Source organism: Muntiacus reevesi, chromosome 2 (genome assembly GCF_963930625.1).
Source record: "Muntiacus reevesi chromosome 2, mMunRee1.1, whole genome shotgun sequence".
NCBI classification, from domain to species: Eukaryota; Metazoa; Chordata; class Mammalia; order Artiodactyla; family Cervidae; genus Muntiacus; species Muntiacus reevesi.
Genome location: NC_089250.1, coordinates 72,557,154 through 72,697,782, shown reverse-complemented (window position 1 = coordinate 72,697,782; position 140,629 = coordinate 72,557,154). Strand labels below are relative to the sequence as shown.

The window sequence follows — 140,629 nt, the reverse complement described above, 5'->3', positions numbered from 1 at the left end:
ATTTCTTGGAAAGCAGCTTTAGGGATTTTGTGATTTTTTTTTTTTAAGTTTGATTTTAAATCCTGGTTTATTCTTGGCAACTTAAAAGAGGAAGTGGAGAGTCGGAGGCAGGCTGCATCCTTCCTGCCACTTGGTCTTCCTGCTCTTTCACCCTACTTCACCCCAAACCCAGCCCGCCTCTTCTACATAACTTTCTCCCCACAGGGACCTCTGTCCTGCCCTGGGGATGGGAGGAAGGGATGGAGTGAAAGAAGGTGACTTGGAGCCCAGAGGCTGTCCCCTGTCCTCTTGGTGATTCCTGCCACTCAAGCCCTGCTCAGGATCTCCCACTCCCTCCCACCTGTGCAGCCTTGGATTCGGGGCACTGGCTTGGGAGCCCCCCCCCCAAAACTCTGCCACTTCTAGCTGTGCGGCCTTGGGCACACCATGAAAGCTCTCTAAGCCTCTGTTTCTTCCCGCAAAATGGGTGGTGTAGAGGTGCTGTGGGAGGACCCATGGAGATAACCAGGCCGGTGGGGGCTTGGCTCAAGCTCTGACACTCGAGGGGTTCTCAGTGAATCACAGTCTCCCTGGGGGAGAGGTCTGGGTGGGTCCCGGGGGCCCCTGGGTCCAGGTGGAGTCAGGCAGAGAGGCCTTCCCAGTTGAGTGTTTCAAGCTCAGGCTCTGGAAATGTTGCAGCTGCCACTCTGCTACGACCCAGCTGGGACCCACTGACAGCATCTTAATTTCAGCCCAAGCTCTTTTCCAGACGGGCTGCTAATTAGGGCTAATGGGCAGCTCTCCCTGCTGGCTCCCTCTGCCTCCTCCTCCTCTGTTAAAGCCAGCCACTGAGCAGGGTCACTGGCTGATGCCCCATGGGCCCGTTGGTGAGTCTATCCTCTGGGTTAAGCATTGCTCTCCAAAGTCTCTTGGCCGCGTGAGCTTTTTGTTGCTTTTTCACCTGACAAATGGGAGGTGGAGGAAGGGCCAATCTTCATCCAGGCAGGCAGGCAGGCAGTTCAGTGACCATGGACCTGCTTCTTACTTTATGCCAGGCCCATGGGAGGCACTGAGGCCACACAAATAAACCAAACCCGAAGCCAGACATTCCTGAATTCAAAACTTAGTTTAATCTTGTTCTGGCTGTGTGACCTTGGGCAAGTTACTTAACCTCTCTGAACCCAAGCTCCACATTTGTAAGACAGTCCCTACTTTACAGGGATAATGTAAGGGTGAACTGAGACATGGCAAGTTGAACACAGTGGCCAGCCCCACAGCGATGAAGCTGGCAGGAGTCTAAGGGATCATAAAAGGCCTTGAGCGCCATCTCAAGAAGCTGGGACTTCATGCCAGAGAAGTAATAGACAAGGACTGTTGTTCTTACCATGTTTGTTCCTGCTCAGGGCTTATTAAGAATGTGAGACCAGCTAAAGTCACACAGCACTCACTACGTGCCAGTCACTGTTCTAAGGAACTCATTTAATCCCCACAACAACCCACAAGATGGGGCTAATTATTGTCCCCACTCTATAGATATAGAAACTGAGACACAGAAAGGTCTTGCCCACAACCACCTAGTCAATATTTAGTTCCCTATCACTGTGTAGCAAATTAGCCCCAAACTTAGCAGCTGTAAACAGTAAGCACTGATTATCACATTTTCTGTAGGTCAGGACTCCACAGTTTACCTGGCGTCCCAGGCCCTCACTACTATTGACTGGAGATATTAGCTTCTTGCCACGTGTGCCTTTCCATAGACCACAGGGCCGTCCATAACAGGGCAGCTGTCTGTCGTCCCTCATAGAGAATGGGCAGAGTGTCATGATGGGAGCGTTTTCACCCTTTTATAAGCTACTCTCAGAGGTGACTTTCCGTCACTCTACTGTATCGTATCTATTAGAAGTAAGTCACTAGGTCCCAGCCCACACTCAAGAGGAAGGGGCTCCACACAGATTCCCCCACCCTACTGGGCACCATCTTGGTGGGTATCCAACGCAGCCAGTAAATCGAGGTGCTGGAGTATGAATCCAGGGAGGCTGGACCAGAACCCATGTTCTCAAACCAGAACCTGATTAATACCCCACCCAGCTTCACGATCATTGCCTGAAAGATGGGGAAGGGGACAGCATCCCCACCCTCCTAAAGACCTCCATTTATTGAGAGAAAAGCCAGAGTGAGTTGACAGGTGCTTTGGCAGGGAGGATAGCAGATTAAGCAGAAAGCCTTCCTGGAGGAGGCGCTGCCTGATCTGAAAAGCAGAAGACAAGATGGGGTTGGCCAAGCTTGAGAGGTATGGAAGAGAATTTAGCAGCTGGAAACGTTTGTGCCAAGGCTCACATGAAAGAACGAGGCTTTGCCTGAAGGCCAGTGAGTGTATCGGAGGAAAGAAGGAATTGGAGATGTAAACAGAGACTCGGTTGTAATGGGGCAGGTAATGGAACTTGGATATCATTCTGAAGAACTAGGGAGCCATGGAAGGTTGTCCACGGTGAGATTTGTGTTTTAAAAAGGCTCTCCTGAAAGGTGTGGAGAACGGAAGAGGGTGCCTGGGGGCAAGGAGAGGAGTGAGGAAGTTTTTCCTTCCATTTGGGTCATGAATACTGAGCAAGGGCCAACTAACTACATATACTATTCCAGGCACTGGAGATTTGGCCATCGATAACACAAGGCTGTTTTCTATTGGAAGTCACATTCTAGCAGGAGGAAATAATAAACTTACAAAACTAATAAATAAAAGCGAAAATTACCAAGGTGATAGGTGTGATGAAAAATAATAATCATAAAGCAAAGTAGCTTAAAAACAAAAGTGGCCACATAAGTCACAGTGACCTCAAACCTGAAATTCAAGAAAGAGCTGGCCAGTAACTCCCCTGGCAGTAAAGTAGCACAGTGGCTACTCTGGGCTTCCGCTGTAGGCGGTGTGGGTTCAGTCACCAATCAGGGAACTGAGATCGCACATGCCTTGGGGCATAACACCCTCCTCCCCCAGAAAAAGAAAAAAGAAACAGCTGGCCATGAGAACCCAGCATTCCAGGCAGAGAAATAGCCAGTGCAAAGGTCCTGAGGTAGAGCAGGTTAGGTCAGACGCCAGGACAGCTGAGATACACTAGCCAAAAGTGAGAAGGACAGGAAATGAGGCTGAGGAAGTAGACAGAAGCCAGAACAAGAGAGGACTCTTGCTCTCTGCCTGACCCTAAGCCCTGGCAGCCGGGAAGAAAGGTAGAAATACCAAGAGGCGATATGGAGGAGGCACAATCCGCTGGCCTTGTGTAAGCGCATCTGAGTAATGATGCTAGCCCAGTGGGCCAGGGGAGCCATGGCAAGGGAGGAGGAGAGGAGGCTGGCCCACCCCCGACCGGCTTCTCAAACAGGCCTCCTCCCCACGGACCTCGCCGCCAATTAACAGTCATCCCCACGGCAGGCCCGGGCGAAGGCAGCGGAGAGGCAGTATTTGCATATTTGTTTAATAAAAAGTTATGGATGTACAAAGACGGATAATTAATTACCCAGCATATTTTCCCCCCATTCCCTCGCCCCTCCTCCACACTACCACCATGGCCCCAATCACTTTTCTCTCCTTCCAGTTGAGTCAGCAGAATCTTTGCCTCTTCTCAGGGGGGAGAGGGCTTTGGGGGGTCGGGAGGGGGGGCAGGCCCAATAAATATGTACTTATGAAGTGTGTATTGCGGCCAGTCAGGCCTGCATAAGTAGCTATCCCGGACGGTTCTGCTTGAAGTATTTATGCCAGTACCTAGGGCCACTTTAGCTATTTATTTTCGCAAAGAAATTAAATTAGATAGTTTGATAGCTTTCAGTGTAATTATAAAAGAAATTTACATGAGATGGTTATGAGGAGGAGGGGGGTCATTAAGCACCCAAGCCCCAAGGATACCCATTGGTTGGGACCCTCCGGCTTAATTCCTCCCCAGCTACTGCAAGAGGGTGGGGTGGTGTGCCTCCCAGGGAAGCTGAGGATGGGGGGGGCAGGGGGTTCAAATTGCTCGAATATGAGCCCCAAGAGGGTTGGAGCAGTCTGTTTCTGCAGTCAGGGTGAAGCCTGATAAGTGCCAGGGGATGCTCAGTGCGAGTGAACGACAGCTCCCCCAAGTACAGGGGTTTCTTATCTCTGAGCCTCATCTGTAATAATGCCTCCCTCACCAAGCTGTTCAGAGAATTCAATAAGATGGTGCAAACAAAATGCTCCCTAACCCTAGCTGCCATTAATTGAGCACTCATCATATTTCAGGACCTGTCCCAGGTACCACATTGAATCCTCTTGACAATCATTTTTTTCCTGGTGGTCTACTGGGTTGGATTTGGCCCTCTCATGACAGTTGGGCTTCCCTGGTAGACCAGTGGTAAAGAATTCGCCAGTCAGTGCAGGAGACACAGGTTTGATCCCTGGGTCAGGAAGATCCCCTGGAGGAAGGCATGGCAACCCACTCCAGTATTCTTGCCTGGAGAATCCCATGGACAGAGGAGCCTGGCGGGCTAAAGTCCATAGGGTTGCATATTCGGATGTGACTCAGCGACTGGGCACGCATGCGCCTGACAGTCACTTAAATCAGAGGTCAGTGCTTTAATTTTATCCCCACTTAATGGATGGGGAAAGTGAAAGCTGCCCAGGTTCAATGAGCTATCCCAGCCGCTCAGGACAAGACCAGGTTATAAACCTGACAACCGGGCTGAGCCCACACCTCTGGTCAGGAGCTCTGCGACCCCCATAGTTTTCTTGGAAGTGGGTAGGTCTTGCATTTCAGAGTTAAAGACCTACTGGCTTCAATGATGCCCAAGTGTAGCCAGGGAAACCCAGAGCCAGGAAGGAGAGCGTTGTGCCAGCATCCCACTGAGCAAGCCGGGGATGGAGCCCCCCAGCACCACTGCGCTCACCTCCCCAGGGCTGAGTAATTATCTGGGGCTGATTAGCACTGATTGGAGGGCCCCCCATGGGGCAGAGGAGGGAGCCCCGCTTACAGCCCAGCCCGGCATGTGGGCTGGGGGAGTGGGGGCACAGCAGTGCTGGGGGTTCCTCTCATTCACCCCATCACTCACCCGCCAGCCCAGGGGTCTACAATCCAGGCCCTGGAGGAACACCCCTGGGAACCTGGGGTTGGGGAAACACACTTTAATCCACCACTGGGGAACTGAGGCTGGTTGAGGAAGCTATGGGGAGAGGAGGGGCAAACACGTGAATTCTATTTCTGGCTCTGCCACTTACACTAGCTGTGGGGCAAGCCAAGCTCTCTGAGCCTGAGTTTTTTCATCCATAAAATGGGAAGACAACTATCTCTTCCTCCAGGAGTTTCATGAGGACAAAAGAAGGTCTGAAAGGAAGTAAGCACTCAAGAAACATACTATTATTATCATTTTCCAAATCCTGAAAGTGGGAAAAGCAGTGAACTTTTTTTTTCCCAGCTGCCCTGATCTTCAATGCTTCACGTACCAGCTTCAGTAGTTGTGTGTGGGGTCCGTAGTGGTGGCTTAGAGGCTCCAAAGCATGTGAGATCTTCCTGGATCAGGGATCGAACCTGTGTCCCCTGCATTGACAGGCAGATTCTTAACCACTGGACCTCGAGGGAAGTCCCTAAACTGTCTTTTTAAACCAGAAGCTGCAAGACTGATGGATGCAGGAGAGAGCTCTGCCCTTGGGCCATACAGGCAGGGTAGGGGTGGTGATTCTTCCCGCCCTGTGAAAGCCCCCCTCCCAAACTATCTTGGAGGTGGACTGAAGGAGACACCATGTGTTGCTCATCTCTATGCACCAGGTAAACTCATTCAGGTGAGTCCCAGTCCCAGATGAGGATACAGATTCCCTTTGCACAGATTTCCACAACCCCCTCCCCAGCCCCGAAACAAGTAACAGAGCCAAAATTTCAACCTGGGTCACTCTGTCCCCGACGCCCCTGGGGCATCTGGGGTACCAGCTTGAAGCCCTCTTCTTGGCATGGGAAGTCACCTGGGCCCTGGGCAACCCTGCCTATCCCAGGCCCTGCCCAGGGTAGAAATTCAGCTAAAAGGAGCATAGAGGACTTAACTGCAGACACTAATGAGGGAATCGTAGTGAGGACGCCAGTCAAGATCCAATTAAAATGCCAGCCACCGTGAGTTCCCCGTTTTAATTTTCCACAAATTAGCTTAAAAGGGAGGATGGAAATGAAGATATTAGTTGTTTTATTTATTTTTTTAGAGCCAAGAGGGAAAATCCTTTGAGGATTTTTGTTTCTCTTTTTAAAAAAAAAAAAGCCACTCTCAGCTGAGGGATTTGGGTTCCATCCCTATCCCCCTTAGAGGCAATTTTCAGGGCCAGCCATTTAGAGGGCTGGCATGGTAACCCCTTTACAATATAAAGCACCATTTCCTGAACGAGCACTTAGCGTGTACCTTCCAGCCCTCACCACCCCGCAGATCAGCCTCACTGCACCTGTTTACTTGTAACTGAGGCTCAGAGGGGTGAAATGATTTGCTCCAGGTCACCCAGCTGGGAAGGGATACCGCCTGGTTCCAACAGTCACATGCTCCCCAGTGCAGCCAGGCTCTCTCTGGTTCAGCCCCAGATCCTGGTTCAAGCCCCTAACCTCCCTGGGTCCCCCAGGAAACTGCAGAGCCTGGGGGCCACAGGCAGGGCTCCAGCCTGCCTTCTGCATCCTGTCGGGCCTGCCAGGGGTTCTGAGTCTTCCAGGGGGTCCCATGGACTCTTTGGTCTTCACTCAAGATGGGGTAGTCCCAGGGGGCAGTGTTTTCTGACCCCCGACACACACACACACACGCAGAAACTGGGTCTCTGCCCTTCAGCGCCTTGCCACTGGGACCCGACCCATTCATCACTGTCTCTGGCAAAGGCCAACTCCTGCCCCCGCCACCACCACGGTGACTGGCCCTGGCAACCGGTATCCTTGATCTCACCGCAGTGTCCTCCACTCCCATGTTCCCCCCATGCTCCTGTCTACTGGAAATAATGCGTTTCGCCGATGTGGAAGCAATACAAACTTAGGCTCAGCGGCAACAGCAGCCTCACCACTGCGCCTTCTCCAAAGGCCACAGCACCCCGGAGCCCCACCACCCTGGGCATGCCCAAGCCCTTACAAGGTCTGGGCCAGGACCTGGGCAGAGGCAAAGTTCCCACACTTCAGGGCTGTGTGGCTTTGGACAAGTGACTTAACCTCTCTGTGCCTCTGTTTCTTTATCAAAAGAGTGGCTATAATAAAAAGCTAGTTCAAAAAGTTATGGTGAGGGCCTTCCCAGGGGGCTCAGTGGTCATGAATCTGCCTGCCAAGGCAGGAGACACAAGTTTGATCCCCGATCCGGGAAAACCCCACAAGCCTCAGCACAACTAAGCCCGCGCACCCCAACTTGAGTCTGCTCCAGAGCCCGGGAGCCACAACTGTTGGGCCCACACGCTGCAACTACTGAAGCCTGAGCACCCTAGAGCCCATGCTCTACCACAAGAGAAGTCCCTGCAGTGAGAAGCCTGAGCGCTGCAACTGGAGAAAAACCCACGCAGCAACGAGGACCCAGGACAGCCAGAAATAAAAATCAATAATTGTTTTAAAAAGAACAGTTATGGCGAGAGTTCCATGAGCCCACACTCGTGGTACACAGAAGATGCTCAATAAATGTTCCCCTCTCCCCTCTAAAACCTGGAGGGGTGAAAGGCCCAGCTAGGATGGGGGATTCTAGATGGAAGAGGAGGCAACAGAGGGGTGAGAAGATGAGACAAGCTGTCCCTTAAGTGAGTCCCAAGTCCACTGAGAGGGAGACAAATGACGCATCAGGAGCTGGGTGACAGATGAAAATGTCTCCGCTGCCTTCCTGGCCCGGTAGAAAGGGCAAGGGCAGACCTGAAACTTCCCAGGTCATTGCTTCCTCAGTCATCACCAGTGAACAGGTTCTCTGCCCCTGGGTGGGCCCTGGGAGAGCCCTAGCCTCCAGTGACCTCAGGCTTGATCCGAGCTTCTTTGGGGGAGGATGCCTGAATCTGAGGGTGACCCCTCGGATTCTGGGGGCAGCCCCAGGCTGGGGATGCTCAAGCTAAGGGTTAGAGTCTAGTTTGAGAAGATGCCTGAATCTGGGGTTGTGCCAAATACATGCAGAAGCCCACCCCGGGGGGATGTCATTCTGGGGAGTTAACTCTCAGCTTGGGACTGATCTTGGTTTAGGAGGCTAGAGATTTGCACTGGGTGTTAAGTCTGAACTGAATCCTGGGTCTGTCTGTGAGCCCAAGCCTAGCAGCTATCAGATTTTGAGGTGAGCTCTGAATGTGGGGTTTGCTGACAGTGAACCTTAAAATATTGGGGTATCAATGGTCTGTGGATGACACTGGGCAGTGCCGATCATGCAGATGGCTCAGACGATGCCAGGAAAAAAAGAATATATTGGGGCATCTGTGAACCCCGCATCTGAGGGATGCTGTCTGTTTTAGGAGACCTGTGTGTGAGGGTGCACACCAGCCCTGGGGGTTGCCTGGGGAAGGAGACAGGCGTCTCAGGGCAGTACGGAAGGAGTCTTGGGGGCATCCGTGGGCAGCAAGTGAAGACACACCTAGTTCCCCCTCCGTTGGCTCTTCCTTTATCCTCTATTACTGCACACTCTCCTCACATTTCTGGTCTCACCTCCATCACCTCCATACCCCCCTCCCCATCTGTGCCCTGAACTTCTCACTCTCCAGGAGCCTCTTTTCTGAACCCCAAGTCTCAGGCACCTCCACATTCCTTCCCTGGGTGAGAAGGATCAAGGGGTGAGGGGGAGAGAAAACCCATCATCTCGTCCTCCGCCAACAGTGTTTAAGTAAATCCTTCCCGAATCACCCTTCAGGGCCTGGGAAAGGCAGATCCGATTCTTGGGGAGCTCAGAGGCCTGCTGCCTTATCTAAGCCTCTGGAACAGGTATTTTGCATTTATTCCCCCAAATGTGATGCCGAACTGCGTTCCAGCCCGTGGCTCCCAGCCATCTGCAGGGAGAAATCCAGTTAGACCTTGTATAATAAGTTCCTGACAATCTTGCCGAGGACGCTGGGTCATAAAAGTCTCCTGGTTTTATCGCCGGTAACAGACACGGAGTGAAATTAAGTTGTCTTATCAAATTTAGATAATATATATCCCTCTAGAGTCGAAGGCTCTGCATGGGGCTTTCATGGTATGAGCCCAGGAGGGGGACGGTGAGGGGAGGCGTGCTCCTAGGACGGGGCGCAGGGCGGGGGCCATGCTGGGGAGCTTAGCAGGGTTGGCAGGCAGGAGGACAGAGGTACTGGCATCCCACGTCTGTGTCAGCCAGGCCTGAATTTGCGAACTGGCTCTGTCATTTCCATGCTAGGTGAACTTGGACAGCTTCCTTTACTTCTCAGCTTCTTCATCTGTAAAGCGGGCATGGCGAGAAGAGTGCCTACCTTGTGGGTTAAAGTGAAATTTAAATGAGATGCTAGGGGTGAACCCTGGTGGTCCAGGGGTTAAGAATTCGCCTTTCAGGGGAGGGGATGTGGGTTTGATCCCCAGTTAGGGAACTAAGACCCCACATCCTGCGGGGCCACTAGAGAAGCTCCCACGCTGCAACTACTGAGCCTGCGTGAAACCAGAGGAAGCCCATGCGCTGCAACAAAGAGCCCACGCGACGCATTGAAGGCCCAACACAGCCAAAAAATAAAGAAAATAAAACTTTAATAAATAAATGAGATGCTACATGCAACAGGCTTAGTTGTTCTTATCCAGCGCATGGTATGTTCTTATTGTTCAGCCACTCAGTCGTGTCCGACTCTCTGCGACCCCATGGACTGCAGCACACCAGGTTTCCCTGTCCTTCACCATCTCCTGGAGTTTGTTCGATCTCATGTCCATTGAGTAGGTGATACCATCCAACCATCTCATCCTCTGTCGACCCCTTCTCTTGCCTTCAAACTTGCCCAGCATTAGGGTCTTTTCTAATGAATCGGCTCTTTGCATCATGTGGCCAAACTATTGGAGCTTCAGCATCAGTCCTTCCAATGAAAATTCGGGATTGATTTCCATTAGGACTGACTGATTTAGGCATGTGGTGAGTACTTAATATGTGTTGTCAGTGATTTGGAAATGGGAGAGGGGAAAAAAGGGCTGGACACTGACATTTATCTGGTCCACTCTCTTCCCATTTTACAGGTGGGGAAACTGAGATGGGAAGTAAGTAGACAGTGGCCACACGGCAGAGGGGTTCCCAAGTCACCCCTTCAGGGCTGAATCATCCCAGCTCTCTCCCACCCCCATTGGGGCCACCTTAGGGACTGAAGTCCCACACCTTCCTGCTTCTGTCTGTAGCACTCCTACCATTCAGGGCCTCACGCCAGGAAATGAATATACATGGCGGGAAGCTTGGCTGTCTCTTGGCTAGTGGAATGGGCTCCCAGTGCCCAATGTAAGGCTTCCATGCCTACCCAGCTGTTCCTGGAGAACTTTAGTATTCGTTTCTTCTTCTTTTTTTAAATTTGGCTGTACCACACAGCTTGCAGGACCTTAGTTTGCCCAGCAGAAATCAAACCCAGTACTGGCGGTGAAAGCACGGAGTCCTAAACACCAGGTCACGAGAGAATTCTCTGGTTCTGGAAAATCTATCCCACTGTCCTAGGAGAGGGCTGTCACACCCCAAACCAGTGTCTGCCTGATGGAATTGACCTGCTTTTCTCCCACACAGCTGGGATCCTTTCTGTGGCAACCTCACTCTTCGGCATACCTCCAGTGATGGAGAGCTCACGACCTCACTAGGCAATCGTTCCATTTTCCCCAGCCTGGGTGTAAGACAACCTCAATTCATCTGACTTCTAAGCTAAAACTCATTCATTCTAAAGCCACACTCTGGGATTTCCCTGGTAGTCCAGTGGTTAAGAAATCACCTGTCAAGGCAAGGGAGGTGGGTTTGATCCCTGGTCAGGGAGCTAGATCCCACATGCCATGGGAGAAATAAGCCTGCGCATCACAGTGAAGACCCAGTGCAGTCAAAATGAGAAAACGAATAAATAAAACTGCATCCTGTCATCACAACTTCCTTCATCACAGCCTGGGCGTATGTTAACTTGTGTGTGGTACTGGGCTTCTCTGTGCGAGCGCCACACTGTGCGTTCTAAAGGGAGAGGAAACCACTCTAGTGCAGCTCTGTGTTCCCGAGGGACACAGAACAGACTCAAAAAATAATAATAACTACCCTTTATTGAGCACTTACCATGTGTCAGGCTTGAGTTACATGCATTAACTCACTTAATCTGTAATAGCTCCATGATGCCGCTACCATTGTTATTTCCAACTTAAAGAGGAAACCTGAGGCACAGAGAGGCAAGTTAAGTTGCCCAAGGTCACACAGCCAGAACAGGGGACAGCCAAAATTCGAATGCAGGCCCCGTGAGTCCAGAGTGATGATTCTTATCTCCCAGCTATTCCTAAAGATTATTTGGAATGAAGGAAGGAAAAGAAAACAGGAAGGGCAGACCCAGGTACGGGTACCCATCTCTTCCAAGAGAACAGGACTCCTGGAGGGCAGGAAATATGTGTTACTCATCTCTCCCCCAGCATTTAGCTTGCGTGCTAAGTCGCTTCAGTCGTGTCCGACTATGTGCAACCCCATGGACTGTAGCCAGTCCGACTGTGCAACCCCATGGACTGTAGCCAGTCCGACTGTGCAACCCCATAGAGTAGCCAGCCTGGCTCCTCTCTCTATGGGATTCTCCAATCAATACTGGAGTGGGGTGCCATTCGCTTCTCCACGGGATCTTCCCGACCCAGGGGTCAACCCCCCGTCTCTTATGTCTCCTGCATTGGCAGCCGGCTCTTTACCACTAGCCCAGCCTGGGAAGTCCAGCACTTAGCACAGTGCTTGGCAAACGTCAGGAGCTCAATAAATGTTAAATGACAGTTTATTCATCATAGGTAGATTTTTCTCCCCCACTCTCCCAAGAGCCCATGGCTCAGGAACTGAATCACAGTCATCTCTATTCAGCTGTCACTAGCCCATTCTGTGTGGATTAAAAAAAAAATACAGGTATGATCCTCTGAACATGGGTTGGCAAGCTAATGGCCCATTGTGCAAAAAAAAAAAAGAAAAGAAAAGAAAAGAAAAAATCTTCTTCTGCCACCAAGAGTCTCAGGCTGACAAGTGGAGCCCCATTCTCCCTGGGCCGAACCTTCGCGCAGCACACAACCCACAGCACTGAGCTTGGCAATCCTGATGCGGCTCTCTGGGGACCAGCATTGAGCCTGGACCTGGGCGTGGTGTTTGTTGAATGACTATTTGTCGTATTTGCCTCTCTCCTACCCGGCTGCACCAGGAGCCAGTCTGAGCCCCAGGAGAGGGATTGGTGGAAGAGCCACCAGCTGGGTGTCATGCAGCCATGATGCTGATGGGGGAGTTTGCAGACATGAGAGAGAGAGGCAGGGTCAGGCATAATTGGTAAATATTTGTCTATCTAATCAGAGGGCCTTTTAATTAGCAATTTCATCCTTGCAACTGGTTTATCTTTTTTTTTTTTCCTTTCTGAGGGAAGTCAATTAAATGTAACAGATGGAGGAGAACATGGGGGTTTCCAGGTCACCCACCATCTGTCCCATCCCATCACCTCCACCCCCAGCTGCACTCACGTCTCATTGGTGGAGCCGCCTGCCAATCACCAAAGAGGGGCGGGGCTGGGACCTGATGGGCAGCCGTGTGGTCTCTGCCCCCCAGGAAGCCCTCCTTGATGCTCCCAGCCTCCCTGGCTACCTGGCACATCTAGGCTAATCCTGTCGGCAAGACCTGTGGACCCGGGTCCGGAGACCCTTTGACAACTGGGGATCTCCCCTTCCTGCCTACCTGGGAGCTAATACCCTGGAAGGTGTGCAAGGTTTAGCTCCCAACGCAAGCCTGCCAGTGGCCCCATCCAGAGGGGACTCCCGATTACTACAACAAATCTTTGCTGAGTGTCTGCTGTCTGCCAGACAATGTGTGGGCCGCTGAGGACATATATCAAGCAGTCCCTGACCTTTAGGAATTTGTAGCCTATTGAAGGAGACAATTGTTCATTCACCTATTCTCTGGATATTTATTAAGCACCATGTGTGTGCCAAGCTCTGTGCTGGGCCCTGGGGACATAATGATGAATCCAACCATTCCCTGACTTTAAATAACTGTGAAGCAGAGGAGACAGGCATGTAAATCCATGCATTTGATAAGTATTTATGGAGCGTCTACATGAGCCGTTCTGGCTCTTGAGTACACAGCAGTCAACAACACAAAGTTCACGTCCTTTCTAGGAGGGGGGCAGGCAATAAACAGATGGATGTATAATGCCAGGGCTGATCAGTGATTTGAAGAAAAATAAGCATAATATTCTGTGGAATTGAACTGAGCTCTGGAATTAAAAAATCCAGCATGTTGGGCATGACCAACAAGGACCCCGAGCACCGATCACCTGATCACTCTCCTTCTAGGACCATTTCCTGCCACTCCCCACCTCCCAGGCTACATTCCAGTCAGTCCACCTTCTGAAGCCTCCTCCACCCTGCTGTGCTCTGTCGGAGGTTTTAGCCTAGTCCGTTCCCTCAGCCTGTCACACGCTTCCCTCTGTTCCTTGCCTGGCTAAACTCCGCAGCTGAAACATCCCCTCTTCCGTCGCCTCTGGGTCCCTCAGGCTCTGTCAGTTCCTTCCTCTGCACCTCTGCAGCCTCAGTGCTCCCAGCATCCCAGATTCTCCTTCCAGTTTGTTACCAGGTACTCTTTCATCTCCCTCGTCCTGCCTGGGAGCCAGCCCAGGGCCCAGACCGTGTCCGTCTCACTTCTCTGCAGGGTGTCGCCAGCACCTGGCACAGAGCCTGGCATTTACCACGTGTGTGCATGCGTGCTGAATCGCTTCAGTCGCGTCTGACCCTTTGTGACTCTATGAACCGCAGCCGGCCAGGTTCCTTTGTCCATGGGATTCTCCAGGCAAGAATACTGGAGCGGGTTGCCGTGCCCGCCTCTGGGGAAATCTTCCCGACCCAGGGATCGAACTCCGGTCTCCTGCACTGGTAGGTGGGTTCTTTACCACTAGCGCCACCTGAGAAGCCTCAGCACCTAGCCGTCCCGCAGATATTGACCAGACCAAATTAAACCAGATAGAGAAAATGAGAGCGAGCACCCCAGTCAGGGGCAAGGATTTGCAAGGACAAGGCAGCGCTAAAGATTCCTGTTTCGGAGACAGGGAGCAGCCCAATGTGACCAGATTAAAGAGAAGAGCAGCATACAAAACTGGAGTTAAGCTTTGAATGTTAAACTGTGATGTCTGGACTTTATCCTTGTAAGCCTATAAGCCAACATCTATTTTTTTTTTTCTGGTTACACTATGCATCATGTGGAATCTTAGTTCCACAACCAGGAATCAAACCTGTGCCCCAGGAGTAGAAGTGCAAAATCCTAACCGCTGGACCACCAGGGAAGTCCCCACAAGTCAGCTTCAAATCTTTCACATTCCTCTTCCATGACTGTGCTGGAGACTCATGCATTTCTTGGCTTTTTTCTTTCAATGATCATTTTTAAACTTTATTTTTCAATATTGACTTTATCGAGATATAACTCACATAAAATCTACCATTTTAATGTGTACAATTCATGTTTTTTTAGCATATTCATAATTGCACAATCAGCATTACTATCTAATTTCAGAACATTTTCATCAACTATTATCAGTCATTTCCAATTTTCCCTCCCCGCTGCCCCCGCCACCGCCCCAGAACTCCTGGTAACCACTAATCTATTTTCTGTTTCTACAGATTTGCCTATTCTGGACACTTCAGATGAATAGAATCAAACAATATGTGATGTGGCCTTTTGTGGCTGACTTTTTTCAGTTAGAAACCTGGTGTTAGGGTCCACTCAGATGTGTTGAAGCATATAGCAGCACTTCATTCCTTTTTATTGCTGAATAGTATTCTGTTGGATAGATATACCATGTTCATCAGTTGATGGACATCTGAGTTGTTTCTATTTTTTGGCTATTTTGAATAATGTCACTATCAACTCACACAGAAGTTTTTGTGTGGACGTATGTTTTCAATTCTCCTGGGTATACACCTAGGAGTGGGATTGCTGAATTATATGATGACTCCATGTTTACCTTTTGAGGAAGAAGAACTGCCAGACTGTTGCCAAAGTGGCTGTGCCATTTCACAATCCCCCCAGCAATATATGAGCATTCCAACTTCTCCGCATCTTTGCCAACACTTACTTTTGTCTGTCTTTTTTCATTTTTAGTCATCCTAGTAGCTAAATTCCAATGGGTTTAAAATGGCATCTGATTGTGGTTTTGATTTGCATTTCCATAGTGACTAATGTGGCGTCCCTGGAGGCTCAGACAGTAAAGAATCTGCCTGTAACGGTTGGATCTCTGGGTTAGGAAGATCCCCTGCAAAAGGGAATAGTAACCCGCTGCAGTATTCTTGCCTGGAGGATTCCATTCTCAGAGGAGCCTGGTGAGCTACAGTCCATGGGATCGTTACAAGTCACACACAACTGAGCCACTAACACACACACACAGTAACTAAAGATACTGAGCATCCTTCCATGTGCTCATGGGCTAGTTGCATGTCACCTTTGGAGAAATGTCGATTCAAATCCTTTGCCCATTTTTAACCGTGTTGTCTTTTTATTGTTGAGTTGTAAGAGTTCTTTAATAGTCTGGATACAATTCTCTTATAAGATCTCCTTTCACTTTTTTTTTTTTGCTTTATTCTTAAAGGGAAAGTTTAAATCTCTATCTACAGTGGGAAAACACAGTGATAGCCATCATAAATCAAAGGTGATTGTAATATATATATATAATTTATTAATTCAAGAAACAAATAATAATTGTCTCCAATGACACAGGCACCATTCTTGGCTTTGGGGATACAGCAGTGAACCAGACAGGTTCCCACTAATGATCCTCCTGGACATTTTACTAACTCAAGTTCTTGGTTCATAATTATACACGTGTGTGCATGCATTCATGCATGCTCAGTCATGTCCGACTCTTTCCAACCCCATGGACTGTAGCCCACCAGGCTTCTCTGCCCATGAGACTCCCCAGGCAGGAATACTGGAGTGGGTTGCCATTTCCTTCTCCAGGGGATCTTCCCGACCCAGGGATCAAACCCATGACTCTTGCGTCTCCTGCATGGCCAGGTGGATTCTTTACCACTGCACCACCAGGGAAGATGTTTATAGCTCCAAGGGGAAAAGGAAAAAGCAAACAAGGAAACAAGTAAATGTGCCATGCTCTGCCGTGCCTGAAGAGGCCAATTTGGTCATGCCTGGGAGTGACTTGGTTATTGGATGGTCAGGGAAGTCCTTTCTGTGGAGGTGACCCTCATGCAGACAGCAAAAAGAAGAAAAGATCCTGAGCATGCAAAGATCAAGGGCGAGCGAATCCCGGACAGAATAAGGTGGAACTGAGCTTTGTGGGGCCAGAACAGAGTGGACAAGGGGGTGAGTCACGTGGGGATGAAGAGGGAGAAACCGACCGAAGAAGACCCCGGCTACACAGGTCCTTGTAAACCAGCACAAAGGGCTTGACTTTTTGTAAGCACGTGGGAATTCCCTTTGAAACAAGCAGCGGAGGGAGACCGTCTGAGCATTGTTTTTAAAAGCCTTTCCGGCTGCTGCGTGGTGGACTGTAGGGGTGCAGGGTGGAAGCTACAGGACCAGGGCAGAGGTGACTGAACATGCAGGTGAGGGATGAGGATGGCTTGGGCCAGAGCAAGAAGTGATGGAGGGAAGTGGCTGTAGCAGCAGGATATGGTTCGTAGGTAAAGTGAATGTGTATAGCTGATGGATTGGATGGGGCAAGCGAGAAAGAGAAATGAACCAAGAAAACTGCTAGGTGTTTAAGCATCTCCTGCAACAGGGCGAGCAAGAGGGGAGGCAGAGGTGGGTAACTCAAGCTCCATTTTGGACTTTCAGGTCGAGATGGACATCCAGTGGTGATGTCACGAAGGCAGCTGGACATTCCTCTCTGAGTCTGGAGAGATGTGCTGGGGACTCACTGGTGGTGCTGAAGTTCGTGGGGCTGGACAGAGTCCAGACAAGAGGGGGCCTGACGGCACACCAGCTTTAGAGGGCCAGCCCCAGAGGACAATCCCGGAGACTGCGGAGGAGCAGCCAGGGAAGAGGATATAAAGAAGAAAGCGTGCAGTTGGGGAGCCAAGAGGAGAGGTGCTTTGAGAAGGAAATGGTTGGAACACATCAGTGATACTGAGTTCTTGCTGATAGCTCTGAGTCTGAGCCTCATGTCATTTTGATAAAGGTGTGGAGGACAAAATACCATCAAATGGAGATGTCCTCCTTGACATTAGTAGAGAACTGAAAATTCCCTAAGGGACTCCAGATCATGTAAGGGTTGTGTAAGACACTCAAGATAACCTAAGGTGGTCCCCCAACTCCCTGGGTTCTCCTGACGCACTTGGAGAATCACTTCCGTGGGCAAAGGGGAGTCATCCAAGGCTATGGATGAGGGGGTGACGTGGTCAAATTAATGAGGATGAAGAATGAAATAGAAGAGGAGAAAATGGGCAGGAAATGCAGGGAGGGAGAGAGGAGTAACAGCCTGAAAGGGGAGGTGAGGTCTAGGTTGGAGCAGAGCAGCCTGGGGACTTTTCCGTTCTTACCTGAGTCCCCGCCTAACCCCTCAAGCCTCAGAACCGACACCTGCATTTCCTTCCACTTTACTTTCTGTTTATCCCAAGTCCCTCCTCTTCCCCCGGCTCTCTCTGACCCCACCTAACACACAGTGTTAGAATACTGAGTGCTTTCAGTTCAATTCAGGTCAGTCGCTTAGTCGTGTCCGACTATTTGCAACCCCATGGACTGGAGCACGCTAGGCTTCTGTGTCCACCACCAACTCCCGGAGCTTGCTCAAACTCATGTCCATTGAGTTGGTGATGCCATCCAACCATCTCATCCTCTGTCATCCCCTTCTGCTTCTGCCTTCAATCTTTCCCAGCATCAGGATCTTTTCCAAAGAGTCAGTTCTTCACATCACGTGGCCAAAGTATTGGAGCTTCAGCATCAGTCCTTCCAATGAATATTCAGGACTGATTTCCTTTAGGATGGACTGGTTGGATCTCCTTGCAGTCTAAGGAACTCTCAAGAGTCTTCTCCAATATTGCAGTTCAAAAGCATCAATTCTTTGGTGCTCAGCTTTCTTTATAGTCCAACTCTCATATCCATACATGACTCCTGGAAAAATTCTGTCCTCTGAATTCAATCCTTAAACTCCTCTATTTCACAGATGAGACAACTGAAGCAGAGAGGGCTAGCCAGTTGCTCAAAGTCACACAGTGAGGATTCCAACCCAGGGGCTCTGACTCAAGACCATATCACAGTGATGGAGGAAAATGGAACCCAACCTCCTATTCCTCAGGAAAGCCCTCCATCAGTGGGCCACTCCTTGCATACCTCCAGTGATGAGTGTCTCATCACCTACCAAGTCAGTCTGCTTTGTTGGTCAAGAAAGTGAAAGTGAAAGTCACTCAGTTGTGTCCGACTCTCTGCGAACCCATGGACTATACAATCCATGGAATTCTCCAGGCCAGAATACTGGAGTGGGTAGCCTTTCCCTTCTCCAGGGCATCTTCCCAACCCAGGGATTGAGACCAGGTCTCCCACATTGCAGGCAGATTCTTTCCCAACTGAGCCACAAGGGAAGCGCTTGCTGATCAGGTTGATTGGTAAATCCCTCTTTTCCTGCCCCTATACTGTACCCCTATAACTATCTGTACCCCCTATAACTTCTTCCCATTGGTGATGTAGCGGAGGGCTGGTGCCTGTTGTGGATGGTGGCATAAAGATAAAAAGAGGACTCAGAAGTCGAGTCAACCTAGATTAGGAGCTATGCACCCCCTCATTGAGGCGAAGAGCCGACTCATTAGAAAAGACCCTGATGCTGGGAAAGATCGAGGGCAGGAGGAGAAGGGGATGACAAAGGATGAGATGGTTGGATGGCATCATCGACTTAATGGACATGAGTTTGAGCAGGCTCCGGGAGATGATGATGGACAGGGAAGCCTGACTCCATTGGGGTCGCAGAGAGCCAGACACGACTAAGGGACTGAACAACAACGACAGCCTCCATGTCCTCATTCAGGAGCCCGAAGGATGGCTGAGCCTGCGTTGTGAGGATTGAGTGGCAGATGCCACTTCCATCACCAGGCGCGCTGAGAACCCTGGGTAGCCGGGAGCTGCTAGGGTCATGGTGACATCTGTTGTTTGTACTCCATCCCTGCCATCCCTGGCCATCAGTCCAGGCCCTGCTGTGGTTCATCCCTGGCCCACGCCCAAACTCCCCCTGCCCCGGGCTGCCCGCCTGCCTGCAGCTCAGGTGAACCCAGCTGCGCCCGCTCCCTAATCAGGATGCCAGCCCCCCCGCCGCCCCCCGCGGGGCCCCAAGAGGCTCCTGGCTAATTCCTCTTCCTCAATCAGCCAGTGCTCTCCTGGCCTCTCCACTGATTGGCCCTTTGTTCCCTGCCAGGCCAGGGCCACCTCCAGGGCCCAGTTCTCCCCAGACCACCCTCTGGGTGCCCTGCCCCCCCCCCCCCCACCCCTGCTCTATTCCTTAGACTGTGTTTGGACCTGCAGGCTGCTGAGGCAGTGGGGTATGATAGAGCATGTGCATACCAAACTGCCGGGAATGTGTGGTTGTGTACATACACACACACACACACAAGAAAAATCTCAATACATGAGCAAGAAGCCAAGTACTCACCCAGTATACCTTTAAAGGACATCCACATAAACCAGGGAAAGACACACACACTTTGGGAAAACCAAAAGGCACAAATACAAACCCCCCCAAGGGACCCACACACACACACACTCCAGCAGGTGCTCCGTCCACTCCAGCCTGTGTTTCAGCTCCCACCACCCCTCTGCTTCCGGGCCCCTCCCCACTTCTTAACTCCTCAGACAGGTTAGCTAATGCCCAAGGCCCTCGGCCTGAGCGAGCACAGATAACAACGCAAATCTCATTTCCAGAGTCGGCTGTGTCTGGCTCCCCCCACCCCACTGCCTCGGGGCTGCGCTCACACTCCAGGGCCCCCGCCCAGCCCGAAACACCACTAGGTGCGGCTGGTCTGTCTGGAATTCTACCATCCCCCAGAGTCGCCGTGCCCCTTCCCAGGGGAGGAGTCCCAGGGCTAGATCAGGGCGGGCGCGGGCGGCCAGTCCTGCCCAGGGAGCCCCGAAGAGCCTCAACAGTTTCCCACAGCAAGAGCTGGCCTTGCTCAGGAGGCCGGATGACCGCATCCCAGCTGGCTGGCTGCATCCGCTTCCAGCTCAGTGCTCAGGGTGCAGGGTTGGGGGACAGGGGTCCCCTGAGAGCTGGCTGAAGTGGGGGTGAGGAGAGGCAGGAAGGCTCTGGCACCCTGCATTTGGGGATCCCTGTATGCCCTTCATCCCTGGGCTCATCCTCTGACTCAGTGGCCTCAAGACCAGGGTCTTTGGGGAGGGGACCCAGACACTGCCAGCAAGAAGGGAGAAGGAGGAACCACGGGACTTTGGGGACTGGCCCCAAGACTGGCATTCAGCTAGAACACACCGTCCTGCTACGAGTGAGTGAGTGTAAGTCACTTAGTCATCTCCCACTCTTTTCAACCCCATGGACTTTAGCCCACCAGGCTCCTCTGTCCATGGGATTCTCCAGACCAGAATACTGGAGGGGGTTGCCATGCCCTTCCCCAGGGGGGTCTTCCCAACCCAGGGACTGAACCCAGGTCTCTTGCACTGCAGGCACCAGGGAAGCCCCCCATCCTGCTATAAGGCATGGGAAAATACTAACTACAGTTGACCCTTGAAAACCACAGGTTTGAATGGCACAGATATCTATGCAGATATTTTATATAAAATATCTATAGGCAGACCTTTTTCAATAAATGCATACTATGGTGCTACACGATCTATAATTGGTTGAATCTTTGAATGTGGAATTGTGAATAGGGAGGGCCAACTGTAGCTACACGTCGATTTTCCACTGCATAGAGGGTGGGCACTCCCAACCCCCATGTTGTTCAGGGGTCAGCTGTACTTCCAAACATAGTAGTAACTAGGTGCTACCCCAAGCTCTCCAAGTAGCACCCCCTGAACACTGGTCCCTTCTGTGACTCTCTCATTCCCAGAGATTGAAGAGTTAATACCAGGCACAGCAGGGCAGCCTCCAAGGACCCCATCCCTCTGAGAGGTCCTCTGATTGGTCCCTGCCCATGATTACAGGTGGGCAACCAAAGGTGTGGAGCATCACCCAGGACCATGGTCCTGACCCTGTTTCTGCTGCCCCTACCCACTCATGCAGAACCCAGCCCTTCTTCCAATCCAGCTGCCCTGTGCAGCTCGCCCTGCCCGTCTCTCTGACTCTGGGAGTCTGGAAACACGGGGAGCCTGGTGGGTTGCCATCTAGGGGGTCGCACAGAGTCAGACACGACTGAAGTGACTTAGCAGAGCTGCAGCATGGCCCCATCAGAGCTGAGGTCCTACATGCAGCCTGGTGGGTTAAGAGTCTCATTGAGCAGGGAAGTTGGAGGCTGAGATGGAACACAGCTGCCCCAGTCCAGCCAAAGACTCCGGAAAGCGAGCAGGGTCCCCCTCTCTGGGTCTCAGTCAAGGAGGGGGTGGCAACGGCCCTCCCACCTGAGCCCCAGCTTCCTCTGCCCCTGGCACCCTTGCTGGTCCCCAACCAACCAGCGCCTCCATCATCTGGAGATGTATTTCATGATAATTTCACGTCATTCCTGACTCCAGGAAGATGGATCGGCCAACAAGGTGATTGGGGGATCTGTGTTGGGCTCATAAATGCACTGCCTCTCTGTGAAGCCCCCACGAAGTCCTTTGCACTTGGGAAGGGTGGATAGAGGGGGGTGATCCTTCTCTCCCTGCCACCCTTGCTGGGGGCCAAAGCAGGGGCAGCGCATTCAGGGGCAGGGAAACTTCCCTGCCCTAGGACTACAGAGAGGTCTTGCTCCACATTCATTACAAGCAAGGCTGACCGGCACTTGGCTGGCAGGGTAACCTGCCGTCCCCTGCCCCTCGCCAGGCCCAGCATCGAGGGGAGGCTGCCTCTTGAGTGGGTACTGGAGCTGGCTTTGGGAAAAGGGGGAAAGAAGCTGGGGCTTTTGTCCTCTCCCCCTTCCTCTCATTGGTCAACAGGAGGCTTTGTGCTGGGCGGGAGTGGGAGGCTGGTGAACAGCCAGCCCCTTTCAGGAGGGAAAGGCATGCTCACAAAGACCCATCTAACAAGCACGCACACGCACACAGAATAGCAGCACGCCCACACTAGCACCTGCTGGAGAAGACATCACAAACACAACAGCAGCATCGGAGCCGCCGCAGAGAAAGGAGCGTGCGGTTTGGAACCCAGGAGAGCCAGGATGTCGGCTGTGCTATGCTTCCTTGGGCCACTTACTCAACCTCTCTGATCCTCACCTTTTTCATCTGCAAGGATAACTACACCCTCTCAAAGAGCTGTCGTCTGTTGTCAGGATCAAATGAGATCCTGTGTGAGGAGTGTCTGTATAAAATGGCAGGATTATGATTATCTCTCTCTCACACATACACACACACACACACACACACACACACACACACACACACACTCACCCCTTCACTCTCCTTTCTGCATCTCCCCATATCCTCACCTCTGAGGCAACTCCTGCAGGAGTTCCCTGGGGCCACATTCAGGTCTTTCTTCACCTCCCTGCCCAGGCCACCCCGCCCCTGCCCCAGAGCAGAGACTCATAGGGAACTAAGGTCTAAGCAAGTGGTTTTCAGACCTGGTAGAATGTTAGAGGGAGTCCCTGGTAGCTCGGGGTAAAGAACCCGCCTGCGAATGCAAGAGACGTGGGTTCGATCCCTGGGTCAGGAAGATCCCCTGGAGAAGGAAATGGCAACCCACTCCAGTATTCTTGCCTGGGAGATCCCATGGACGGAGGGACCTGGCGGGTTACAGTCTATGGGATTGCAGAGTGGGACAGGACTTAGAGACTAAACAAAAAACAACAGAATGTTAGACTCACCAGGAAGCTCTTAAAAAAAAACTGATGCCTGGAGGACTCCCATCCCACCCCCACATTGAGGACATTTTGATTTGTCAGGAGTGAGGTTTGGGTCCTTCTCGGTGGTTAGGAACTCAAGATTGGCAGCTAAAAAGGGCTGAGCCCCAACTCTGGCCCATGTTGGCTCTGATCTGGGATGAATCACCCACATCCCTTCTCCCAACCTCAGTGTTCCTTGGCTTAGCTAAGGAGCCTGCCACTCCGGAGGGCTGCCATAAGGATTGTGAACGTCATCAGTCTTTCGCTCTGTCCCTGACAGCTCAGGAGCAAAGGGGACACTCTTGGAGCCAGCTGGGTCCCAGCAGCTCCAAGTGGGACTGAGTTTTCTTGCCATCCACCCCCACCTATCACATCCCCCCAGATGCTCCTGCCTCTCGGCTCTCTCCACCTGAAACACTAATCCCCTGTCTTCCTGGAGCCAAAGGAAGGCTCAACATTTCATGTCCCCCAACCCCCATTCCCTTAGTGACCCTTCCCAGGTCCAGGATGGGTAGGCCTGCAATCAGCTTCACACAACGATTCATTTCTCCTCTAGAACCCAGGTTTCCCGGCGGGGAGGGGGACAGGCCAGGCAGCTCGGCTCTGCTCTCGGTTCCTGATCTGATCCTGCCCTCCCGCCTAATTAGTATTCCAAGGAGGGCTGGCTCCGCAGGCCCCAGGATTTGTTTGCCAGCCGGCCAGTTCCCTGTCTCCCCAGTTCAGAGTGAGTAATTCTGTCCCTCCCAGGCCCATTTAAGGGAGTGAATAATTAGTTACATTCAATTAGGCCTCTCGCTGCCACTGTGGCTCCTGCCTGCCTCACTTGGGGGGACAGGCTCACTAATGAGATGGCACATGTCTGACACGGGGGAGCGGGTGTTAGACACCAGCGACCCCCCACTCCTCCACAGGGGGCCCCCCAAGGCTTGGAGGGAATGGGGAGGGCAGGAGGCTGGGGATGAAGGCTGGAGAGGAAGGGAAAAATGAAAGAGGAAGTGGAGAGGGGGATGCCATAGAAGCAGGAAGGGACTCAAGAGGAAAAGAGAGAAGCCACCTAAATGTCCATTAATATGGAGCCCTTACCTGAATCGGGCTCCAGCCAGACAATGGAATCCTATGCGGCAATTAAAAAGCTTGTTGTCGATCTATATTTATTGGCATGAAGAGATGTCTGCTGTACACAGCTAAGCAAAGAAGTCTGCTTACAAAATAGTGCATGCAATAATAGCCCGAGTTGAAAAAATATTTTTGGTACAGAAAACAAGTCTGGAAGGACCTGTAACTTGCGGTTGGCGGGGGGCGGGGCGGGGGGGGGGGTTGGCGGCGGGGGCGTGGAAAGCTCTCAGCGGTGGGCTGGTTTTCCTGTGCATTGCTTGGACGGAGGTGGGGGGTGGTGAGACGCACATGTCGGAGTTTGGTGATTTGCCAAAACAAGAATTCTTGTTCAAAAGAGAACAGGGGTGAGATGGGAGGGCTGGGAGGAAGGGAAGGAGGTGATCGGTCAGGGAGACGGGCAGAAGGTGGGGAGGGGGAGACGCAGAGACTACAGAGGGCGGGAAGAGATCCTGGAGGGAGGAGCAGGCGGCGAACTAGCTGGGCGCCGGGGCCCAGCGGGATGTGCCAGTCGGCGGGCGGCGAGAGAGGGAGAGAGCCCCCGGGGACTGGAAGAGGGACCTGGAATAGAGAAGCAGGGGCCCCTCCACCCCCAGTCCCTCCACCGCCACCCACTTTCTGTCTGGGCGAAAGCAGCACACCGACTGATCACCGACCACCGCCCCCCCCCCCCACTGTAGCAATGCTGCACATCCCAGTGGACCCCCTCCAATGAGCCTCCCCCCATCCCCCAGACTCCAGGACCACAGCATGTTTTGTTTTTTTTTAAACAAATTAAAACTGTATCTCCCCACCCCTGCAGGTGGGTTGGTAATTTTCTGAGCTAGAATCACTCTTGGGGAGAGAAATCCTTCGGGGCAGACTCTTTAATAACTTCTGCTGCCCAAGGAATCGACTGCTGGGCCCTGAAGGCTTAAGGGAAGAGTGTGTGAGCACATGCCTGGAGGTCTAGATGGGGGTTGGGGGGTGTCATAGAATTAAGAGGGCATTACAGCCAGCTCAGCCCTGGCCCCCCAGTCCTAGAATTTCAGTGTTTCAGATCCAGTTAACCAGGGTTGCGGGGTGGAGCCTAAGGCCCCAGAAACTCTCTGCAGCCTCCCAACTGGGGTGCAGAGAAAAGAGAAAATCTGCCTGGGACATGTGGCCTGACTTGACCCCCCCCAGGGCCTCAGTCTCCCCTCATAGAAAACAAAAGTAGGACTTCCCTAGAGGTCCAGAGATTAAGACTCCACACTTCCACGGCGTGGGTTCGATCCCTGGGCAGAGAACTGTGCCTCACAATGTGGCCAAAGAAATTTTTTAATTGAAAAAGAAAAGTGCTGGACACAATGAAATTCCCAGTCGTTTTTAATTTCAACCCTCTGTGATATGCTGTCTTGAGCTCTCAGAGTTTTGTTTTAATTTGGGGGATTGGTAGCATTTAAACACTGGGAGATTTAATATAGAAATCTGGGTGCCCAGCAATATATAACTTTCATTCTTAGAGGGCAACCACTGGATGGAATCCACAGATGCCACCTCTCCCCCCACCCCACAAGATGGACAGAGCCTTGCTGCTGCTTTGCCCAGAGGCTCTGCCATCCTGACTCCCCCAACCTGCCTGTCTCACCCTCCAGCTTCCTTCCAACCCCAGCCCTAAGGGGAACCTGCTCCTGCCGGGGCCTTTTCTGCTGCCCTGGGCAGTCACATGGCCTTTTAACAGCCTAATGACATGGTCACATGGCGTTTTAACAGCCTAATGACATGCGCCTGGTTTTTCACTGACCAGAGGTTTTGGATCAACCAGTTAGGCTTAAATCCCCGCTCTAATTCTTCAGACCTTAGCAAGTCATTTAGCCTCTGAGCCTCCATCTGTAAAATGGGCGTTCGAAGAGACTGTGCCTTATTCGGGGTTGTCCTAGGGGCTTTAGACAAGCATGTGACGTTCTCAGCCCTGTGCCTCGGATGGAGCACTGCGGCCCGCGCATTCTTAGTGCTGTCCTGCACAGCCCTACACGACGGAAGTGTCTGAGCACAACCCTAGCTGGGGGAGAGGCCCCAGGAGCAATGCCGGAATGCTTGTTAAGTGGAGGAGGCAGTGGACAGAGACCCGAGGAACCGATGAAGTTGGAGAGTGGAAGGCGCAGGAGGCTCCGGCGGATGAGGATGAGAGCCGGCCAAGGCCAGCCGCCAGGGTCTTCGGGCATTCCTTTGGCGCCACCTTCTGGCTGATGCGAGCTTCACGCCCACGCATTGATCCACAGGTCAGAGTGGACCCTACAGTGTAGGCTTGATCGTCTATATTTTTAGAATTGGCAAGCTCCCTAGAACTCATAATAGGCTCCCCAGGTGGCTCAGTGGGTAAAGAAACTGCCTACAATGCAGGAGATGCCAGAGATATGGGTTCGATTACTGGATTGGGTAGATCCCCTGGAGGAGGGCATGGCAACCCACTCCAGTATTCTTTCCTGGAGAATCCCCAAGGGCAGAGGAGCCTGGTGGGCTGCAGAGTTGGACATGGCTGAAGCGACTGAGCACTACAACTCACCTAACTCCAGTCCTTCATCACATCTGAGCAGGGGAAGCCTCAAAACCAGACAGCAACTTTCTCAAGGTCACATAGAAACTTCCTGGCTGAGGTCCGTTTAGAACCCAGAACTTGCTACAGCTGCCAAGAATAACAACCCCTTCTCTTTGTCGGGGATGCATGATATACAAAATTGTACCTTCTCTTGCTTGGCCAATGAGGAGACTTCTCCTAAGCAGATTCTGCAATGAGGGAGGCATGCAGGTAGTTTTTTGGAGAGTTGAACCCAAGAGGCACCAGTGGGGCTGTGGGACATGAGACAGAAAAGAAAAGGAAGCCCATACAGAGGACATGTGTGAATCAAGCCCTCTAGGGAAACTAGGAAACAGTACAGAACACACCTCAGATTTGTCCCTCCCAAGGGCAAGGAAGCTGGGGCATTTAACCTCCAACTTTCACTTCTATTTGTTTGAGAGTATTCAGGGCATTATGTAAGAGATGCAGGTTTGATTCCTGGGTCAGGAAGATCTCCTGGAGGAGGGCCACGGCAACCCACTGTAGTATTCTTGCCTGAAGAATCCCATGGACAGAGGAGCCTAGTGGGCTATAGTCCATGGGGTCGCAAAGAGTCAGACATGACTGGTGCGGCTGAGCACGCATGCACACATTCAGGGCATTTGCTCACCCAACTGCATCTTACCTGCCCCACACCTGCACCAAGCCTGTTTTGAAAACCAGGGAAAGCCCCAAGTGCTTGCAATAGGAAACTGACTGCTCAGCAAGAAATGTGAATGCCGAGGGTGGTCGTTCTCAAAGTGTGATCCCTGGACCAGCAGCATCACCTGGGACACCTGTAGAAACGCAAAGTCTTGGGCCACATCCCAAAGATACTAAATCAGAAACACAAGCGGCAGAGCCCAGTAATCTGTCTTTTATTAATGACAGGTCTTAGAGGTGGTTCTGATACATGCTCAAGACTGAGAACCAGTGACTAGGAGAGATCAAAGGAGGCATCCATAGCATCTGCCCATTGTATTGCGTCCATTTGCCAGATGGGCAAACTGAGACCCTAAAAAGTGAGCATGACCTACCCGAGGTCACACAGACAATAGGTGGCCGACCTGGGTCTTTAGTCTCTTTCTGCCATGCCGTCCTGTAGAGAAGCAGCACTAGCTTTTAGACTCTGTTGTGGTTTTAGTCACTAAGCCGTATCCAACTCTTTTCAGCCCCATGGAGTGTAACCCTCCAGGGTCCTCAAGATTTCCTGGGCAAGAATACCTTTCCTTCTCCAGTATCTTCCTGACCCAGGGATCAAAGCTTAGTCTCCTGCTTGGCAGGCGGATTCTTTACCACTGAGTCACCAGGCTTCCCTGGACTCTCAGCAGGGGATAGAGGTGAGGGCCCAGGGCTCCCCTCCGCCCGCCCCCCACCTCCACCACTTTGCCCTGCTTTCTGAACCAGACGGCTCCCCCTGGTGCCTCCAAATGGTTCTCTCCTGGGAAGGTTGCCAAGCCAGGTGCCTTCTCCCGGCTCCCAGCTGCCCTCACAGCCTCCAATGGGGACAAGCCCTCTCCACCCCCACCCTCCAGGCAGCAGGACAGGTTGGGAAATCCAAAGCAGCTTCTCACAGTGGGGGTGGAGGGGTGAGGTCCCTGGGTTAAACCAGCCCAGCCCCATCTTCAGCAGGAGTCTTTGTGCTGGGGCTTTGCAATCCCCTTCCTTCTCCTTCTTGCCCTACAACCTCCCCCCTCCCCTCCCCTCTGCTCCCACTCCATCTGCTGCTCCTCCTGGCTAGGCTCCCCCTCAGTTGGCACAGCAGGAAAAGAGAACAGGATGGTTTATTTTTATCCCCAGATACTGCTTAGGAGGAAGGGGGCACCATCTGACCGAGAAGCCGTCAGAGGCTCCTATGGCATTTGGGAGGTCAAAGGAGGTGGGAGCCTGGGAGCTCCCTGGGAAGGGGCCACAGATGTAGGCTCCAAAGAGCAGGCAGGGCTGGAAAAAGCAGCCCAGGACCAGGAAGGGGCACTCTGAGGGGCACCGCTCTGAGCTGTTGTGTGACTAGAAATTACCTCTCTAGGCCTCCATTTCCACCTCCAATAAAGACGTAGGGGGATACTGGCCGTGCCTGCCCCGAAGGCTATTGTCGAGAATGTGAACCACACGGGAAAACCCCTTTGCAAACAGGGTGCCAAACGTGAGGGCACGTGGAACCCACCCTGGAGAGGCTGCGGCCTGGGGACTTTTCTCATTTACGCTCAGTAACCGCCCTAATTCTGAGAGCCTGACAGCATGTGAAGCAGCTCATGTCACCCAGCATGTCCACCCCCACTTTTCTTTTTACATGTTTGATGACTTTTTAATTACATAAGCAGTGTGTGAATTCACTCTTCTTTGGGGGGGGGGGGAATGAAGCATTATGGGAAAGTCAAATCTTTCTTTAACCAACCCTCCCCCGGACCCTTCTTACCTAACTGAGACAGTACAATTCTTCGAGCTGTGCAAGTTCTGTGTGTCCTTCCTGGACTCCCGTTTATACCCACATATATAACACACTATGTTTATATTCGTATCTGTAGGTGATATATCTGGAGAAGGCAATGGCACCCCACTCTTGCCTGGAAAATCCCATGGATGGAGGAGCCTGGTGGGCTGCAGTCCATGAGGTCCCTAAGAGTCGGGCACGACTGAGTGACTTCACTTTCACTTTTCACTTTCATGCATTGGAGAAGGAAATGGCAACCCACTCCAGTGTTCTTGCCTGGAGAATCCCAGGGATGGGGGAGCCTGGTGGGCTGCCATCTATGGGGTCGCACAGAGTCGGACACGACTGAAGCGACTTAGCAGCAACAGCAGCAGGTGATCATATTGTTTTGGGTTGTGTGTGCGTGCTCAGTCACGTCCCACTCTTTGCAACCCCAGACTGTAGCCCACCAAGCTCCTCTGTCCCTGGCGTTCTCCAGGCAAGAACACTGGAGTGAGTGGGTTGCCATTTCCTCCTTCAGGGGATCTTCCCAGGGATTGAACCGCATCTCTTGCATCTCCTGCATTGGAAGGCGGACGCTTTAGCACTGAGCCACCTAGTTTGGGTTACATGCTTTAAAAAAAAGTTTCTGTGCCCACCATTCTGCAACCTACACCCCCCCACCATGACAGTGCTTTTAAGATCTGTTGCATAAATATATTACAATTTTATTTAGCCAGTCCCCTGGTGATGGACAGTTAAGCAGTTTCCAGTTGCTCACTGTCACAAACAATACTGCGATGCATATCCATGTACATGCCTCCTGGGCTCAGAGCAGCCACCGAATGACATCTGTCAGCAATGAACCGCTTGCTGGGGTGGAAGGTCTGGTGGATATTATTGTGTGTCCTCCCCAAAGTTTTGTTACCATCCTTAAAAGCAGGTTGGGAGACTGAACGGGCTCCAGGGCTGGGGTGAAAGGCGCCCCACGGTGAACTCCTTCTGGGCTGCAGGGGTGCAGGCAGAGGGCGGCTGTCACCCTCCCCCGCAGCAGCAGCCCCAGGTTGGTGTCCATGTACCCGGGCTGCCACGCCCCTGGGCGCCCGCAGCCTCATTCTCGCTCCTGCACGGAGATGCGGCTCTCTTTGCCGTCCTCCTGGGTGACCGGCTGACACCAACATAAGGTCTCCTGCACCGGAGGAGGCGGGTGGGGGCCGGTAAAGTCCTCCGTATCAATCGTCTCCACGGGATCCTGCCTTTCAGGGTGCAGGGCCTGGGGAGACAAGGCTTGGGGTTGCCCCTAGCAACACTTCTGAGCCCTCCCCAGGAAGCCATCCCACCCCTCGCCCCTTTTGCCTTTCCCAAACCAAGGGTCAGTGCTGATTCCATGGGTGCGTCCTGCCCCCTGCTGGCCACAGCGAGGGTGTCACGAAGCTTCCGTAAGGGGAGCCCGAGGGTTAAGAAAATGTTCCTCCATCACCCACTCCTGGACCCCACACCAAGGCTGGGAAGATGCAGTTCTCCCAGGAAAGAAGAATAAATGTCAGACTTTGCCAGTGGTGCTGGGGAAGCTCTGGGGGAAGGTGATCTTCAGAGAAGAGAAAAGGGGAAAAGGGGAGAAGCCCCAAGCCCAGAGGAGGGGGAGGGGACTGGCCCTGCATCAATTTTGTTGCCATATAGGCAACAATGAATCAGTCTTTATTTCCCATCTTAGACTGCTCCCTGGGGTGACCTACCTTAGCCTGTTTTTTCTTGGTCATGTTCCCTAGAGAGGGGGGAAAAAAAGATGGGGAGTCGGCAAGGCAAGATCAGAAAACAGGTGACCCGTCAAGTGTCCCTCCTGCCCCATCACCTCCCCACCTGGGGACTCACTGATACAGGCAGATACCAACAGGACGGCAAACAGGACTCCCATCGTGATGGGGATCACCACCAGGGTCCTCATCCGACTCTGGAAACCTGGAGAGAGCAAGACTTCAGCCATGGCTGCCCACCCTTTTGCCCAAAGCTGCTGTGCTTTGCTGGACTCTAAAACCCTTCTGTGTCTAAGCACATCTATATCAGAAATTTCAAACACATGGCCCCTAGTAGAAATGTGACCAGCAGATGTCTTTACTGTGACTGGCATGTGTGGTGGTTTTCTTTTTTTTTAATTTATAATATTTGCCAACATTTTTAAATTGGGAGATTGCACATTTAAAATTTAGGTATCTGATTTCTCTTACAAATTTGGAAGATCCAGCCCCAGGGGGCCAGCAGCCCACCTGCCACTCATTGGCCAGAATTGAGTGGTGAAAGTTGCCGCTACCAGCTCCCCACGCTCCCCACCCCTCCCTACTCTTTGCCCAATACCAAGGCCCAGCTTCGTGTATATCTGCACCCTTGTCTTTGTTATAGAAGAATGGAGGGGAAGGGAAAGTGTTTCCTGTGTCTAACCCTCTATTCTATGGGGGAAACTGGGGGAAAAAAGACCAGAGGTGTGGTAAGGACTAAAGTAAGCCCAATGAAGCACTGCCTCAGGACAAAACTGAAGGGGACACCCAAAAGCTCAGTAATCAAGATAAGTCATATTTTTTTGGCCACACCACACAGCATATGGGATCTTAGTTCCCTGGCCAGGGGTTGAACCCATGCCTGCTGCATAGGAAGTGCAGAGTCTTAACCACTGGACTCAGGGAAGTCCCAAATAAGTCATATTTTAATGTCATGTTTTGAAAAATCATATCAGCAAACTCTGGCCCACAGGCCAGCTGCCTGTTTTTAAATAAAGTTTTATTGGCGCTGGAGTCGGGATTATGGTAAAGCAAGTGAGGCTGGTTGTACAAATACAGGGTTGGAGCCTGTCTTTATTTAAACTGTTGCTATTCTATTTGTTATGGAGTTATCACAGTAATTTTTATTTAATATTGCCTCAAATATCTATCTTGATGACAGCATTTTTCTGGTGCCCCCTTAAATACTGTGCCCAAGGCAAGTGCCTCCCTCACCTTACCCCAGTCCCAACCCTGCCAAAAGGAAAGTGAATTTTAAGGAAAAGCAGAGCGTCTTCTTCTTACCCCTAATCTTTTTCACTCATTAACTGGATCCTGCCTAATCCCTGTAGTTATTTGAGTCTGTGATCTGTGCTGTAAAGTCACCTCCTCATTCTAAAATCAAAACTGAGGTCTCTGGTGGCCTAGAGGTTAGGATTCCAGGCTTTCACTGCTATGGCCGGGATTCAGTCCTTGGTCAGGGAACTGAGATTCTGCAAGCCATGTGGCACAGCTGAAAAAAGAAAACTGAGGCCCTGAGAGGAAACAGTGTCACACATGCTGGTCCTCAATGTGCAGGGAGGCAGAAGAGCACTGAGGGGGTGCCTCCAAAATGCCTGAGTCCACACCAGGTATTTACACTGCCCTATTAGGGGAGGTGGTATTATCCCATTTTACAGATGGAGAAACTGAGGCTCAGAGAGAGGGAGTGACTTGCCCAGGCTCCACAGATAAGCGGCAGAGCTAGCTTGCCACAATTCCAAACTGCCTCCTCCTCTTGCTTTAACCTCTCCTCCCTCTTTCCCCACCAGTGCTTCCGGGTACCCCAGGCTCCCCCTCAGCTCCCCAACTTCTTAGCCTGCCACTGGGGCCCACTCTCCAGGACTTACCACAGACAACGTCTGTCTTATTCGTCCCCGCATGTTGTTCCACCAGGCCTTTTCTCTCGCAGCTGTGTACAGACACAAGTATACACATACGTGCACATGCAGACACACACACACAGAGAAAGAGACAGTAAGTTTCCCCAGTCGTGAGATTTCCAACCCCAGAGGGAGACAGCCAACAACCAACAAGTCCACGTTCACGAAGCATGTATTATGTGCACTCTCCTGAGCTGGTTGTTATGGGAATGACACGGACTGTTCATCTAGAACTCATGAGTACAGAGGAAAGACGATGGTAAATCGTGAAGGAGTGAGGATGGGAAAGCCTCTGATGAGTGCCAAGTGCACTTGAACTGGGAATCGTTCAGAGTGGAGGAGACAGAATCCACAGTGAGTGGGATGCAAGGATGAGGGCACTGCCCAAATTTGGCACCACTGATGTCCGGGGGCCACATAATTTTCCTTCTGTGGTGGGGACTGTCCTGAATACCATAGGATGTTTACCAGCGTCCCTGGCCTCTCCCCACTAGAGGCCAGTAGCATCCTCCTCCTCCGTCGTGACAACCAAAAATATCTCCAGATATCAGCACATGTCCCCTGGGGGAGAAAACTGCTCAGCTGAGAATCTCTGGTCATCCAGAAAGACTTCCCTGGGGAAGTTAGATCTCAGTGGGCCCTTGAGGGATGTAAAATTTAGAACATCAGTATATTTAGGGCATGCCAGGGGGCTCAGCGGTAAAGAATCCACCTCCAATGCAAGAGACACAGGTTCAGTCCCTGGGTGAAGATCCTCTGGAGAAAGAAATGGCAACCCACTCCTGTATTCTTTTCTGGGAAATCCCATGGACAGAGGAACCTGGTGGGCTACAGGCTGTGGGGCTGCAAAGGAGTCGGACACAACTTAGCAACTGAACAACAATAATAACACACTCTCTTTAAGCAGGACAACATGATGCTAAGGATTAGGTGGGTGATGAGCCAGACGGTATAAGGAAACTCTGGAAAATTGGGTCTTTAGAACCAGATCACTAATCAGCCATGCAGCTTTCAACTGGATTCAGCTGGTGGGTCGCATCAGCGTCCAACCAGAAGACTTAAGCTGCTAGAGGATTTAATGACCGAAGATCTCCCGGGAGGAGAAACGACAGAAAAATGGCTGGCCAGGAGGCCATTGCCCAAGTCATACATGAGATGATGAAGACTTGGACCAAGGTGGTTCCCAGGAGGAGTGGAAAGGGATGGACAGAGGACATCACAAAGGACAAAACATCTAACGCAGGAAAAAGAGAAGCTTCAAAGAAAGCACATATATGAGAAGAGTGCTTAAGAGTTTTTGAAACACATTTACATGTCTTTTCCTCGACCCTTGTGAAATGAAGGTCTTTCTCATTTTCTGAATGAGAACACCAAGGCTCAGATGAGGGTCACAGTTCCACACAGTCATACCCTTCCTAAGCTGAGTGAGTTTGGAACGCAGTGCTCTGGTTACCAAGCCAAGGTGCCTCCCTTTCTCAGTCAACATTTATCAGTAAAGATTTATTGAGCCCCTACTATGCAGCAGGCGCTGTTTGGAGCATAACGGATACATTCATGGGAAAAAAAAAAAAAAAAAGATCTCTCTATAGTTCAGGAGTTTGCCACCTACTGGAGACAGGCAGATAGTAAACAAAGTATATATGGGATGCTACTATTTGTGTGAAAGATCCGTTTGCATGTGCGTGCCTTTGTTTGTGTTGAGAATCTCTAGAAGGACATGCTTGGTCCAGTGGCTGCAGGATGGCTGAGGGTGACAAGGGGACATATCACTGTTGGCCCTTGCATGCCTTCTGTCCTCACGCCTGTCTTACTCATTTTTTCAAATTAAACGTAAAAAAAAACTTAATCAGGCGTGTGCTTAAGCATATTCCAGGCAGAAGAGTTTAATGCAAGAGAACGAACAGTGTGTTGAGGGAATTGCAAGCAACATGATGTCAGGAAGAGATCAAGAGATGGAGCTGGGAGGTCAGAGGCCGTGCAGAGGAGTTGGGGTTTCATCCCAAAGGCGCAGAGAGCCACGGAGCATTTTAAACAGGGAGTGACGTGCTCCAAAAACAGTGGAAAGCTTACTTTGGCAAAGGGATGGAGAGCCAGCTGAAAGGGAGAGGATAGAGGCAGGGAGGCCAGTGAGGAGGATACAGCATCATCCAGACCACAGTGATGAGGTCCAAACTAAGGTGGTGACAGGGGAGATTAGAGAGAAGGAGGAAGAGTCCCAAAACATTTGGAAGGTTAGACAGACAGGACCTGGCGACTGACTGGGGGAGACGAGGGGGATGCCGCAACAGGTGCCCAGAGGCATGTCTGCGCCTGTCACAGCTCACCTCCAAGGAAGTGTACCCTTGGCAGGTAGATACAACAGTCTGGGACCCAGGAGACAAATCTAGACAGCGGGTGATGGAGAATGATCAATGGGGGATAGTAGCCAAAGCCACGGATGTGGAAAAGATAGTCCAGGGGAGGTGGGCAAAGTGAGAGGAGACCAGAACCTAGAACAAAGGCCTAGAAAACCAGTTCAGGAGGAGGAAGGAGGGGCTGAGAGGGGTACAAGGAAAGGAAGAGAGGTGTCACTGTGCCTCCATGGAGGGAGAATTTCACCAAAAATCAGAGACCAGCAGTGTCTATTACCACCAAGAGAGAGCAGGCAAGAAATGCCGAAAGTGTCTGTCTGGTTGGCCGTGGGGTCCCTCGAGACATTCGAGGTGTGTGAGTGTGTGTGGACATGGGGAGTGGGGACCGAAGGACAGGTGGCCAGAGAGAAGGGAAGCAGGTCCCGTGCCCCACTTGGGGCAGGAAGCACAAGGGATGAGTCCTTATACCTTGTCCAACGGTGACACTTTTCAAAAGCAGACGACACATTGGAGAAGAAGCCGGCCGGGCAGGGTTCACAGATGGTATCCGAAACCCCTGTAGCTGAGGGGGAGGAGGAGGCATTGATCATCACAGTGGACCCCCTGTCTGGCTCTCAGGGGGACCGGTGGGCAGGCAGGACCAGAAGGGCGTCCTGCTTCAAAGCACTTTTCCCCGCAGCACACACCTTCCCTTGCTGCAGGCAGCCCCTAAGGAGGCTTCTCCCACGGCCCTCCCGAGGCCGATGCCCACAGTGGGAGGCAGAAGGCAAAGGTTCCATTTCCAACCCACTATGGTGGAGATATCAACGTAGGCTGGTCCCTCCACCTCTGGGGTGGAGTGCCCGCTGCCCAGCCCCTCTCCTTGGGCCCTTGCCTCCTCTCTTCTGCCTCTAGAGCTGATTCCCAGACAGGCCACTTACCGATCCGCTTGACCCCGAAGCCAGGGAGACACAAGCTATGGGGTGTGCAGCTTTCGCAGGTGTGACTGGTACAGTGTTGGCCTTCAACACACACACAGGTGGTGTCTGTATTCAAGGTGCCCTCGCTCTGGATCCGGAGCCCTAGGTCTGTGCAGAGACAGGCAGGAAGGAAGGATGGGAACCCCTTACCAGCCGTGATCCAGGGGCCCCTGATCTTCATATTTCCTGTTCTTTTCTCTTAGACCCTCTTCCTGGCAGGGAGGGCAATCAAATTAGGTAACAACCAAGACAACCCAGACTCTAACCAATCAGAACAGACCCTGGCTATTAAAAAAAGCCAGGATGGCTGTACTGTCAGGAATGAGCTAGAATATCAGCCTGACTCCCAAGGGCCCCTTCCCCCGCAGCCCGCGTACTGGGGTTGCAGTATCTGTGCTCGTGACAGTATTTCTCTCTGTTCCAGGTGGACAGGAATTCGCCTTTGCCACAGGACTGGCATGCTGTTTTGCTGACCTCCGTGCAGTCGTTCACCAGTTTCTGTCCTGGAAAACATCCAGAAATGAGGGCACTCCAGCCAACCCAATGAGTCAGACACTTCATTGAAAAGTGGTAAGGCTGGGCTTTAGGGAGGGGGGTTCAAAGAGGGCAGTCCCAGAGCCTTCTAGCCTTCATACTCTGGTATAGGACGCAGAAGAGATAGGAACCCTAGTTCTGGGTCGGCAGAGAGGAAGCTCAGAACATCCTGGGACAGGGACAGGGAATCCCAGGGGTCATTTAAGACACAAGCTTATAGTTGACACATGAGATCTACATCTGCCAACAGACCAAGACCAGTCACACGTGAGGCTAGAGGGTCGGCATCTCACCCGGCGGACACAAATCACAGCAATGATTGTTCACTGGGTATTGCTTGTCTCCGCAAGCAGTGGCTGGTTCTGCGTGGACCTAAAAACAGAATTGGGTGATTTGAAGGGATCTTGAACTCTCAAATGTAGCTTCCTTGGCAGAAAGGTGCAAATCAGCCAGGACAGAGGTTAGAACCAAAGTGGAAGTACAAAGCAGAAAAAGGGGGCCTGTGTATTATATATTGCATTTGTTGTTAACTAAACCATATGATGACAAAGGTACTCAGAGAATCATTCTGGTATCTTACAAAGTGATTGCACTGTTAACTCACAGTATTCATTGAACTAAACAGATCTTCCTTTGGGCTTGACAGCCGAGTCTCTCCTCTCCCCAGAGACCCAAGAGCACACGAGGGCTCCAGCATCTACCCTGGAGTCCTGAAGCTGGCTGACTCCAGCTGGTCCTAATCCAAATGGGGGCTATATTTAGCATCTGGCCTCTTCCTTCTATTCTTTTGCTCCCCACCCTCTTCCCCTCTCCGAGCCTCATCATGTTTTCTCCCTCCAACCTCTCATCATCTGATCATCCAACCCTTCCCTCATGAAATACAGGATGGAGCAGCTGGAAGGATAAAATCCAACTCTTTCACTTCACATGTGGTGAGACTAGGGACCAGAAAGGCTGATTCACTTGCCCAAGGTCACGCAGTGATAGAATCCGAATGAGAACTCAGGTCTCAATACTCCCTCTCTCCATCAACGTGGGTCTCACCTGCATTATTGTCACTACATCCAGGTACCACCCATGCTATTCATGACTTCTTGTTCGTTTAAACACATTTATTTTCAAGGTAAACCTCATAGCATTGCCATGAGAGAAAAACTAGTATCACTTCTCTTAAATAAAAGGCAACCCTAAAAATAAATTCAGCAGAAACAAAACAATGTCATTAAACCATAGCTGGTTGCTTTGCTTACTGACAGACCTCTACCCCAGGCCCACTCCTGATTTTTGTTTTAAAAGGAGGATTAGAAGGCATTTGATAGGAATTAACTATATTCTAGCTCCAGTGACTTCCTTCTTGAAAAAATGAAAAGGATTTTAAACAGAACTGCAAAATGAATCTATTTTGTTAATTCCACATCTGCATGGGGTTGCAGAAGAGTTGACATGACTTAGTAACTAAACAACAGCAACTGCATGCTCTCTAAAATCATCTCCCACTTTGGGAACAGCCAGTGAAAAGAACAGTTTTAAGGGTCAAACAGCTTAAAGCTCCAGTCTTGACTTTGTAACACTTAACTAGTTATTTTGCCTCTCTTATCCTCAGTTTCTACAACTCTAAAATTGGAGAGATGCCTGCCCCACAGATTAGGACTTCCTACGTGGCCCCAGTGGTTAAGAACCCACCTCAAAAAGAAAAAAAAAAAAAAAACCCACCTCACAATACAGGAGATATAAGAGACATGGGTTTGATCCCTGGGTCAGGAAGATCCTCTGGAGGAGGACATGGCAGCTCACTCCAGTGTTCTTGCCTAGAGAATCCCATGGACAGAGGAGCCTGGTGGGCTACAATCCATGGTGTCACAAAGAGTCGACTGAAGCAATTTAGCATGCACGCATGCATGGATTAGGTTGTGAAGATCAGAAAGAATGGATGAATCTGGCCTGGTATGGTGTCCAGAACATAGTAGGTGCTCATTAAATGGCACTTTTAATTATCATACATACATAAATATCTGCTGGGTTGCCCAGAACCCTGGCTACCAATATCCTACCTAACTGGTGGCTCTCATTCAACCTGGGATGGGGGGGCAAATTACTTACAGAAGTGTATCTTATCCCAAGCAGGGATGGAGACAGCAAAGGTTACTGCTCCCACCATAACATCACAACACACCATCCCATGAGTGTTCTTCCCACAAGCCCATGGACCTTCCCCCCACACTCCCAGAGCAATAAAAATCCTCTATGCCATTTTCAAACATATGAGAAATATAGCCCCTCCTCTGAAAATGTGTCAAATCCCAGTTCCCACTTTACAGTTTCGACCCTTCTGACACGTGGGAGCTTGGAGACTCTCACCATCTGAGAGGCTGGCTCAGGAATCAGGCAGATGTAGATTTATCAGCAGGTTTCACCTACCTAAGTGAATTGGGGCAAGCCATTTTTTCTCTGTGAGCCTCAGTTTGCTCATCTGTATAATGGGGGAGTTGGAAGAAATCAGACCAAGAATGCATGTAAAGTATTTTGCTCCAAGCCTGACACACAGGAGGCTCTCAATAAATAGCCCCAGATATTGTTGTCACGGCCTCATCTCCACCTGGAGCTAAAATTGGGACTTTGCTCTTGAGAAGCCCAGACCACCTTTCGCCCTATCCCCGCTGGCTTTTCCTCCACTTCTCCTCCAAGAGCCCCCTTCCTGCCTCCTTTCTCCTTAAGAGCCATTGCTTACAGTGAAAATGAAAGTGCTGGGGCCAGAGCAGCTTCCCCACAGCATCTCTCCCCTTGCTGCTGACCCCTACTTCATGGGTCGTTCCTGCCCTGCCTTCATGCCAGAAAGTACAGCCCTTGAAAGTTAGGGGGAGACCAGAGGGGTGGGGATGACAGTGTCAGGTACTTGGGGGATTCCCAGCCTCCAGAATGAGGAACTACAAAAATACTAGAAGCGAGTCAAGTGTGGAACTCTGAAAATCCCGGAGATATGCTTGGTTGGGCATATCTGAGCCCTTCTGGTACCTAGAGAAACCTCTGCTGGTCTCCCAGCCCTTTCATGGTCCCATGAACTGTTCAGTTCCCCCTGAGAGTCCCCTATGTCATCTTAAATTCCGGAGGCAGGGACACAGGCTGGGTATTCCTCCTGTGTTGGGGGAGGGGGAGGATCACCACAGTTTGGTTCTGGAGTGGGAATGTTAAAAGCTCCCAGCCTTCTCAGAGAAGCACCTGGGCCTCTGCCCTCATCCCTTGCTCCCGCAACATGCCCTGGAAGAAGGCCATCCCAGCTGGCAAGGAGGTGATAACGACTCACAGAGGCTGGCATCTATCCACAACGGGAAAGAGGCAGGAAAACGGCCAGACCCGCCCCTTCCCTTGGCTAGCCTCCCTTCTCACTTCTGAAACCCCTCACCGTCTCTTTGGGAACAGCCTTTGAGGCAGACCCAGACTCCAGTTTTTTGACCAGATAAAGGCTTAAGGCTGCCAAAACCCCCAACCTCATCTGCGCTGCCTAGGCGTTTCCTGCGGCGACCCCTCTAGGCGCCCTCTGTGGACCAGCCGGGACCCCCCACCCCAGCCTGGGAGGAGAGAGAAACAACCCATCTCATTCAGCCATGACCCCGGGTATCTTACCCAGCTTCCACACCCCCACCCCAAAATCAGCTCAGAAGGTCCCCTGCCCGGAGTATCGCTTCTTTTCCCATTCCCTACTCTCTAATCTCAAATTTCCGCCTCTGGTCGGAACGGAATTTCAACTTACGGCGGTCAGAAAGCAGGCCCAGAAGACACACTGCAGAAGCAGACGAACCATGGCGAGGTGAGAACCGGGCGGCGGGAGGAGAGCGCGCCCGGACTTGGCCGCTTCCAGTTCCCCTGTCCCGGCCCGGGGGCCCGCCCAGGAAAGAAGCGGGGTCTTCGGGGACCAATCGCAGCCGGCCTCGCTGGCGGGGGGGCGGAGCTCCCGGAGACACACCTTTCTGGGATTTCCCCCAGGACATTCCCGGGGAGTCTAATTCCCCAAGGAGTTTAGGGACGCGCTCTGGGGGAGGAAGCGGGGAGAAGCGGGAAGGCGTGGTTCCAAGGAGAGCTCTTCTTGGGAACCCCCCCGCCGCCCCCTGGGACTACAAAGGTTGAGCAGGAGGGAGGCAGCCGCTTTCTGGGGATGGGGATGAGGGGTTGGGAGAGAGGCGAAGGGAATGGAAAGAGATCCCTATGGGTGTTGAGAAGACTCCGCCACCCCGCCCTGTTCTTTCCCGCCACCTCCGGCAATCCCGGCGGAACCGAAAGTGTCGAACGCCGCGGATGGAGAGGCCTAAGGAAGTTCCCAGAAAACGGGAAGGCCACGGCTGGGTAGTGGAAGGAGGGTTGGGGGGGGAGGGGGGCTTTCAAGGAAAAGAGTTTCCCAACTTACAGTTTCTCTCTCTTTCAAAGGAAATTCCCTCGCGTGGGCGCCGCGTCCCAGAGCGCCCCCTCCCCCATTGCATCCATCCATCCATCCATCCATCCATCCATCCATGCTGTCCCCACCAGACTCTATTCCATTCCAGTTCCCTTCCGCCACCTGAAGACAGGCACTGAGAATAGACCAGTCTTTCGTGGGATCGCAGGACCCCTTGAGAATCTTAGGAGACTGGAGACCGCCTGGTTCTGCAGAAGCATAAGTCCTGGTAGCTATTATTTCCCTAGTTCAGACCCTCCAAGCCTTTCCTGACCCAGTATTGACACTCTGCTCTGCAGCAGGGAACACCTGGGTTCTGGCCTAGGCTCTGCTTCTGATGGGCTGGGTCTTCTTGAGCCTCAGTTTGCGTCAATGAAACCTAAGGAGGTTGAACTAGAGGGTGGTTGGGGTGATGACTCTCCAAGCTCTGAGTTTCTGGGTGGGGTCAAAAGGCCACACTGTGCAGGATGGGAGTGGGCTGCTAACCCCATCCTCCTGGCTTCTGCTGCAAAGGGCACATTTGCAGACTTGTAGATTCTACCTTCAGAATCCCATCCCCTCTCTTCTATCCTCTCTGCCACTGCCTTAATTCAGAGGCTCAGCATCTTTTACCTGGGCTGTCACAAAAGCCTGACTCATTCAATTAAGTATTTGTTGAGTCTCTGCTATGTTCCAGGTAACTCTGAGCCCTCTCTCTCTCCTTGTGCACATTGTTGCAATTCTCTTTGTAGGATCTGATCTGATGGGGGCACTTCACTGCTTAAAAACCTTTTTGCACTGCCCTACAACCAGTCCATCCTAAAGGAGATCAGTCCTGGGTGTTCATTGGAAGGACTGATGCTGAAGCTGAGGCTCCAATACTTTGGCCACCTGATGTGAAGAGTTGACTCATTGGAAAAGACCCTGATGCTGGGAGGGATTGGGGGCAGGAGGGGAAGGGGATGACAGGATGAGATGGTTGGATGGCATCACCGACTCGATGGGCATGAGTTTGAGTAAACTCCAGGAGTTGGTGATGGACAGGGAGGCCTGGCGTGCTGCGATTCATGGGGTCGCAAAGAGTCGGACATGACTGAGCGACTGAACTGAACTGATACCCTGTTGTTGTTATTTTTCAGTCACTAAGTCTTGTCCAACTCTCTGCAACCCCATGGACTGTAGCTCACCAGGTTCCTCTGTCCTCCACTATCTCCCAGAGTTAGCTCAAATTCATGTCATTAAGTCGGTGATACTATCCGACCATCTCATCCTCTGTCACCACTTCTCCTTTTGCCTTTAATCTTTCCCAGATCAGAGTCTTTTCCAAAGAGCAGGATTTTCACATCAGGTGGCCAAAGTATTAGAGCTTCAGCTTCAGCATCGATCCTTCCAATATATGTTCAGGGTTGATTTCCTTTAGTACTGACTGGTTTGGTCTCCTTGCTGAACAAGGGACTCTCATCTGAGGATGCTCCAAACTCCTTCTCCTGGTACAGCTGAGTCTCCACTCAGCCCCACCCTCTCTTCCCACACTCACACCCTGCCATGTCCTCCCATGCATGCTGGCTTCAAGCATCCTCGCCTTCTCCTCACTTTCCAAAGGCACAGTTGTTTCTTTCTTCTGTCTTGCTGTTTTCTTCCTTCTCCTTCCCCAAATGAGCTTAAATTTTACCTTCTCTTTAGCTAAACCTCCTCTTAACTCTCCGAGACAGAAGTAGATACTGCACCCCACCTTCGCCCCTGCTCCCATGTTCCCATAGCATTAACATGCTGGATTCTCACCCTGTATGCCTGGCCCCATTTGATGGTGAGCTCATTGAGGGCAGGACTGAATCTGTCCCAGTCCTGGGCACCAACACATTTGCTGAATGAATAAATAAGTGAATAGGTTCGATAACTTCTTATTCTAAGCACAGTCTCCATCAGAAAGGAGGTACAAAGCTGGTAGTTTCAACACAGACCTCAAATTGATACCCATAGTTCCAGAACACTTGAAATCAGAGACCAGGGAATTTCATGAAAGTCACACAAGCATGCTTGGGATAGAGAGAACATTAAAATATCTTTTCTCTTTTTAACCCACTTTGAAAAACACAAGCACCATTTTCATTCCTAGGGGGGTGGTGGAGGGGGGCGTTACTATAATAACTTAAGCCATTACTTATTCTTTATTTGCTTGATTCTAAAATTGGGTCCTTCACAAAACTGCCTTGGGAAGCAAGTACACAATTAAACATTAATTATATTATATAAAACATATCATAGCAGCAATTAAAGCAGCTTAAATAATTGTGTGAAAGAATAAATAGTAGCCTCCGGGTGGCCCCATGGGGTGAAGACCAGATGAGATAAAGGGAAGATATTTTAGTATATGCATATCCCAAGGAGACAAGGGCTGGCGGGCATGGGCCCAGAGAAGGCATCGAATCTTCTTGGGCTGAGAAGAGTGTGCTGGTGGAGGAAAGAGAAAAGATGACTTTTGGGGAGGGTGACAATATTTCAGAGTCCCACTGAAGGGTGAAACTATTAAGCGTTCAGTGGTGGGAGTAGGGCAAAGGACATTCCGAAGAGTAGGAACCCAGGATTTTGAAATCACAGAAGAAATGCCTTTGTAGGGAGGTGGGGGTGGGGGGATGCAGATAAATGGATGAGAAGCGGGTCTGAAGGTCAAGTCTGCAGCACTGCCGGAATCGGGCTGCTAGGTGGTTCTAAAATACAAACCCGATTGTGCACCTCTCAGATGTGAAGCAGCCCTGCAGATCTCTCACTCCCACAAGCCCACAGGGCCCCAAGGCCATGGGTTTCCTGGGCCTGCATCTCTACTCTAACTGTCCTCCCTGCCTTCAACTTCCCGCTCCAGGCTGTCCTGTCATCGCTGCAGGGAAAGCCCTTTCCCACTGTCCTTTCAGCAACCAACTCCTCTTTTTAAAAAGTATTTATAAAAAAATAAAAAGTATTTATTTGACTGTGTGGGGTCTTAGTTGTGGAATGCAGGATCTTCATTGCATCATGCAGATTCTTTGCTTGCAGCACACAGACTCTAGTTGTGACCCCGGAGCTCGCAAGTTTCAGCAGTTGTGGCTCCTCTGTCCACGGGATTGTCCAGGCAAGAATACTGGAGTGGTTTGCCATTTCTTCTCCTTTAGTCTCCTTAAAGAATGTAAGATTTTAGAATTTATACATATATAGCTTTACTTTGCTTACTTTGACTATTTTTTGCCCCACTGGGTCTTCACTGCAGTGTGCAGGCTTTCTCTAGTTGTGGCATGCAGGCTTAGTTGCTTCATGGCACGTGGGATCTTAGTTCCCTGAGCAGGGATCAAACCCGCATCCCCTGCATTGCAAGGCAGATTTGTAACCACTGGGCCACCAGGAAAGTCCCCAGACCAGCTCTTTCTTATCCTTCAAGGCTCAACTCAGGTGCCCCTTCTCTGGAAAACCCTCTCCATCAGCCAGCCTGGGATGCGCACCCCTACCTCCCCATGCCCGCTCAGAACCCCGGAGCTGCTTGCCTAGGTGAGACTCCAACCCTACCATGCCGTATTTCACTTATTCTGTTTACTCACAGAACCAGTGTATTGCAGCGACTCAACTCAGTGGGATATAATAGTGAATCTTTTTTCCCCCTAATCTCTGCCTTCAGTCCTGCTGTGTTGAATCTCCATTTTCCATCCCTTAATGACATCTTGGGCAGATTGCATTACTTTCGGATCACTTTCTGTTGTTAAGCTTCCATCCTTGAAAGCTTTATTCTCAAACTCAATTTAAATCTCATTTGATCTTCTCCTTTACTTATCCAAGGATTCACTTGAGCCAGGACCCCATTTGTTTGGATAAAAAGTGGAAGTGGGTGCATTGCCTGATTGGGAGACATACCCTGCTGCTGCTGCTAAGTTACATCAGTCGTATCCAACTCTGTGCGACCCCACAGACAGCAGCCTACCAGGCTCCTCTGTCCCTGAGATTCTCCAGGCAAGAATACTGGAGTGGGTTGCCATTTCCTTCTCCAATGCATGAAAGTAAAAATTGGAAGTGAAGTTGCTCAGTCATGTCCAACTCTTCGCGACCCCATGGACTGTAGCCTACCAGGCTCCTCCATCCATGGGGTTTCCCAGACAAGAGTACTGGAGTGGGTTGCCATTGCCTTCTCTGACATACCCTGCTACCATCCCCTTATTGAAATTGGGAGGAGGGCGCAGGGACAAGCTTCTGTTACACGGCCCTCTCCCTGTTGCTTGACCCTGCTTCCCTGGCTAACCCTGGGAGGCAAGTTTTCATCCACGGAGCATGTAATTTCTTAGGGTCTTCCTTACTGCCAGGTTCTCTGACAAGGGGCATCTTGCTCAGACTTGAGCTCTCCTAACTTGTCCCACCACCAGCAGGGCCCCTGCCGCTGGTGGGGCCCTCTTCTCAGAGTCAGTCTGCTTGAGCGGGGTACCAGAAAGCCTAACTACTGAGCATCCACCTGACCCAGAGAAAATTCACACCTCCTGGTCAGCGACTCTACTTCCTCCCCTCTCCACCTTCTCCCCTGCTCAGATAAGCACAGGAGGACATTAGTAGGTCCATTGCCAAGTAACTCCCACCCCTGGGGAACAATATCCCAGCATCCCCTTCTTGGACTCAATATCCAGGAGGGACTCCCAGTGAAAGGTGTGGGGGTGGGAACTATCTTCTGCCATAGACACTACATTCCTCAATAAAATCAGAGAACTCCTCCCTCCCCAGGATTATTATATGGGCCAGGAAAAGGAAAGCAAGGGATTGGCTAAGGGATATGGGACCATTTCTGCCCCACTAGTAAACCTTGGAGAGAAAGTACTGCCTCCCATCTGGAATGCGGGTTACATAGGCTGGGCCTGTTGCATTTACCAGCTCCTAAGTGAAGCAAACTCTCAAAAATGACCTTTGAATTGGGTCCTCACTCAGACCTGACTTGATTCCTGGAGAAGAGGACTTTTATAGCCTGAGGCCCACAAGGAGCCCAGGCACATGCTGGATGCTAAACAACTGTTGAATGAATGTGGGACCATGAAATGAGACTGAAAGGATGCATTGGAATCCACCTGCTCATCCCCACACCGTCCAAAGTAACTGCCCATCTCCTCCAGATGACTGGACTCTCCAGCTGGGATTCCCAGGCCCAGCCGTGGACAAAAATCTTTCCCCACAGCTGGGCAGAGCTGGACGGGAATTTATCAAAGAGAACTAAGAAACTCAGGAAAGAACCCAATCAGAAACTAAGGAAACCTAAGAGCTAGCAAAAGTAACCGTTGAGCTGACAAAGAAGTTCTTTTTTATTATTATTATTTTTAATTGGAGGATGATAGCTTTACAGATCTGGAATAGGAGATGGCTTTGGTTGGAGAAGGGGCCTCCCTTGTAGTTCAGTCGGTAAAGAATCCGCCTGCAATGCAGGAGACCTGGGTTTGATCCCTGGGTCGGGAAGATCCCCTGGAGAAGGGAATGGCCACCCACTCCAGTATCCTTGCCTGGAAAAATCTCATGGAGAGAGGAGCCTGGTGGGCTGAAGTCCATGGGGTCGTATGGGGTTGCAAAGAGTCCAGCACGACTGAGCGACTAACACTTCCTTACTTACTTTGGTCGGAGGAAGGGATCCGAATTCTTTACCGTGGCCTTGAGATCCTGTGTTATCTGGCTTCCGCTGACCTCTCCGTCTTCTGGCCTACTTGCTTGCTACGCCGCAGCCGGCGAGGCCTCTCCGCTCCCCCCACCCCACCAAGAGTCTTTGCCTGTGCTGCTCGCTCTGCCTCAAGCATTTGTCCTTCACTCTTCCTCTGCTATCTCACTGTTGGGCTCTCCTGGTAAATGGCATCTCCTCAGAGAGGCCTTCCCTGATTACCTTATCTAAAGTGAGTTCCTCCGCCACCAAAGGTATTAACTTTCTACTCTGTCATCCATGTTGAAAATCAGCTCAGATGTCTAACTGTACCTCCAGGCTTTCCCTGTGAACATTTTCTGGCAGGCTGTTAATCTTTATGGTTTCAGGTTTTATGATGTAAAAATACCTAATGCCAAGCTCAGCTATCCATTAGTTTCTTAGAGAGAGCATTCAATCCAGTCTCCTATGTAGCATCTTGTTGGTACCCCCACTCACATGCCCTCCACGTACATGTTGCTATTACCTACTCCAAGCAGCCGTGGCCTCTGCCTGGGGGGGCCTTGGATGGTTCCAAGAGCTTGTTGAGGCGTTGAGGATGTCTGGATAGAAGTGTCAGAGTCAGTGCCCTTGGGAACAGCCATCCACAATGACAAGGATTTGATGGATGAATATCCTAGCCCCCTCATCCCTTTGTTGTTGTTCATTCAGTTGTGCCCAACTCTTTGCAACCCCATGGACTTGACTGCAGCACATCAAGCTTCCCTGTCCTTCACCAACTCCCAGAGCTTGCTCAAACTCATGTCCATTGAGTCGCTGATGCCATCCAACCATCTCATCCTCTGTCGTCCCCTTCTCCTCCTGTCCTCAATCTTTCCCAGCATCAGGGTCTTTTCCAATGAACTGGCTCATCAGATCAGGTGGCCAAAGTATCAGAGCTTCAACTTCAGCAGTCCTTCCAACGAGTATTCAGGGCTGATTCCCTTCGGGATTCCTTGGTTTGCTCTCCTTGCGGTCCTCACCCCTGGTGGGATAACTCAGCGTGTGTGTCTCACACTCTCTCCCTGTCACGATTAAGCCCCACTGCCCACAGGGCAGCCTGGTCCTTAACCAACCCTGCAATGGCTTCCTTCCCCTCCCTGTTTCACTTCTCCCACACCCCTATCTGCACTTCCTGGGGCCATCTCCTAAATAAACCAGTTGCACTTAAGTCCTTGTTCCAGTTTCTGTTGTGGGGAGAATCCGACGAAGCCACTTTCGTTTGTGTAGGAGGAACCGAGCAGCAGGAAGTGGAGTAGCTAGGTGGGCAGGAATGTGGCCTCTGAAGTCAGAGGCCTGAGTCCGAAGCCAGGTTCTGCTCCCAACCATGTGGCTCTGAGCACTTTCTTGACTTCTGGTTTCTCCTCTGTTAACATGGGCCTAACACAAGAGGAAAGGGATATATATATGTATACACATATAGCTGATTCACTCCATTGTACAGCAGAAACTAACACGATATTATAAAGCAACTGTAACTCAATTTAAAAAAAAACTGACCTAATAGCTCACATGATTATCATAAAATTATGTGATTTTCCTATAATATCCACTAAAATATTTATATTAATCATTAAATTAGAAAACTGAGTCATAGAGAGTAGATGTGCTAGGTCACACAGAAGCCTGGAGCTCTCATATCCCACTTCAGAAGATTCTGCTCTTGTCTTCCATGGGCTGAGGATGATACAGTCACAGGTTTCCACTTGTCCTAGACTTTGAATTCTCCTAGGTGGAACTGGATGTTTATTGGTGCTGTCCAATAGCACTTTCCAGAGAAACATTCTGTATCTACACCATCCAATGATGTAGCCACAAACTACATGTGCCTATTAAACCCTTGGGAGATGGTAAGTGCAACCAAGGAAGCGGATTTTTTATTTACTCCCAATAAACATAAATAGTTGCATATTTCTGCTTGCTAAATCACTTCAGTCATGCCCGACTCTTTGCGGCTCTCTGGACTGTAGCCTGCCAAGCTCTTCTGTCCATGGGATTCTCCGGGCAGGAATACTGGAGTGGGTTGCCATTTCCTTCTCCAGGGGATCTTCCAGATCCAGGGATCAAACCCAGGTCTCCTGTATCTCCTGCATTGGCAGAAGGGTTCTTTACCACTAGCGCCACCTGGAAAGCCCGTGTATCACTAGTGGCTATGGTATTAGACAGCTTGGGTCTAGAGGATGGGGGTTGGATGATGGTGGGAAGAATCACTTCGTTTTTTTTCTTCTTTATCTTCCCTCCTGTCACCTTTCCTATACCCAGCGATCCAGCCCCCTCTTCACAGCACTCTCCGCCTTTCTCTCCTTTATGTTATGCTCTTCAGAAGGAAGTGATAGGGACTGTGACAGCGTTTTATTTTCATACACCCTGCAAGGTGAAACAGACTCCTTTGTGATCCCTGTGTTGAAAGACAAGGCGAATACCTGCTATAAATAAAGCTGAATAAAGATCCTTTTTCTAGATGGCTTCCATTGTTCCCTGTTCGCTTACAGTATTCATGCTGAGATAATTTCCAGCTTCTCAGAACCTCAATAGTTATAAAACATACCATTACCTCATTTTCATTTCATTAGATTTACAGGTCACAAGACTACTTTGATCTTTACCAAGTTCATCATTAATGGTTTCAAAATAATGGTTCTTTCTGTTTCAGCATGAGCCCAATACAGAACTTCCTACTTGTGTATTCTTTTATCTCCTGCTTCCTACTTTTACTGTCTAGACAATAGCAGCTAATGGAGTCTTTCAGATGCCAGTGTGTATTTCACACTCACGAAGAGGCTCCCCACAGAACTCTGTGACCCCATAGTAAAAGCAGGAAAAGTGATTTCTTTCCAAACCATCTAATCCCGATGGATGGCCTGAAAAGGTCTGCCTGAGTCATATATCTGATAAACCATCAGCTCTTCAAGGCTACACTTCCATGGTACATTTCAGTAATTCTGCAGGACACAGTGGGACACACACGGGCTTTGGCACCCGACAGATATAGGTTTGAACCCTGACTCTGTTGTTTAGCTGTGAGAAAAAATAACTTGTCCGCTTTGAGTCTCAGTTTCCTCATCTGTAAAATGGACGAATAGTATACTTATTAATACTTTGCAGGGTACTGGAAAGACTAAGAGGATTTACATAGGAAGCAGGATATTGAAGTCACTAAAAGCACAGATTTCCTTTCTAGTATACTGTCCTATGACCTTGGGTAATTTACCTACCTCTTTGAGCCTCAATTTTCTCATCTATAAAATGGGAATAGTAATACCAGGGTTGCAAGGATTAAATAACGATATGTATAAAGTCCTCAGACATGACTGACTCACCTTTTAGTATACCCAGAGGGGAGCTTCTCATCTCATTCTTCCCAACCCAGGGATTGAACCCGGGTCTCTTGCATTGCAGGCACATTCTTCACCCTGAGCCACAAGGGAAGCCCATGTCAGCGACCACATTTTTTTTAACTGAAATAAAGTTGATGTATATGTGACATGTGTACAACATAGGATTCACAATTTTAAAGGTTATACTTCATTTATACTCACAAAATATTGGCTGTATTCCCTGTGAAGTACAATATGTCCTTGTAGTTTATTTTATGCGTAAGAGTTTATTAGCCCCTTACCCTCATCTCTCCCCTCCCCACTTCTCTGTCCCCACTGGTAACTACTTGTTTGTTCTCTGTATCTGTGAATCTGCTTCTTTTCTGTTATATTCACTTGTTTGTTGTATCTTTCAGAGTTCACATATAAGTGATATCATAACATTTGTCTTTCTCTGACTTATTTCACCACGTTGTTGCAAATGGCAAAATTTCCTTCTTTTTAATGGTTGAGTGCTATTCCATTGCATATATAACCCACAACTTCTTTATCCATTCATCTGATGAGCAATTAGGTTGCTTCCACATCATGGCTGTTGTAAATAATGCTGCTATGAATACTGAGATGTGTGTCTCTTTTTAAATTCGTGGTGGGTTTTGAGGAGGGAATATATATCCAGGAGTGGAAATGCTGAATCATTCGGTAGTTCGATTTTTAGGGGTTTGGGGGTTTTTTTATGCCGTACCACTTGGCTTGTGGTCCCCAACCATGGGTTAAACCCAGGCCCTCAGCAGTGAGAGGATGGAATCCTAACCACTGGACTGCCATGGAATTTCCGATTTTTAGTTTTTTGAGAAACCTACCTACTCTTTCCTACAGTGGATGCACCAATTTGCATTCCCATCAACAGCATATGAGACTTCTCTTTTCTCCACAGCCTTGCCAACATTTGTTGCTTGTGTTCTTTTTGATGATAGGCATTCCAACAGGTGTGAGGTGATAGCTTGTGGTTCTGATTTGCATTTTCCTGGTGATTAGTGATGTTGAGCATCTTCTCATGTCTGTTGGCTATCGGCGTTTCCTCACTGGAAAAACATCTATTCAGGTCTTCCACCCATTTTTAATCAGGTTGTTTGGTCTTTTAATGCTGAGTTGTATGAGCTGTTTACATATTTTGGATATTAACCCCTTATTGGTCATATCATTTGTAAATATTTTCTCACATTCTGTAGGTTGTCTTTTCATTTTGTTGATGATTTCCTTTGCTGTGCAAAAACTTTCAAGTTTAATTAGGCCTCGTTTATTTTTGCTTTTATTCCCTTTGCTTTAGGAGATATATCAAATATTGCTACTGTTTATGTCATAGAGTGATTGAATACTGTTTTTAGAACAAGATTCTTAAGTTTGTTTGTGTGTATAACATTATGGACTTATCTGACCATCTGGAGAAGACTATGGACCCTTCTCAGGATATGTTTTTAAATGCATAAAATACGATAGATAAGGTTACAAAGAAAACTAATTATATTGAAATACAGTCATCAAAATATTATAAATACAAAGGTGTGATATAGCATTGAATATGCTTAATTAATGATTTAAATAATAAGCTCTTGTGGCAAGCCTAAAATTTACATAATTTCAAAATAATGAGCATAAACAATAATTCAAGATCTCCCTCACAACTGTAATGTGACTTGAAATATCTGTGCTTTCTGTTGGAGACAACATAGCAGGTTCTGCTAACACTATTGTTTGTTGACTACACTCCTAATTGAAAGAAAAGTTTAATTTCAGTAAGAGGTAAATGAAAATAAGGAAGTAGGTTTTTCCCAGTTTGTGAACCTCAGGTCAAGGGCCCCTGCTTTATATTTAGTACCCCTTTATCCTCAGCTGTGAGATTAGGAGGTAACTCCCAAATCCTCCTCATATTCCATTGCATAGCCTCTGATTGGAAAAGTAATTTTAGGACAGAAAAGCACAGTTCTATAACAGTGCAGGGACCTCCCTGGTGGTCCAGGGGCTAAGACTCCACACTCCCAAAGCAGGGGGCCCAGGTTCCATTCCTGGTCAGGGAGCTAGATTCCACAAGCCACAACTAAAAGATCCTGTGTGCCACAACTAAGACCCACTGTAGTCAAATAAATAAATTTTAAAAAAATTTTTTAAGAGTGTGCCATAGGCTGGCAAGCTACTACCAGCTAATTAATGCATACTGAGCAGTTCATGGCAGACACTGTTCTAGGTGTTTTAGATATGTTAAGTCAGCAACATTCACAATAATCTTTTGAGACAGTTCTTTTTACTATCTCTGTTTTACAAAGGAGGAAACTGAGGCACAGAGAGGTTAGGTATCATGCCCAAGGTCACACAGTTAGTAAATGGTAGAGCCAGGATTTGGACCCAAGTAGTCTGAATGCATAGTCTGTTCTCCTATCAGTTCAGTTCATGACCTCAGTTGTGTCTGGCTCTTTGTAACCCCATGGACTGTAGCACGCCAGGCTTCCCTGTCTATCACCAATTCCTGGAGCTTACTCAAACTCATGTCCATCGAGTCAGTGATGCCATCCAACCATCTCATCCTCCATCGTCCCCTTCTCCTCCCTCCTTCAATCTTTCCTGGCATCAGGGTCTTTTCCAATGAGTCAGTTCTTCGCATCAAGTGGCCAAAGTATTAGAGTTTCAGCTTCAGCATCAGTCCTTCCAATGAATATTCAGGACTGATTTCCTTTAGGGTTGACTGGTTGGATCTCCATGCAGTCCAAGGGACTCTCAAGAGTCTTCTCCAACACCACAGTTCAAGAGCATCAATTCTTTGATACTCAGCTTTCTTTATAGTCCAACTCTCACATCCATACATGACTACTGGAAAAACCATAGCTTGACTAGACAGACTTTTGTTGGCAAAATAATATCTCTGCTTTTTAATATGCTGTCTCAGTTGGTCATAGCTTTTCTTCCAAGGAGCAAGCGTCTTTTAATTTCATGGTTGCAATCACCATCTGCAGTGATTTTGGAGCCCCCCAAAATAAAGTCTCTATCCTAAAGGGGAAGGGGGGTGAGATTTAAATTAAAGCCCTTAGGATGAGTAGCAGTTAAAGAGGTGGCAGAGAAGGGAACGGGGCGGGGGGTGGGGGGATGAAGGTGTAGGAAATTGGCTGGGAGAAGGCATGGCCCAACTCTCAGTGCCTCCCTCTCTGTCTCCTTCAAAGTATCTTACTGAGCAAGGATTCCCACCAAGACCGGCACAGAGGAAGGAAGAACTTCTGGGCCTTTATTTATGTCATGTGGATCCTCGAGAACTGGAAATAAGAGATACTAATTCTTTTGCCTGGAAAAATGCATTTATTCACATAATATTGTAGAGGGTTCTACTCAAAAGAAAATTATTGGCCAAGAAGGCCACAGTGTCACTTCTGCGTATTCCTGCCAAAAATGTCTGACCTGAGTCTAACAATGAAGAAACATCAGAAAGCCTGGATGAGGGATGGTCCTTAAAATAAATGGCCTGGACTCTTCAAAAATGTCAAGGTCAGGAAAGACCAAGAAAGACTGAAAAAATGTTGCAGGTTAAAGGAGAAGGAAGAGACTTGAAAACTAAAAGGCAACTTAAAACCCTACACTGGATTCTGGGCCAGAAAAAAAATCTTTTTTGTTTCTTTTGCTCTAACTGGCATTAGTGGGACAGCTGGTGAAATTCAAATCATAGGTTTGATAATGCAAAGATAACATAGAGATACTAATAATTTAATCTAGCATAGTAGATTCAATAATACAGAGAAACAGTTACAAATTGAACAAGGTAAAATACTAAACATTTGGGGAATCTGGGTGAAGAACATTCAGGAATTCTTTGTACTACTTTTGCAACTCTAATGTATAGCCAAAGTTATTTGAAGATTTTAAAAATATTTCTAAGTATTGTGAAGTCTAGAGCCAGAGGGTTTCATGATGCAGTAAATGATGACCACACTTAATCTGCAGCTTGTCTGAGCTCTGCACATCCTCTGTCTACAGGAAAAGGCTAAGAAATGCTCTCATGAGACAATTAGCAAAACAGGGTGGCAAGAGATTCATCAGTTGTGGAGTGCAGTGCAACCCAGGAGTCAAAAACCCAAGTCACTCACCTCCAATGCTCTATGACCTTAGGCAAATCATATAATTTCTCAACTGATGCCCCAACTGATTCACCTGTAAAATTGATGTACTAATAGTACTTACCAAGGAGAATATCTACATGACATCATAAGAGGGGAGGAATCCTTAAACAAGACACAGAACACTATAAACCATGAAGGGAAAGATTGAAATATATGACTACATTAAAATTTTAAACTTCTCCATGATGAGACACCATCAATAAAGTAAATCGACAAACCACAGAAAGAAGACCTAACTAACATAAGATCAGTATCGAGTATATGTAAATAACTCCTATGGATCAATAGGAAAAACATAAATAAACCCAGTAGAAAAATGGTCCAGAAATATCAGGCAGAAACCTGGAGAGCCTGTAAGAAAAAATGCTCAATATCACTAAATTCAGGAAAATTAAAACTGAAAAACCATATCATTTCACACCTATTGTCATAAGCAAATATAAATGAATAAAGTCAGAAAATATCAAAAGTTGGCAAGTATATCTATAAATGGTATTTATACATTGCTTGCATGAGTATATACTAATACTTCTTTGGAGAGCAATCTGGCTATAAGCCTCCTAAAGTTTAAGATGTGGTATACTACAGAGTCATCAATTCCACTCCTAAGGTGTGTATTCTAGAAAACTCTGACATGTATGGGCTTCCCTGACTACCATTGGCTCAGTGGTAAAGAATGCCAATGCAGGAGTCTCGGGTTTGATTCCTGGGTTGGAAAGATGCCCTGGAGAAGGGCATGGCAACCCACTCCAGTATTCTTGCCTGGAGAATTCCATGACAGAGGAGCCTGATGGGCTGTCCATGGGTTCACAAAGAGTCAGACACAACCGAAGCAACAGTACAAAATACACCTGAAAATGTATGGAGAGTGATTATTTATAGGAGAGAGAAAGGAAATGGAAGGAGAATCTTAGTTCGTAGAAAGGTATGCATTATATTATCTTATGTAGTTTAATGTATGTTTGCGATATTAAGGAATTTTTAAAGTTTAAATTATATAGCATCAAAACAGAGAGCCAGAAACAAAAATAAAAATTTCAAAGCATATAGTATCATATAGAGTTGTTGTGAAGAGTAAGAGATAATGTAAAACTTCTGGGTGGGTAAAGTAACAAGATGAAGCTGAGTCACAGTATCTCTGTCCTTGTATATCTAACCAAAAAGTAATAATAAAAAATTAAAGGATATCACCCCAAATTAAGAGTATTCAACCAAACAATGAAAAGAGTACCACTTTATGACATAAGCACCAAAAAGCAGGAATCAAGGAAAGATACAGAAGATTCTGAACTGAGTCAAGTGTGGTTTTTCACCTGACACAGAAAAGGACATCAGGAAAGCAGGTGAATCCACAAAACCCCGAGACTTCTCACCAAGAGTGGGTGAGCAACCTGGGATAAAGTAAAGGGGAAATTCCTGGCAGTAGAAGTTCCTATCTGCTTTCAGAACCTCTCAGCCAAGGCAGGATAAAACCATACAGCTTCCATTTTCCCAGATGCCATGATGAATTACGGGAAGGATCTAAAGGCCAAGCATACCTGCTGATAGGCATCAGATACACTCTGTACTATTCATAAGGAGAAAACCTAGACAATAGAGTGCATCCCTATTTCTTTCCTTCAGTTATTTTTGTTTGTGCACAAGTGTGATTGTTTGCCTAATTCTATCTCTCCACTGCACTGAATCTCCAAGACAGCAGGGATGGGTCTGCATTCGCTCATGATAGCAAGTAGGTGTATAATAAATCATAAGGACACCTTGTAGGTGTATAATAAACATTCCGGGAATAAATTAGTGGAGGGACCTTATGAATTGGTGTCAAAGAAATCTGATTTCTCATAATAGTCAAATCCCACTGCCACCATTTTTATTTTGCAGGCACTATTCACAAGAACTTCCCCAGTGGTTCAGATGGTAAAGAATCTGCCTGCAATGCGGGAGACCCAGGTTCGATCCCTGGGTTTGGAAGATCCCCTGGAGAAGAGAATGGCTACCTAACTCCAGTATTCTTGCCTGGAGAATTCCATGGACAGAGGAGCCTGGTGGGCTACAGTTCATGCAGTCGCAAAGAGTTGGACACGACTGAGCGACTCACACACACATTCACAAGGACAAAAACTTGACCCACGGGGTTTGCAGCACTTCCTAACTCACAAAAAGCCTACCTGATTCATATAGCCGTCACTGTGATTAACAGAGTGCATTTACAATTGTGTGAGCAAATTCCATTTCCTGTGACAAATATATTCTGCAGATTAAATGAGCAATACACAATTACTTTCTGGGAAATTTATTTTTGACACTGAGTGAATATTCCAGAAAGAAAGAACTCAAGATGAATCTGTAACTATATCACCAGAATCCTTTTGCCTCTTGTCAGTGAAACTAAACAAGATACACAGCCGCTTTGCTGCTGCTCCTAAATCGCTTCAGTCGTGTCCGACTCTGTGCGACCCCAAAGACGGCAGACCACCAGGCTCCTCTGTCCACAGGATTCTCTGGGCAAGAATCCTGGAGTGGGTTGCCGTTTCCTTCTCCACACAGACTCTTTAAATGTAAACAAAACACTTTCTCTACCTCTCTGCTCTCTTTGTTCCCTGTGATCCGGAGGTTATATGAATATATGTATTAGTCTCCAATACACACATCTATAGATGTTGAGTTTTATACAGGGCGAAATCAAAGTATTCCAGGATTTAAATGATCTCTTTCCACAATTACAGAAGAAAGGAGGCACTCTGAAAATCTGAAGAAAGGCAAAGCCCTTTAGGGTGGTGGCGACCAGGCCTGGGACCCATCCTCACCCGGGGACGCCGTTGCTAGGCAACCCCTCGCGTTCTCAACTGCCGCGCGAGCCACTTCCCCGCCCTCATCGCTAAGGAGATCGACGCTCCAACTCAGTCCTGCCGCAAACACGCGCGCTCTTGCGACATTGCCGCGCCTGCCGCTGCGTGCGCGCCCTCTGCCCCTACTCCCCGCCCCGGCCGCCATTGCCTCGTGCCCGCGCCGGTCGGTTGGTGGCGCCTTTGTCCTACGGCGGGCAGGTGGGCTGAGGCGGAGGCGGCGGCGGCGGGCCTGAGGCGGAGAAGTGGCCAGCAGCCCGCCGCGCTGGTAGCGGTGAGTGCCGGGAAGCGGTGGCCGTCCGCCGAAGCGTGGGGCTGACGGTTGAGGGGGCCCAGGGCCGGATGGGAAGGCTGAGGCGGGAGGGCCCGCTCGACGCGCGGCCGCGGCCGCGGCCCCCCTGCGGGTGCGCGCGGAGCTGCGCATGCCCGGTGCGGGGCGCGGCCTTCTCTTGACTACCGTCGAGCGCAGACCGGGTCAGCCGGGGCGGCAGTAGGTGGGCTCGGGGCCGACGGCGCCGCACCGCCGCTTGTGGTCTGAGCACGACCCGCCGATAATAGCCCTGTGGGGCTCCTCTGTAGGCTCGGGCCGCACATCCCATGTCTCCTCGAAACGTGAAGTCGTTCGCCTTCGGGGGTCCTCAGCTAGTTGGTGGCGCAGTCGGGATTCGAACCCGGGCCGAGGCGGCTGGCCTCACCGGGCTCTCTGCGGGGCGCGCGGCGCTGGGTGGCGAACTGAACACGCTGTCCCGCGTCGCCGCCGCCTCGCGGCCCCTTGACAGCATCCTCGAGGCGTCTCGTTGTTAATGTGATATTTCCCCCTACACACACCCGTTTTAATAGCGCGGATCCGGGCCCAGAAAACGGGGAAAGCGACCGAGCCAGCGCCCCAACCGGCTGGTTCTCCGTCTATGGAACCTGGGTACTTTCTGCACCCCGACGGCTGGCCGGGAGGGCTTTTTTTTAGGACGGCGTTTCCCCAATTTCAGTCTCTCGCGTTGCACTTTTACATCCGTGTACCCATCTGAACAGCTATTTACCAAATGTTACTTTTTCTTCTTTAAACTGACATTTTTTCCCCTCTTTTTAAAATACATTTGTTTAAGGTGGAAGCGTAAATCACCGACCGTAATGGAAAGCCAATTCTTTAATGCTCATAAAGAAATAAATACTTACGTATCAAAATAAACAGTGCGTCCTGATTCCTCCTGAAATTATTCTGCGTTCCACGCTTTGGGAAACGCTGCCCTAGGAATGTGGGGTTAATTGTGGTCCTTCTGCCTTTTAGCGCTGTGTACAGAATTTCCCCTTGAGACTTAGCGGACTCCATGAAACGCCCTAGGGTCTTCGGGGGGTAATAATTAACGTTAAAAGCTTTCTCGTTGTAAACCGTTCTCATCGTTAACTTACGCGGGATACTCAGAGAAACTGCGCTCCAGAGTACCCGGTGTGTCTCCTCGGTTTTCTTGCAGCATTGTGGTGTGGTACCAGATAGTTTAAAAAAAAAAAAAATGTTTTGCAAACGCCGGTGGATCTGCTTTTTGACAACTCTAGATTTCATGTTTTGCGTATGAGTCAGTCTGGGTGTGAAAACTAACTGGTGTTGACTTTTCCAAAACAGTAAAGCCCAAACTTTGCTTTGTGACTATTGGAAATCACTTAGCAATATGTCGACATCAGTTTCTTCCTCCATTCTGGTTTCTTTGCCTTTCCTTTCCTTTAACTCGTCTGTCACCCTCCAGATACGTTTTTGAAACCTCCGACAGTCTTAACGTAAAACATAGAAACAGTGATTTTCCTTGTAGACTGTGCTGGAGAAGGCCCAGAGGAAGGAATTTTTCTAGGTGCAAGTTGTTGAATAGCCCAGGCCTCTGAACACCACACTTTGAAGAAGGCATTGACAAATTGATTTACTCCTTAGTTAACATGGTGTTCTATTTGTAGTCTGTTCATAACCTCTGTTTTTGTGTATGAGAGAGCAGATTTATTTTAACTCACTGAGAGAGAACTCAGAAAAGTCAGCATAGGCCTTTCAAGGGCTTTTCCCTCAAAGACTGTGTAAAAATTCCTTATTCCTTGGGATTACTTTGTGCAGGCACAATATATAATTTTTGAAAGGCTAAGGTAATTTTTTCACATTTCAAAGCAGCAGTCCTGGAGAAGAAATGAGAATTTTATTTTAGTCCAGTCAGTTTCAGAACTTCAGTAAATGGAACCTCATCTACTAGTGTTCAAAAGCTAAGAATAAACATTTTTTGGAAAGACTTTAGAAGTCTGATGAGAAAGAGCACCTGATGCTTTGAAACTTCATTTTAAGTATCCATTGCAAGCATTCATTCTCCATCGCCTGCAGATGGCAGTGCTTTTGTACAGCTTATTGCTGTTGAGCAAGTTATTGGAATTCAGTTGTGCTTTTAAGAATGGAAAACCTTAGGGTGGGATGATTTGAGAGACTAGCATTGAAACATGTATATTATCATATGTGAAATAGATGACCAGTCCAGGTTCAATGCCTGAGACAGGGTGCTCAAGGGTGGTGCACTGGGATGACCCTGAGGGATGGGATGAGGTGGGAGGGGGGGTTCAGGATGGGGAACACATGTACACCCACAGCTGATTGATGCCAGTGTATGGCAAAAACCACTACAATATTGTAAAGTAATTAGCCTCCAACTAAAATAAATAAATTATTTTTTAAAAAAAGAATGGAAAACCTTTGGAGGAAGTATATTTACTATTCTGTTCTGTTCCATTTACATTGTTTCTTTGTTTCTGACTCTCCACAGGAGAAATTAAACATCTCTTCCTACACTCTTATCTTGGTGGTAATGATAAAGTACAACAGGCAGCGCTTATTGTTCACAAATCAGGTTTACAAATACCAACTCATTTTCTCCCTCCTTTCCTTTTGTGAGATAGGTAGACCAATCATATCTTTTTTGCATATGAGGAAACAGTGGCTCATAGAGGTCATATTCCTTGCCCAAATAACATATTAGTAGAACATATTGAAGATAAAAGATTTTGTGGCCCAGTAGATAAAAGATTTTGTGGTAAAAAATTGGGAAATGTTAAGGTAAAAAAGCAGTGTTCTTACTCCAGAACTTCTCAGAGGCTTTAACATATTAAACATATGCAGTGTGGATGTTCAACAAAGGAAGGTATCATGATGCCTTTCTCTTGCTCTCCTCCCACGAATCTTGTGGTTGTAGTGTTTCCCGCAAACGACTACTCTTTCTGCTATTCTAAATTTACTCTCTGTACCTTGCTGTTAACTAATAGTTACCATATGCCTTTAAGACAAACACTTTAAAAGCTCCGTCAGCCTTTTTGTGCCTAAAGGTTTGTCCTGTGAACAGCATAAACATTTGCCTAGACTATTCAGTAACTTGAAGTAAACTACTGAGAAGTTAAAAGGGCAATAAGCAACAGAAAATTACCCTCTGTAGTTCTCACTAATGAGAGGCATTAAGGAAAGGATCAGTGTTAGGGCACTGTCTGAGGCAGCAGCACATGAGGGAAATATGAACTATACTGACAGCTAAATGTGTGATACCAGCATGCCTGCTGCTTTTTAAATGGTGGTTTTATTACCACCAAATATGAATATTTATAGGGATGGTCATTTTCATTCTTTATCTTATCACTAAGAAATGAAAGATAATAGGTCAACTGGACTAATTGTATTAATGATTTGAAAATAATTCCACTCAAAGAATCAGAACTTTTCCAAACCATAAGACTTTTTCCTTTTATTTCATGTTCAAAACATTGTTGTTGACCTATGCAAAGACCAACAACTTTAGGCAAAGAGCAGAACTTAAATTGCATTAATGAACAGTTATAAAGCAGAATGGCTTACAGCTTTAGCTCTAAAAAATATTTTGAGTGGTCTCCTGCTTTGGATCTGGAATGATAGAATTACTGAAGGTTAGGTTGATTCTGCAGCTAGTGAGCAAGCTGTGAAGAACTTTGAATTACAAGTCATTTGGCTTTTAGGTTGCATGCTTAATTATGCAGTTGGAGACTGAGATAGAGATGATACAAGAAAAAGTTTGTTTTTAATCTCTCTTCAGAAATTATTTTTGATATCCAAAAGAAAAAATAGGAAAAAGATGATTTTCATTCAGTTTTAAAACTTAGAGTTATACATATATAGTTGAACTTTTTTTTCAGTCTTTGGGAAGTTTACATTAGGACAGCATCAGAGTCACTAGAACAGCTCATTGGAAATACATGTTCTTGGGTGCAGCTTCCCACCCCCACTCCCAGTTGACCAGTCTGCAGATTTTAGCCATTGTTGTGACATGTTCTTTGTAACAGTTTATGAACTATTCCCCCTTGAACACAGGAGTTTAGAGAGGTTTTTAAATGGGGCACTTAAGCATACATTCTGTATAAACTACAGGAATAAATAAATAATAGAGTAGCACTGTAGTTCCCAGATACCTGCCAAGAAACTTGCTTAAGTGTGGATTGGATTCCTAGGCTTTATCCTCAGATACTGAAAGTTTGAGAAGGGGTCTGAGAATCCCGTTTTTAAACATCTTCTCAGGTGGCACTTATGTATCTTCATTAAAGAAATGTGATGTTGAGAATGAAAAGAAAAAATATATATGGGCAGGGAGAGGATGGGTAGTTGTTTAATGGATATAAGAGAGTTAATTTTGCAAGATGAAAAAGTTTTGGAAACCTATTGCCCAGCTGTTTATATTTGTAAGTATATATAATACTACTGAACTGTACACTTAAACATGATAAATGTAAGATACTAGAAAAAATAAGGTTTGTTGTCTATTTGTTCCTCGTCAGTGGATGGTTGGCTATTAAATATGATTCCTCTGGCCATCAGTTCATTTTATATCCCTTTATTGAAGGTAAAATCATTAACTTTTAGATATTTTTCTCCCCTCTCTTCCCTTCAATGTCAAACCAGTGATCTTCGAGGAACATTATTTTATAAATGGGCAGTATTTTGAATGTCATAGATTTCAATAATCCCCTGTTATTTTGAATAATAAGCATATAGTAAACCTTCATTAATTTGACTTCGCTGAAACTCTGTTTATGGTAGTTCAGTTCATAACCTCCTAACATGCCCTCCTGCCACCAGTTTCTTCCTTTTCCAGCCAAGGTTCTTTCCTCAAAAATAGTAAAAAGGGCCAGAAATTAAATATTGATAAAGAATTTTTGTCTGAGGTGTTATAGTGAATAGAATATCAGTAGTAAAAGCCAGAAACATTGTTGTTTGAGGTGATAGAAATCAAAGTTGTAATTGAATAAGCAGGTCCTACCCTATTGAGTGTCTGGGGCGCTTAAGCACTGGTATGACCAGCACAGACTGCCTTTTCCAGGTTTCATCAGCATCTGATCAGGAAGCCCTCACCAGTGTTCAGAATGGAAACCAGCTCTTTCTGCTCCCTGCTGGAGGCAGCATAACATGTTTAAGCACTTTAGTGTCAGGCACACCTGGTTTTGAGTTCTAGCTCTGCCTTTTCTCTGCCTTTTGATCATCTTGTGACCTCAGATAAGTCACCTAATTTCTCTAAACTTCTAATTTCGTCATTCTCAAAATAGAGATCATAATACAACTCTAAGAGTTGTAGAAAGGTTTGTTTGAGATAATGCACGTAACATTCTTAGTACAGGCTCTGGGACAGAGTAAGTATTTTGTAAATATAAGTTATATTGTTTCCACCATTCCTGTTCTTTGGAGTAATATCCTAATACCATTAAGGATATAATAATTATTTCAATTAGAAATTGAAGGAGATAACCAAATATGAGGGATTTGTGTAATTTTCAGAGTGAGCTTAAAGCATTGATTTAGAAACAGCAAGCCAAGCATTCTCTCATCCCTAACTCTTTACAGTATAACTCATAATATCCCTGATGGTACAATATATCATCAAAGTCATCTTCATAAATATGGTTTAAGTGAGAAGTCCTGTCCTTTCCCTTCCCAATTTTGGGAGTTACTGTCTCATATTCACTGTCTTGTCAGTATGGTTTCTCAAGTAGCTTTATCTTTGTCATCATGTATTTCCAATTTAATAATTCCTAATTGTTGGTTGCTTTTCAACTAGACCTTTTGGCAAGCTTTATTTCATTTGTAATCATTTATTGAAATTGTAGGGAATTCCCTGACAGTCCAGTGGTTAGGACTTATTTCAACAACCAGTGGTGGTACTGTCAAATGTTACAGTTCATACTGCACTTGTTTAGAATAGTCCTGTTTTCCATTGTAACTGTCTTTGAAGTATAAAAATTGGTTTTAAGGTGAAAAGAATTGTTTTGTGGTGGTACAATTAAAAAATAGAGCAAACCAGTTCTTGATACTATGAATGAAACATGCATTTTTATTTATAGCATATCTGAGGACCATTGTGTGAACTCTGTCTGGCATATTAGTCTAAAATAAAATTGTAGATTAGGCATTGTGCCTTCCTTTGGGAGTTCTTTACCCCCACTCTTTTGTAATTTAAAACAGCTCTGCTACTTCCTGTATAACATTTTCCAGATTATTTTCCATTTTTTTTTCCTGTTATGTGAATCCTTTCAGTTGGTGCTAGTTTTCTTGTCTAAAAATTCTTACCAGAGGAGTGCTTTTAACTATTTTTACCCCTTAGAAATTATAGATATTCAGGTGTAGGTTAAGCACCTTGTGGTAATGGTGACTTTGAATGGTATTCACTTTGCTAATAAGTTGACAAAGTGTAGAACTTCCAACCAAGCTGAGGTGGAAGAGACATTGAGACCAAGCTGCCCCAGATAAAACAAATCAGGAAGAAAAAGAAGCTCTACTTCTTCCCTTTTTTAGGCAGAAGAAGCATTCCACCTCTCCTTGGAGATTCTTTTAAGTCACCACTGCCCTCTTGTTGGTTAAATTCCCTCCAATTGTGATTCCCCTCTAACGTCCAGAAAGATTCCCAAATTGTCCTTCTGTTTTCCCTTCTCCTTTACGTTGATATCATTTCTATTTCTTTGGTGTAAATTACATATCTCAGTAAGGATTTAGAAAGAAAATAATCTGATTCAATTAATTAATACAAAAACCCCCTTTACTAGTCCCAGTATTTGCATTTTCAAATTAAAACTTGTTCAAATGAACCTCCAGTTGATGGGTTTTCAAATTGTGTGACAGAAAATTGGGATGGGGCAAAGTTTTTGTTTGTTGGTTTGTTTTTTCTGCTGCTTTAAATTGTTGTTGTACCATGATCAGCTCTCTGAAGTTATTTGTACTTTTGGTAGCTTTTCTGTTCTTTCTGTGTTTCCAAATTCTTAGGTTTTCCAAAAGTTCTGTGTGCACATATGTTAGAATTGTTTGTGTATGTGAATTGGTGTTGATAATAGTTTTTCGTAACTCTTACTGAAAACGCCTCCACCTCTAGCCTAACCTGAGCAGTCCTCTTAGATGACAGTGAGATTAGCAAAATGTTTCAAGTTTCATTTTGTCCATATCTTACTCCAGGTGGAGATTTAAGGATCTCTTTAATAGGAATGAATAAACAAACAGCTGCTTTACCGTACCAAAAGTTTGCTAACCCCTAAAATTAAGAAAATGGTCTCAAAGTTCTCTTTTCTGCAAAAGAAACTTAAGCCACACCATCCAAAAACAATTACTTTGGACTCCTCCATGAAAATGGATACTAGGAGGCAAATTACAGTCAGAATGGTTTAAAGATATAATCTTGAATTTTTAAAATAATCTTTCAAATGATTGCAAAGAATTTCACGAACTTCAAAGGAAAATATTTACCTCCATCATTCTAACTGCAACCAGTTTTGCCCTAAAGGTATATGGTACATGAGTATTTTGGTCTCCCCAGTCCTATATTTAATGGCCCTCGCAGAATTGGATATAATTATACAGTGCAGTAGTCCTTTTCATATGATGAGGGCGAAATTATATAGTGTTTATAGACAGCAGTTATGGTAGTACCATGTGTTCCATAGTCTCACCTAAGTGTTTGCTGAGTCAAGTCAGTGTTTAGGTGAGTTTTATTTACATGACTATTTAATAATGCATGGAATCCTGCTGGGAAATAATGGTCCTTATTTAAAAGAAATGTGCATGCCACTAACACCACTCCCCATGTATTCCAGAGATACTTTGAAAACTTCTTAAGTAATCAGACTTTACATTTCTCTCTGAATCATCAGTTCAGTTCAATTCAGTCACTCAGTTGTGTCCGACTCTTTGCGACCCCATGAATCACAGCACGCCAGGCCTCCCTGTCCATCACCAACTCCCGGAGTTGACTCAAACTCATCTCCATTGAGTCGGTGATGCCATCCAGCCATCTCATCCTCTGTCGTCCCCTCCTCCTCCTGCCCCCAATCCCTCCCAGCATCAGGGTCTTTTCCAATGAGTCACCTCTTCACATGAGGTGGCCAAAGTACTGGAGTTTCAGCTTCAGCATCAGTCCTTCCAATGAACACCCAGGACTGATCTCCTTTAGAATGGACTGGTTGGATCTCCTTGCAGTCCAAGGGACTCTCAAGAGTCTTCTCCAACACCACAGTTCAACAGCATCAACTATTTGGCGCTCAGCTTTCTTTACAGTCCAACTCTCACATCCATACATGACCACTGGAAAAACCATAGCCTTGACTAGACGGACCTTTGTTGGCAAAGTAATGTCTCTGCTTTTTAATATGCTGTCTAGGTTGGTCATCACTTTCCTTCCAAGGAGTAAGTGTCTTTTAATTTCATGGCTGCAGTCACCATCTGCAGTGATTTTGGAGCCCAAAAAAATAAAGTCTGACACTGTTTCCACTGTCTCCCCATCTATTTCCTCTGAATCGTAGTCACCGTATATTAGAAAGCAGTACAAAGTAAGTGGGAGGACTAGGTCAGTAGGCCCTTCTAAACCTGAACTGATACTCTTCACAATTACATACAGAAGAAACTAGATACTCCCTGTATGATCTGTCTCTTAACATGTGTTAATATTTCAGGACTTGAGACTTCTCTGGTAGTCTAGTGTCTAAGACTCCGCGCTCCCAATGTAGGGGGCCTAGGTTCGATCCCGGTCAGGGAACTAGATCCTGCATGCTGCAACTAGACCCCAGTGCAGCCAAATAAATAAATATTAAAAAAAAAAAAAAAAGTCAGGCCTTAGTGGATTTTAAGGGTTGTAACTTGTGACATGCAATACCAAACCAATGGTCAGGTATTACTGGCCAATTTCTGTGTAGAACATATTTCCTGATTCTTTATAAAGGTAGAGGAATTGTGTCTGCTCTGTTAGAAACTTAAGAAGCATTTTACATAGAATATACTTCTCTGACTGTTTAGATGTGTTACCTTCAGTTTAGTCAAAAGCCATTCTCCTAAAGATAATGAACTTCTGACTTAAAATGGAACTGAAGATCATTCTCACTTGAACAGGAACTCAATAGTTGACAACATAGCAGATTAAAGACATACAAGACCTCTTTAAGTTTTGTCATTACTGTGATCTTTCATGTGATAAGATGCTGGTTAGAATTTTTCACACACATAATTACTATTTTCAAAGCTATTTAAAATCACTGTTTTAAATTCTAATTGTGTGATTGTTTAATACCACTTAATGTCATTATTAGATACACTGTTAATTGCTTAATATGGAACAAGGGGAATAAAATTACACTGCAGCAGAAAGCAGTTTTATTTCTCCATTTACTAAAGTATGAAATTTTTAATGTGCTTACTTATTTTTTAAGGCATATAAAAATTATCAGGTGTTATCTTTGAGCATAGATTGGTACATTTCTTTAGCTATTTCTTTATTTCTTACTTACATATGGTGTTTTTATTACTTACTTCATTCAGCTTTTGCAAAGTAGGTTTGTTTTGTTTTTAGCCGAGAGGCTTTAACTGCACAGATTGGCTTCTGTGAGTTTATGTTTCCACTGTTCTTTATCTAGTTGTATATGCCAGGCTTCTGTAATGAAAACCTACAATGAATGTTTTATTACTTAACCTTACCAAATGCCAGTTCTTATTCATAGGTACTTACCTATGAGGGTTATAAATATTAACATGTCATATGCTTTGTTTAGAAAAAAACTAATTTCTTTCCTACATCTCATTTTGGAAGATTCCATCCAATAGAATGCCACAAGGCAAATTAAAAGGCACCCCTGCTTCATGGAATATTAGATGTTTTAAGACAGTGGATTCCAACCATTACTTCCTTGTAATATAAAATGGAACTACTTGCCCTTGGTCTCTCTCTCTTTTTAAAATTCTCTTTCTTTCTTTCTGCTCCCCTCAAAAAAGGATCATACATCTGACTGTCCAAGAGTTTAGAAGACAACCTTTTCCCCTTATGGAGGGGGCAGTTTTTAGGTTTAAGCTTGGCAGTGTTAAAGCCTTGACATAATCAGTTTTACACAAATTATGTGTTAGCTAGAAAACTGAGAGACATTCTCTACCAAGCCATGACAACGTACTGCCGTAACTTAATAAAAATTGCCCAAGTGACTATGCGTCTGCTGAATGGATTTTCTTACACCATCTGGTTGTCATTGTAGTTTTTTTTGTTATTGCTTTCATTTGAAATGTGCTGATGATCTTGTTTTTATTCCGTAGCATTGAACAGATGGGTTGATTATTCTTTTCAGATATTAATAAGGCAGCGGAAAGAAGAAATATGAATACGGCTCCATCAAGACCCAGCCCCACACGAAGGTAAAGTACCCTGAAGCAGTGAGTTACCTTGGGAGAGTTGGGCTCTGGGGAGTTAAGCCCAACTTCGTACATCAAGGGTCTTTTCTTCCCCCCCAAGAAATCAGAAACGCACAAGCAAACAGTAAGAACGTGAACCTGTGTGAAGGGCCTTGCTGCTTTTTTAGAACATACCTCAGGAGATGCAGAGGAAGCTTTGTTTTCCGTGGCAAACCCAGCAAGTTCAGCTTGCACCGTGAGTTGCAGGCGATTGGAAGAGGATAAACCTCTGTGTGTCCCCCGCTCACGTGTCAGTGGGAGCCTCCACAGCAGGAGTGCCTGAGGGTCGTTGGTGTGTGCTGCGCTGCCCTGCAGCAGGCTCGACTCTTCATTCCACATGGCTGCCGGTCCAGATGTTCACCCAGGTTTACAGAAAGTGCTGCTTGAGAGATTGCTACTGTGCCTGTGCTGCAGATCCCCTGTGCGCTCGCATGCTTGGGTTACCTATTGAGGGGAAATAAAAAGGGCAAAAACACCCTACCTCTAGAAGTCTCCCTTTTTCTTAGTTTTCCTGGAAATAAAAGGCATCTCCCCAAATAGTCTTCCACTATTTACAAAAGAGACAGCCCTGATGTGTACCCTCAAGATATGCATTAAATCAGTCCCAAAGAAGACCCTCACTAATGTTGCCGTTACACCAAAGATGAGTATATTGTAATCAAGCTGTCTGGCCTCATAAATAGCACACAAGTGGATGCAGTGTGTGCAGTTTTGTGTGGAGTGCAGACATACATATCTCATATCTGGTGTCTCCTCATGGCCCAAGTGGATACTCAGTATGGATTTTGCCTTTGCCCCTAAGTAAAATGCCAGTTTTCCACAGTAAACTGTGTACCTAAACCATATACCACAGGAAACTACGTTTCATATGATGAGTGAACATGCTGGGTACAACACATCCTAGTCTGTACTGGTAGCTCCACAGGTCACTTGGGGGTGTACCCAGCTAACTGGGCACTTACACATAACATAGCGCTGTCCTGCTTCGAAACCTACTTAGAGGAGGGATTGGCTGCTCTGTGTTTGTACATGCGCCCACTTGGACCTGATGGTATTTTCTGAGCTACCGGGATTAAATTACACGGGTATGTTCTGCAGAGTTCAAGCAGACCTTAGGGACAGAGTAATGCTGCTGATTTCAGTTAGATTCTTTGAGCACTCTGCCTGGAAGTGGACTCTAACACCACAGTTACAGCTGCACCACACTGTTAGCTGGGTGCCCTGGTCATCCAGTGGCTTCACTCCAGAAGTGAGCGTATACATTGGTGTTGTTTGTTTTCTCTGGCACCATAAGGAATGCCTGCAGCTTGCAGGAAAATACGGTACTGATTGATTTTCTGTATATGTGTGAGTGTCCTAAAGAACATAAATGAATGCTTTGGAACTTCAGCAGATCCATATAATGTCTGTTTCCGTTGTGCTCCATCTAACCACGCTGCAGATGTTGGGCAGTCCCTTCAGTGTGGCTCCTTGTTGCCCTAGTAAACATGGAATACAAGTGACTGAGAGTTTGCATCTAATAGTCAGACATATGGGGCTCCACTGGAAGCTGTGGTTGCTAAATGACTTGAAAGGAAATGCGGTGTATATCCAATTTCCAAGGAGCTCAAATGTGAAGTAGGTAGCTTACAGGAGTGTAGAATTGGTCACTATAAAGACACGCCCCTGGTAAAATCCTCCTGCTCTCTGTATCCTTATGATGCTGTGATGTCGGGTAGTGTTTCCACAGGCAAAAAGGAGGTGGGGCTGCACGTCACAGAATAAAAAGTAGTTCTCATCTGTGCTGTGATAAGGATATTATATGTCATTCCACTAAAAGTATACCTAACCAGATGCTTTTAACATTTCCCATTATTGTAGGTATTCACTAAGCATTGGCAATGTTGGGGAAATAGCTTACTCCCCTGCTTGAAATCCAATATTGCCATTGCCTGAGCATTAAATTTAAAAGATTAATTTCATCCCAGCCTAAAATTTCATCTGTAAGGGAAGAATGCTTTTTTCTTTCTTTTTTAATAGCCCCCCCCCCAAGATAAACATACAAACAACATTGGAGGGGGCCTTTTAAGATGTTCTCCTTACCAGATTTAAAACACATGTCACCTACATTTTCATTTTAATATATCTCTAAGATGAGGTCATTTGGGACATGGATTGGGCTGTGGCTTCCCATTTATAATCAATAGGAGGGACAGCTAGGCTAATTAAAGATCCATTAAAAATCAGTCGTCTTGGTGATCCATCCCTAACTAGGTTCCTCAAAGTGTCGTTTAGCATGATTAAGTTTCATATAGTCATTCTCAGTAAAATTTAGGGAAGAGGGATATTCACATTTAGTTAAAAAAATCTATTCTGAGCCCCATCTAAAAGTCTAAGCAGAGTCCCAGTTTTGTTCCATTTAAAAATAAAAATTTTCAAACTGTAAAGTCAGATAAATTGAATGTTGTATTCAAAATAGAACACTAACGTTTTGATCATTGTGCTTGTCATATATTGTCTCTTAAGATACTAGTCTGGAAGGGGCTAATCATTTCTCTCAGGGTGAACACTGGCTAGCACGCACTCCTCAGGTGCTTGCTTCCAGTCAAAACCTTGAGATAATTCCAAGTGTACCAGTATGTTCACAGCAATCCAGCTGCCTTCATTTAGCAATCCTAAACATTTTATGTGCCCCCAACCATGGAGGAATGCATTGTTCACAGGAAGAAAAAAAAAAAAGCTACCTATAGCAAGCATTTCCCTTAAGTTGTAACTGTTTCTTCAGTGTTGCTACTTTTAATAAGAAAATTGTTTCTAAGCATGCTGGCAAGACCTTTGTAACACTTATTTTGCTCGACTTTAACCTTGAGTGTCAAAACACCTCAGTATCTTTGGGAATTTTCACAGGATTGTCACCTCTTCAAACGTCTCTGTAAGCCGCAGTTCTGCTGGCATTGCTCTCGGTTCAGTAATATGCCTCCCTAACGACTCCAGCTGTGGAAATGTGGCTCTCACGGGTACTGGCCCAGTCAAGCACGGAATTCCGCATCAGGGATCCCTGCTCTGGATCACATTTCAGCCTGAATTCTCTTCACTTAACCCTTGGACCTCTTCATTGGACTCCACTGTGCACATTGAGAGCATTGCATAGTTAGCATGCAAGTTGTCTAGCATTGGTGCTAGGCTTCAGTCCTTAACCATCCTCGGAGACTGGATCATGATTCTAGTCGCACCTCAGTTCTCAGTTTCCATCTTCAGCTCAACACTTCAGCAGTCCAGGTCTTGGACTATCCTTCTGCAGACATGGCCTCTAAGTGATAGTCTACTTTCAAAGCCTTCCTTCATGACCTGAGGAAAAGCAAATAGAGTTAATTTGTCTACATCAAGACCTCTGCAGAGAATTTCTCTATGTATTCGTGAAGCATGTTAGGCCTGGTGCCTCGTTGGTGAAAGTCATCAAGGATTGGTTCATCAGAAATAACCTGGCCATAGTCAATTATACTTCAGTTTTTTAAAAAAGAAAAGAAAAAGCCTAACTGCAGACAAGTTTCTTACGTGGCCTGAGGTGATTTCTATGTATCCACAGTGTTAATTCCTGTAATAACTGCTTGCTTCTTGGGTATGAGACTGCCCTAGCTCTAGGTGGGCTGTGATTACCTGTGCAGTAACACTTAAGATCCATCAGTTCTCAACAAGTGCTACCTCTCTACCAACAGAAGAGTTGCATTTGTGTTTGAGAAAATTATCAGTGCGCTTTCTAGGGAGAAGCATGGGCACTCAACAAAATTTGGATCTGTAAGGTGCGATAGCTTGATGCACCCGTTAGCCTTCCTGCACCCAGTTACAAAATTCTGTACAAGTCTCTTGTCTCTGACCGTAGCATGGAGCTCCTGGTGGGGGATCAACATCACATAGCAGCCAGCCTTTTAGAGAATGGTATTTGTGGACAGTATCTGTAACAGAACAGAAATACAAAGAGCTGATGGATTTTTTTTTCAGGGGAAAGAAGGCTGGCTTTCCAAGGAAAATATTCCAGTGAACAGAAAGAAAAAAGGAGAAGCTGACAAAGAAAAGGATAGAGGCCCTCCTCCCTGACCTTCTGAACAGCCAAGGCCAAAGAACACCATCCTGGGCTTGAGGCTGCCTCTAGCCAAAGAGAAGCTCAGAGTCCATCAGTTGTCCAAGAACTCTCAAATGTCTAGTGCTCCTCAGGAAGAGAAGCCCTTCTACCAGGAGCATATCACTTGCCATCTGAGCCATGGTCTTTTCCTTCATCCCTCCCTCCTCACCTCTCAGATGTTTTCAAATGGTGTGACTGCCATTTCTCTCAAGGCAAAAGAGCATTGGCTTTGCCCCATCCTGCTGAATAGATGAGGAATTTGCAACAGAATTTTAGTGATGTTTATCAACTGCTTTCAGTTTGTGGACTCTGGTTCTGAAGTTTTAACTGTTGTTCAGTTTCTTTTTAGCTTCTGGTGACCTAGTACCTTAGGGTACAGTGCATTGGTCTCCAGTTAAGCAACTTTGGTACCATGGGATGATATAGTGAACTTCATTCTCCAGAAACTTGCTTCTAACCCACTTGTTATTTGAGACCAAGCATCTTGTTCAGCAGGCTTCATCCTTGCGGCACTCTGAATCCTGCACATTGTACCACCTTTTTGTTATCTGGTTCTTATTTTGAGAAAGATGTTGGGGCCAACACCAGGATCCCTTTTGTTCTGGGGAGGTCTTTGTTTGGTTCCTAAAGGGTTGTTTTGTTTCTGTTTTTGTCTCCAGAAGAAAAGCAGTCTGCCATACTGCTTGTCTTTTGGACACAGGAAAGAAAGCTTTCCCTTTTCCTTTTAGAGCCTTGCTCTTCCTCTCTGTCCCTGCTTCTGCTGCTCCTTTGGTTCTTCTTCCCCTCGTGAATATCGTCTCTTCTACATTTTTACCTAGAAGGTAATTAAGGGGAATTTGTAGTTTTGTTGCACATAGACTTTAGATTGACTGCTTGCCTTCTCAAACTAGAAGCATGAGCCTAGACTTTGGGAATCTAGGGTATTGTGGTCAACCTCCACGAATACACTCTTGACAGGTGAGTAAGGTATTTCAGTGGATTCAAAAGAATGAGAACCGGATGTGGCATTTGTAATCATCCTAAGGCTGTGAAAAGTGCCATGATGTGGTGGTATTATCCCTGTCCCCACCCTCCATCCCCGTTTTCTCAAGCCTCCGGCTTTGTGTGTGGTCTGTGGTCTGTCAGGTTCATGATCTCTTTCAGATTTGATTGCCAAAGAGCACTTGAAATCTGATTCCACCTCTAATGAATTTTTTCTGACTGCTCCCCAAGGCAGGTTTATCTGCCGATCATTAATCCAGAAATGCTTTACAGTTGTCCCTTCCCATTGGATCCTGGGTGTTTGCCCACAATATACACTATATCAGATGTTACATGTGTTAGAGGGATTATATGACATCATAAAAGTTGAAGTAAGATTCTTGGTTACTTTGCACTTTATTCTAGTGGGAAAACTCTTTAGCCATCCTCATTTAAATTCTCTGATCTCCCATATGTTTGCTCCCACCAATCAAGAGTACTTGTGAGCCTTAAAACATATGACAAGGACTTTATATAGAAACAAAGTTGGCATTTAAGTTGTTTTTGCTGTGACCATGTGGATGAAGTGAAAATGAGGTTTTCTTCCAAGCTGAGGGCATCATGATGAATGTCTATTTGTGTAATCATGGTAGGTGACAAAAATATGAGGAAGACATGATGCCTACTCTTGAGAGGCTTACAGTTTAGTTGAATAACTCAGTTTTTTAAACATTTACTGAACTCTGTGCTGTGTCCTGTGGATACAAAGCATTCAAGTGAGCTTACTGTTTGGTAGGGAAGCCATTGCAAACAAATAACTACAGAACAGTGTGATAAGTGCAGCAATAGAAATATATGTGCAGAGCAAGACTCATGTAACAGGTTCATGGAGCATCTGCTCTATGCCAGACAATATAAGCCTATGTAGTGGCTTTATCATGGAGTCAAACTGACAGTCCTTGTCTTCATGGACTTGCAGTCTAGTAGGGCTGACAGGCGTTAAACAAGTAAATTGATATGTGACATCAAATTGTGATAAATAACATGAGTGAAACAGTGCTATGAGAGAAGGTGGCCAAAATTTAGGGACCAAAGTTGTTTTTTTTTTGGGGGGGGGGTGGGGACCAAAGTTTTAAACTAACAGAATCATGGAGTAAGGGATGGTTAAGCCTGAGACCTGGAAAAATGAGTGTGGAGTAGTTCCTGCTGCACAGTGAGAGGCATTGGGAAAAATCTTGACTAGTTACAGCTGAAAAGTCAATATGGTAAGAAAGACGCAGACTAGGGAGGGGGCGGAATAAGTTTGGAGGAAACAAGAGCTGAGGCAGGGCAGAATCTTATTAAGCCTCAGTAGAGATTTTGAACTGAATTCTAAAAACTGTGGGAAACCAGTGAAGGGTTTTACATATTTAAAAGGTGGTTCTAGAGTAATCTAAAAGAAGATTAGGAAACAGCAAGAGCAGAAATGGGGAGACTACTTTAGAAGGCTCTGCTGTGGTTTTGGGGAAAGGTGGTTTGGGGTTGGCCTTCAGTGGCTCCAGTGGAGATAAACATGGGCAGAATGGATATCGATTTCAGAGAAAGAGTGAACAGATTTTGGAAATGTCATTGGAAGAGTGGATAGATAGGGCTTTAAAGAAAAGATGACATCCAGTTTCCTGGCTTGAGCAACTGAGTAGATAGATGTGCCGTTTATTGAGATGGAAATGAGTGGGGGAGGGGCCTTTTTGCTGGAAAAGATCTAGAGTTCAGGGCAGGTTTTACGGAGGAGGTAATCCTTAAAGCGGGTCTTACAAGGAGACATTGTAAAAAGGTAAATCAGATCTAGATGAGTAATAGAAATAGTGAGTGCTCTAAGAGTTTAGCAGGAGAGATTAGCAGTTACTCCAGAGATAGAGAATATTTTTTGGAAGACATGGGACATGAACTTGGCTTTGAGCGTTGAGTGATACTTGAGTTAGTGCAGGAAAATCATTCCACGATGAAAAGCCATATGAACAGAAATACTGAGTTAAGTCATAAGAACATGTGAGTTAAGTCATAAGAACAGCTTAAGTAGAACTAAGGAAGTTGGATCAGGAAATGAGGAAGAAATAATAAATGGAAAGGGGCCAAATTTGTTAGGGAAGAGTGCCCAGAAGCGTGATAGCCAAGCTGCAGTTGGTAACAGGTGGAAATCGATGGTTTATCTGGTATTTGCTGAAAGAATTGAAATCTGGAAGGTTGGATTTTGGTTTTGTATCTTAAAAATTCTTGGTGGTGCCAGCATAGAATAAGGGTTTGGATTGAACTTAAAAGTCCAATGGGAATGAACAAGAAAAGCAAAGAGTATTCAAGTGACTTGATAAGAAAAATCAAAGTTAACTCTGAAGAACTTAAACCTTGGTAACTAAGAAGATGATTTTTGGCAAAAGTGAAAAGGTCTGACTGCGCCTGAGTGGGTGAAATAAGAAGCTTAATTTTAAATATGTTGAGAATGAGTTCCCAGTGGGGTAGATTGTCTCATGGAGAATATTGAATCAGATCAAGCCGAACACCTGTGATTTCAAACACTGTTTTGTTTTTAAACAAAGAATACCTTGACCAGAAGGAACCAGGTTCTACATAAACTTTAGACTAAGAGAGACCACTACTCATATGTTAAGAAGATAAGAGTGTTCCTGTACTTGACTGTGTGTCTTGTATTGTACTTCTCTTTCTTCTTTCCCCTTTATTTGATTGATTCTGCTCAATGTTTTTTTAAGTAACGTTTTCTGTACTTTTAAGGATAACTCCTTGGACCACCATTACTTTGTATAAGATTGTGCCAACCTTGTACAAGATTGTGTCATTTGCTCATTTTTCCTTCATGAGTCTTGCCCCTTATTATGACCACCCCCCAACGCAGCAACTATTCTCCCCTTTTAAAATCTCTTTCAAACAAGTTTGGTGGGAAGAAATGAATGAGGGAAGACCCTTTCAGTTTGAAAACCTGTTGAGATAGAGATGATAGTTTGACATGTATACAAATATTGAATTAGCCCCCAAAATCTGATAAACACTATGACCCCAGTCAAAACCCTTGGCTGTGGATCATACATTCTTCCTTGAATATCCTAATCTTTGGAGATTCTAAAACCTGCTAGTCTTTATTTGCTGACCAGATGGGTGACTGTCCTTAAAATTGTAATCTTATTTCTCACTGACTGCTGTGTTTTAGAGAAAAATGCTTGGAGGGTGGGGGCTTTCTCCAGTAAAGAGCTCAAGGGTCAACTCCTTCAGTTCCTTTGTCTTAGCATCTTCTTGCCCCCTCCTACAGAGATCCATATGGCTTTGGAGATGGTCGAGATACAAGACGTGATCGATCGCCCATTCGAGGAAGTCCAAGAAGAGAGCCCAGGGACGGCAGAAATGGCCGGGATGCTCGAGATGGCAGAGACATGCGAGACCCCCGAGATTTGCGGGACCACAGAGATACCAGAGACATTCGGGATCACCGAGACAGCAGAAGTATGCGTGATGCTCGGGACATGAGGGATCTTAGAGACTTTCGTGACCTGAGAGAAACTAGGAATTTTCGAGATCACCGAGATCCCATGTACGATAGATACAGAGAGATGAGAGAGTCCCGAGATCCCATGTACAGGTAACCTCTGCAGCCCTTCTGCTTGCTGGGTTTTTTGTTTTTGGTAGCAGTCTTCTATGTTTGTTCTGCTGAACTAATTGAAAACTCTATAGCAGTGCCTTTCTTAGGCCTATGTTTCCAGTGTCTATCACCATGAGAGATGTGCTGCTTAATAAATATTTGCTGAATATGTGATTGAAGACGGATTTTACTTAATGAATGAATCTGGGTCTCTTTAAGTGTTGGCGAAGTGTAGAGGAACTAGAACCCTCATACATTGCTGGTAGGAATGCAAAGTAGTATGACCACTGTGAAAAAGTTTGGTGGTCCCTCAGAAAGTTAAGTGTGGTAGAATTAATGATCCACCAGCTCCACTCTTGAATATATATCCAAAAGAATTGAAAAGAGGAACTCAAATAGATGGGTGTGACTGTACATAGCAACACTATTCACAGTAGCCAAAAGGTAGACACCACTTAAATGTCCATCAATAGATGGATTAAAAAGTATGATATATCCATACAGTATATTATTCAGCCATAAAAAGAAAGATCATTTTTATACCTGCTATAAGCCTTGATAGACCTTAAAAATATGCTACATGAAATAAATATTATGCTACATTGTCACAAAAGACAAATATATGTTTTCACTTATATGAAATATTTAGAAAAGGCAAATTCATAGAAAGTAGATTAGAAGTTACAGAGATTGGGGGTGAGTTTCTGTTCAGATTGTGCAGGATGATGAAAATTATTTTATATATGTCTACTTTTTTGGTTTGTTCTATTTTTTAACCACAATTTTTAAAAAGCACAAGGAAGGAGGCTTGGGGTAGGGCCTAGAATGGTTATTCAAAACTAATATCAATAATTACTACCAGTTATTTTGTGTTTACTTTGGACCAGGGAGCTTGCATTATGCTGAGAGCGTTCTGTACATCCTCCCAGTCCTTTTGGAAGTAGGTTAACTCAGTCCCAGCCACAGAGCTGATGAGCAGTGAGTCCCAGATACTAATTTTCTTTCCTAATCCCAAAGTTCTGTGCCTTACTATGTCATCCTCACAGACAGCTGGATCTTGAAGAATTCTCTGTATTTGATTTTTGCAGGATAAAACCTTTAACTTTGTGCACATTTCTTTACCTTTTCAGGAGAGAAGGCTCTTATGACCGATACCTGCGAATGGATGACTACTGCAGAAGGAAAGATGATGCTTACTTTGACCGTTACAGAGATAGCTTTGATGGACGAGGCCCTCCAGGCCCAGAAAGTCAGTCTCGTGCAAAAGGTAAAGTAGAAAAGACAGTTTATTCTTATCACAAATAGAACACTTTACAAAAGAAAGAGGAAACTAATAACCAGCTGGAAAGGAGCTAATGACTTGGCTCAGCAATTCACGAAAAGAAGAAATATAAACGGCCTGTTCATTTGTAAAGAGCCTTCAGCTTGAAAATCATTTTTAAAATGCAAAGTAGTACTGTCATCTGGTTTAGTCACCCAACAAGAAGAAATAAATATGAAATACTATCAATAAGAAAAGAAATGGGGGAATACATGTAACTCCATGGCTGATTCATGTCAATGTATGACAAAACCCACTGCAGTGTTGTGAAGTGATTGGCCTCCAACTAGTAAAAATAAAGGAAAAAAAAAAGAAAAGAAATGAACCAAAGATTGAAGCTGAAGAGGTTAAATGTTTGCTTTTTGCTCACTGCCCAAATAAATATAGCTGTCTGCATTACCTGTGTCGTATGTGGGGAGAGTAGTTTTATTTATAATTTTTACCTAAGAGCATCTACTTTTTAGATAAAGACATGTTTTTTTAAAGCCTTGATTTTCTCAGGATATTTAATACATCTTTAAGATTTTTAAGTTGTTTTATTCCTGGTCAAGTTAAGAGCCTCATTTTTAGTTTGTTACAGAACTTATACTTTACTGCCTGGTTTTGTTTGGGAGTTTTTGTTGTGCTTTTTTTTTTTTATTACCTGATTTTTTTAAAGCAAATTACAATTACCTGTCAATAAGAATCTTAAATGGTTGTCCCAAAAATGAATATTAGGATAATAATGAGATACTATGTTTTGCCTATCAATTAGCAGGTTTTTTGTTTTTTTTTAAATGACAAAACTCAGTGTTGACCAAGATATGGAGAAATAGCACTATGTGATTCACCCCAAAGAAAGGATGAATTAGTAATATCCTTTCCTAGAGGACATTCTGGTAGCATGTATCAGATTAAAGCAGACATGCCCTGTAATCCATTCATTCCATTTTAATGAACTTATAATAGTAAAAAAATAAAAATTTTTTTAGGAGGTAGTCTAGAGGATTACTTCAGAAGAGATGTGTATATTACAGTCTTTGCCTACAAGTAGTTCAGGATTGGAAATAAGGTCTGTGACTTATTTTTATAGAAAGGCACGGTCCATGTTTCAGTTTTCCCTGCTGTCACCCTGCAGAGCGTCTGAAACGTGAGGAGCGTCGTAGAGAAGAGCTCTATCGTCAGTATTTTGAGGAAATCCAGAGACGCTTTGATGCTGAGAGGCCTGTTGATTGTTCTGTGATTGTGGTCAACAAGCAGACTAAGTAAGAACCCTTTGGATTTTCCCTGAGTGAGGAGAAGAAGCAGAAGAGAAATTAGTTTAGTCTTCTTCTTGGCAGCTGTACCCACTGCCAGGCTGTGTACTCTGGCATTGCTGTACTGTGTTAACCAGGGTTCTTTCAGTAGTAGATGACAGAAAACCCACTGCAAACTGGCTTGAGCCCAAAGGGAAATTTTTAGCTTGCTTGACTGGGACGTTCATGCATGGCTGCATTCAGGGTCAGCCTCTCATAATGACTTGCTCTTTGTGTTGCCTTCACTCTCAGACAAGCTGTCTACTTGAAAAGACAGAGCAGCGCTAGCTCTTGACATGAGACATGAATATCCTTAGCTCAGCAAACCCATGGAAAGAGAGCTACTTTTTCCTGTTGCTTCCACCTGAAGTCCTGGAGTTGTTTCCCATCCCTAGACCGTCACTTTGGCCAGCAGTGCTGGGATGCCCTGATTGGCCAGGGCTAGGTCATGTGCCCACCCATAGTGCTAAAAGTGGGATTAACCCCGTGGAACTGGTGTAGACTGAGTGGTAAAGGGGTGCCTCCCCAAAGGAAAATTCGAGGGCATGTATGTTGGTCAGGCAAAGCAGTAGATGTCCCCTTTGTGAGAGAACCCCGAGTCCCTGATACTTTAGAAGGCATGTCTCTGCATTCGTCAGCCAAGATACTGGCTTTCTTTGTGAAGTGCCATGGCCTTGCAGAGCTGTTAGGTGACCGTGCTAGCCAAGCCAGAGCTCACAGCACTATTTTATTCTGCCTCTGTTTCACATTCTTTCCTTGAATAAGCAGCTCAGAGGTGCAGAAGGGAGTGTAGCAGCTTGCAAGTTTGGCAGTAGCTATGTTCCCTTTCCCCAAGTGGTTAGTAAGTAACTTCATGTATTTTCTAGCAGTTTGGGGTTAAAGAGCTAATTTTCAAGGCAGAAGCTAGGGAAATAGGTGTTGAGACACCAAACAGCAGGCAGAGTTCCCAGGCTCTGGACCGCCTTGTTTAGAAGTAGATGCTGCTTTAACTTGCAGATAGCTTTTTTGCCTTTTTATTTTTAAATGCATCATAACAGCTGTCATTTTCTGAGCACCTACTCTGTACTACTCCGTGCTAAGCGCTTTAAATTGTTTTTCTAATCTTCATAGTGATCGTGTCTCATGTGTCTCATTCATCACATTTTTTCTGTGTGTGGCAGGTGCTAGGTCCTGAAGCTGTAATGCTAATGAGCAAAACACACATGGCCCCTTCCTCTTGTGGAGCTTATACCCTAGTTGGACAGATGACAAAAATAAATGTATTGGTGATGAGTCTTATGAGAAGAAATATATGAAGGATCTGATTTAGATTGGAGAGAAAGTTAAGGAAATGACATATGAGCTGAGCCGTATTATTCCTGTCTGATTGGTAAAGAAACTGAGGTTTGTAAGAGGTAAAGGGATTTGCTTAAAGCTTCAACTTTGCAAGTGAATGTTAGGGCTAAGATCTAAACCGGTCTCTAGCTTTGAAAACCCGTGCCTTTTCCACTCTGGTGTACAGCCTCTGCCAAGACAGAAATGTGCCACAAGTCTTAGGCGACAGGATGGTGTTTAGGAATGACCGTCAGACCAGAGAATCAAGAGAAGGGCCTGGGATACTAAGTACTGTTCCATTGGGAGCTTCTGAGCCAGTGTAAAGAGAAGGAATTGGTTTAGATTCTTGGAGCCTGAAGAGGGTGCTAGGGAGACACTGGTAGAGCTAGGATTTGAAGTCTTCTGGCTGAGGTGCCACTGTGCAGATTGGGAGTTGATCAGGGAGTACTCAACTGGATCCTGTTTGTTTCTACAGAGATTATGCTGAATCTGTGGGGCGGAAGGTCCGAGACCTAGGCATGGTAGTAGATTTGATCTTCCTCAACACGGAAGTATCACTGTCACAAGCCTTGGAGGATGTTAGCAGGGGAGGGTCTCCCTTTGCTATTGTCATCACCCAGCAACACCAGATTCACCGCTCCTGTACAGTCAACATCATGTTTGGAACCCCTCAAGGTATGGAGGCCCCAGTGGGTTAGAATTCCAGAAACTTCCAGATACTAGTTCATTAATTTTTTTATGGCTGACTCAGAAGCAGCAGGTTTTAGATAAAGGTATTTCAGCTCAAATGTGGTAGGGCCCTTTTATAAGTGCATGGCAGAAACTTGCATAGTCATTTATTTGTTTGATCTTCTTTCATTGGATACAGTTCTGGGCCTGCTGTGTATGACGTTACATTCAGCCCTTAGGTATGTGCAATGATGTGTTGGCAAATGTTTAACAGCCAGTTCTGGGGTGGGGACGACTTGGTTTATGGAATTTGCTGATTTCCATGGTGTAAATACTCCCACTGTGTTCTATTTCAAGCCACCAACATGAAGTCACTTCAGGGCAAGTTGGGAAGAGAGGCGCACAGTCTGCTCGCTCCAGCGAGAGCCAGCTCCAGCACCGCTCTGGCACACACTGCACTGAGCACAGTGGAGCCCCTACTTTCACCAGACTTTGGGTTGAGGGACAAAGCATGTGCCAGGCAGTTAGGAGACTCTTTGTTAGTGTGCTGGAGAAGTCAGTGGAGGGACTTTGAGAAGAGGGAGGCAGCCTTGACATCCTGGAGGCCCAGGGGAGGTTTCCCGAAGTCCTTCCCTGAAGTAACTTTTAGTCTTTTGCCCCCAGATTGTTGAGACTCAGTCAACTGCTGCCTTGTGGATTGCTCTCACAGCATAGACTTTTCCCTTCTTCCACCACCCTGGGCCCTCTATTTGCCTGACCAGTTTTACCCATTAGCATAGAGTGTAGAAGCCTCTCCAGTAGGTCATTCGCCTCTCTGAGGAGCAGTCCTCAAGATGTGTGAAGACATTTATATCAAGTGCCAAGAAGTCTTCACCACCTTATAAATCTTGTTGCCCAAGGGTGAGGGGAGGAGGTTATTTAGGGTCATAATTTGATCTTAATCCATAACCTTTGAACTGATACATTAACAGACAACTCTATCCTGAGGAGCGCGGTGGAAAGCCAGGCTTTACAGAAGGGCTGTTTGGACCCCCATGGCCTGCCTCCTGTGGTTATTCTCCACATGGTCTTTTTGAATCTGTGAGAGACTGTCGTGTTTCTCTGGTTTTTACTACATGTCTGTGATCTAAGAATTCCCCACAGAACTAGCTCTCTTACAAGGGTGTCTGTTTCCCACTGAAGAAACCCATTCTCTGTCTTCCCAGCTGCATCCCCTCCCTCCCACCTCTCCCCATCCCCATTCCAAGGCTTTTTGTCAGTGAAATGGTTTTCTTGCTTGTTTGAGGTCAGGAAAGGCTTGGTAGAGTTCAGCAGGTGGGCACTGAAATCTGTCACGGGAGAAAATAACTCATGTCATTCCCTCCTACAGAGCATCGTAACATGCCCCAGGCAGACGCCATGGTGCTGGTGGCCAGAAATTATGAGCGCTATAAGAATGAGTGCCGGGAGAAGGAGCGCGAGGAGATTGCCAGACAGGCGGCCAAGATGGCTGATGAAGCCATCCTCCAGGAAAGAGAGCGAGGAGGCCCTGAGGAAGGGATGCGCGGGGGGCACCCTCCAGCCATCCAAAGCCTCATCAACCTGCTGGCCGACAACAGGTACCTCACTGCTGAAGAGACTGACAAGATCATCAACTACCTGCGAGAGAGGAAGGAGCGGCTTATGAGGAGCAGCGCCGACTCTCTGCCTGGTGAGCTACGTGGCAGGGCCGAGGTGAAGTTCTGACTCTGCATTTCTCTACCCCCAGACTCTGTTGGGAGGGTGGCAGGCCCAGGGCTCTTTGGGGTACATAAGGGAATGAGCCCATCCCATGGGTTTTCCCGCATGGGCCATCCTTGCTGGTGTAATAATGGTAACTTAAGATTTGGATACTGAATTCTGATCCCTGTAGTTAATGTGGTGGTGGGTGGGCTAGTATGGCTGACTCCCTGGGAACCAAGATGGATGCCCTTTTTTTTAAAAGTAGTTCTGTGGGGAAACTAAGCTGTTTACTGAAAACAGCACATACTATGAAGTGGCCCCTTTGGGAAATCAATGTTATAGTCTGTGTACTGTGTGATTGATGTAATCAGTGATTGTTGTTCTTCCCTGGGCTGCTAAGCCTCCTGCCCACGGAGGGTATTTTTTAACCAAATACCGCCTCTTTCTGTCTTCTAGGCCCGATTTCCCGTCAACCACTCGGGGCGACCTCGGGTGCCTCACTGAAGACACAGCCAAGCTCTCAACCGCTCCAGAGTGGCCAAGTGCTCCCGTCTGCTACACCCACTCCAGCTGCACCCCCCACATCCCAGCAAGAGCTTCAGGCCAAAATCCTCAGCCTCTTCAATAGTGGCACGGTTGCGGCCAATAGCAGCTCTGCATCCCCCTCAGTTGCTGCCGGAAACACCCAGAACCAGAATTTTTCCACAGCAGCGAACAGCCAGCCTCAGCAAAGATCACAGGCCTCTGGCAATCAGCCTCCAAGCATTTTGGGACAGGCAGGATCTGCTCGGAACATGGGCCCCAGGCCTGGGGCTCCTTCCCAAGGGCTCTTTGGCCAGCCTTCCACCCTCCTGGCACCTGCCAGCAACTTGGCTAGCCAGAGGCCCGTGTCTTCCACAAGCATCAACTTTGACAATCCAAGTGTACAGAAAGCTCTGGACACCCTGATCCAGAGTGGCCCTGCTCTCTCCCACCTGGTTAGCCAGACCACAGCACAGGTGGGGCAGCCGCAGGCCCCCATGGGATCGTACCAGAGGCATTACTGAGGCTAAATTTCAACTTCCCCCAGGCCCCTCTTCCCCTGGCCTCCTACCTGTTGCGTTCTAAGTAGAGTTACTTGGAGGATGTTCTCTGCGCATATCCAGGTCCACATCGAATGTCATAAGTTTCTACCACCTGCTCTCTTCTGCCCAAGGCTGTTGTTACTTATTCCTTCCAGAGTCAGAGTTTGTACTGCCTTGGAGGTGTATTTTTTGTTTTGGGGTTATTTTTTTTCTTTTTTTTTTTTTTTTTGATAGAAAATAAATATCTCTGGGGTCATGGGCAGTATAGGTGTCTGGGCTCCGTTTGTATTTCATTTGTCTCTGTCAGCTCGATGTGGGGGCGGGGGAGGAGAAGCAGCCAGGCCCCAGCTGGCTGCATGTGGGGTGGTCCTTCCATGGCGAGAGCCACTGCCTTTGTTCGTTTTGAGCCTCCCCAGGCTTTCTGACCTCACACAGGCCCACCCGAGCACGAGCTCCTGCCTGCATCCCTGTGTAGGGTTGTAGAGCGCAGGCTTGGCCTGGTGGGCGTGGCGCCGGTGCGCCCGTCCCACATGTGTGGGGGCTGCCTGAGGGGTGCTAAGCAGGCTGCTCTGGAGTTGAAGAGGGGCCATGGCAGGCACTTTTCTGCCTGACCCAGAGTAGTTGGTTCTTGGTTTTTCTCTTTTTTTTTTTTTTTTTTTTCCTTTGTGGCTTTCATTGCAATGGAAGGTTTTCCATGGACTGAACAGCACCGGTCACCAGCAGTTTAACCCAAACTGTGAATCTGGGCCCCAACCACTCTTAACCCTTTAACATTTGTCAGCCTCTTCCTCACCAGTGGTAGTTTCATGGAGTTGGCTCTGAGAAGACCGCTCTAGACTCTGGCAGTGAACACCTGTTTTTTCAGTGATTGCTTTGAGCTTTTGGCCCAGAAATCAGGCTCTTGTTCTGTTCTGAGCAGCAGGAGGTAGGGACCATTTTGATGTCAGACTTTTGGTAGCCAGACGTGTTCTTGATGCAGGAGGCTGTTCAAAACTTTTGAGCCAGAGTGAAGTTACTAGAGGGAGGACCTCTGCCTGCTGCTCTAAGTGGAGCCAAAGGAAGCTGCCTTCTCCCTAGGGATGGTGCTCCTTAGAGCCTTGTGGATCAGCCTCAAGGGACCCCTGGTGGAGACACGGGAGAGCAGTGACTTCAGCTGAGTCCTTGCCAGTAGCTGAGTAAACATTGGTTTCCAAAACTCAAGGTCCCCAGATGGCAGTGTTTTATGTTCTGACCTGTTTGTGTTATATAGTGTTTTTTTTTTCCTCTTTGAAACTCCTGTGTTGTTAATAAGATGAAATGATTACTTTTTAATTAAAATGGAAAAGTGAAAGCTGTGTCGTCTGTTTTTGGGTGAGAATCCCCGTAGGGCCTGTCTGTGGCATTGCTTTCCAGAGTTTGTAGGGGAGGCTCCCTGACAGCACTGACTGCTTTCAGTCTGCCGTGAGGTCTGCCCCTGCTTGTCCTCAGCCTGCAGTCAGGCCTCAAAACCTCTTAACCCTAGCTTCTCTCCTACAGCTTCCCTAGTTAGAAGCTTTAACTGCAGTTTAGAGTAAAAGCCTGCTGGGTAATCAGGATGGTGTGTAAGCATCCTTGTTTGTGGCAGACTTTGAGTGTGTCAGGCTTGTCTGCTTATTCTAATGAAAACAGAATGGCGAGGAGGCCATTTCTGACCAAAAGGCAGTGGAGAGAGGGGTGCTCTCCTGTTCTGATTTTGTCTCAGTTGCCAGCTCATTATGCAAGGAGTTGGCAGAACCAGCATCCCAGGTGGGGGCGCTGGAGGGCATTTCATGGAGCTCCCCACCAGGAAACGGGGTGAAGTGACTGGCACAAGGCCGCCAGTAGATTAGGGATGAAGATACCGACAGCGCCCAGCCTGAGCTGGAGGTGCTCACTGTCTCAGATGTTTGACAGGGCTCCGGAACTCTCAGGACACAAACCAGGCAGCCAGACCTGAAGGGTCAACCCAGCCAACTCTTCTGTCGGTGGTGGTCGGTGTTTCTGATGAAGAGTCGGGGATCCTCACAGGGGCCCACTTTGAATACCCCTCTTCCCACCTACTAGTTCTTCTCCCTGGAGTGTCCAAACAGCACACCTCAGGCTGTGAAGGGTATAATAAAATTATTTTTATTGCATTTTGTGCAGACGGGAGTCTAAAAAATTAATACAGTAAAAGCTATAAAGCATTAAATGGGAGCATTCAACAATAAAGGAAAGAATCAACCCTCTCCTTTTCATCTTGGCACAAAGAACACGAGATCAATACGGAGGCAGAATGCGAAATACTGAAACACTGAAAATTAAAGGCAGGCCTAGTAATAGTAAGTATCTGGATTTGGTTTGCAACCTCTCTTATTTACAAGGGTTTTCAACTTCATTGCATTGCCCTGCACATAGATCGTCTAAAACAAAAGCAACACTAGTTATCACTACAAGGCTATTGAAATATTGCACTCAGAATAAAAGTCACTTGAATGGACATGAAACATCTAGCTACATGATTATAAAGATAAGTTGATGAGTGACGGGTGATAACATTCATAACAAATATTGCACATGTAGCACAGAAAACTTGGGGTTTTGTTGTGGGATGTCTGTTTTCATCAATGGAAACTTTGCTCTTGCCAACCAGACAGCCTGGGCCCAGATAGTGCAACTTTGGTTCCCTAAGTGATGTTAATACAGCCCCCTTTCGGTTCTGCCTAGCCCACCACTTCAGCCTGGGAGTGCTAGGCTCCCAGAAGGCTAGACCCAGCTGTGGTTCTCAGAGGGAGGTCTTGGAGGATGGGGGTGGGAAGTGCTGGTGTCTAATACCTCCAACTTCTGATTACTACCCGGAAAAATCTATCCAGCCCCCTGATCAAACTTCAGAGAGGCCTTGGTCTAACCGCAGGCGTCCAAACCTCCTCCAGCCACACCTGACCCAGTCTAGATGGCACCAGCGCCAGCTCTGCCTTGGGCTCAAAGGAAAGGAGGTGGTGAGGTCAGGAGTACCCAGAAGCCTCAGCTCCGGGAGGTGGACGGGATGTCTAACTAGGTGCAGTCAGGGCCCTGGGGCTGGAGTTACTGTACCCAGCCCCAGAGGGCGCTGGAATGAGCATGCAGTGCATGTCCCCCTTAGTAACGTGCCCTGGGGGAAGGGAACCTGGCCAACGGGGTTTCTCTAAGGGAAGAGGGCACCTCCGGCCGGGCTGGCGGAGCAGAAGCGCCAAGGACTGGTGTTGGAGAAGCCAAAGGCCTTGGGTCCTAGTTGGAGGAGGGCAGAGAGGCGCTTAAGAACTAAGCAAGTGCCGACTCCAGCCCTCACCCAGGCCCAGGTGCCTGGGAGACGCAGCGAGAGGCCGCTGCTAGGCAGCAAGGCCCGGCCCCCAGACGCGGAGAAGGCGGCTGGGTCCCCGAGGCCGGAGTTGCCGGATGGGAACAGGGTAGGAAATGTCAGGGGCAGCGCTAGGGCCACCCCGGTGGATCCGGCCCCAAACCCAGAACCGCCCCCCCCCTCACCTGTCCCATGGAGGAAACTCCGGGGGAGGGGACGCCCTCCAACCCCCCCGATTTCAGTCTTTGGCGAAGAGCCACGGGATAGGGGGAGCAGGCGACAAGCCGGTGGAGGAGAGACGCCTGCTCCCCCAGCGAAGGCACCGGGACGGGGCTTCCTGGGGGCGGGGGCGAGGGCCTCTCTCGGTTCCTCTGGCTTGAGGAACGCCCCTCCCCTCTCCTGGCCCCAGCTTGCATAAAGAGCCGAAAAGAAGAGGCTGCGCGCGTGTCTGCAGCCACAGTGGAAGCTCACATTCGCTGGGAGGCGAATCCAGGGAAAGTTGGGACACTTGTCTCACTTCGTCTCCGAAAAGATCCAGAAGGAAGAAGGGTCGGAAGCCAAGGGCGCGCGGAAAGGGTGAGGAGGCGTCGAGGGAGTGGGTGGTCGAGGGACCACGAGTCCCGCCTGGGCCTAAAAGCACTTTTGCTCTCAAACGCTCGGACGTCAAGGAAAACCCAGCCTTCCGAGGCCCCCGCCTTCCCTGGGCGCGCCCCCAGCGGGAGAACGCGACTGCGGCGAGAAGAGAAGTCCGTTGCGCTTCTAAGTCACAGAAATATGGGGACGTTAAAAATACACGCGATGTCTCCTGTACACTATGTATACGCTCGGCCGGCTCGCGCCCGCGGCCGCGCGAGAAAGGAGAACGCAGACGGCGGGGCGCATTCTCGCCACCCCGCGCGCTCCAGGCCGCCGCGGGAGGGACGCAGAGTGCGGGCGGGGCGGGGCGGGGCGCGGGAAGAGAGGGAAGGGGCCGGGCGGCCGACCGAGGGGGTCCTCGAAGCCCCAGGTCCGCTCCTTTCCGCAGCCTCCTCCGACCTTTATTGCAGCGTCTCCTCCGGCGGGGCGAGGCCGGGCTTAGAAAAAGGGCGGCCGGGGCCGACGCGCCAAGGGGACTCTGGTCTCCGGGCGGGGCGGTCTTCTCCGGGTCCGCCCCAGCCGACGTGGCCTCCGGGCTTCAGGCAGCGGGGAAAGGGGGCCAGGGCGCGGGCACAGGGTCTGTATGTAAACGGTGACAGCGGCGGGGGGCGCGGCGAGAGCTCCGGGGCCGCGGGCCGGACGCGCTCGGGCCCGGGTGTTTGTTCCTAGCTCTCAGGAGTAGATGGTGATGACCTCGCGGCCACCGCCGCGGACCAGCATCACACGGTCCAGGTGCTCGGTGAGAACCTCGAGGAATTCCATGTCTGAGCGCCCGTCAAGGAGAAAGACCGTCCCCTTTCCTCCCCCAAGGAATCAGGTTCCCGTTGGGCGCCCGCAGAACGCCGGGCTCGCGTCCCTGTCCTAGGTGCTGATTCTGAAGCGGACCCGGCTCAGCCCTTCCTTCCCAGGACTAGGACCTAAGTCCCCTGACGTCCACCTCCCTCCTTCCTCCCAATTTTAAACCCAGGATACAGTTTTCGTCACCGTTGCGGTTGCGGGGAGGCCCAGGCATGTTGAGCAAAACAAGCTTGGCACCCTGGGATTTCTGGACGATGACCTCGTTCAGCCGCACGGCTGTGTGCATGCGCCGCACGTTGGATTGGTTCCTGCGGGAGGAAGCCAGGGAGGAGGAGGGCACGTAAGGCTAGGAGAGAGGGGGGACTTGGATCCAGTCGCCCCTTCCAGCACCTCCCCCGCCCCCAGCACTGGGCTGCTGGGATCTGCTCCTTGCAAGCCAGGGACCACCAACCCTAGACCACTCCAAGCTGGGCTACTCAGAGACCCCAGAGGTCAGGGGCCCGAGTTGAGGGTTCATGGCAGAGTGAGAAGAGTAGGGAACCTGGCCAACCTAGGAGAGAATTTAAAAATTCTGAAGCACTTACAAGTTCTCCCACTCCCTTCAGGAAACATAAGAGAAGCAAAGAGAGGAAGAAAAAGGAGAGGGGTCAGAAAAAGCAGGAGAAGCTGAGGACTTGAGCCACCATCAACACCCTGCGTGCAGACTAGTCCTGCGCTCCCAGCCCCCCAGCCTTCGCCTTTCCACTGCCTGCACCTGTGCATTCTGACCCTTAGCAATCAAGCCCAACCTGAGTCCTCAGACGGGGCAACCAAGGAGAGGTCTGGGCTGGGCCTTCCGACTACCAGACCAGGACCCCTTCCGCTCATTTGCTTTCCACGGGGAGCAAAGACCCTGTAGGCTCACCCCAGACCCCAGCCCTTAGCCCCCAGGCCCGTACGGCTTCATGCTGAAGAAGTCCTTGATGCCCTCAGAGGAGACAGGACTGGGGCCCTTGTTCTTCTCTGCCACGGACTTGTCCTTGGTCCAGGTGAGATGCACTTTTTCTGGATCTGCCTCGCCCTCCACCTCGGGCTCCTCCCCTGGAGACGGTGAGCTGCTGGGGCAGCTGGGAGCACTCTGGTCATGGATCAGCTGCACCTGAGGGATGAAAGAAGGCATATGATTCCTTTGGAGGCCAAAGGTTCTGCTCCCACTGGTTGCAGCCAAACCACCCGAGCTGCATACCTCCTCTTCCGGCTTCTCCTCACTGTCACCAGCTGTCTCTTCTGGGACGTTGAGACGGAGCCGCGTGTTGGCTGGATTCTTTCTCCGGATTGAGCCACGAGACTCATCTGTGATACTCTGGATCTAGGGAGGGACACAGGTTGGTGCCATGGAAATCACTACCCATGCCCTGCAAAGAGCTACCCCCAACGCTGATGTTCAGCCAGGACGTGCACTTTCAGGACCTACCAGTTGTTAAAATACTGCAATGCTTCCACACCAAATAGCTATTGCCCCGTGAATATGGTCACTCCAACTCCTCTCCAGTACCCCTGGCCTTCCCACTCCCCAGTGACCAAAGGGTTGACACCTGGCCCAGCGGAGCTCTACCTCAGGGCCAGTTCTGGATGGTTGGTGCATGTGCCACTTCTGACAACTGCACTGTCACCCACCTCCGAGAGCTCTTCTGTCCCCCGCCCCAAGGACCCCACTCACTGGGGTGAGGCTTTCATCCACACACCGGAGGGCGGGTGGACCCACATTACCCACATGGGGAGATCTTACAGCCAGCCTTACCCCATGAGAGCTCATCACCGTTAGCCCTGAGAACACACCATCCACACCCTAGGAGGTTTGCCCCCAGCTCTCATCATCAGCTGTATCCTGAAATATCCACTCATTACTCACTCTCTAAGGGTCTATCACATGATACCTTGTCCCCCACACCAGCAGCCCACACCCCTCAGGAATCATCATCCGTACACATTTAGCTTCCACTCTTCTCCCTTGGGCCCCAGAAATCACGTCGAGAGTGGAAGATCTGTCACCCTCGCCAAAGCCCCTCTGCATCCTGGCTGGGAGGCTGGAGAGAGGCAGCTGCAGCGTGCACCCTTGCTGCTGGGGAACCAGTGCCAGGAGGCGGCAATGCCAGCAGCCAGGAGTGGGCCATCCCAAACCTGTGCAGCCCCAGGGCTGGCAGCAGCTTGAGACACTCCAAGCCCAGCCAGGGCAACCTCACCTCCCGCTCCCGCTCGTTCTTGGTTAAATGCATTTGTTTGAGGATCTGGGAACGCTGCTCCATCACCAAGGTCTTCTCGTAGGTGTAAGCGGAGATGTCACTCTCATGCTGTGGGTAGGCAGGGGTGGGATGGGGGAGAGGGGCAGGGAGGAGAGCGTGAGCTCCGAGCTCAGGTGCGAGGCCAAGAAGAGGGAGGCAGGCCCCCTTCCTGCTGCCAGTCTAGGGCTTCCCCGTCCAATGACCTAGGACAAGCAGGGGGCGATGCTCTTTGAAGGTGAGGAAGCTCATTCCCTCCTCAGCCAAGCCCGGGACTGGGTGAATGAATGGGTGAATGAATGAATGAGTTGATTAATTAATTACCTGGGTGAATGGAGAGCAGGAAGAAGTTTAAAAAGGAACACAGATGAATGAATACATGCACATATGAATGAATGGGTGAGTGAGTGAATAAATACATTAATGAATATATGGGTGGATTAATGAATATACCATTAGAGGAACGAGTAAATGGTGCTGAGCGGAATGGATAGACGAGAGGCTTTAGAGTGTAACTGCTAGAAGCATGGACTCTAGAGTCAGTCTGCTTGAGTTTGAATCCTGGCTCTGCCACTTGGTGCACATTTGGGGCAAATTACTTAACGTTTCTATGCCTCAACTTCCTAATCTGTAAAATGGAAACACTGATAATTGGATAACTGCATCTATTTCATTGATTGCTGTGAGAAGTAATGTGTATATAAAATGCATAGAACAGTGCCTCACATGCAGTCAGCGTTACTAGACATGTCTATTCTTATAAAGGAGGCAAGGCAGGGTGGGTGAGTGGGTGGATGGATGGGTGGAAGGACTCTTGGGTGAACATGTGAGAGACTTAAAAGTGGATGGGGGTGCCCTGGTCAGGGGGCTAGATCCCCCATGCCACAACTAACAGTTCACAGGCTGTAACTGAAGATGCCACCCGCCACAAAAATCGACCTCAGGTACCACAACTGGGACCCAGCACAGTCAAAAGTTGATTGGGGGGTGGGGGGAGGACCCTAGCATCACAAACTGATGGGTACTGGGGTTCCCCTATTTGGTTCTGGGCCCAAGGGCAAAGAGGCCAGCGGGACTCCAAAACGTCAGAGGCAGCTCCTGGGGACTCACCATCTCCACCACCTCAACCTCTGCGGTGATACGTAAGTGGTACAGAAATGTGGTCAAGTCCTTCTTCATCTGGATGCTATTGTCGTCCATCTGGGCCACGGTGAAGATTCGCATCTTACACTTCCGCCAAACCTGGAGAGATGAAGGGGACCCAGAAAGGTCCAGTCCAGATGCCATGCGGAGACCCAGGGCCAGACCTCGTCCCTCACCCTTCCTACCCACCTTCCCACACATCCAGGTAGCCCACCAATGCTCTATCTCGGCGGCCACTCCCTACAAAAATGCCCCTGCTTAGGTGAGGGCCCCCCACCCACTGAAGCATCACTCGCTTGAGTTAAACACGGCTCTCCTCTATAATTCAAGGACATCAGCCAGGTGAGACACAGTCAGTCCCCAACACTTCAGAATAAACAAGGTGACTGGAGCCGTCTCCCAGGGACTCACACGGAGGCGGGCCGGGCGGGAGCCTGGGAGCCCCCCGCGCACGTGGCGACGAGCACATGCACATGGGGGCGAGCGCGCGGCCACGAGCACGTGGGCACGGGAGCACGCGCGCGGCCACGAGCATGTGCACACGGGAGCGCGCGGCCACGAGCACGCGCACACGGGGCGAGCGCGCGGCCACGAGCGCGCGCGCACAGGAGCGCGCGCACACACGCACCTTGTGGTGCCGCAGGAGGAAGGGCAGCAGCATGAGCATGCCGCCGTCATGCACGATCCACCAGACGTCGATGCTGCCTTCAGAGAAGCGCTCGGGGTTCCCGGGGAACATGGAGACATTCTTGGTGACCAGCAGGGCCAGGTGACCGGCCGTGGTTTCCCGAACCAGCTCTGGGGGAGGCCAAGGAGATGGCAGACGGAAAAACAGGGACCCTGGTCCCCTCCCGGCACCCAGCAGCCTCCCCGACTGCCTCCTGCCTCAGCCTTGGACTGAGGAGTCAGAAAAGCCCCATCTTCCTGGGCTTCCTGGGGAGGAAAAAAACCTCTCTGGGCCTCAGCTTCCCCACTGGTCAAGTGGTAATAAGGACACCCGCCCTTTCTGATTAAGAAGGCGACCCTGCAGCGCTCACTTAATCCTCCCAGCTACCCTCTAACTGGGATCTACTGATAAAGCAGCCTCAGGGTTTACCAGCTGCCATGACCTTCATCTCTCCGTGCCTCAGTTTCACGCCACTAAAACAGAGACAGCCATGCCTGGCCCTCACAGGCCTGCTGAGAGAATTTGAGACTTAGAGAAAGCCGCCACTTGTCTGGCACACAGAACACAGTCCGTTAAGTGTTAGTTACTATATGACTTACTATCCGCTACTACCAAGGAATCTGATGCTCAGAGAGGGGGAGGCACTTGTGAACAATCACACAGCAAGGAAGGGCCAGAGGTTCGATTTAGACCCGCGCCTCGGTGGTGACTTCAGAGCTGTAGGTCTTCCCACTGGCCTGCACTGCCTTCCCTGCAGGGTTCTGAGCCCTGCAAAGAGCCAAGTCTGTCTCCTCCACACCTGAGTCCCTGGGCTCCCAGCACGGTGTCTGGCACCTGGCCAGCTTTGAACGCCATCACCTGCACATGCTGAATCCATACTTGTTATGCCTGGGAAGCGGTCCCCAGGCCCAACGAAGGAGAACCCACCCCCACGCAGCCCCCCACCACTCCCAGCCCAGCCTGCTTTACCGATGAAGTTCCTCCACGTCTGATGGTCTTCCTTCTGTCGCCAGTTGCGGGGCCAGCCAACAAGCACAGTGTTGTGCTGAAGCCCGCCGAGGCCCCCGGACTGAATCAGGTGGGACACGCCATCTCGCAGGTTGGAAGAAATGACTACCTGGCAGAAGCCTTTCACTTTCTCTGCCTCCATCAGGCGCCGGATGGACTGCGGTGGCATGGATCAGAAAAGGACCAGCCTCAGGCCCAGGCCTCCCTGGCCCCGCTCAGCCCCTTGCACCCCCCTACCTCCCATCTCTCCTCTCCATCATCCCAATCTTCCTGAAGCTCAGCTCTGATCGTGTCAGCCCCTGGCACCCCATCACCTATGGCCCCTATTCCCCGCTACTCAAGCAAAGCTCTTCATGATCTAACCCCGTGCTTCCCATCACCCTGCCATGGCTCACAGATTCCCCAGGAAAGCTCTCCCCCACCCCCCTGGACCCCCCTCCCCCATGTTGTCCATGACACCCTGCCTGGCCCAGTTCAACCATCACCTTCTTCAGACACCACCCCTCCACCCAGACCAGAATGAAACTAGTCTCCTCTGCCTAGCCGGACAATTTGATTTTAACAATTTTTTAAAGTTAGCATAATAGTAGGCATTTAAAACATGTATTCAATCTGTGTAATGAAGGAAGCGTTTTTATGACTCTCAGTTTATAGCTAAGGAAATTGAGGCTCAGAGAAATTAAGACTTGCTTCAGGGCATATGGATAATGGATATTATTGTAGAGGTTCAAATCCAGGGGTTTGACTCCATCCTTCACACTCTTAACCAATCCCCTAATGTCAAACAGAAAGGGCTCCAATTTCTGCCTTTGCCCCAATCTGTTAATTCAGCATGCAGTGGCTGAAAATAAGAGCAGAGTAACCTTGGGCAAATCACTTCCCTCTGTGAGCCTCAGTTTTCTCATCTGTCAAATGGGTGTTGTGATAGCTACCTCATTTAGGAAGAGGGAGAATGACATAATATGTTGTGAGTAGAGCTTAGTATACAGCCTGAGAGATCATCAACACGTTCTCTTACTCTGTAGTTATTAACTCTAAGGTAGCACCTGTCAACTTCAGATGGGTCGGGGAGCCTTCTGTGTATGTTCTGTCTCCCCCACCAGCCTGTGACCCCCTTGAGGGGTGGGGTTTGGTCTTCCACCTCTCCGTGTCCCCCGGGGCCTACCCCAGTGTCTGGTACCCAGGACATGTGCAGCCACTGCATGTTGAATTAAAGTGACCAGTGGAGGCCTCCAGCCCTGGGCCCTGACAGATCTGTGTGAACGGCCCAGTGAGGCAGAAAGAGCGGCTGTCACAAGCCATTAGGGGTGCCCCACCCCATCTCATCTCACCTCCCTGAGGCCCACTTTTCCTCTCCACTTCTAACCATGGCCCCGAGGGGAGAGAGGCCTGAATCACAGACAGAACCCACTTCCTCTGCCACCCACCAGACACCTGTTAGTGCCACTTACTGCAGACCCCAGCTGCCCCAGCTCACACTGGCACTGCCCACTGCTCCATGAGCAGTGACCAGTAGACAGGAGCGAGAGCAGGTAATCCAGCCCCCAGGACCTGGGTTCAAATCCTGCTACGCTTGCAGCCGGCTTTGTGACTTTCAGCAAGCTGCTTTCCCTCTCTGGGCCTTGGTCTCTTTCTGTGCTACACTGGATACTTACCCTGTCAACCCCATGTGGTGTGGAAACTGGAAGAATCCACCAATGTGAAAGCGCTTTAAAAGATTTATGCTTTGGCAGAAGAAAGCTGCAATAGGAGTCTAGGTTTTGAGTCTCTGCTTTCTGTCCTTAAACAAATGACCTGACTTCTCTAAGCCTCAGTTTCCTTATCCATAAAATGGGCCCTTCTGGCCCTGATCATCTTGGGTTCTGCAGGTTGGATTCTAAGGAACTTAGTCACTGAGCCCTTGGACACCACTTCTGAGGAGGAGGACAGAGAAGCCTGAGCCCCAGCTCATGGCAGAGGTGGTAAGAAGAAAGTGGAAAGGAGCAAGGGGCTGTCTTCCCAACTGCCACATGCCCCCCAGCAAGGCCTGTACTCACCTCCTCTGCCCTCTGGGCCTGGGGATGGTTATCCAGAAAGGTGCCCTCAAGGACAGAGCCCACAATGGTCAGGCCCTTCCCTGCCTTGAGCTGGGAGGTCAGCGAGAGCAGCTGTGGGTGGACCACGTTCTGGTCTTGGTCCACACGTACCAGCACCAGCAGCTGTGGCCTGAAGCAGGTGCAAGATCACGTGATCCATCCACCACCTCCCCAAGCACCATAACTCATACACCCATACTCCATACACTAACTGCCTGTCCTCCATACTCCCATCCCCCTAAACATCCATCCACCCATGTCCTTAGGTTATCAACCCATCCAGTCATCTCCCACACATCTCTCCATCCACCCACCCATCCATCTCTGCATCCATCTCACTCACCCATGCATTCATCCATCCACCCACCCACCCATCTACCATCTCACTCACCCACCCATCCATCCATCTATCCACCTACCCATCCATCTATTTTATCCTTCAGTTATCCATTCACATCCATGTTAATTTACCAACACATGCATTATTCATTCAGTTACCCTCACATCCACCTACCACCATCCATCCACACATTCATCTATTCACCCAACCACACTCCCATACATATATTCACTCAGCTATCTACCCATCTATTTATCTCTTCATTTCCTTATTCATTTAGCCTCCCCAGCCAACCATGAGTTTGATAGCATCCTCTAAGCACCTACTTTGGGCTAGATCCTGTGCTAAGCATTTAAGGATTCACAGACTATTTATGCAAAGCTCCAGTCTCTAAAAGGCCAGTTTAGTAGACATGAGTGAGGACAAGTCCACGATGTCCTCATTCCAGAGTTCCAGACTTTACTCTTAGCAAATTGAATCTGAAGGAGAAGAACGGCTTGCAGAGCAAGCAGTTAGAAGGCACCTGGGCTGAGGGGCGGGAGGGGAAGATTCTGGCTCTAGGTTTGCCTCCCACAACCCCTGAGACCTTCCCTAAGCCCTGGTTTTCACGTGAATCAAATAGTAGTAGTAGTAGTGAAGTTCTACTCGTGTCTGACTCTTTGCGACCCATGGACCGTAGCCCACCAGGCTCCTCTGTCCGTGGGATTGTCCAGGCAAGAGTACTGGAGTGGGTTGCTATTTCCTTCTCCAGGGGATCTTCCCGACCCAGGGATCGAACCCGGGTCTCCAGCATTGTAGGCAGATGCTTTACCATCTGAGCCACCAGGGAAACCAATAGAGAGATTGTTACTAATCTAGCGATTTCTAAGAGGCCCTGTTAACTCTCAAAGTGGATGATCCCACCTCTCCTAGGGCGAATGCTCTCTGATACTCCACTTACCTGTCTGGGCACATGCCTTCTCCAGGGAACTGTGTGCTCACTATGTCCCCGGAGACCGGAAGGGGGCGGTGCATAGATCATGTGTTTATATGTGCTTTAACAAATGATGTGATGAATGGAGGGAGGGATAGATGCTTAGAAACTGGCATGACAGGTAGGGTTTTGGAGAACAAATGTGTGGAACCTCAGCTCAGCCTCAGCGTTACAGGAGGGAAGGGTTCAGATGAGGCCGAGCACCACTCAGCCAGAGCAGAAGGAAGCAGGCGGGGTGGGTCAGGCCCCGCTGCCTTCCCCTTTGGTCGCCATCACTCACCTCCAGTTCTTGGTGTGAGGGGGCCCTTCTTCCAGGCGCAGCAGGGCGTAGCGAGCAGCGCTGAGAGACAGGCCTCGGATCCCATCGCCCCATTCCTTCTCTGCCCTGGGGGCCGGGAAGGGGGGATCACGAGAGGCAGAAAGCCAGGGAGTGCCAGGGAGAAGCACCCACCCCCAGTGCGGAGCCAGAGCCGTCCACCTTGGGCTCAGAAGGGCGGTGGCTCCTGGCCGCCTCCATTTCTCAAAGCCTCAGCACCTCCCTCTGCTCCTGTCCCACCCCCTCACACTTTCCTCCTCTCCATTCTCCCCATCTTCTCTCCCTTTTGGCCTTAACCCCACCCCACCCCCCAAGTTCCCATCACCTCTCTCCCCTCCTCGCCCCCTCCCGTCCCTCAGCCTCGCCCCGCCTTACCCGCGGTACTCGATATACTTGTAGATGAGCCCAGCAATAAGCATGGCCACCAGGGCGTAGTACCAGGAGCAGATGAACATGAGGGCCAGGCAGAGGCTCATGCCCAGGAAGGAGAGTGTCCTGGACAGTGGGAGGGAGACCCGGCCTCTGAGCCCCTGGCGGGGTTCTCACCGGTGCCCGGGGCTCAGAGGGCGAGACCTAGATGGGGCAGGGAGGGCCTGGGCCAGACCTGGGAGGCTACGGCCAGGGCTAGGGCAGCCCACGCCATCATCTCCAGGAGCACCACCGGAATCTGGAGCCTCTGGGTGGATGAGCAGCCGCAGACAGGGCCCCACCCAGCTCCTCGGTCAGCACACTGCCCGGGCCCAGTGCCTCAGGCCCTGGCAGACCACCCTGCCAGGTGGTTTCTGAGGGCAGGGGTCTCTGGGGAGGGTTGGAGGCAAGATCTCCCAGGAGGAACATGGGACGAGGCTTTGGTGCAGCAGGGGCGCCGAGGTGGGAGGGAGGCAGGCAGCCTGGGCTCTGGTCTAGGTGTGCCATAGCCTTGGGGCAGGGGTGACCTTGGGCCCATCCCTTTCCCCGCTGGAGCCTCCATTTCCTTTTGGTAGAATAAGCATGATCGTGCCCGCCCTGTCTGTCCCACCAGCCTGTTGTGGGGATCAGGAACCATTAAGCAGAATGAGCAGAAGTCCGGCCCCACACAAGAAGCACCTTCTGTGCCCTAAGCACTGTAAGGCTCAGAGGTGCCTGTGAGGTAGGTGCAGTTATTGTCCCATTTCACAGCTGGGGAAACTGAGGCTTCCTCATCAACACTGGCAGGTGTTGAGCATTATGGACATGAGAGGGATTCTAGCTGGGACTGTTTATACTGTCTTCTGTTATTACTTGTCATTATAAGGACACCTTCACCAGGACTTTCCTCATGCTACTTGGGCTACGAAAGCTGGAGTTGAGGATCCTGAGACCCGGAGAGGATAGGCTGGGCTGAGGGGCCGGGGAGAGGATGGTCCTGTGGGATGGGGGGGCGGGGGGGGGGGACAGGCACCCACCAGTGGTAATATCGAAAGCGTGGCCGCCAGTTGGGCGTCCTCAGCAGTGTCTGTACCGCGCAGGCCAGGTTCACAAACATATAGCACATGAGGAAGAACCTAGAACACAGAAAGGCCCCGGAGAAGCAGAGATGCAGGAGAGGCAGAGACAGACACACAGGGAGAGAAAAGGGGGGAAGGGAGGAAGAGACCGGGGAGGCGGCCAAGTTATGTTCTGACGCGTAGGAAGGGGTTCAAAGACCAGATGCCCTTACAGCATGCCCCGGTGCACGTGGGATGAATCTCTGCACAACAGAGGACAGGTTTCTATGACACTGGGCTCGTTAAAGTGGTTCAGGGGGGCTGTCCAGGGTCACAGCTGGAGCACCCCCCCAGAGCTGATGGGGAGGACAGGAGGCCAGGACGCACATAGAGAGGATGGGGGCGACCTCGTCCAGGGATGCGATGAGGATGCCAATCTCACAGATGCAGGCGGTGAGGAGCAGGGCCCACGTTGGCTCTCCGTTGGCTTTGCCGTGGCCAAAAACCTGTGGACACAGCAACCATCACAGGGGCCTGAGACCCTAGAGACTTCTTGTCTCTCTCCTCCAGTCCTGGGGACCAGTACAGGAGAGGCAGAGAGAGGGACGCTGTGCTTCTCATCCTTTAAAGGGACCCAAGGGGATACCAGGTTTTTGCTGTATCTTTCTCACCCTGACATTGGTACCCGAGTGCAGGGAAGTTCAGATGATCCCTGAAGGGGAACAGAAGGGGACAGATGGAAGAGCAGCTCCAGGCAGCCAGCAAGCAGTCGTGACGGAGTTCATCATATACATATATTTTTAAAGAACCACAGAGAGCACCCTCCTCTCATTTGCCCCTTGGCTGTCTCCCTGAGTCCCTGCCCAGTCACAAGGCCCAAGGAGGACCATTTATTTTTCTCCCTAAGAGCAGACAACCCTGCCCAAAGAGATGGCCCTGAGGATGGGCCAAGTCCCATTTTTCGTAGTGGCATCACAGAGAGGCAGGGACCAGAAGGCAGTTGGAGGCTTGCTGTGGCCTCTGCTCACCGGGTGGCCTCGCTGGGCAGGGGCCTGGTTGGCTGGTATAGGGGGTGGACTATCGGCCCACGCCTTGCCATCACTGACCTGGAGGAAGGGCACTATGCCATCGCGGGAGATGGCCTGCAGCAGGCGAGGGGCCCCCGTGAGGCTCTGCAGCCCAGCCCCGCAGGTAGAGAAGAAGGATCCGATGACGATAACCCAGGGGGACGGCCAGGCCAGGGTGCCCACCACCAGATTGCCGTTCACAGCTTCGCCAAACCTGGATGGGAGCAGTAGAAGATAGGAGATGCTGGGTGAGCAATGCCACCTAGATTTCCAAAGGTTTCCCATGCCAACTGCGGGGCCAGCCGTACATCCACCACGGGGCTTGGCTGTGTAGGGGTGAAGGGACAGACAAAGCCCCTGATGATGTGGGCTGTCTGTGTGACCTTGGGCAAGACATTCAACCTCTCTGTGTCTCAGTTCCTTCAGCTGTAAAATGAAGATCATTATAAGCCTATTTCATATTGGTGGGAGGAATAAGGAGATAACGTATGTAAAATGCTTAGCACAGTGCCTGGAACTTAGTACTAGTGGCAACTCAATTTTTTTTTAATTGAGATATAGTTGATGTACATAAGATTATATAAGTTTCAGGTTTACAACATAGTGATCCACAATTTTTAGAAGTCATACCTCATTTAGTCCATTATAAAATATTGGCTGTATCCCCTGTGCTGAACAATATATCCTTGCAGCTTATTTCTTCTACACAGAGTAGTTTGTACCTTTCAACACCCTCCCCTTGTCTTGCCCCTCCCCCCTAATAATGATTTGAGTACATGGTCAATTGTACAAGACTGCGTCATCCTGGGCAGATATCTTAAACTGTGTCTCCATCTGGAAAATGGGGATTCTGGCCTCATCACATGGTGACATGATGCGGTATGAGAATCAAGAAGAGCTTTTTCTGTTTTTCAGACAGTGCCATTTGGCTTCCTCCTAGACTCCCTGACTCAGTTCCCTCCCTGCGAGGAATCCATCCACATTAGCAGCCAGAGTGAGCCTTCAGGAGCAACAAACTGACCATTTGCACTGTCTTAAAACAGAAGGTGCTGCCTCAGTAGGCAGAGGGGGTCCTGGCCCTGGAATGTGCAAGCAGAGGCTGTACCACGTGGGTTCTGTTTCCCAGAACCCGGCCCCCTGATGCCCACCCCACCTTCCCCAGAACAGAATCATCCCTGAGCCCCTTACTTACTTGTCCCGAAGTACAACCCCCTCGATGCAGGCCCCGAATAGGACCACGGAGCTGATGTCTGCAGCAGAGGATGAAGGAGAATCCCAAGGGTGGCATTCTCCATCCTCCCCACCCCTCCTGAGCCAGCCAGATGAGGCAGCAGCTTCAGAGACCCTCCGTCTAGCCCTCCCCACCCACAGTGGTCCCCGCCCAGCGGTGCAGGATACAGACAGCGGAGGTGGTGGCGATGGCCAGGATGGTGCCAGTGGGAATTGACTTCTGGGCATCCCGCAGGTCCCCAGAGCGGTTAGAACCAGCCATGATCCCTGTGAACAGAGGAGCAGCTAGGACAGGAGCCATGGGAGACCAGACGAAGGACACCCGCCTCTGAGTCATGAACCCAGGAGTCTAGTCCTGGCCTGACTTGTGTGAGAGCTTGAGCGTGTTACTTGGCTACTCCAGGCTTTAATCCCCTCACCTGTCCAGTGGGAGGTGAATTGGCTCCTGCTTATGTAATGGGGCTATTGAACTAAGAAATTCCCCACATCATGATTGACTTTCTCCCTACCCATCCACTCCCAGGCAGAGTCTTCCCTCTCTGAGCTCCCCTTCACCTGTAACTGAGGGGAAGTAGATGCCGACCAGCAGGGTGAAGTAGGAGGTCATATCGCTGAAGACATAGGGGTGGTCCATGTCGACGGGGGTACCATCTGCCAGGCCTGCCGAGGGCATCCCACGCCTTTCCACAATCACCCCCTTGGTCAGGTAGGAGCTCCATAGGTTCTCTGTGGGGGAGACATGACTCTCAGATATCAGGGTGCCAGAGCTCTGGGGCCAGGAGGCAGGGTGGACAAAAAGAAGGGTCAAAATTAACCAGCTCTTATTTCCACCAACATTTCCTAAGCTCCTGCTATGGACCAGGGGCTTTGCACATGAATCAGATCTAGTCCTTGCTCTCAAACGGTCCAATCTACTGGGGAACATAGACAACAAAGACCTATCTCAGACTGATTCAATATGTCCCAAACTGATCTTGCCACCCACTCGTGGCAAACGGCTCCTTTCTTTTACCCCTTATCTTGGTAAAAGGCACCACCATCAGTACAGACATTGCCCACAACTGTTGCCTTTCCCCATCTCTGTTTCAAAACCATCTCCAACTCCTATCCATTATTCCTCCTAAATATTTCTCAAATACACCCCTTCTTGCCTTTCTAGTGTTTCTCCACTCTGGCGCTATTGACTTGTAGTGATAACTATGATAAGAACAGGCAATTCTTTGTGTGTGTGGCGGGGGCTATCCTCTCATGTTGCAGGGTATTTAGCCACATCCCAGCCTCTACGCAGCAGATGCCAGTAATAACTCTTCAGTTGTGACAACTAAAAATGTCTCTAAATGTTGCCACCTGTCTCCTTGGGGGGAGGGGGAGGAAAACAGGCCTGATGGAGAACCACTTTGCTGTCATCCACCACTCTCAGTAAGAAAACCATCATCTCTCACCAGGACTCAGCATCAGCCTCCTCCTAGACTCCCTGACTCAGTTCCCTCCCTGCTCTGAGTCCATCCACATTAGCAGCCGGACTGAATCTTCAGAAACAACAAACTGACCACGTCCACCTCTTACTCAGAACCCTTTGGCGGCTCCTCATCACCCTCAGAACAGTCCAAACTCTTCAACATGGGTTCCAGGGCTGACCACAGTCTGGCTCATGTCAGTCTCTCCGACATCATTTCTTGCCCCTCCTTCCCTTGCACTTTATGCCCCAGTCATACCAAATTACTCGTGGTTGGAAGGGCACAATATGCCCTTCTGTGTTTGCATGCTTTTAGGCAAGCTGTTCTTCTGCCTGTAATTCCCTTATTCCCCTTGTATAGTTGAAAGCCTCTTATTTGGTCTTCAAAACCCTTCTCAGATGAATCCAGGAAGCCTTGTCTTAACATCTTATACACATGACCACTCCCTCCCTTGGGAGAACTCTGTTCATTGAATGCACATCTACACATGTCATAATTTATTTGCTATTACATCTGTCTCTGCTATTAAACTCCTTGAGGCCAAGAACTGTGACTTATTTATGCTGTGTTCCTGATGCTCAGCACAGCGCTAGGCATTTAGCAGGTGCTCAGTGAATACTCGCCAAACTGATGGCTTTCTTTCCCACTAGATGAAAAGGCATGCAAGGGTTCCCTTTCATCTCTACCCCTCTGTGGTCCCAAGGACAGAACATGGCCCAGAGTAGGTGCTCAATTAAAACGGATCGAATTTAACTGAATCCCAAAGAGAGTCCCTTAATCCTAACTGATTAGTCCACAATCCCTGCAGTGTTCCCTGGACACCAGACCTCTTCCCTCCCTCAGACCTTTGATGAGGCCACTGGCAGCACCAGGAATGCCCTGGATCTCCGTGACATTGTTTCGCATGAAGTACTCATCACAGGTGGCGTTGAGGAATCGGGAGGAGCAGAAAAGGCCCCAGAGCCGTGTGGTCACTGTCTCATTTCCTTCCCACGCCAGCTTGGCACAGACATCAAAGCCATGGCGAGACAGTGTGCGATTCCCCAGGAGGCAGATCCTAGGGAGAGAAACAAGGGAGGAAGGTGGGGAGGGATGTAACCTTGCCCTGGTTTCACGGCAGAACCGCCAGGGGAGCACGAGGAAACACAGATGCCAGGGCCCCACATCCAGAGATTTCTATTTAATTGGGATGGAGCCCAGGATCAGCATTTTTTCAAAGCTCCTAACCACTGGCCCGCTAGGGAATCTCCTCCCTCCCAAATGACTCTAGTATGAGCCAGGGCAGAGAAACACTGCTTTCCTGCGAGGCTGTTTCAGCACCACGGACAGCAGTCTCAATGTGCCGCTCTTCTGAACTGTGTTATGTAGGGAAATGTGTCCTAGGGAGAGAGGCTAAACCAAGAGGGACCTGAGCACGTAGACCCTCTCTTCTGTGTCCTGTCCTGTGATAGAGAAGGTGTTTAATACTAACAGGTTGTCTCATTCCAGAAGGTTTTTCCCCACCCAAGAAAGCTTTCCCTCACACAGACTGGTCATCCCTTCAGAAATCTTTCCACTTGACTCTTCCTAACTCCATCTGAGTGAGCGTGCTCACTCGTGTCCAACTCTGTGACCCCACGGACTGCAGCCTCCCAGGCTGCTTGATCCATGGAATTTCCCAGGCAAGAATACTGGAGTGGGTTGCCATTTCCTACTCTAGGAGATCTTCCCAACCCAGGGGTTGAACCCATGTCTTCTGCTTGGCAGGTGGATTCTTTACCTCTGAGCTGCCTGGGAAGCCCAGCTCACCAGCAAGCAGTTGACCCTCACAAGGGAAACTGTGCCCACCTCTAAAAAAACTTACCCCACCCTAAAGAGATTTACCTGAAATCAGGAGAGGTTTTCCCTCCCAAGAGAGTCTACTCTGGATCCACAACCACTCTGATTCTGAGGGCTAGGGAAAGGCTGGGGGTGGCAGAGACTGGTGTGAAGACCCTGAAACCAGCCCAGGAGGAGGGGGAGGGTGCCTGACGCGCAGGGCAGCCACACTTACGGGAAGTTGGGTGGGTCAAAGGCAGACTTGATGACCCCAGCATAGATGGCCAGGATGGAGAGGATGACACAGCCCAGGAAGACGAGGGCGAACTTGTTGACGTACTTGACGCCCACAAACACCACGGTGGCCATGCAGGTGAGCACACAGGTGCCATACACACGCATGTTGTTCAGCATGGCTGCCGCCTCCCCGCTGGCATCTTCTGCCTTAAAAATGGCCATGGCTGGGAAGAGGTAAGCCTGTGGGAAAGGGGTGAGGCGGTCAAGCAGGCAACCCAGCGGGGACCAACGAAGAACCACCCCAAGGAAATAACCTGAGGCGCAGGCAGGGCTTTGGAGAAAAAGATAACTCTTCACAGCATATTTATAGTAATCCAAGACTGGGAAAGACATCCAATGATAGGGTCTGTCCCACGAAGACTATATATAGTCATTATACAGTCATTAAAAGATGATACTGCAAAAATGCTAGGAGCAATTATTAATTTCTATCATTTGTGTTATCAAGTATAAGTATTAATGATTATTTATTGTCTTCATTATTTAATTAGAAAGGCAGATATAAATTAGACATTCATCCCTAGAGGTTTGAGTAAATTAATCATGGTATTTCCAAATAGATTATGTAGCTATTAAAAAGGACAACAAAGATTTATATGAACCAACTTTAAAAAGCTATCCCTGTTAGACTGGATAAAAACAATCTATTTTTAAAGAGAATGTGTCTTATCTCATTTTTGTAAATATATATATGTGTACTTACATGTGAATATATACACACATACGTGTGTATATATGTCTGTCTGTGTGTAGATACATCAAAATGTTAACAGTCGTTTCCCCTGAATGGTAAAAATGTGAATAATCTTTATTCTTTTTGCACATCTGTATTTTCCATATTTTCTATATGAAATATTAATATATTTATATTGTTACAAAAGTTATTTTCAGTTGTAAGTGATATTTGCAAAGAAAGTTTTGAACTATTAGAGAAATCTATAGTTTTATAAAGACAAAATGCAACATCATAAAGAAACACAAAAACTAGAAGATATGCCAAAATGTTAATGATGACTTTCTTCAGGAGATTGTTATTTCCCTTTTAACAGTCTTTGATTTTTTTCCAATTTATCTTTTTTAATTTTCCAATTCAATGGGTAGAATTACTTTTATAATAATTTTTTAATTTTGTAAAAGCCATAGAGGTCTATTATTATTCTCTCACAATTTGGCTTCTTGGGTCTTTTATTCCCCATCTATCCTTCCTGACCCTGGACTTCTCCAATCTGTCCCCAAGCCAGAAGCTGAAACATCTGTTAGTTCTAGTTCTGTAAAGCAATGCAGTCGGGTGGACATGCACAGGTTTCAGAGTCAGAAAGACACAGCTTCACGTCCCTTCCACATGCCCCTTTAACTCTCTGAGCCTCGCCTTCCTCACCTGTAAAATGAAGATATCTAACTCATGCAAGAGTTGTGAGAATAAAATAAAATGACACATGGCCAGTCACGGGGCCTGGGTAGAATATGTGTTTGGGAAATGTCAGCCTGGCTCTCTATATACCAAGGAACCTTCAGCTCCCACTTCCTCCTGCAGGGGCAGGAAGAACTGAGACCCAAGTCAGCAGCTGTCCACTTCAGACACTGCCCAGGGCCCTGACTGCTCATCAGTCACTGCTTCTGACATCTCTTTCTCAGCTCCTTTTTCTCAGCAACCCGCCAGCCTCTGCCCTCTACCATTAACATCCACAGAGTGCCTAACACTGACGCCTGGCACGTAGTAGGCGATCACTGACGGACAGGACTGTTATCATTTCTACCATGACTGTACTCTTCCTAACCCACCTCTTGCCAGTCAGTCGCCGAGTGACCTTGAGCAAGTCGTCTCACCTCTCTGAGATTCTCATTTGTAAAATGGGCATAATAATACTTAAACCTCGTGAGGATTCAAGCTAATGACTGTAAAGCACTTGGAACTCTGCTGAGAGCACAGTGGGTGCCTGATAAACGACAGCTGTTCATGTTACATAATTAGTGTATCCTGTCTCCCCAACTAGACTGTGAACTCTTTAAAGACAGAACCACATCTGATATGCCTCTGGCCTTACTGAGTGACCCAGCCTACAGGAGGTGTCCAGGGAGTATCTGTTCACTGACTGCCAGCCCGCAACCCACACCTCCTCCCCGGACCCCCTTACCAGCAGGATTTCAATGGTGCCCAGGATGTACATGGCCCCAGCAAACGTGGTGCCCAGGTAGAAGCAGAGGCCCACGGCACCCCCAAATTCTGGACCCAGAGACCTGGAAATCATGTAGTAGGAGCCGCCAGCTGCAGAAAGAATCCAGTATTGGCAAGAGGTTCGAGGGACCCTGGGCTGCTGTAGGCGGTGAGGGGGGGATCAGAGATAGTGGTGGGAAGGGGGTTGCCCTGGGCCTCGCAAGCCTTACAGGCTGTAGCGGGAGACCCAGCCAAACACTGAGTGGGCTTTACAGCACTAATTACCATGTTGCTAATTACCCCTCTAAGGAGGTCATGGCTCCAAAAACAGGATGATGGCAAAGAGGGTCTCAGACAAAGGGAAGAGATCTTTCATCGCCCCGTTCAACACCACCAACAGCCTCCTTCCCCTCCCCTTAAGAGGGCTGCCCCCACTGACTCCACAAACATCACAGCCCAGCCCCAGGCCTGCAGTATTGCCTCTTGGGGGTCCTGAGGGCGCCCATAGCTCTGGGCACTGCCCCTCCTTCCTTCCAACCACCCAGGTCCCCCTCCCACCCAGCCAGGGCCCCTTCCCCTCCAGGCGGCCCCAGTCACATACCAGGCACAACACCATTGGTTGCGATTGCACTCATGGAAATGGCCGTCAGCATCGTCTGTAAGGACAGAGATCACCGTCAGGGTGGCAGCTTCCCCATAAGCACCCGCCAAACCCACAAGTCCTCTTCCACTGAGTTTCTCCTTGGTAAGGTTCCAACTCCTACTCCTGCCAAGTCCTTCTTGTCCAGAAAAACCTCTTCTTCACCCAGCACATGGAAGGAACGCAAGCTCTTGCATCAGAGAGCTCTGGAAACCCCAGCTTGGCCTCTGACCAGCTGTCTGACTGGAGGAGACACGTCACTTCAGTTCTCTAAGCCTCCATTTCTTCGTTTATTCAGTAGGCAGGTGTACCAGCTTCGGCACTGGCTACCACACATGTCGAGGGGGGAATGGCAGGTCACACTTGAGGAAGCATAAATGTCATGGAAAGTAGGTGTTCAGTGAACATGTGTGTTTTTTTTTTTTTTTCAAGAGGATGGGAAGAATTCAGCCAGACCTGTTTGGGACCCATCATCTCGTTTTCTTGTGAGTCGAGACCTACCAAAATGTTAACTGTTGTGGGGCTGTAGGTGGATCTAATTATTAATGTACACCTATCTTTTTTTATCAATGAGCCTGCAGCACCTGCACCCACACAAAGATCCAGGTGACACCTGGTTGATGGCCATCAGGGATGAGCCTGGGAGAGGCTGGAAGGCCCTGTCAGACCTAATTTCCTCTCCAGGATTATACACAGTGGTTCGTATAAAAAGCTCAGGTCTCATGCTCCCCACCCCCCTTCCCTTCCCCTCCCACCCCCAGGTCCCTGCTCAACCCCCAGCTGTCAGGGAACGGGCGAGGGGAGGGAGTCACTCACACAAGAGCAGCAGATGAAGACCATGCAGAAGGCCTCTATGATGCCTGCGATGCCCACCACCCACGTGAGCCGCAGGAAGAGGATGACCCCAAAGATGTTCTGCAGGCACGGTAGGTACACGCCCATGAAGGTGCCCATGCGGGGGGCCTGCCAGGGAGGCTGGCATCAGTCTCTGCTGCCCCTGATCCCTACCAGCACCCCAGGCCCTCTCCTCTTCCCCATACTTTCATCCCCCTTTACTCCCCCCATCTCTACACCTCATCTCCCATCCCTTCCCCTGCCTCCGCCTCCACCTCCTATCCTTCTGTCTCCATCATCCACCCCTTCACCTGAATCCCTTTTTCCTCGCCCGCCTTCTCTCTCCTCCAGCCCTTTTGTCCTCCCCCAGCCCTTCTTCCCCAAGGCCCTCACCTGCACCGGCTTCTTTTTTCCACCCTCATTGTTTTCTGCCTCCTCGTGCTCCCTGCTTCCCTGGGGCAGGTTTGTGTAGTTGGCCAGGCCACTGAGCAGGGAGGACACCATGGGGCTGGTGTCCATCTCCTCCTGTGGAGGGAAATTATTGGTGTTGGGACGCCAGGGTCTAGAGGAGGGTGAGCCAGGTGGTAGGAGGCAGAGAGAGATGGGGACCAGGAGGCAAGCCGTTGAGACTGGGATGAAAGGGGCAGGGAGAGAGGGGGTTAGAATAAGACGTGGGGGAGCAGGGGGAAAGGGAGAGAGAAGAAGGCATGGGGAGGTTCAAGGAAGAAGGCGGACCTGAGCGAGCGATGGAGAGGAGGGGACAGTGCCCCAGGGAAGGAGGGAGGGAACGGCTGGTGAAGGTGGAGCTGAATCGTGGGGGGAGTCCCAGGACCCCAAGCAACCCACCTCAAACAGGGCCATGTTCTTGCCGTCATATTCCTTCCCCTTCTCTGTGTCGGTGCTATTGATGAAGGGGCTGCTCTCCTTGGGGTTGCCATCACCTGAGAAGGCAGAGGAGTGAGAGACTTGGCATCAAGTGTTTGTTACCCGTCTGCCTGGGCACCCAGCTGGGTGGCCACTTTAACCCGCTGACCCTCAGTCCACACACTGAAAACACGAGCTAATGCTACCTCCCTTGCAGAATGTTAGTTCTGATTAACAAACCTAGCGCACTCCCTGACATGTGCAGGGTATTTAATGAATGTGGAAGTACTTCCTTGCTCTGGTTGGGGGTGGGGGGCCCTACTTCATTCATCAGGGCACGCAAGACTCTCCAGAGTTCCCTCCTTGACCGAAACTGGCCCACTCTGGTGTTTGGGGGGTGGGGGTGGAAGCATGCTCTTTCCTAGAGGGGAGGCAGAGACCACTGCAGTCTGAGGCCCCCAGGATACTCTGCCTCTTGGAAAAGTGACCCCCTTTGGCATATCCTGTGACCCTGGTTCATCTTCAGTCATTGTGTATTTACTTGATGTCTCCTGCATGCCTGTGTGGGTGTGGGTGTGGGGGAATAAAACACAGCCTAAGACCATCCCTGCCCTCGGGGAACCCAAAGGCAGGGAAGATAAACCCATAGCCAGGAGTTTCCAACCCAGAGTGGTAAGTTGTGGGGCAGAATATGAACGATGGACTGTGCGAACATGGAAGAAGCACTCAGCCCAGCCTGGGAGGTCACGGAAGGCTTCCCAGAGGAAGTGACGTGTTGGCTGAGAATTGAAGGATGAGTAAGAGCTAGACTGGGAGGGAGCCGGGAGGGTGTTCCAGGCAGATAGAACAGCAGAACAGTGTGTTCGATGGTCCAGAGGTGAGAGCGAGCTGGACTGGGTTACAGGGCCTGAAAGAAGTTTGATCTGGAGGAGTCTAAGGAAGGGGAATGGGGGGAGGGGTGCTGGAGGATGGAGGAGAAGCATATGAAGAAAATGAGGCTAGGAAGGTAGGTGTGGGCTGGGTCCTTAAGCGACTAGCCAACCACGTTAAGGATTTTGGACTTCATCCAGAGGACAGTGGGAAGTCACTGAAGAGTTTCAGGCAAAACAGGACCTTGGGCAAATTTGTGTTTTAGAGCAATCACTCTGACCTTTTGACGAAGACTAGAGAAGTTATTTAGGGGGTACTTTCTTGATGGTCCAGTGGTTAAGAACCATGATTCCACTGCAGGGGGGATGGGTTCAATCCCTAGTTGGAGAACTAAGATCCCACATGCCAAAAAAATAGAAAAAAAGATGCAGAAGCTAAGGACTTTCAGAAATCTGGACAAGGACTGATGATACCCCAGACCAGAGCAGTGTGGAAAAGTGAGCAAACTAGAGAATTATTGGCGCACATTTCTATGCCAGATGTGTGAGGATATGAGAAGGAGGGATCTAGGATAATGCCTGGGTTTCTAGCAGAGGTAAATGGGTGGATGATGGTGCTATTTAATAAATGGAGGGAAAAGAGGGAGACTGGGGGTGGGGAAGAGGCTGAATTTGATTGATGATGAGGCACTGTAGGACACTCAAGAGAACTTGTCTAGAAGCCCTTGGATATATGGATCAGTCTGGGACCCAGGAGAGAGGCTGGGCATGAGAATCAGGGGTAGCCCGTGAAAAGTTGTGTAGCAAGTGTGTGGAACCACGTGCCTGGATGAGATCATGCAAGAAGGAAGTCTCTAGGGCATTAAGGAGAGGGTCCTTTCAAAGAGACCTCCACACACACACACACAGGCACACTCCCGTGGCTCCAGCCATCACACTTTCTCAATTTTCAGGGCTGAATCCCAGTAGTAGACATCTCTTTGGACTCCAGTGACCAAAACAGACGTGAAATGGAGGCCCTACATATTCTGAATTTCCTGTCCCCTCATCTCCTGACCTCTCTCTCTCTCCATCTCCATTCTGCTCAAATCCTCCCCATCCTCTCCTCCTGAAAACCTCCCTTAGTCTCCCTTAAGCATGAGCTGCTATAAATCCAGTCTCATCCTGACTCAAAACTGTGGAAGTGATGCCTCACGTCCTCAAGGGAAACCCACCGCCCACCGTCTCCTGCCACTACCTCCACTTCACTCATCAAGCCAAGAACTCCTGATCCCCAAATGGGGCCTCCACCAACTCACTCTTCTCCTCAGGTACATGAGTTCCTGGGATTAGCAGACCGGTCCTGCCCGTGGGAGTCTGGCACATAATAGGTGCTCAGTAAAAAGTCTGTTGAGGGGAATTACCCCGGGCTCCCTTCCTGACCCTTCAGGTCTCGGAAGAGCTCTTTGGGGCTAGAGAACAGGAGAAATAAAAGTGAGGTGGGTCCCTCTTCATTTTTAAGATGCTGACAAGAGGCCTCGTGTCACCACATTATAGCAGGAACTAGAGGGCTGCGGATGAGATGAGAAGAAATTTCTTAATGGTTAAGAAAACAGGCTGGAGTCAAGAAGATTTAGGTTCCAGTTCCAGCTTCGTTGGCTGTGTCGACCCATTGGGCAAGTCACTTAAACTAAACCTCAGTTTCCTACTTTGCAAAATAATGCCTGTTCGGCGAGGGTGTATAGGGCGCATAAGTGTACCTATTGCTGTTACTATTACAATCACGATTATTACTAATATACGTGGTACCCCACCAGCCCTGGTCGCCCTATCCCACATCCCTTCCCCAGCGACAAGATTTAGGGCCCCCGACTCCTGTGCGTTCTCCTCCCCGCGGCTCTTCGGGGTTAGGACCGTCAGGCACAAGAGCCCCCCATTCCTTTCACACTCCTCCCCTCCTCCTTCGTGGGGGCGCGCGGAGTGTGCAGGGCGGAAAAGAGGGCGTCCTGGCCGGAGACCGGGCATCGAAGCAGCCCCGCGCCGGTCTCCATGGCGACCGCGCGGGCAGAGAGCGCAGCGCGGAGCAGAGCCGGCCACGCGCCCGCAGCGGCTTATGTAACGCGGCGCGCAGCGCGGAGCTAGACTCCGGGCCGGAGCCCAGCCAGGAGATGAGGGCAGGGGAGGGGGCAGCTCGTGGGCTTGTCCTGGATCGCGCTTTTCCACCCGCCGTCTGGACGGGACGCCAGGCCCCCAGCCTGATCTGCCAGGGCTGATTTCGACCCCTCCCTGGAACCCCGGTGGAGGGGGAAGGGTAAGCTTCCTGAGCCCTCAGAGGGGCAGGACCGCGAAGGGGGATCTCGCCCCCATTCCCTTAGCCGGGAGTCAGAAGGCTGGGAGATCGCGGTGCGGCGCGCGCGAGAGGCCGGGCCAGACAGAGGCTGAGCCCTCTCCGCCCCCGCCCCCGCCCTCGCCCCCGCCCCCTGGGAGCTCTCAGCCCGAATCGGCTTTCAATTAAGCTGCGGCCGCCAGAGCTCCCAGGGAGGAAACAGACTAGCGGCGCGGGCTAAGGAGCCTCCCCTGGGGGCCTGGGGCCAGGCCTGGGGGAATCCCCAAGTCAGATGAGGGGAGTAGGGGACGGCGTCAGACCCCGAGAGGAATGGAGACCTGGGGGCCAGAGACAACATTTTTGTGTTCTTTAGTCCAGAGGAGCCTACTTTCTCTGGTCATTCCCACCTCCCCGAGGTCAGAACCTAGGTCTCCTACATTTCCAAGAACCTAAGTTCAGAGATGCCGGATTTCCTCGGTTTGATGGTCTTCCCTCAAGCCCCGGAGGTCCTTGGACCACCCCATCACGGTCTCCAGGTACCACTGGGAGGCCTTCTTTCTCTCTCTGGGGCCAAAATGCCTGACCCAGGTCCTGGCCGCTCGTTTCAGGTCCTGGCCACTCAGAGAGAGAGAGAGAGAGAAAGTCTGCAGACCAGTCTGCTACACTCAGTCTGGAAAACTTGTGGGGAGGGGGTAGAACTGAAGGGAGTTCCTAGTTGGTGTCCTGCTGCACACTCTTTTCTAGGCCACCTGAGACCCCGCAGAGATCCCGAGGCCCAGGAAGGCGCCATCGTCAGGGTAGGGCAAGCAGGGCCTGGGGGGCTGGACCAAACCCTGTGTCTGGGGGAGCAGAGCCCCCTCCTCAGAGTGGAAACATCTGAAGGGGATCCCATGTGGGAATGACACCCCCACCTTCGTTCCCTAGGAGCAGCGACGGGATGCCCGGCTCTGCTGCAGACTCGACTTTGCCAAACCACCCTCCTCCCGCAGCCTGAACCTGCTATGGAGGAGGGCGCCTGCGGATTGACCCCAGGGTCACTGGGGAGATGGATGAGTTAGACAGCCAATAGTTCCTGCCCCTACTCAGCTTCAGGGAGGAAGAAGGGGTGTCAGAGGATGAGGGACCCTGATGTCCACAGCCTTCCCAAGCGACCACTTGGCTCTGACTTGGACCCAGGATCCGGTGGACTTCAAGTCCAGGCTGCCGGTCCCTGAAAGACCCTGTGCTTTCAGCCTTTAGGGCCTTTGGGCCATCCCCCAGGGGAGGTCTGCAGGAGTCTTGGCCCAGAGGGTCAAGCAATGCCCAGGGGAGCGTTTGAAGGCGCTGAGCGCAGACAGCCAGAGCAGGAGGCGCGCTAGTGCGCAAGGGACGCAGCGCCGCTGGAGGGTGGGGGGTGGGGGCGGCTGACAGCCGTGATGGATGGCTGAGACCGCTGGGGGGCGGCGGGGGGCCTGGGAGCCCGAGGGGGTGGCTGGCCTCGAAGACCTCGGAGCAGGGAAACCGCGGAGGAGGGCGGGGGAGCGCGAGAGCCGCCAGCGGACTCGCTCCAAGCCCCTCTGCTCCTAGCGAGTCTCCGCACCCACCGCAGCGCGTCCGCAGTGTCCGCGCCACGGCGCCGGGGATTCGGCCGCTGGGACCCCATTCCTGAGGCCTCAATGGGGAAGATAGCAGAGCTGACTAGAGAGACTCCCCTCTGCCCCACCCTGGAAACCTCACAGCTATCCCAGGGTACTCAGAGGAAAGGGCAAGGGGAAAGAAAGGAGGGTGATCTTGCTTCCCGTCCTGAAAAGGAACCCATGGGAACGTGAGAGGAAGGAGATTCGGCAAAGTAGAGCTGAAAATCCCCGGAGGAGGTTCGCTTCAGTCGGAGGTCGGACCTCGGGCAGCTTTGGGGGAGGGGGCCCGGGCTGCATCAAGTGACCCCTTAAGGAGACGCCGCAGCCGGACGGGGGCTGTCATATGGTTCCAACCCCCCCCCCGTAGGCACCTTCCCCCCCCCCTTTCAGCTGGAAGTCTCAAAGCGAGGGACTGCAGCAGACTGCGCCCCCCCAACCCCCGCGCTCTGCACCAGGACGCCAGGGTCCCTTCTCGGGAAAAGGAGCCCTCCTCCCGCCCGTCGAGCTCCACGTCAGCCCATACTAGCTCTTCCAACCCTTTTCCACCGACTCCCCCGTTTAGCTAGCCCACGTCTGCCCCCGGGCCGTGGGCAGCGGCAAGCCCTCGGCGCCCAGTTCTGGCCCCGGGCGCGGCACATTCCAGCACCTCGCACAGCGCCTGGCGCATTCCAATGGAGCTAGGCTCCAGGCCGACTTGGACGCCCACCGCCCGGGTCAATCCCAGCCTCGCCTCCAAAGGAGGCGGCCCCCCGCTCGGTCTCTAACCCCAGAGCTGCTTCCTCTCCTCGCCGCCCCCGATCGCTTACCAGGGTTGGCTCCCCCATCGCCGTCCTCGCAGTCCGTCAGGTTGTTTAGCATGGTGGCGGCGCGGCGCCGGGCCCGGGGATGGCTGCGCCGCCTCGCCCGCGCCCCTCTGCCTGCCTTCGCCGCTCTCGCTCGCTCTAGCTCTCTCTCGCTCTCCGCTCCACGGAGGAAGAAGCTGCAGTGCCCGCCCGCCCGGCGCACACACACTCGCACACGGACACACGCTCACACCCGCGCGCGCCCCCTCTCAGCGGCGGCGCGGCTCACCTCATCCCGTATGCAGGAGGCGTGAGCCACTGGCGGGGTTTGGGGGGGGGGGGCAGCGACGGAGGGAGGAAGAAGAGGGGACGAGGGGCGGGCAGTGCGCTCCCGGAGGCCCCCTCGCACGGAACGTGGGGGCTTGCACCGGTGGGATGGAGAGGGTGCTGCGGGGGACGGGGCCTCGCCTCCCAGGAGCAGACGCAGCTCTGCCCGCCCCCCACTCTCCAGCGCAGGCGGGGCCGGCACGTGGGCAGGTGCCATCCCGCGCCCTAAAAATAACGGCAGGGAACTAGGTCGCGGCCGCGGGGAGGCGGCCCCGCAGCGGCTGCCTGGCCGGGGGTCTGGTCTAACCCCTAGAGAGAAGATACTAGGATCTGAGGCGGCAGGGGGAGTGCGACGTGGAATATGAGTCCCTGGAGAGCCTGCCTGCAAAGCTGGGGAGGCCGGCCCTGAAGAACGGCGGGGAATCGTGCCCTCGCCCACAATCGCTGCTCAGGAGGCTGGAGCTAGGGATGTGTTGAGGCCAGAGCCTTTACCTCAAGCACCGTGCTGGCTCCCGAGGGGTCAGGGTCAGGGGCTGAACTGTCTGGCTCATCCTGGCTTAAAATGGGAGGCATGAGTCTGAAGAGTTGCAGTGAACCCTTTCCTTCTGTTTAGACCGATAGAGGTCTCAACGTCTCACCTCAAAGGCAAATCACTGGAGTCCCAAAACGAGGGACCCTCCCCCACCCCACTCTGGCGCAAGGAACCTGGGAAGGAGAGGTGGTGAGGAGGAGAAAAGGCGGCAGTGAGGTTCTGGAGCGCCGATTCCCCACTAGGGATGGTGCAGCCTCTGGGGAGGGCAGGCCGGTCGCAGGCTGGCCAGGAGTGGAGCGGGGGAGGGGAGAATGAGGCCGCCTGTCAGTTTGGGACCAGATTTTCTCCTGGGGCGGGAGAGTCTAATCCCCTAATCCAGGATTGCTTTCTGAGGATTCCAGAGCTGACATGCTTTCTGCATTCCTCCCCCTCCCCTGACACCAGTACCCTAGAAGCTTGATTGTCCTGGGACACCCTCAGCACTCCAAGACTCCAGGCTCGAGGTGGTGGGGAAAGATCTTAGGAAGCAGCATCAGCAGTGTGGACCCTGTGAGCCCCAGCAAGATGGAAACATCCAATGAAGAGAGCAGATCAAGGGGAAATATTTTTGAGACTCACCCAAGCTCCCAGCAGTAGCCCTGTAAGTTTCAGCGGAGTTCCAGGCCTGGAGAGGATGGTTTCAATCATCTTAGCTAATGTATAGCTTTCATTTTACAGGTGAAAAAGCTAAGGCCCACTGTTGATGGGGATGGGGGGAAATGACTGCCTATGAACACAATGCCAGTGAATGGCAGAACTTGGCCTAGAATCCCGTTTCCTTTATTCCAGTTTAGGACTCTTTTCCTCAACATAACCTCTTTTGAAATGGGTCCTGCCTCCAACAGAAGAGGCAAAAATGCAGTCATATCCAAACTGCTCAGTGCCTCTGATCCTTGGCTACTAACAAAGGAACAGAGACTGGGTTGGAGATGAACTCTCTCCCTTTTCTTGTGCTCAGGCTTCAGAGGTGCAGGGCCAGAGTGGCCTCTCAGCTTGCAATTGGAGGTGGGCCCAGAAGATCTTCAAGGATCCTAGAAAAAATAAATCTGCACCACTAGCGATCCAGTTCTAGGACGTGAGTTTTTCAGGACCATGGACAGGGCCTGACGCTCAGATTCTGTTGTCACGTATGTGTCACTGACTTCAGACTGGGTCAACCACAGAGTCTTCAGCAGCTAACTGAAGTGGGACTCTGAGGCATCCTCCAGTAAGATAACCCCTTCACTGGATTTTATGGACACTGGAAGGACTCTTTAGGGTGGAGAGCTAGCTATTCAGACAAGGTGTGAGAATTGGGCTTCTTGGTTTTCCCAGAGAGAAAACCACCCACCCACACACAAAAATTGCAATGAGTTTAAATTGGTGACAGGGGTTAAAGGGGTTGCAGGTGGGTAGGCCAGTGTTCAAGAATTTTTAAGCATTGCATTTCACAAACCACCACCACCACTATTATGCTTTTCTACTACTCTGTAGAGACAAGTAATACAATAAAACGTGTAATATGTTTGAGAAGTGCTGAGAAATAAATGCTGAGGTTTTTCAGCAATCCTGGGTGTGGGATGTTCCCCTGGGGGTATTTTCCATTTGTGGTCCAGAGCCCTGGCCACTCAGGAAGGGACTGAGCCCACCCACAGAGAAGATCTAGATCACAAGGGAGTAGATGAAGGCAGTCATGATCCTCTTCCCCTGGTTGTCCCATCTGGGCACCCTCACCAGATCTCCTATGTCACAAGGCATCCAGGATTCAGGGGATAGTGGTGCTGTCCTGTCCTCTGCCCCAAAACTCTGCATTTCCTTGGGCAAAGCTGGGTTCCTCTCAGGCCCTGAGTATCTCCATCTATAGAATGAAAGAGTGAAGCTGCATAATCCCTGGGCCTTCTTCCCACCCTGAAAATTCTCCATGCGCTCTCCATTTATCTCAGACCAAATGCATGGAGCTCTTCACAAGGAGCCAAGACCAACCAAGGAGATAGCCACAAGGGGAGACCCAGTCCTTTGGTTCACAGCCCCCACCTCTCAAGAAGACTGATCCCCATTCTGGCCTCAGGCCAAGCCTCTGCAGTGAGGCTTTCAGAAAACACATCGCAGGCACCTCCTGCACTGGCAGCCTGGCCTTGGCCAGTAAGGGTGACCCTCAGCTCTGAGCCCCAGGAACATGGCTGCCAGCTCAGTACCCCATCTCCGCCCAGAGCCCTCGGAGGATCTATGGCCAGGGGCATCCTGTCATTAAATCATCACGAGGTGCAGAGCCTGCCATGAGTCTTATTTCTCAACTCTGAGTCTCTAAAATTCATCTCCCCATCCACTTATGCTTCAGAGAGAGAGAGAGAGAGAGAGAGAGAGAGAGAGAGAGAGAAGGTCAGGGAAACTGCCTCCTAATATCAGGATTTGGACACTGGAAAGAACTTTGTAAGTTATTTTTTAACCAGTCCTCATATCTGGGGAAACTGGAAGAAATGGAAAGAAAATAGAAATGGAAAGCTATGAATTCGCTCCATGGGATGAGCCTGTGGCAGACTAGGGACTAGAATCTGGCTCCCTGAACTCCAGTCCAGGGTCCCAGCCATTGAATCAGGACAAGGAGCTGTTTGGAAGAAACTGGAGCCACTTGATTGGGTCCTCTTTCTATGAAAGGTAGGCATAGTGTTCCTCTTTCTGGCTCAGTCCCTATCCACCCTTGTCTCTATATCATTATCCCCACAGCCTAAACCACCCACCCCCAGCTCTGGCCTCATGGAGCTAAGGCCCTGAACTCCATTCTTCACTCATCTCTTCCCCACTGGGAGGGCCCCTCCTCTAGACCCAAGCCCTCACCATGAATTGATGAGTCTGGGGCAGAGCACGCCCCCCCCCCCCCCCCACACACACAGGGCCCGCCGCAGACACGTCAACCACCATCATCTCCGTGGTAACCAGGGGCTTAATTAACAGGCTGCAGGCCTGTCACCATGGCAATGGCACCCCAACAGCCCCCCGTTCCTCTACAGATTCGGTCCATCTTCCCTCTTTCTCAGCCAGGACCCCCTTCTCACTGTACCCACCCCCATCCCCACCCCACCTGGAGAAGCTGGTGCCTGCTGATCACTCTGGTTCATTGAGAAGAGGGGAGGGGAGGTGAGGGGGATGAGAGAGAGAGAGAGAGAGAGAGCAGCCCATCACCATGGCAACTACAGCCCCGTTCATAACCAGTTTGTTGCCATGGTAATTCCCAAGGCTCACCTTGGGCTGAGGTAGTGGGCAGTGAGGTTCGGAGGCCTGGGCTGGTGAGTGGGTGACCGGAGAACTCCTTGGATAGGCTGGAGAGCTCCAGATCAGATATTTATACCAATAATTCAGTGTTGTTCTTCCCAATTTACAGATAGAGACTGAAACATGAGGTTTGGGTATGGGGGAGGTAGAGAACATCACCTTTCTAGATCATCAAAGAATCTAAGCATTTTTATGGCTAGAAGCACCCTCAGATAGCTTCCTGTTCAACTTCTTTATATACAGCTGGGGAAATTGAGGCCCAGAGACGGGAAGAAATGTGCCCAAGACCACACCACAGAGCCTGGGCTAGAGTGTGGAGGGGCTACACTGTGGTCTTGCTCCGCCCCCCGCACAAGTTGGCTCCCTCTCACTCCATGGGGACACATCTCAACTCCTGTTAGTCTTAGCCAGGCCCAGCACTCTTCCCAACACTCTGTCTTCCTCCATGAGAAACAGACATAGCAAGGACCAATACAAAGGATGGAGGAGTAGCTCAGAGTTGTAACAATTGATCCCAGGTCCAGCCAAGTAATCATCGATCTTCCCATGGTACAGATGAGGCAACTGAGGCATGTGGGCAGCCCAGGATTACTGGTAGATTCAAGAATCAGCTTTTGAATTGCTTCATTCCTTCCCCATAAGTCGTATCCCCTCCTATCCTCTGGCAACAGGAAGCACCCCCAGGGACAACAAACTCCACTCCCTGGGTCCAGAATGAAAGACAATGCTTGTATGTAAATGAGCTACAAAAGGCTCCCCCAACCTTCCCCCACCTTTCACATGCTGCCGTCTCTCCCCTAGGACCTGGGTGAGGGCAGCTGGTGGGGAGAGCATCCCCCCGGGGCCAGAGCACTGGCTCAAGAACAGCTGGGGGAAAAGATACCACCAGATTTTAAGTTCTCCTAGGGAGCTCTTATCTACTTCCCCACATACTGGCCTACCAAGGAGAGGTCCTGGAGGCTGTCTCAGGGCCTAAGAGGTTAAAAATCCCCAGATTAGGGGAAGGGATAGTTAGGGATTTGGGGAAGGTCATATACACACTGTTATGTTTAAAATGGATAATCAACAAGGACCTTAATTCTGCTCAATGTTATGTGCCAGCCTCGATGGGAGGGAGCTTTGGGGGAGAATGGATGCATGTATATGCATGGCTGAGTTCCTTCCCTGTTCACCTGACCACCACAACATTGTTAATCGGCTAGACCCCAGTACAAAAAGAACAAGTTTAACATTTGGGGGAAAAAATCCCCAAATTACTCTGAAGATGGAACTTCAGTAACCTCATGCACACAGGTACCCACCCCACAGATAGACACAGAAATACACACAGCAACATGCCAGTCAGCACGGTGGCATACAGTAACACACATAAGTACTGACTCACTGACTGTCCCACGGGTCAACAGAGCTAACGTGGGATGCTTCTCCCTCAAGACATGCAAAGATACACACACACCGCCTCTGCCATAAGCCCACGGCATTCCAGATTCACATCCAATTTGCACACACACCTGCACACCCAACACTGGGAGCTTTATATTACTTCAGTATGCAGGAGCTTGGAAATGGGAACAGGAAGACTGAACAGTCACCTTGAGATAAGAGAGAAAGCCATCTTATTTTCAGGCCGGGGGATGGGGAATGGCAGGAGAGAAAGCAAAAGTAGGGGAATTAGGAGCCTACAGCCCCTCCCCCTCTCACCTGATGAGCAGTAAGCACGTACTAAATGCCCAGCTGAGCGCTTCGTTGTCAGAACACAAAGGTAAAAGGATGAGGTCCCTGCCCTGGATATGTAAGAGACACACAAGTAAATAACTTCCATCCACTGGGACATGTGCTATAATGGTGCACTGGGTGGGCAGAAGAGGAATGTCTACCTCTGCCTGGAAGTGAGAGAAAGTGAAAAAGAGTTTCAGAAAAGGTTAAATGAGCTATAACTTACAGAGTAAGTAGGAGTTTCCCTAGCTAATGGAGGTGGGGAGAACAGGGACAGGTATACCAGGAGCAGAGGAGGGGAGATTTTGAATGACCGACTAAAGGTTTGCCATTTATCCTACAAATGATGGGGGTGTTTACGAACAGGAAGCAGGCAGACCAGTGAGGAGGCTGGGGTCATGGCCACATGAGAGATGATGGATGTTTGGAGCAAGGTGATGATGTCAGAAGGAGTGATGTGGCCAGATTCAGGATTTGTTTTGAAGGAAGTGGCCAAGACATGAGGACCACTCAGATCTTGTAGGAAGAGAAAAGGAGGCATTGATGGCTCCTAGAGTTCTGACTTTTAAATCTGTAAGAATGGGAAGAACATCACTGAAAATGAGAAAAGGGACAGACATTATGGGAAAGATGAAGAAAGCAAAGAGCCCCCCATAATCCGAGTGACCACGTTCAGGATGCGGTTGGTTTACGGGACTGGAGCCCTGGGGAAATTTAGGCCTCAGTTTGGTCATTTATTCAATGCAGAGGTTCGCCAGATAAAACCCCTAAAAGGGTTTTTGGTGCTTAAGTTTGCTGGGGTCAGGGTGAGCTCACCTGCGGCTCAGCAGCGACCCCTGGTGGCCCGAGGAGGCTCATCCTCCCCACGTTGGGGCCACTTGAAGCGAATTCTCCACTTTCCTCCCAGACCTTAGAGGCATAAGGAGACCCCTGCGGAGAAGACTGAGTGTGCATCCAGGATGCTAATTCTTCACCGAAGCCTAGAAGGATCCCTTCCCTCCTCTCTCATCTGTACCCTGCATGTAACCTCCTTTATAAGGCCACCACGATGGGTCCTCCAGGAAGATGCCCCTGCTCCCGCCAGAGCTGGCTCCACCCACCGCTTGTGGAACTGGAGCAGAGGGAGCTAAGTGAATCCCCGCAGGGACAGGACTAGCGTCCCCATGGATTGCGCCCAGGATCTTAGCTGCCCGGGGTCCCAAACTTCTCTCTCCTGTCTTCTTTCCGGGATCTCCAAGGAGCTGTCCCCGACGCCTCTTGGGGCACTAAGGATTGGAGACCTAGCGACCCGGACCAATGTTTCTTCCCTCCGTCGACTCCACCCCTACACTACTAGCCCGTACCCTTTCGTCTCTGGTCCCGCCCTTTTCTGTCCGCAAACCATGATGGTCTTGCCTCCTCCCATTGGCTCTGGACCCACACGGCCCGCCCTCTCCCTATAGCCCCGCCCCCTACCCGAGATGACCCCGCCCCCTGACTGCGCCCCGGCTCTGCTCCCGAGGCCCTAACCTACGTATCATAAGACCCGCCCCCTCCCCTCTAGCTCCACCCTCTTCCGTGTGTCCCCGCCCACCTCGAATCTGGCCCCTCCCCTCACCATTGCTCCTGCAGCCCTCCTCGGTCTCCCAGCGCCCAGCTCCTCTCCCTTCTCCAGCCTTCCGAGGGGACCGACCCTCTCCCCACCGGTCCCAGTCCCTCCCCTCCCAACCAAAGGCCCGCTCGCCGTGGCCCCGCCCCTGCCTCGCCCCGCCCACCCAACAAGCCCCGCCCCCGCGGCCTCTACCTTTGGCGTCTTCCCCCGAGAGGCGGCGGCGGAGGTCTGCGGCTGAAGGCCGGTGGGGCCCCGGGTCCGAGGTCCCGGCGGGCCCCGCTGGGGGCAGCGACGTGACGGTGAACCTGCGGCTCATGGTGTGGAGAGGCGCCGGGCGGCCGCGGAACCGGCCCGGATCGCACAAGTGGCCGCAACCCGGCTCCGGGAGGCAGAAAGAGCGGATTCCCCCTCCCCGCCGGCCGCCCCCCGCCGGCCGCGGCGCCGCGCAGGGTCCTAGTGCCCGCCGGGCTGTGGGCCTCCGTGTCTGACCACGTGGTTCCGGGGCCTTGGGCTCTCAATTCCGCTGGAAGCTCTTTAGGGTCCAACCCGCTGCTGAGAGCCACCCCGGCACCAGGTGTCCCCGTGTGTGGCTCCTGGAGCTCGGGTTCTCCTCGTCTAGGTCAGGGCTTCCCTGCTGGCTCAGACGGTAAAGCATCTATCTGCAATGCAGGAGACCCAGGTTCGATCCCTGGGTCAGGAAGATCCCCTAGCGAAGGGAATGGCTACCCACTCTGGGACTCTTGACTGGAAAATCCCATGGACGGAGGAGCCTGGTAGGGTTGCAAAGAGTCCGACAGGACTGAGCGACTTCACTTTCAGGTCTCCTAAACTGGATTTCATTCACTCAATACATCTTGATAACGCCCCTGCGGCACTCGTTGGGGCACTGGGGATATAGCATTGGATGAGATGGACTGGCTTCCTGTCCTCGTGGGGCTTACATTCTAATGAGTGAGAGGAGAAAGATTACAAGTGAGCAAATGAATAGACAGGACAATTTGAGATTGTGGTATATGTTAAGAAGACAAGGTGGGGTCAAGGGATAATGATTAGGAGGAAGGACTACTTTAAGGGATGGAGTAAGAAGACCTTTCAGAAGATGTGGTATTTGACTTGAGCCCTCACAGATGAGGAGGAGCCAGCTAAGCAAAGGTCTGGGGGAAGAGCCCTCTAGCAGAGAAAATAGCAAGTGCAAGGGCTCTAGGACAGTTCAGGGAGCAACAAGAGGGCCAGTGTGTCTGGAGCAAAATGAGTGGAGAGGCAAGCGATGGGGCAGAGATGAGGTGGGGGAGAGGAGAGCAGATCATACTGTGACTTGAAGGCTTTGTCGAAGAGTCTGGATTCTTATCTACAAGAGAAGCCATGGGAAGTTTCTGAGTAGGGGAGCAATGTGCTGTGACTTACATGTTAACAGGGTCACTCTAGCTGCTGGGTGAGGACTCAGCTAAGGGCACGAGTAGAAGCTGGGAGTCTAACTAGGAGGCTCCTGCAACTACCAGGTAAGAGGCCATGATCGCCAGGCTGGGGCGGTGGCAGTCCAATTCCGGATACATTTTGGAAGTAGAAACCTACATGACCCTCTGCTGGATTGTATGTTGCATGTAAAGGAAAGAGGAGTCAGGGAGGGCTTCTGGACTCTCATGCACTGCTGGTGGGAGTCGAGTTGGGCAAAATCATTTTGGAAAATTGTTCAGTCAGCTAAAGCTGAGCTTAGACATGCCTGTCTACTCAGCAATTCCACTCCAAGGTTTGTGCCCCAAAGAAGTGACAGCTCCTGTTCACCAAAAGACATGGACAAGATTGTTCATAGCAGCATTATTCATGATAACCTCAAACTGAAAGTTACCCAAGTGCCCATCAATAGTAAAGTGGACAAATAAGTAGTGGTACGTATAGAGTGAGGACCATAGTGGGAATGAACAATCTTACAATTCGCAAACAATATGGATAAAATATCATATGGAACAAAACCCAGACACAAAAGAGTGTGTTTGTTGTTCTTTCAGTAAGTTGTGTTCAACTCTGTGACTCCATGGACTGCAGCACGCCAGGCTTCCCTGTCCTTCACCATCTCCCAGAATTTTCTCTCAAGAGTCTTCTCCAACACCACAGTTCAAAAGGGGTGAGGGGGTAGTGATTAAAAAGGGGCATGAGGAAGTTTTTAGGGTGCTCAGAATATTTTATTTCTTGATTTGGATGTTAATGAGACAGTCATGTTCAGTTTATGAAGATGTATTGAAATGTACACTTATGAAGGGTCTACCTGTCTGTATGTGTGTTACATTAGAGCAGTATTTCTCAACTTGTGGCATTGTTGCCCACCAAGGAACAGTTGGCAATATCCTGAGACATTTTTGGTTGTCACAACTGGAGGAGGGTGGTACTAGCAATCCAGTGGGTAGAGACTGAATGGCCTTGAGCAACAGGTTCACCATCATGTCCCTTCACTCACCTGTATGTTAGGGCCCACAAGAGAGGGAGGAAGACTGACCCTGAATGGGTCTAGCATCTGTCCATGGATCCTAATACCTCCTGGAGGAAGACGTCAAGCCTCCCACAATGTATGGACCGTCTCCCACAATAAAGAATAATTCAGTTCAAATTGTCAGTAGTGCCAAGGATGAAAAATTGTGTGCCAGGATAAGGAGCTTAACAGGTCCCAAGATTTTAGGGCTCATCAGGTGTTACATTTGATTGAGGGCAGATGATGTTGTCTTTTATTAACGTGGTGACTACCCGTGGATGAGTGTGTTTGGAAGGTGGAGCCCAAGAGCTCAGTTGAAACAGGTAGGCTGAGATGCCTTTCTGGCACCCAAGGATCATGTGGAGTCAGCAGTCGAACATCTGAGAGTTCAGGGGAGAGGGTAAGGCTGGGGGTGTACGTTACAGAATCTTTAGCAGAGAGATGCTATTTAAAGCTGCGGGACTAGACGAGATCACAATGAATGAGTGTACACAGAGAAGACGTCAAGGGATTGAACACAAGGGCATGCCATCATTTAGAGGTTGGAAAGCAGAATATCTAGCCAGTGAGAGAGGAAGAGAACGCAGAGAAAGGGCTGACCCAGAGACCAAGTGAAGAAAAATTTCAGGAAGAAAAGGCATTATTCAGAGTCCAACAAGCCAAGAGATGGTATGAAATGAGCCCAGAGGAATACCTACTGCATCAGGCTAAGAAAGATCATAGGTGTTAAAAAGTGATTTCAGTGGAGGAGTGGAGGGGGAACTAGGCTGCAAACGACTAAGGCGAAAATGGGAGACAGTCTAGACTGTACTTTGGGGAAGTTTTCCTCTAGTTGGGGGTGGGGAATAGAGAAATGGAACAGAACTGAGAGAGAGAGGTCCAGAGAGATTTTAAACAGGTGATATTAAGGAACATTTGTATTTCAGTGGGAGTGGATCATTCCTGAGTGAGAAATTAGGAGAGAGGGCCCCACCCACAGGCATCTTAGGAGAAAGTTGTCTAAAGCCCTTCTTAAACTCCCACTTGACCCCGGGTGTGGACGATGATTAAAGTTGACCAAGGCCATCACTTCCACTCAACCTGCGACAACCCTTCGGTCAAGTTCCTCTGCTTTCCTGGAAGATCAAATCCATCCTCCTCAGCCTACCACTTCAACCTTCTCTCATCTAGCCCAGACCACCCATCCCTATTTCAACAATTCCAGAACCCTCTCTGCTCAAACCACACGTTAGAGTTCTGAGTCATTTCTAGTTGCCCCAAATGCCCTCTTTATTGGAAGGACTGATGCTGAAGCTGAAACTCCAATACTTTGGCCACCTGGTGCAAAGAACTGACTCATTTGAAAAGACCCTGATGCTGGGAAAGCTTAAAGGCAGGAGGAGAAGGTGACGAGCAAGGATGAGATGGTTGGATAGCATCACCGACTCAATGGGCATGAGTTTGAGCAAGCTTCGGGAGCTGTTGATGGACAGGGAAGCCTGGCGTGCTGCAAGTCCATGGGGTCACAAAGAGTGAGACACGACTGAGTGACTGAACTGAACTGAAATGCCCTCTTGCGTTTTCTCTCCTCCCAGCTTTTGCCCCAAGAGCTCACATTCCAATGCCAGGGTCATCACTTACCAGCTCAGAGAGTGCAGGTGAGCTATGTAATTCTGTGCCAGCAGTTACCTCATTTATAAAGCGGGGGAAGGAGTGATGGCAATAGTAATAGTACCTCTAAGGTTAAGAGCAGTACAACTCTCATAGAGTTGTGGGGTTTTTTTTTAAACTTTTTATTTTATGTTGGAGTATAGCTCATTAACAATGTTGTGATAGTTTCAGGTGGACAGCAAAGAGACTCAGCCATACATATTTACGTATCCATTCTCTCATAGGGTTGTTTTAAGGACTGGCCGTGTTAACACACTAAAGCATGTGCAACAGTGCCCAGAATATAGTCAGTGCTGTCCTAGGAGTAATTCCTATCATCATGTACGTCACTGGATTTTCTTTATCTACTGCCTTAGATCTGCGTACTTAGGTTGTTGCCAGTGTCTCAGTCTCTGAACAATGCTGCGGCTTACATTCATCTAGGTGTTGTTTTGTGCACACATGGGTGAGGGTCAGAGAGTAGGAACATATTTAGGCTTAATGGTTAAGACAGTCCTCCTTGCACAGGAAGAAACTCTTGCTCACCTTTCCAGATTCAGTTCAAGCTCAGATGTCATCTTGGCTGAGAAATGTTTCCTGACTTTAACCACATGCAGAATCTCTCACACACACGCACACACACACACACACACACCCCATTATTCTAGAATAAAGGGTCACACCTGCAAGTGTGATGCCACCCCCACCAGCCACAGAATCATCACTTGTAACTAAGGTGGACTTTCTGAGAAAGGAGATGGAGTTTGGAGCCTGCATTTTAAACAAGTTTTGAGGACTCTCATGCACCTGAGAATTTGAGGGCTACTGAGAGGTCCTTGAGGAGAGAAATGTAGTTCAACTCATTTTTCTATCCCCAGGGCCCAGCACAAGGCCCAGCTCCATGTAAGGGCTCAATAAATGTTTGATGAATGAATATTAGGCTGGCCATTTCCTCAGCTATAAAATAGGAATAATTTCGTTATACCTTCCTAATAGGAAGGATTGAACGTTAATATTTATGAAGTGTTTTAGAACACCGCCTGGCGCATTGTAAGCTCTCTGCTGGTTATATACGTACATGCAGGCATGCATACCATACATAAATCTGCTCCTCAAGGTTAAAGAATCCACATTTATTAAAAACATTCTAACAAGAAAGGAAGGTGGGAAGAGAGGGCCCAGCCCACCTCCCCTCCTCGTCGTCCTTCAGAACAGATCCACTAGTTGGGATCGGCAGACTGGCTCATTCCCTATTGGGAGGGTCCCGGAGGGGGCCTCCACCGCAGTGCTGAAGCAGGCTTGGGAGCCCTAGTCCTCAGGGCACTTCAGGAGGTCGAAGGTCACATAGCCCACATAGTCCACCTGATTCACCTCATTCCTGGAACTCACGCGCCAGAAGAAGTGATCCTGGCAGAAGTAAGCTTTCTCTGCAAGGGAGAAAATGGACCAAGAGGGGTGATTCCAGCTCTCCCCCACACATGGACACCAACAGGAGTGTGGTCTTTACAGTCTCGCTTTGCCCTTTCGAAGTCTTTCCAAGGTTTCCATACGACATGTCTGTTCCCCACGCCACCCCGGAGACACTGGAGGACACAGACCTCCATGTCCAAGGCACACACAGGGCCTGGCACACAGTCGACACTCGGAACAATTCATTCAACAAATCCCATTCATCCATCCAACATTCATCACGCCAAGCACTGTTAGAGGCACTGCTACAGCAGAGGGAAAATGCAGGCGTGATCTCAGTTCTTTGGGTGCTTACATGCAGGTGGGGTAAGACATATGATTAACAAGCAAATGCATAAGTAAAGGAGGTTGGTTTTGACAATAGGGAAAGCAATGAAGGAAATGTAAGTGAGCAGTCGAATGAATTGATAATGAGGGCCAGAGAAGGCCTCTCTGAAGAGGTGGCCTGAGTGCTGAGACCCGAAGGCTAAGAGGGAGGCATCCCAGTGACAATCTGGGGAAAAAACCTTCCAGGCAGAGTGAACAACTGGCACAAAGGCCCTAAGCTGGGAATGACCTTGATGTGTGCAAAGAACAGCCAGAGGCTGGTGTGAGTGGAGCAGAGCAAAGGGGATGACAGGAGGAGGGGGAGGGGGTGGGGAGGGGGGAGGAGAGGGGTCAGATCAGGTTGTGTTAGTTCCTTCGACCTTGCATGCCCTCCTCCTCCTAGCCCCTCCCTCCTCTCAGAAAATATATTTGAAGGTATTGGGACAACCAGTGTGGCTTGGAGTAGGGCATCTGCAAAGGAGGTTGTAAATATTTTGGAGGCTGAGCCAACAGCAGTTGTCTGCTGATTGGGGGTGAGCAGTGGGAAAGAGAATGAAAGGGTTAACTCCAGCTACCATCCCCATTTTACAGATGGGGAAACTGAGGCTCTGTGAATAGCAGTGACTTGCCCAAAGTCACTCACACACATCTATGAAATGTCTTATTTATCACTGTTTCTCCAGTGGCAGCATGGTGCCTAGCATGTTACAGGCATGTGATAAATATGGTCTAATAAAGCCTCCATGCAAACCAGGTGTCCTGTGCTATAGGGGAAAGAGCTTCCAGCTGGGAGGCAGGAAATCTGGATTCTAGTTCTGGTTGTGGCCCTGTGTCATCAAATGGTCTGGGAAGATCCCTCACTGCGGGGCATTTGCCTCAGTCTCCACCGGCTTTTTCTTTCTGGCTGGGAATTTGACCAATCACTAAGGCAGGGGCTTCCCTGGTGGCTCAGATGGTAAAGAATCTGCCTGCAATGTGGGAGACCCGGGTTCGATCCCTGGATGGGGAAGATCCCCTGGAGAACAGAATGGCTACCCACTCCAGTATTATTGCCTGGAGAATTCCATGGACAGAGGAGCCTGGCGGGCTACAGTCCATGGGGTCACAAAGAGTCAGACACGACTGAGCGACTAACAACACAGAGTAGGGGAAACTACCGTGGGAGGTATCTCTGGGAGGGATCCTCCCCCTGACCCTGGCTCTCAGCCCTCACCTTGGTACTGAAAGATGTCGTGCGTGCTCATGGGCACCCCGGGGAACATCTTGTCCACGGGGGTGACGCTCTGGGGATCCACCTTCTGTGTCTTCACGTCGAACCTGCAGGACGGCACCGAGGAGACAGGTGCTGACTCGGCGGGCAGTCGGATGGCGCCCGGGCTCCCCCTGCTGGCGGTCCCCGGGAATCTCACCTCCAGAAGCTCTGCCCACTGAACAGCAGCGCCTTACCCCCAGGGCGCGGGAGGGCCCCGGTGACCTGGGCCACTTCCGGGCCCAGCCCCAACTTGTCCAGACGCCTCGGGCCTAGCACCGACGCGCCGGTGTACACCCACACCTGGCGCCCTGCCGGAGAAAGGCTCACATCGGTCTGGGGCGGGGAGTGGGGTACACACCCCCTTCGAATGTCAGGAGAGAACGCAGCGAGGCCTTTCCGCGCCAGGCGTGCCCGCAGTCCCCGCGCCCAAGGAGCAGAGCCCCTCGGTAGGGCTGCGCCAGGGTGCTGGGAGGAGGGCTGAAATTCAGCCCTGCTAAATATCAGGGCTTCCCCAGTGGCTCAGACGGTAAAGAATCTGCCTGCCATGAGGAATACCCGGGTTCGATCCCTGGGTGGGGAAGATCTCCTGGAGAAAGAAACAGCAACCCACTCCAGTCTTCTTGCCTGGAGAATCCCCATGGACAGAGGAAACTGGCGGGCTACAGTCCACAGGGTCGCAAAGAGTCGGACACGACCTCGCGACCAAGCGCAGCACAGGGGAGGGAGAAAGACGGAAACTAACCAGAGAAGAAGAAAATCTTCTTGTTGAGCGGATCCTCGAAGGCGGAGTCCAGCTTGCCGGGCAGCGCAGGCCACGTTCTCTTGACAAGGAAGGGACCCTGCACCCGGCGGCCCCCTCGCTCAGAGAGTCGCCAGTACTTCCTGGGGACGCGAAAAAGGAGGGGCGTGGCACCGAGCCTGGAACCGACGGCCAGTGGGCGGGGAGACGCAGGCAGGTCCCGCCTCCAAGCCCCGCCCACGACCGCGCGGCCCCGCCCCTCACCCAGCCTTGAAGAAATGCAGGCGGTTCCCGATCTCCGCGATGGCGTCGAAGATGTCCACGTTGCAGACGTCCTCCGCTGGATCCGGGGACTCCGTCGGGGCCGCAGAAGGGCCAGCCGTGGGAGGACCCGTGGGGCCAGCTGCCGGGGGCCCTGTGGGGCCAGTCGTGGGGCCCTCTGAGGGGCGGACGGTGGGAGGCCCCGTGACGCAGACCGTGGGGGGAGCGGTGGGCTGGGGCTCGGCGGCGGTGGTGGTAGGAGGCCGTGGTTCAGGCTCAGGGCGAGGACCTGAAAAGAGATACCACGTAAGACAATCCCTGTTCCTGCATCTCTGTGCCTTTGGAGTATCTGCTCCCCTGTGTCTACCTGGAGGTCCCTGGCGCTCTCCCCACTTCAGATGTTGTAGCCTGCCTTCCCCCAACCCCGGGCTGGCAGCTTCCTTTCACACACTCACCCCCACCCCCAGGCTGGTGGGAGAGAAACCTTTTTTGAGCTCTCAAACTGGGTGCCAAACAGTGCTGGGAGCTTTATAAACGCACATTAGCTCCTTTGATCTTCAGAAGGGGGGAAAAAAAACCTATGAAGCAGATTATTTAATATTTTCATTTTTTGACGCAGAAACATACTAATGATAATAAATGGTGATAATAATAAAACTATCAAACATTTATATGGTGCTTGCTATATGCCAGGCATTATTCTAACTCACGTAAGCCTCCTAACAACCCCATGAGGCAGATGTTAGCCCCACTTTATAGATGAGGAAGTTGAGGGGTGAAGTAATCTATCCAAAGTCATCTAGCCAGATAGTGGCTGGACTGGCTTTTGAAACTATGTCCGTCTCACTCTAGAGTCCAGGTTCTTTATCACCATCTCCAAGCACTGACCTGGCAACAGTTGTACCCCCCAGCCTCAAGAGCTCTCAAAGATAGATATCGGAGTCCTAACTCTCCCCTCCTCCCTATTCTCGGGGTGCTCCGAGCCGGCAGAACCTAGCCCTCCCCTCTCCTCCCTCTATCCCTGCCCCACGCCCTCACCATACAGATGCTGGATGCCCTGAACATCGTCCCTATGCAGGGGGTGCTCCTCGGTGAATCTGTACATGGGGTACATGAGCGCCTCTGGCACGGAAGAGTGATCTAAGCCCAGCGCGTGGCCAAACTCGTGTGCGGCCACAAGGAACAGGCTGTATCCTGGACGAAAGAAGGGAGCCTGAGATCGGAGCCCTGGACCGAGCTCCCAGCCCCGGGCATCCCTCCCCATCACCACTGCCCTGGCTGAGCCCCCAGCCTCGGAACCTCGGCACCCCGCCCACCTTGATCCGGGCAGAAGCCCCACTTCTTGTCTTTGTCGAAGTTGGAGGTGGTGGCGCACCAGAGGTGCCCATCATTGCGACCCTCTGTGGTGCAGGCCGAGTATTTCTTGCCCAGGAAGGTGAAGGGGAAGACGCACAGCTCCCCCGCCGCGTTGCCCCCGGTCACCGTCGCATCGACTGGAGAGACCAGAGTCTCGGGTGAGCCAAGTGGAGGCGGGGTGTTGGGGGGGCAGTGAAGAGCCAGGGACGGGCCAATCGAGAAGCTGGAGAAACTGGGAGGCTTATTTTAAAAGCCCAGGGGGAGTTGTGGGGCACCGCCGACCTCTGGCTAGAATGATGGGCGGGGCCCGGGGATCGCAGACCTAGGAGGAGGCTGCAAGCCTGGCTGAAAGGCCACGCCTCCGCGGATGCGGCGGCGGCGGCATCTGGAAGGCTGGAGGAGGAGCTGCGGGGACTGCAGGCCGCGTCAAGGCCGTCCTGAGCACCGACGGGAGCGGGAAGACAAACGGACGGGTGGAAGGGCCACGCTTGGGTACCAACTCGGAATGAGGGCGGGAGGCTGAATCAGGTAGGTGGGTCAGAGGTACCTCGGGTCGGGCAGAAGCCGTAGAGCTTGTCCCGGTCGTAGTTGGCGGTGGTGGCGCACCAGCGGTAGCCGTCGGAGCGGCCGTCGGAGGTACAGGCGGAGTAGGAGCGGCCCTCGAAGGTGAACGGGAAGACGCAGGGCTTGCCGTCCGCATTGCCGTCGTTGGTGTAAAGTCCTGGGAGGCCCGCACGATTAACTGAAGGTGCCGCGAGTTTACTGACCCACGAGCCTCCTGTGTCCTCCTCCCCTTTCTCGCCTCGTCTCACAGAGGAGGGAACTGGGCCCAGAGAACAGGAGAGGGGTTCGCAGGCCACCCTCGGCATCAGTGGCAGAGCTGGGATTAAGAGTGGCAGAGCTGGGATTAAGAGCCAGCGCTCTGGACCCTCGGGAGGGTGGGCACTCACTCTCACTGGGGCAGAAGCCGAACTGGCGGTCGGCGTCGTAGTCGGCGGTGGTGCTGCACCAGAGCATGTCGTCGGAACGGCCGTCCGTGGTGCAGGCGGAGTAGGAGCGGCCCTCGAAGGTGAAGGGGAAGTGGCAGGCGGCGCCCTTCGCGTTTCCGAAGTAGGTCGGAACCACTGCGGGAAAGGGGGACTGGGGTCAGGGGGACCGGTGATGCGCGTGAGAGGAGAAGGGAGTAGGGGCCGGGGTAGCTCGGGATCTCACCAACGCCTTTGCCCAGAGACCACAACTCTTCGTCGTCGAAGTGTGCATCTCCCTGAATGCCTGCGCCAGGAGGAAAGGCGTGTGCCAGGAGCCCATGCTTTCCATCGAAGGGATACCCATCTCCGTGCTCTGAAGAAGCGGGTGGAGAAGAGAGTGAGCCGCGTACGGTTGCGCAGGTTGTGCACTGCCCAAGGGCGCTGGCCTAGCTGCGGGTTAAAATCCGGCCTAAGAGAGCCGCTGTTCAACATTTGCTGTCCCAGTGCAGTGAGGTGTCGGTCAGGAGGGGACGCCATAAGGGCGAGCGGCAGCCAGGGCTTCGGGGACAGGCAAGAGAAATCCAGGTCCAGGGCCCCCTCTCATCTCTCTTTGATCCTCCCAACTCTGTCCCCATCTCAGATTCTCCCGGTTTTCCCCTTCTTCGCGTTCTCACCTCTAACACCAAACTGGATGACGATGTCGGCTTCGCGGCCGTACACTCGAGTGAAGGTGAGCGGCGTCACCGCGCTCCAGAGCGCGAAGGCGCGGGCAAAGGCGTCGTCGACCACGTCGCGCGGCAGGTCTTCCGAGTAGTTTTGGATCCTGGAGGGGAAAGGCAGGAGGACAGAGGGCAGAAGTGAGAGGCGGGAGCCGAGCCAGCAGCAGCACCCGGTGTCTCCGCGACTTCAGATACACAGCGCTGCCTGCGCTCCACGCTTTCAGCTCGAAAGCACTTTCAGACGCATTTTTCTCTTTGGAGTCAGATGGCGAGGTCCATTTCCCGCCGATAGGGGAGACGGAGGCTCCAAGGGGGAGCCACTTGCCTCAAGGCGGGCACATTCAGAGAAAGCCAAGGATTGGCCCAAGACGGGACGTGTTCGCCAACGGGCGGCGCGCGGGGACCCGCCTCTCGCCACCCTCTGCGCCCCGCTCGCCCCCGCGGGGCCCCGTCGCGCACCAGTAGGTGATGTTGTGGTGTTGCCACTTGAGGTCGCCCTCAAAGGTCTGGAATCTGCCCAGGTCCGGGACGCCGCAGCGCGGGGCTCGCATGGCGTTCAGGGTGGCGCTGTCCAGCTCGCCAGTCTCGGGCAGGGACAGGCGCCGCTGGAAACGCAGCAGAGCTCGCCGCAGGGACTGACCGTCCTCGCTCAGCTCTGCCCCAGGAGTGTACCCATAGCGGTACAGGTATTCCTGCGGAAGCAAGGGCAAAGGTGTGGCAGCGCCCTGCAGCCCTTTCTCTGCCTTACCGGGCAAGGACTCCATCCCTCCCTGCTCTCAGGGACTAGCAACAGACACTGTGTCCAGTACTCGGTACCCTGGACACCAGGGCTTATGCCTACCCCAAGAATCTCCCCTCCCTGTGGACATCCTCAGCTCCGTTCCACTCCAGGATGCCCCTGTCCAGTGCCTCCCTCAGGGCCCCCTAGGGTTTACCCCTGTTAGCCCTCATCCCATCGCCACTCCAGAACCCTTCCCCATTTCCCACTGCCCATCTAGGCAACCCTCATTAGCCTGTTTCCAGCTGTCCCTGTCCAGAATCTCCCAGTGCCCGTTCTCAGTGCTCTGTTCTCCAGAGGTGCCCATCACCCCCCCACACACAAGCCCCAGAGTATCTCGTCTGAGACCCCGCGCCCCTCCTGGGACTCCCGGCCAGCCCTTCCCAACTCTAGATGGGGGAGTGTGCCTACCTCTGCCAGCTGCCTGTTGGTGAGGTTGGTTCGTCGTTCTCCCGGGAAGACCACAACGGTGGGCTGGCGTGGTCTGGGGGTGGCAGAGCAGCAGGCTAGCACCAGGAGCGCCAGGACCAAGGGCTGCCGGGGGCTCATGGTGAGGATAGCACTTGGTCTGGCTGCAGCTGCCCTCCTGGGGGCTTTAAAGAGGCTGTCAACTGAATCAGTGACCCCGCCCCTCTCTGACAGGCCACTGGCAAGAGCTGACTCAGGGCATGGCGTGTGTGTGTGTGTGTGTGTGTGTGTGTGTGTGTGTGTGTGTGTGTGTTGGGCAGTCCCAGCATGAGAAGGCAAGGCACGGGCTTACACCACCTCCCCCCCTCCCTCCTGCCCGCAGCCCCCATTGCCGAGTCAGGCAGGACCCCAGACCCAACAGGAAACCACAGGCCCACAAGGGAAGGATTGGGTTTTGCAAACTGCAGAGCTTGTGGGAACTGAATGAGAGGGAGGGGGGGCAGGCAGGACTGGCTGGAGGAGGCCCTGAGTCCTCCATATGAAGACCCCCGAGAGGTCAGCCTAAGGGAAAAGGATGGAAAGTTCCTGAGACTTCTGTCTGAATCAGACGATCCCCGCTTCCTGATCAGACGCCCTCCATGGACCCTCCTCACACTCCCAGGCGCTGCCCTCTTCTCCCTGGAAGCCTGCCTTGACTCAGCTTCCTCTCCCTGCTCCACCTGGGGGCAGAAGGAGTGGGCTCCGCTTGGTGGAAATCGGGGAATTCCATGGAGACAATTCCTGGTTTTCAACAGACTGGATCCTTCAGAATAGCACAGCGGTGGTGGGGGGTGTGCAGCAGGTGGGGACGGTGGGAGTGTTGTGGCGTCTGGAAGCCAGCAGACATGGCCTCATTCCTTCAGTGCCTTGGGCAAATGTCTGCACCACTGTGAATCTGTTTCCTCAGCTGTGAAAAGGGGCCCTTTTGAACTTTACCCCTTTTCCATAGCCAGCTGGGTCCTGCCATTCAGGGCGGCAGCCCGCTCAGTGGTCTGCTATGTCCCAGGCCCTGGGATACTTATTGTAGCTGAAGGCAGTGAGGTTGGGATGGGAGAGGAGGGTTTGGGCAGAGACTGGAGGGGTGGGGTGGGGTGGGCCAGGCCAGGCACATTCTGTGGCAGGGGTCCTGTTGTTGTTGTTTAGTCGCTAAGTTGTGTCCAACTCTTTCGTGACCCCATGGACTAGCCCCCCAGGCTCCTCTGTCCATGGGATTTCCCAGGCAAGAACACTGGAGTGGGTTGCCATTTCCTTCTCCAGGGGATCTTCCCTGCCCAGGGATCGAACCTGCTTCCCCTGCATTGGCAGGCAGGTTCTTTACCACTGAGCCACCAAGGAAGCCCAGGGGCCCTGTAATTACGTGTAAATATCTGTCCAGCGGGCTGCTGACTATATTCTCTGTCCACTGGGTGTGCATTGATTTAGACTTCTCCACTTGGGGAGATGGTGTGTAATCATCTGATGATTTGTGTGGAAGAAAAGAAAAATCTGTATCCCCCACACTGCCCGTTAGTCAACTGAAGAAATGTATGTGAGGTCCAAAAAATAAATAAATAAAAATACATTTAAAAGGGTTCTTTGTCCCTAAATTGATGTGGGGATGAGATCAAACACATAAAATACCTAGGACCATGTATGTTGCAAATATTCAAGAGTTGGCTGTGATCACTTTTCATGATTTGGGCCAAAACCAGGAATCGGACTGGGAATCGGAAGAGGGGCGCCTTGGACTCTAATCTGGTGTGTGGCCTTGAAACAAAGCAGGACGCTATGGTCCTTGCTGCCCTCCCCAACAACCCCACCTGCATGTCCTCAGCCTGCCTTTTGTCTGTGGAAAAACTTTAGCCAAAGAATAAGTTTAATCAGAAAAGTGAGAATATGCAGAAACAAAGGAAAGTAGCCCAAGGAGACCAAATGATACTAGTTTAGTCATTAAACATGTCAAGGACCTTTAGTTTGTTCTCAAGGGCTACAGGTAATATTCTGAGCCATATCCTGTGAGCTGTCTTACAGATACTGAAACCGCCACCAGGTGAAAAGTTAACCACATGATGACCAGACGTAGCCATGACATCAGCTGCCACAGTTCCAAAAACTGGCCTCAAGAAATGGAAACAAATCGACCCTGGAGCTGAAGATGAACTGTACCTCAAAACAATCAAGGTGATGCCAGTCAGACCACCGATGACCAACGTCAAGATGACTGTCAGAGTTGACTATGCTGTTTCTGCATGTAGCCCCCTCCCTCAGCCTGTAAGAGTTCTTTGATTGTCAGTAGAGGGAAGTTGGCACAAACTCCAGCCCTAGTTATCACCCCTTATGCCAATAACCAGCAAGCTCCTTTCCTTCCTTCTTCCCAGCCAGCCAGTGTGCGGTGAGATCTATATTTGCCTTCTTCAAAGCAACAATCTGACAAGTTGCTGTATTTAAAGGACTTACTACGTGCCAGGCACTTTATAGGCTTATATAAATCAGTCTCTGAGATGGAAGACAGTTAACTTCCTTTATAGGAAAGTTGAAGCCCTGGAGTTCACAGTGAATGAGCACCTGCTTTGGAGTCACACTGTTCTGGTTTTAAGTCCCAGCTCTGCCATCTCCTGGCTGTGTGACCCTGGGCAAGTCATTTCACTTCCAAACCATAATAATAATGCAGTTTTTAGAGATTTACCGAGTCGAGTACTCTGTTAAGTTCCCCGTAAGCATCTCGTTTCATCCCCACCACTCTGTGAGGTAGGTTTAATAAGAACCCCTCCCATTTTTAGAGGAGGACGCTGAGGTTCAGAGTGGTTAAGGAACTTGGCTATGACCACACAGTGAGTTAATACATGAAATCAGTACTCAAGCCCAGGGCTATTTGGTTCTGAAAATTTTCATCTTTATTACCATTTATAGGAACTGAGATGACCAGGGGTTAGAGGGGAGTTGCGGGAGATGGAATGGGGGAGGGAAGAAAAAACCAGGACCCTTCTTTCCTAATCCCTGGCGCCCACTGAAGATCAGAGAGGAGGCTGGGATCAGAGGTTGCAACAGGGGCCTCAGGGGAACTACATTCCAGACTTGAGAGTATGGAATCATCCAGCAATATAGTTTGATTTTATTTTTATTAATTAACTTGTTTCTGGCTGCGCTAGGTCTGTGTGTCTGCCCGTGGGCTTTCTCTAGTTACGACGAGCAGGCTTCCCATTGCAGTGACTTCTCTTTTTATGCAGCAGTCTCTAGAGACGGGCTTCCGTAGTTAAAGCGTGTGGGCTCAGTAGTTATAGACCACGGGTTTAGTTGCTCCACAGCATGTGACATCTTCCCAGATCATGGATCAAAGCTGTGTCCCCTCCATTGGCAGGTAGAGTCCTAACCACCGGTCACCAGGGAAGTCCAGCAGAATGACTCCATGACCTTAGAGACGGAAACATAGACACCCTCCAATCCAGGGGATCTTCAGCTGGTAGCAGACATAGGCTTTAAGAGAATCCATGAACCACTCCCAACTTGCCATCAGTTGCACAAAATGCCATTATCTGTGTCTATATGTCACATTTCTCAGATTTAATGGTATTGATGTTTGAGGCCAGATAATTCTTTGTTTTCGAGAGACTCTGCTTTGCAGTGTAGGATGTTGAGTAGCATCCCCAGCTTCTACACCATGCTGGTAGCACCTCCCCCTGCCAGTTGTGACAACCAGAAATGTTGCCAAACATTACCAAATGTCCTCTGGGTGGGTGGGTAGGAAGGGCACAGACACCCTCAGCTGAGAACTATTGATATATGTTGATTTTTTAATGTAAAGGGTCCAGAACTTTTATCACATACTCAAGCCATTGTTGACAATCCTCAAACCTTTAAGGACCATTTACTCAAGAAATATTTGTTGAGTTTTTATGGGCCAGGCATCGTGCTAAGATTGGGGAATATAGCAGTGGCCAAAATAGGCTTTGTCCCCAAGCTCATGGAGCTGAAACTCCAGTAGGGGGAAAACTGAATGAGTAATTAGTACTGGAGAGACATATATCACAAGAAGGAGGCATATTTATCTACTCCAATATCATACAGATGAGGAAGCTGAGGCCCAGAGTGGGGAATTTACCTCCCTTAGGTCACAGAGCAAGCCAGGGACAGAGTGGGAGGGGGGCAAAAAGGAGTGGTAGCTAAGAGGCTTGCTCTGGAAATCAGCTGAGAAGTTCAAGTCTCTGCTCTGCACCAATTTACTGTAAGTCATTGACATAACCTGCCGGTGCCTTGATTTTCCAATCTGTAAAATGGGGGCAATAACAGCGCTTACCTCATGGGGCTGTGGGAACCAAATGAGTTCACAGAGATAAAGTGCCTGACCCATGGTAACAGTGCTCGCTGCTGTTCTAATTATGATTCCCTCCAGGCCAGCTGGCTGTTTTTACCAACTGGGGAACAGAGAGAGGGAACCCCTCCAGGAACCCCAGAATTTGATTCCTGGAGTCAATCCAACCCTCCTTTCCTCACTCCTCCCAACTTCCTCCTTTACCTCTGGGCTCCCCAACCCCCACCAAGGGGAACTTGAGGGAGCTTGGCCTTCAACACAGCAGTGGCAGGAAGTGGTTCTGTCACCACATCCCTTCCCCACTTCCCCCAGCCCCTCCTTCCCCAATACCACAACAGAATTTAGCCAAGACCCTGGGAGAGCAGGATCCACCCCCAGGTGAGAAGCCCCCCAACCCTGTCTGGAGTCAGAACTTGGACTCGAAGCCCCTCAACCAGGAGGCCCCATCAGGCTGGGGAGGGGGCTGATCCTGGAGCCCTGAGTCACCAGCTAGATGACACAGCCCTGCAGGCTGCTATTAATAACTCCAGGCCCCCAGACCGAGGTCAGCCTCACGAGATGAGGCTTCGCTCCCCGCTTCCAGGCAGGGGGAACTCCAAGCCTGTTTCTCCCAAACATGCCCAAGAGGGGAGGGGCAGCCCTGAGAGGCCCTGGCAGGATATGAGGAAGACACTGTTGTCTGGGGCCAGGCGGGAAGGTGTGTGGACTGCAAGACACCACCTGCCCCGAGGGGAGAGCATCATTCCAGTGCCTGCCCCGCCCCCCCCCCAACAACAAACGCACCTACCATTCTAGCTCCTGGGTGTTGGCAATTCCCACGCTGACTCGAAGAGATGCTAATAATAATAACAATACTATTGTGCCTACCACCTATCTGCGTTGAGCTCCTTCTATAGGAAGTCAAACCTGGACAGCATACTAAAAAAGCAGAGACATCCCATTGCCGACAAAGGTCCATATAGTCAAAGCTGTGGTTTTCCCAGTAGTCACGTATGAATGTGAGAATTGGACCATAAAAAAGGCTGAGTGCCGAAGAATGGATGCTTTCAAACTGTGGTTGTTGAGAAGACTCTGATCAAACCAGTCAATTCTAAAGGAAATCAACCCTGAATATTCATTGGAAGGACTGGATGCTAGAGCTGAAGCCGCAATACTTTGGCCGCCTGATGTGAAGAGCCAACTCATTGGAAAAGACCCTGATTCTAGGAAAGATTGAGGGCAGGAGGAGAAGGGGGCGATAGAGTATGGGATGGTTGGATGGCATCACCGGCTCAATGGACATGAGTTTGAGCAAGCTCAGGGAGATAGTGAAGGACAGGGAAGCCTGGTGTGCTGTAGTTCATGGGGTCGGACAAGGCTGAGCAACTGAGCAACAATATAGGAAGTCAGAGTATAGACTTTGTGATCAGCCCTCCTGGACTCAAGTTCCAGCTTCTACTCCTTCAGACTGTGCCGCCTTAAGCAAGTTTACGTTGTCTCTCTCTGCCTCCATTTCCTCATCTGTAAAATGGGAAAGAGAACAGTCCTTACTTCAAAGCATTGTGGAAGGATTAAGTGAGATTAGACACTGCAAGTTTTTCAGTACACAATGGGTATGGAGGTGGGAAGAAAACTAGCTTAGGATTCTGTCACTCTAGTGCTCTCCCGTGAACAATGAGGACTCACAACGCCAGTTAATTTCACAAATTAGGACTCATGAGCCCACTGTACAGGTGAAGAATCTGTGAGGCTCAAAGAGTTGCCTGCACAGTTAGCAAGGAGCTGGCCTGGGACTCAACCCACATCTGACACAGCACCCTCTTCCTTGCTGTGCGTCCCCCCGCCACCTCAGTTCGATGGTTCTGTCAGCGCTGGGGTGGGGGCACTTGACAGCGTATCCAAGTGCCTCACGGCT

General features: G+C 50.0%; 4 protein-coding genes across 8 annotated transcripts; 1 reads left to right on the top strand and 3 right to left on the bottom strand.

Moving 5' to 3' along the window:
- Nucleotides 1-30,046: 30,046 nt before the first annotated feature.
- On the bottom strand, nucleotides 30,047-40,490 carry CD40 (CD40 molecule). Of its 2 annotated transcripts, none has more exons than XM_065922105.1 (9): nucleotides 40,343-40,490; nucleotides 36,888-36,966; nucleotides 36,438-36,563; nucleotides 36,022-36,168; nucleotides 35,570-35,663; nucleotides 32,718-32,779; nucleotides 30,938-31,036; nucleotides 30,814-30,842; nucleotides 30,047-30,350 (listed from the first exon to the last, which is right to left on the bottom strand). In XM_065922105.1, exons 1-9 carry the CDS (start codon nucleotides 40,391-40,393, stop codon nucleotides 30,189-30,191), a joined length of 849 nt encoding a protein of 282 aa, XP_065778177.1. In that variant the 5' UTR covers nucleotides 40,394-40,490; the 3' UTR covers nucleotides 30,047-30,188. The 2 variants fall into 2 exon arrangements, with proteins under 2 accessions (XP_065778177.1, XP_065778178.1); XM_065922106.1 differs by having other exon boundaries at nucleotides 30,950-31,036.
- Nucleotides 40,491-57,111: 16,621 nt separating this feature from the next.
- NCOA5 (nuclear receptor coactivator 5) lies at nucleotides 57,112-85,059 on the top strand. 2 transcript variants are annotated; one of them, XM_065922103.1, is made up of 8 exons: nucleotides 57,112-57,252; nucleotides 67,590-67,656; nucleotides 76,050-76,376; nucleotides 77,507-77,643; nucleotides 78,815-78,941; nucleotides 80,761-80,960; nucleotides 82,324-82,644; nucleotides 83,112-85,059. In XM_065922103.1, the coding sequence occupies exons 2-8, from the start codon at nucleotides 67,619-67,621 to the stop codon at nucleotides 83,699-83,701; spliced, it is 1,740 nt and encodes a 579-aa protein (XP_065778175.1). In that variant the 5' UTR covers nucleotides 57,112-57,252; nucleotides 67,590-67,618; the 3' UTR covers nucleotides 83,702-85,059. The 2 variants fall into 2 exon arrangements, with proteins under 2 accessions (XP_065778175.1, XP_065778176.1); XM_065922104.1 differs by having other exon boundaries at nucleotides 82,324-82,667; nucleotides 83,112-83,287.
- A 3,263-nt stretch (nucleotides 85,060-88,322) lies between these two features.
- SLC12A5 (solute carrier family 12 member 5) lies at nucleotides 88,323-122,374 on the bottom strand. 2 transcript variants are annotated; one of them, XM_065919818.1, is made up of 26 exons: nucleotides 122,251-122,374; nucleotides 109,015-109,109; nucleotides 108,562-108,693; nucleotides 108,151-108,297; nucleotides 107,296-107,350; nucleotides 106,675-106,805; nucleotides 104,478-104,719; nucleotides 103,291-103,502; nucleotides 101,544-101,714; nucleotides 101,157-101,255; nucleotides 100,951-101,008; nucleotides 99,798-99,972; nucleotides 99,079-99,197; nucleotides 98,671-98,769; nucleotides 97,622-97,741; nucleotides 97,211-97,315; nucleotides 95,579-95,747; nucleotides 93,504-93,699; nucleotides 92,496-92,665; nucleotides 91,835-91,966; nucleotides 90,689-90,796; nucleotides 89,692-89,814; nucleotides 89,405-89,604; nucleotides 89,051-89,065; nucleotides 88,641-88,774; nucleotides 88,323-88,432 (listed from the first exon to the last, which is right to left on the bottom strand). In XM_065919818.1, exons 1-26 carry the CDS (start codon nucleotides 122,372-122,374, stop codon nucleotides 88,341-88,343), a joined length of 3,423 nt encoding a protein of 1,140 aa, XP_065775890.1. In that variant the 3' UTR covers nucleotides 88,323-88,340. The 2 variants fall into 2 exon arrangements, with proteins under 2 accessions (XP_065775890.1, XP_065775891.1); XM_065919819.1 differs by lacking the exon at nucleotides 122,251-122,374 and adding an exon at nucleotides 114,629-114,695.
- Nucleotides 122,375-127,269: 4,895 nt separating this feature from the next.
- Nucleotides 127,270-134,563, bottom strand: MMP9 (matrix metallopeptidase 9). 2 transcript variants are annotated; one of them, XM_065919817.1, is made up of 13 exons: nucleotides 134,412-134,563; nucleotides 133,682-133,914; nucleotides 133,178-133,326; nucleotides 132,748-132,876; nucleotides 132,486-132,659; nucleotides 132,083-132,256; nucleotides 131,496-131,672; nucleotides 131,218-131,373; nucleotides 130,183-130,468; nucleotides 129,922-130,061; nucleotides 129,337-129,487; nucleotides 129,141-129,244; nucleotides 127,270-127,578 (listed from the first exon to the last, which is right to left on the bottom strand). In XM_065919817.1, the coding sequence occupies exons 1-13, from the start codon at nucleotides 134,547-134,549 to the stop codon at nucleotides 127,460-127,462; spliced, it is 2,130 nt and encodes a 709-aa protein (XP_065775889.1). In that variant the 5' UTR covers nucleotides 134,550-134,563; the 3' UTR covers nucleotides 127,270-127,459. The 2 variants fall into 2 exon arrangements, 1 of the variants encoding a protein (XP_065775889.1); XR_010661302.1 differs by lacking the exon at nucleotides 129,337-129,487 and having other exon boundaries at nucleotides 127,538-127,578.
- Nucleotides 134,564-140,629: the final 6,066 nt, after the last annotated feature.

Bases quoted from the DNA above. Each gene is read 5' to 3' on its own strand.
- CD40 (XM_065922105.1), bottom strand. From the start codon at position 40,393: ATGGTTCGTCTGCTTCTGCAGTGTGTCTTCTGGGCCTGCTTTCTGACC. The intron at 36,967-40,342 runs GTAAGTTGAAAT...TTCTGTTTTTAG, and splicing joins GGGCCTGCTTTCTGACCGCC to GTCCACGCAGAACCAGCCAC. The intron at 36,564-36,887 runs GTGAGATGCCGA...GATGTTTTCCAG, and splicing joins CTGTGATTTGTGTCCGCCGG to GACAGAAACTGGTGAACGAC.
- NCOA5 (XM_065922103.1), top strand. From the start codon at position 67,619: ATGAATACGGCTCCATCAAGACCCAGCCCCACACGAAG. The intron at 67,657-76,049 runs GTAAAGTACCCT...CCCCTCCTACAG, and splicing joins AGACCCAGCCCCACACGAAG to AGATCCATATGGCTTTGGAG. The intron at 80,961-82,323 runs GTATGGAGGCCC...TCCCTCCTACAG, and splicing joins CATGTTTGGAACCCCTCAAG to AGCATCGTAACATGCCCCAG.
- SLC12A5 (XM_065919818.1), bottom strand. From the start codon at position 122,374: ATGAGCCGCAGGTTCACCGTCACGTCGCTGCCCCCAGCGGGGCCCGCC. The intron at 106,806-107,295 runs GTATGTGACTGG...TTCTTTCTGCAG, and splicing joins AACCAATGGTGTTGTGCCTG to CTGGCGGCTCCTACTACATG. The intron at 99,973-100,950 runs GTAAGTAAGGGG...GCTCCCATCCAG, and splicing joins GGGGTTGTACTTCGGGACAA to GTTTGGCGAAGCTGTGAACG.
- MMP9 (XM_065919817.1), bottom strand. From the start codon at position 134,549: ATGAGCCCCCGGCAGCCCTTGGTCCTGGCGCTCCTGGTGCTAGCCTGC. The intron at 129,488-129,921 runs GTTAGTTTCCGT...TTTCTCCGGCAG, and splicing joins GAAGATTTTCTTCTTCTCTG to GGCGCCAGGTGTGGGTGTAC. The intron at 127,579-129,140 runs GTGAGGGCTGAG...TCTCCCTTGCAG, and splicing joins CGACATCTTTCAGTACCAAG to AGAAAGCTTACTTCTGCCAG.